Raw genomic sequence first — 141,462 nt, forward strand, 5'->3', positions numbered from 1 at the left:
GGATTTTTATGAATTTGCTTTTGAAATTACTAGACTCTGAGTAACTCTTTCAATTTACTACTGGCTATGATTTCTCTTCAATCATTCCTGCGTATTCTGGAACTCATGACAAAAATCCAACCTACAAATTGTTTTCAAATACAGTGACATTTGTATGGATACCAAACTTAACAAATATTAAAGTTGACATGTTACTTTCTGAAGGCACTTAGTTAAACATTTAGTAATTTTGACACTTTTTCATATTTTTCAGCCCCCAAAGTTTTTCTTTCAAGTCTCCAGCATTTCCTGGGCCTTTAGATGTCCGCCCTGGCCCCTAGATAGGACGAGATTGCTCACGAAGCCAGGACACTTGGCTCCTTTCCATCTCCAGACACGCAGCCTGCCCCTGCAGGTCCAGCTGCAAGAGCACCTGACCCCGGATGGTCCAGGGCATCCTTATTTGGGTAATTTTATTCTCATTTTGAAAACAAAATGATTTGCCAAATGTTGGATTAAATGCGATTTAATGCTTAAATCTTTATTGGAGTTCCATATACATACATTTATGAATGAGGCAATGCTTTGATGGGGAGAATGTTCTCATGTAAGGTTTGGAAATTAGGATCACTGTCATCCTAACCAAGCCTTACCAGCCCCTTCCATCTGGGGGCACAGCCAACTGCCCCCCTGCTCCCCTCAAGTCCCCCAGGATGGGGCACCAGGAGGTAAAGCAGGGCAGGGCAGGGTGTGATGTGGCCTGGCACAGCCCGCCCAGCCACAGTGTTTTGTGACTGACAAGGGACGGTCCCCCAGTATAGACGTCACTCAGGGCCGGGCCCATTCAAAGCAGACTGGCCGAGACAAGTTGATTTGCCTGTTTTATTGCACTCTGTCTGGGGCCCTTCAGAGCAGACCAGTTTTTTGAATTCCCTCTGCCATCCACTCCACTCCCTTCTCCACGCAAGAGGCAGAAGCCCTGGATCCCGACCATAGAGGAAGGAGGTAGAGGAGGGAAGATGCAGCCTCTTCACAAAGACTTCCACACACACCTCCCAAGCAGGCCACGAGGAGGGGCATGACATAATTCCAAGAAAGGGAAGGAGGTAGAAGGACTGCACTGGAGTGGGTAAGACAGAAGGCGGGGAAAGGACTTTAACTTCAGTTGACACACTTTGATTCATTCTATCAAGAAGCAATAAGATAGATATCTTGGACCTGGTCATTTTATTCACGGTCATCTAGATTAGGAATAATCTGTAAAGCCCTATATGCAAGATAATAATATTTAATAGTTATTGAGCACTTAGTGCTTTATATCGAGACTCAGTGAATCCAAAATCAACCCATGAGAAAAGTGCTATTATTATCCCTGTGAAATTGGTGAGGACCTGGAGGCACAGAGAGGGGAAGTAACTTGCCCAAGGTCACACAGCCAGTAAGCAGTGAAGCCAAAATTCAAACCCCAGTGGTCTGGAGCCAAAGCAGACACTGGTAGCCACGACATTAGGCCATAGTTATTCTTAACAAAGAAGAGCCATTATGGTGAGGCTCATCATGGGGCAGTGTACAGTGATTAAAATTTATAAAGAATGTAAAAATATTAATGAAATGTGGAAGGACATTAAAATATTTTTAAAATACAAAATTATACATGTATGATCTCAACTTAAAATGCCTTTTTAAAAAGAACTGAAAGGAATATGTAAATATATAAAATATATTTTAAACATATAAATGTATCTCAGACAGAAGTTGATCAAATATTTGTTGAAACTGGTAGATTATGAATGGGCTTTTTTCCTCTTCCCATTTTTTCTATATTTTCCAAACTTTTAAAATGAAAATTACTCTTTTCAGTTAGGAAAAAGTACTAAGGTCTGTTTTAAAATTATTTGCTCTCAATAAATGTTTAAAAGAGAAATTTCTGAGAGACAAAATAGCTAGAGCAAGTTGTTTAAAAAAAAATATAGTGGGGAGTTGTTAAGAAACTTTTTAAATTGGTAATACTCTTACAGCTAGGCCTCAGAACACTGAGAAGAATGTACAAGGGATGAGAAAATGGAATAAAGGATTCTATTATATGACAAGTTCAATGAGAAAATACAGAGTCTTGGCTGTCCTAAGTGCTAGCAGATGAGACAGGTAATTCTTGCCTTCTAGAAAGATCTTCTAATCCTCCTTCCTTGTCTTACAGATGAAGACACAACATGTTTTTACTATTAAATACATTCACCTCCTTGAAAAGTAAGTTCCCTTCAGCCTGTTAAAGCATCCTCCCTTGGGCAGATGCAGGCCCAGCGTGAGGTGGGGAGCCCTGGACCCCGAGCTCCCCTGGCTCCAGCCCAGATTCCGCCACCAGCCAGTTGCATCTCCTGGGCCTGTTTCCCCAACCAGAAACCAGCCAGACTTGTACAATCTCTTGCTTAGCATCCAGCTCTAACGTTCTGCTCTACGTTGTGTAAAAGGCTAGAACAAATTGGCTAGAGATGCCTTCTGAAGACAGAAGGACCCTGGGTCTTGGCCAGGAATGAGCCTGGCTAGTAGCCCTCACGAGGCAGTGGCATCAGGGGAGCTTCTGCCCAGAGGCGCTAGGCAAGATGCAGATGCAGGAAGAGAGGCGGGGCTGGAGCAGAGCGAGCTGACCAGGAGTGGGGAGGAAGCCAGCCTCCTGCTCCCTCTCCAGGCCCTCAGTTAGGCAGGCTCACACTGTTCTAGGGCTAATTGTGTCTGAAGCGACCAGCCGTCTTTCTCCCCACTCAGCAGCAGCAGCAGCAAACAGCTTCTCCATCGCCAACCCAAGACCCTGCACAGCACAGGGCACATTCCACTTTCCTCCTTACACGGGCAACAGAGTCCAGCAACCTCTGTGCCCAAGCAGGTGCTCCAAAAATCATGCATTAAACATGGGACTGAAGCCAAGCTGGTTAGGTCTGGATTCAGAAGGAACACGCTTGCTCCAACCCTTTGCAAGAGAATCTGCCGGGAGCTTGCAGATTTCTGCGCTACGCCTCCCACCTACTGAATCAGAATCTGAGGGTAGGACCTGGAAACAGCGTTTTAAACAAGCTCCCCAGAAGGGCCTGATGTCCCCAGAGTTTCAGAACCACTGGCCTCAGACTTGCTTGTAATCTCACATTCCCACATCTACTAGGGTGTCCTAAGAGGCTGGAAGTGAGGAGGAAATAGAAGGTGGAAAGGGGATGCTACTCCCCAAACTGATGTGACAGAGATGTGCCCGAGACCTGGGGTCAAGTGTCCGTTTCAGAGGGGGCGGGCTGGACAAGGGCCTAGGGGCAGCAGACAGCTCCCCGGTGGGCCTCTCCTCCCACCCCGCTTCCTTTGTCAGTTTCCACATGCATAAACACACTCAGTCAAGCCCGGTCACTCCCCTCAGAATTTGCTGTATCTCCATCCACAGTGCTCCTGGACCCGACCTCAGCCACCGTCCACCACGGCTCTCCCTCTCCCAACAGAGACCCCACCTGCCTCATTACTTAAATAATCTTTATTTCTCATGCACTAGGAAAGATGGGATTGTATGAAACACTGCACTTCATAGCAAAGGCCTCGGTCCAGAACACAACACAGGGGACCAGGTGGGATCCAGGTCTGGTCAAAACTCTGGGGACCATAGTAGGGATACTACCCTCAGGGCTGGTGGCAGATCCAGGACCCTCCCGCTGCAATGGCCCCAGACACAGCACAGGGCAGCTGCCCCCTCCCACAGAGGCACAGGAAGCTGACACCAGGGGAGCACATGGACCAGAGGAAGGACGGTGAAAGCTGTTGGGCAGTGACTTGGCGGAGGTGGTGGTCCAGCACCTCCAGGGCCTGAGCCCAGGCAGCCAGGGCTGTGACTCAGCCAATTCTACCTGCTGCAGATCCCTGGCAGCCCGTCCCCACAACATACGTGTACAGGCCACACCTGACTGCCCCTCAGCCACATAAGCAAGACGGAGGCCCAAACTCCAGCCCCAGCCAAAGCTCAAATTTGCCCAAGCCAGGACCCCAAGGGCCAGAGGGGCCAGACCGCCACAACCATCCCTGGCTCTGTGGACACTCAGATGCCCGCAGGACAGCCAGCCTTCAGAGGATCCTGGGACAGGTCCACCAGTAGGGCAGACCTCAAACCTGGGCCATCAGGTGCCACCTGAGCCAAGACAAGGGTAAAGCGGCTCCTGGGCACCATTTTCCCTGGGTGGCACAGATACAGGTAGAGACATGCAGGACAGAACAAAGAAGAACAGACACATGCAGAGACCACAACAGGGTGGGAGGGGTCTGAGGACAGAACGTGGTCAAGGTGCCGAGACGCGGGGGCACTGTGTGGGCCGGGCTCACTGAGGCCCCGGGCTCATGGTGATGCCCGCCTCCTCCGGGATGGTCTCCAGCATCTCGCTCTGCACGGCCTGCGTGATGAGCGCCAGCTCCTGGCACAGGGTCTCATGGCGGTAGCCCACACGGATGTCCGGCACATTGGTGCGGCGGATGTCATTGCCCTCGGGGCCCTCCTTGGTATAGTTGGGTCCCAGCCAGTGGCTCTTCACCTGAAGGGGCAGGATAATGGGCAGGGCTGCAGCCAGCTCTGAGGGGCCAGGACCCCCGGGACCTTCCCAAAATGCAGAGCAAGGGAGGAGAGGGGATGCCAAGGGGGCGCAGTACCTTGTGGGAGAAGCCACTCATGAGCACACTGTTGCGTGCCAGCTCACACATGTCGCAGGAGCTGAGCTTCCACACCTGGGTGGCGATGCTGTACTCCTCCATCAGTGGCTCCTGCACAAGCCAGGTTCCCTCAGGCGGGTGGACGGGGCCTGCCACCCGCCCCTCCCACGGACTTGCCACAAGGCATGCTGTACTCCACCAGCAGAGGGCAGCACCAGCCCCGAGACCTGCCCTGTCCGGGTGGCCTTCGTGTCCCAGGACACCCGCCAACCAGGCTGCCCGCCGTGTGCTGACCTTGGTGAAGTGGAACTGCAGGGGATCGTCGGTGGACAGTGAGACCATGAGGCCGCGGGACAGGTACTCAGGTAGTGGGTTCCGGTGGTAGCTGAGGAAGAGGCTGTTGTTGCTGAGCGGGGACATGGCGATGCCAATCTGGGCCAAGTAATACAGGTACTGCAGGACCGGGGCCTAGGCAGGCAACAGGGAGGGCAGGCCTGTCAGGCGGCCTCCAGGCTGGGGAGGACACCTGGTTCTGGGGGTTACAGGTCACAGTGGGGGACAGGGGGCAGTCCAGTCTGGGCCTGAGTTGCAGAGGGTCGGTTACAGCCAGAATCCAAGTTGGGGCCTCAGTGTGGAGGCTGGGGTCCAAGCTGGGGAGGAGGACCAGTTGCTGAAGAGGCTTGAAGGGCTGGGAGGAGGGGAACCACTGGGAGGGGAGGCTGGGGTGCAGAGCCTGACCTTGCGCAGAAGCAGCCCATGCGAGATGTTCTCAGCCAGCATGAAGGCCGACACCAGATGGTGGATGGGCCCGGCCTCCCCACAGTGCGGCCTCAGCACAAACGTGTGGAAGCCCCTCTGCCTGGGGGGCATGAAGACAGCGTCGGGTCCCAAGCCTGGCTCGCCTGGGCTCCTGAGCGCCCCCCGCACCCAGTGACTTTGTGGGCCTAGGACCAGGGGGCAGGGGTAGATTCTTGGCTGCGAGGGCTGAGCCACAGAGTCCCGAGGGCAGAGAACCCATCCGATCTAAGACTGGGGCCAAGAGGTGGGTCAGAGATCTGGTGGCTCCAGCCCACGGCAGGCCCAGAGTAAGGCCTGCTGGCTGAGAGCCGGCAGGGCAGGCAGAGACACGGCACCAGTGGAGCCCAGGAGCAGGCACCTGCGCAGGTGGTTCAGCATGGCCATGTTGACGAAGGTGTAGTACAAGTAGTAGGCATACGGTGGGTTGTCCTCCTCCACCCAAGCCTCGGGGAGGGGGCTCTCCAAGTTGAAGACGTGGTTCTCAGGCTTGGACTCATCATCCACGCTGTCAAAGCCGTCCACCTGGCACAGGACACTGGGGTCAGGTCAAGAGCCGCAGCCGGGCCTGAGGCAGTATCCCCCCCATACCCAGCCCTGGGCCACGCCCTCACATGCTCCAAGAAGAGGTGCAGCTCTGGGTGGCTGGCAGGGTGGATGGTGGCCTCGAACAACGGCAGGAAGATGTTCTCCAGCATCTCCTGGAAGTTGGCCAGCTGGCCCTTGGTACGGTACACGTCACTGCAGGCGAGACGAATGCACACAGGTATGTGTAGGTCAGGGCAGAATCACAGAAGCACTTTTGAGCCATGTTGGGTGGGCCAGGCGGGACAGACCGTGAGTGGACCAGGGAGTCCCTCCTGTTCCGAGGGCTCGGCTGGGATAGGGGAGGGTCAGCCATCCCAGGAGGGCAGGAGGAGGCCCTCGCCTCTTGATCTCTGCCCCCCACGTTCCCTCCCACTCCAAGGGACACTCACAAGAGGCGGGGCACCTGCACGAGCCAGCGCACGTTGGGAGAGTGTACGCGGTGCATGACGGCCCAGCGCGCCAGCTTGTCCCACTCGTCCCTTGAGCGCCCATAAATGGAGAGCCGCAGCTCCGCATTCTGGTATTTGCTCTCCTCCAGGTCCGACATCACCTCCTGGGACGTGCGAGGCAACTGTCACCCTTAGGCTTCTCGCCCGTCCCTGTCTTCCCGCCCACCAGGTGTGCTCAGTCAGACCCCTTCATGCCTCTCACCCACCCTCCCCACCCACCCATGCAAGCCCCCAGCTACCCAGTCAGGGAGGGCTGCCCCAGGCCGATGCTGCCCCTCCCTGTACGTGGGCCCTGGCAGCCCCTCCTCCCTACCTTGATGATGTGAGCAAAGTACTTCCCAGAAACCCTGTTGTCGGTCTTGATGAAGATCTCTCGGAGGACAGACTCCCCAATAGGGTTATATTTGGCATTGAACTTGTCAAAGCGATGGAAGGTGTTCCTGTCCTGGGGGAGGAGGGCAGGCCCAAGTCACCCCTGACCCCTGGCCCGCACACTGGCCCAGCCCCTCAGCCCCTGTACCACTGGGACGGACCGCATGCACATCGAGTGTGTCCACACTCAGGTCATAGGCAGTGAGATTCATGCTCTCGAAGACCTCCCGCAGCGTCTGCTCGCGACCCTGCTCCACGTGCACGATCTCCTCCAGGTGCCGCTTCATCGCCCGTTTGATGAAGCGCAGCAGATGCTTCTGGTTCATGCAGGACGAGGCATGGATGTGTGTGTCCACCTGGGGGGGAACGGGGACTGCTGGGTCCATGGGAGGCCAGGACAGTCCGGAGCCGGGGCGGTGGGATGGCAGAGGACTCTTCAAACTGGATGCTGGGTGGGGACCCAGGCCCTGAAGGGGGAGGCTGGGCAGAGGTGCAGGGTCAGGCTTGGGGGTGAGGGCCCACCTTGCGGATGTTGTAGAAATCTCGGTGTGGCACCTTCTTCTGGGCGGCCAGCTCCTTCATCTCGTTGAGCAGCACATGCATCTGGAACTTGGAGCTCAGGTACTGCAGCCGACGGTAACAGAATGACTTTCTGGGCAGAAGGAGAAGCAGGCAGGGGCTCAGACCCGCAAGGAAGCACCTGGGAGGGCCTGGGTGGCAGAGCAGAGGGAGGAAGCAGGAAGGTGCAGGCCTGAGGCTGCCAAGGGGGCAGCAGATGATGGGAAAATCTAGGACTCAGTGACTGAAGGGGTGGGAGACTGGGTGACAGGTGTCTGGGGCAGGGCTGGGGCTGGAAGAATCTGGGCTGGGAGGGGAGCTGAGTGTCTGGGACGGGCACAGACTCACATGGGGCCATTGATAATCAGAGCCATCAGCACATTGACATCTGCCACAAATTCCTGCAGGTCGGGGTACGGCAGCTCCACCTCTGAGCAGCTGGTGTGTAGGGGGAGCTTGAGTGAGGAGAGCAAGCCAGGCCCTGTGGGCCCTCCCGAGCCGATGCAGCCCGCCACAGCTTCCCCCCAGCATGCCCCACGCCCCTCTTACTGCTCATCGGGTTCCCTGCGGGTATAGACGTGAACCACACCCTGCACCACACGCAGACCCAAGCCCAGGTCCCCAGGCATGGTGCTTGGCTCACAGTGCTCATACGGGTGCTGCTCTAGCGCAGGGGGGTGCACTGGGGCATCTGCAGGGGTGAGAAGGGTGGAGTCAGGGCCAGGCCTCTTCCAGGCCACCCACTGCCTGGCCCAGAAGCCCCAGCAGGACAGCTCCTGCCCCTGCCTCCACCACTGCATGCCAAGAGGCTGGAATGAACTCGGGTGTGGGAAGAAGCAGGCAGGTTGAGGTTCCTAGGCACCAAGCTCAGGGAGCCTGGGATACCAGGGCACTTGGAGTAGGACAGGGATGGGGGGTCCCACCAGCGGACACAGGGGTGTCCGGGCCCTGCTCATAGGTCCGTGTCTCCAGGGGCTTCTCGGCCAGCTGCTGCAGGTACCGGCGGGTGGTGGGGCAGAAGCTCTGCAGCGACAGGGCCATGTACTTCTCCCGGATGAAGAGTGCCCGCACCACGCTCTTGGCTGCGTCCAGCAGGTCTGTGAATGGCACCTGGAGATGGGGACACGGAATCACTCTCCTTGGTCCCAGTCCCAGACCCGGCTCACCCTCACCTCTTCCCTGGGCCTTGACCCCAGAAACTCTCAAACCATTCTGCTCTCAGCACAGCAACTAGCTTCCAGCTAGACCCTCTGCCCCTCCAGCTTCAAGAAAGAGAAACACCCTCTCTGGCCTCTACCCCCAGCTGCCCAGGCTCAGGAAGCCCACCAGGATCCAGGGGACGGGGACACTCACCCCACACTTCTCTTCCCCGGAGATGGTGACCCGCTGAAATTCCCGCTCCAGCACCACATCTCGCTCCCACAGGCCCCGGTCACCCTGCCCCTCACGCTGCTCCTTGTAGAGCCTACAAGTGGAGGGTACGAGGGAGGTGCTGGAGACAGCAGTGGGACAGGCCCCAGGCCTGCATCCCCCGCACCCCTCTGCCCTCCTCACTGGAGGTCCAAGTCACTGTCTGTCTTCAGGAAATCTTGCTTGGCCCGAAGCAGGATGTCCGGCTCCAGCCTAGAGGTGAGAGGAGTGAGAGGTCAGGCAGCTGATGAGGCCCTTGCTCCCAGGTCCCTGCACTGTACTAGGTGCCGTGCATGTGGTGTCACCTGTGGTCCTCACAGGGATGTAGAACCCTATGCCATGGGTGCTGCTCTTGCCCCACATCAGAGATGAGGAAGCACACCCAGAAGTTAAGCAACATGTTCCAGGCCACACTGGTGGGTAGAAGACGGAACCAGAACCCAGCAGCCTGACTCCAAAGCCTACGCTTCACACCACTGCTCTGTGCCGCCTCCCCAGGGGGCCCCAGAGGGAGGACTGGTTGGAAGAGAAGAGAGATGGGGTTCTGCAAGCGTCCGGATGGAGACAGAGGGATGCTGGGCAAACTATCCTGTGTCCCTCTCCCCAATCCCACGCTTCCTGTGCCCCTCACCCCATGGCTGCCTGGCTGTGCCCCCCACCCCATGGCTGCCTGGCTGTGCCCCTCACCCCATGGCCGCCTGGCTGTGCCCCCCACCCCATGGCCGCCTGGCTGTGCCCCCCACCCCATGGCCGCCTGGCTGTGCCCCCCACCCCATGGCCACCTGGCTGTGCCCCCCACCCCATGGCCGCCTGGCTGTGCCCCCCACCCCACGGCTTGCCCCTTGAGGCGGCCTGTCTGGCTCTGAACCTGGGGGCTTACTTGACATCCTGGCTAATCTGCCGCTCCAGGCGCTGCCGCCGCTCCTCCAGCTGCTCAATGGGGCTCTCCTCCGGGAACTCGTACGGGGCGCTACGGAGCTCACTCTCAGCCAGGGAGCGGCTGAACAGCTCCTGGTGGGAGGGAAGGAAGGGTCAGTGTGGCCTAGCCATCAGGGTCTGGGGATGCGGTGAGGGCACAGGAGCTGGGGGTACCTGGGACAGGCTAGGGGATCAGGGCATAGCCAAGCGTGAAGTAAAGGGACAGGTGAGGTGGAGGAGGGGTGAGGGGAGCAAAGACTAGGCGTGGCGGCAGTGATGAGGGGACACAGGGTGCGGTGCCAGGCGATACCTCGGCGATCTCCTTGCATTTGCCATCCATAGACGTGCGCAGGTCGAGCGGGAAGTGCTTGAGGCAGGGGGCAGGGCCTGGCAGGGATCGGGCAGACTGCAGCGGAGGGGCCCCCAGCCCACCCCGAGCCTCTGTGGAGACAGTGATGCAGGGTCAAAGAGTGAAGGGCAGGGCCTGGGTGCACTGGAAGCCCTGGGCCCCTGCCTGCCCCAGGCCAGCCCCGGAGAGAGGCCAGTCCCCCCTCAGAGGCTGAGGAGTGAGCCCGCATGTGGACCTCACCTGCAGTCTGGCACTGGGACCCCTCACCCATTCCAGGCTCATGGGTGGGGCCACGAGTCTGCCCCTAGAATAAGTGGATTCATTCACCCCAGGAAGAAAAATCTGAATCCTGGACTAGGGGCCACCCCATCAGGCCATGAGAGAACCTCCATGTGAGTACCTGCTACAGGCAGGCACCCACGTGTCCATGTACACACACACACACACACACACACACACACACACACACACACACTCCCTCCCTCTCTCTCTCTCTCTCTCTCTCTCCAGGCACTCATTAAGGCCACACCAGCGATGCCAAGTGCACAGCTTCCAGGGCAGACAGTCCAGGATCAGACCTGCCTCTGGACCAGGAGATCCCCCTCTCAAGGGCCAGGGTCTGCGGCTGATACCCTAGACCTACAGAGCCTGGGGAAGCCACAGCTGCCACTCAGCTCTGACCTGGGGACCAGCCTTCAAGGGAAGAGGAAGAGAGGAAGCAGAGGACCCGGTTGGCAGCAGGAACCCTACCTCCTCCCTGGAGGCCTGCCCTCTCCCCCAGGACCCCAGGGCTGCCAAGATGTGGCCTGGCCCCAGCCTGCCCCTCCCACTGCTGGCTGCCCCTCCAAAGGGAGCTGCCACAAACAGTCTGCGCCACTCAGAGGCCCCAGGATCTGGGCCGGAGGCCCTGGGGAAGGGAGTAGCAGAAGCCAGAGTCTCTCTCCACGGAAGGAAGAATTCCTCAGCTTCCAACAGGAGGCTGGCACTAAAGGCCTTGAAGCTGATAGTCTAGAGAGGCTGCCTGAGCTCCCAGCCCACCCCAGAGGACCCTCCCTGGGCTCCCCAGCCCCACCCTCCCAGCAGGAAGCTCTCCCAGTCAGCTGTGGGGGGTACTCCCCTCCAGCATCCTCCTTCTCCCTCTCCACTGTGGCTCAGGATGGACTCGAGGCTCTACCAGGCAGCATGCCTTGAAGTCTCTGGGCCCACTTCCCAATACCCCAGAGTCCTGTCCTAAGGCTGGACAAAAAGAAGAGGGGGTGCCTGCCCCAGATCCAGGACCTAGCCCCCCCTCGCCCTGGTGCCTGCCTGGGCCCTACCTGCAGTCAGGCAGCGCCGGCCAGCAGCCCTGTGCCCCTTGCCCGCCTGTTTGCTGAGTGGAGCTGCAGCCAGTCCCCCAGGACAGCTCAGGGGCCGGCACGGGCTGTACCAAGTGCAGCTGCATGCAGGGGAGACCCTGGGATGACGGCAAGCAGGGGGCTGGGGAAGCTCAGGGGAGTAAAGAAATCAAGGGAAGGAGTATCAGAGTTGGGAGATAAGAGAAACCCCCAAACTGAACAGGCCCTTAACCTCTACAGTGCCAGGGCCCAGCCCAAAGTGGGGCCCCCAAGGGGGAGGAGCAGGGCAGGCCGATATGGGCAGGGCAGGCTGGCAGGGAAGGGACAAGCCTCCTTAAAATGCAGTGCCCTAGGGGATAGTGTGTAGGGCCTGGCTAGCCAAAGAGTAGGAGGGGATGAGCAGCCCTCCTCACCTCCACACCCAACAGCCCCAGGCCAGCTTCCTCTGCCCAATGGCCTTGTTTTGCTCACCACTGCCCTCTGGGCCCCTGACTACGGGGTCTCTTGGGAGAGACAGGGCCCCTGCTGGGGAGAGGAACTGGCTGACAGCTGGGGTAGAGGCTCGGTCCAGGAAGGGACCAGTTACGGAGCTTCCCTGTTGCCCAGGGGACTGGTTCATGGCCCCCTAGACCTCCAGCCCCTGTCCAAGCCTATCATCGGGGACAGACTGCCCAGGAGGAGAGGTTCAGAAGTGGGACTAGAATTTGGAGGACTTGAGTCTGACTCTGTTCCCAATTACTGGCAAGTCTCTACCTTCCGGAGGCTTCAAGTCTGCCTATAATGGGGTGATAAGGGGTCCTGCCCTGCCTAGCCACAGCTGCTATAAGGTACACAGAGATACGGCTCTGCAAGTGTTCTGGAAAGTACCATCATCTGTGATTATGAACTCCTGGGACCCTCCAAACACTCCCCACATGCAGTCCCACCCACTGGGGGCGGGGGGAGCTTCTGGGCCCAGTGCAGGCCAAGGCAATGAGCAGTGAGGGTGTGAAGAGAACAGAATTGGCAGGGTAGGAACACTGTCTCTTACTTGGAAGAGGGCAGAGCAGAAAGAGGAAAGAAGATGGACACCAGCTCTGCCCTCAGAGTGTTAAGACAAAGCCTAAGGCCCTTGCTTCCCCCAGGAACCCTGACCCTACATGGCTCCTCCCCACTTCTAACCCCCTCCAGAGAGGCTGACCACAGACCTCCAGGGCTGGTGTGTATCGGGTCAGCAGAACTGAGTCAAAGGCCCTAATCTCAACCACCTCTCCTAGCAGGGTGACCCAGGGTCTCCACAGAAATGCTGGGGTGACCAGGACAGGCTCTGGCACGCAGAGCCATCCCCCCAGCCTGCCAAGCCACCACACAGGGCTGCCAGGGTTCACTAGAGGTGACAGACAGGCAATAACCTCCACACTTCCTGAGGCCAGGTCTAGAAGACCCAGCTGCCTGCTGGTCCCTTCTCCCAGGGTCTGTGCCACAGCACCACACCCACACCCACAAGGCACACACACACACACACACACACACACACACAAAGGCGTGGGGAGGGGTGGTCAAAAGCCAGAGGGGGCTACTCCCCAGCCATTCCCACCAACTCCAAGATTCTTGCCAACCTGTCTACCCACTTGACCAGAGCCCCTCACTCACTGCCAAGGCTGCCCTGGCAGGCAGAGAGGTACCCAAGGCTTTGACCCCCAAGAATCAGATGCTCCCACCATGTGACCATCCCAAGGTATACAGATCTAGCCTCAGGGGACACACCCTCTGGAGGCACAGACCTGGGCACAGAGAACACAGACCCTCAGGCCAATACAGAACTCAGGCCAGCATCTTCAGTAGCATAAGAAAACCAGGAGGTAGGCATAAGCAAAATCAGTCTACAAGTACAGACAGGTGCTCCGGGGGTGGGGGCACTGGCTTGACCTGGTCACCAAAGTGGGGGTGGTCTTCCCTTAGCCACAGGCCTGGGAGCAACAGACGGCAGGTAGCTATCCCTCAGCAAGCACGGACCCAGGCAGCCGAGCCCTCAGGGCGATGGGCACAGCTGCACCACGCTGCCAGATCCAAACGGTGCAGAGATGCCTACAGGAGTGGGAGCCGAACCAAAGGGTGCAGGAGCACACGCAGGCCGGCAGTGGCCCCAGCCTGAGCCCTCGCACGGGCCCAGCCCAAGGACACCCCATACTTCTGAGGAAGCTCACAAGACAGATCAGGAATGAACAAATTGCAAACAATAGATACAGTTGAGCCCCTAGACCCTGGATGCTGGGCGGCAATAAGTGTGCCCTAACATCAGACCCCCAGTAAGGGGGTTCAAGATCTAGGATCCTAGAAAGAGTAACTAACTGCAAGAGGACAGCCTGAGCCTGCCTGGTAAAGGCACAGCCACCAGCAGTGTGGCCAGTCTGCAAACTAGTCAGTCCCACACATCCCCCACTCCATTCACACACACTCCACATGCAAACAGTCTTAGCACATCCACACGCTGACACGTGTGCAAATACACTCTTGCTGCACCCACGCCCACGCCCACTCCTCGTTACAGAGGACAGCATCCCCGACACAGAACCCTGTCACCCTCCACCCCACCTCCCGCCCCACACCACCTCCCAAGCCAGCTGTCCCTGGGAAGGGGACAAGGGGCACCACTGCAGAGAAGGTGCAGGAGAAGCCCCCCTCCTGAGGGGACCAGTGGCCTGGGTGAGAGGTAGGGGCAGAGCCAGCCTGAGGCCAGGAAGCACACACTCACCTGGTACTGCAGAGGAAGCCTGCAGGCTGGCCCGCTTCTTAAAGGGATATTTGGCCTTGGATTTGCCGGGGCCAGATGAACAGGATGCCATGGCTCCGGCCGCAGAGACGGCGGGGGGAGTGTGAGCCGCACCAGCTGGGCCTGGCTCTGCCACATCCAACCCCTTCCTCCGCCCCGCCCCCAGCGGGAGTGACTGATGCAGGAAGCAGAGGCCCCGCAGGCGGAAGAGGCCCTGGCCATGATTTCTGATGTTGTCTAGGCAACCTCAGGAGGGGGGGCCTCCATCCCTGCCCCTTTACGCCTCCCTTCCTCTCCTCAGTCCCTGGAGTGACACGGATGGTCGTGTCACTTGTTTCCTCACTTCCCCTGGGGGGTGGAAGTGAGGAAACAAGATGGAGAAGGGCCAGCCCCAGCACTCCACGAAGCCCTCAGGAGCCCGGAGCCCCGAGTCCCTTGCCCCTTGCCCCTTGCCCCTTGCCAGGGCTCTGGAGCAAAAGAGTCAAAGTCCAGGCTAACTGGTCCAGCCAGCCAAGGAGAAAAAAAAAAGTAATAGCGAGGGATCCAGCGCAAGCTCCCCCAAGCTCAGAACACTTTCCTCTCAGGGCCAGCGGATTCCATGAAAATCCAGCCCCTCTGGGGCAGAGTCCCCTTTTGTCCTCGTCTGACCCCCAGCCCCAGGGGTAGCCCAGCTCGGGGAGGATGGGGTAGAACTGAGAATCCCAGCCCAGTAGGGAGGAGCCTGTCTTGGGAAAATTCCACTGTCCACAGAAGCTACCCTTTAGGAAGGCAGGGAGGCCAGGAGGCAGGGGCTTCTCTGGGGTCTGGGAAAGAGACCCCAGCGGCTTCTGACTTTTCCTTCTGTCTTTCCACACTCAGGCTCTGCTCTCCAGGCGCTCCCCGGGAGGAGCTGTCCGCCTTCCGTAGGTCTGCAGGCTGTGCCCACCCTCTTGTCACCCTGGACACTGCACTTCTCTGTCCCAGAGACCCTGCCCTCCTTCGCACGCGCACACACTCACCTGAGGCCATGCTGCCCGAGCCCTGAGGGGTACCGGGAAGTCTGCTCTCCAGGGTCTGCAAAGCCGGGAAGCCCGGTCGCGAGGGACGGGAGAAGGGCTGGGATCCAGACCCCGGCAAGTCACTCCAAGGGCCCCTGCCCTGGCACTGAGATGGGAGAAGTAAGGCAGTCTTTCAAAATTGCTGGCTGTAGGGAGGCGGACCCCTGCCGACCTGGGCCGCTGCACTGGCCTTGTAGACCCCGGCGTCCCGACCCCCAGCCCCGCACTCCAGAGGCGGGCAGGCCACGTGCTCCCCAGAGAGCGGTACCCGCAACTCGTCTGGGCTTCTCTCCACAGTTTCTGGGTATTCGGGTCGGACTCGGGTAGCTGGACTGTGGGGGAGTCACGCAACAGGTGCAACCCCACCGAAACCTCGCCAGCGCCGGCGCGCTTCTCCGCAGCCCCAGACCCCGCTAGGTCCGTGGCCCCGCCCCTGCTCGGGACCTCCCCCGCCAAGCTGGCCCGGCCCCGCCCCCGCCATTTTTCCTCTTCCCGACGCCACGTGGGCAGCCGCCACTCAGCATCCGCCCGGCAGCGTCTTGGGGAAGTTCTGTGCGTCAGCTTCCTCACCAGTAAAGTGAGATGGGGTAATCGCGGTACCTCACTCACAGGGGTTATTGTGACGATGAAACGTTAAGCACCTTTGCGTGATACCTGGCACAAAGCCAGTGCCCAATAAAAGATAGCTATTATTATTGTGCCAGGGTACTCTTTTAGCAGAAGTCCTTCCCGGCAGGCGTAGCTAGGCAGGGTGTGTCCTGCAATTCTGACTCTCCTTCCCACATTTATTTCTGTATTTGTTGGTCAACAGCTTAGGCTCTGTAGCCAGTGTGGTTCAATTCCAGACTCCGCCTACTTCCTGACTGCCACTGGGAATGTTAACTTCTCTGTGCTTCTATTTCCTCTATAAAATGAGTGTAAGAGACCCCACTTTATATGGTAGTTGTTAGGATAAATGAACTAATATAAGTTAAGTGCCTGGCTTGTAGTTACTACTCAGTTAATGTTCCATAATATCATTGCTGTGCTTTGGCCTTGGCCCCCTGTTGACACTCTCAGAGGTTGATTCACCTTGCAGTCTATAAAGAAGGGGTGCTGGGCTACTTTGGGGACTGCAGATACCCCACACAACCAGAACCCCTACTCCCAAGTGGCAGAGAATCCTACTTAAAGGAAACCCGTGGGAGAAAGGCCCTATAACGTCACTGCACATAATTAAACGTATTAGCAGCTTAGTCTATTCCTGTGTCTCCACCTTGTGGGAGCCCTTTGCCCCCACACCCAGTTGTACTAATGCTGTTTGTCCAGCTCCTCCCAGTTCTCACCACCCCAACCAAATTCCTTCCCGAACTCTGCCTCCTCCCCTCCTCCCCAGACTGGATTGTGGACCCTGAACCCTATTCTCTACCTGCACCTGGTGTTGCCTCCACTGATCCCTGCCTACTTACTGCTCTTCACCCTGGACAAACTCAAAAAACCATGGCCTCTGTAAACATGGGGGGGAAAAGTTCACCTCACAAAGAATCAATAAAACTAAAAAGAGAACAACCAGATACCATGTTTACCCATCAAATTCGCAAAGATTAAAGGAAAAAAAAATCCTAAAGCAGGCAAGGGGGTAGTTAGTGAGATGGGACACAACACATATCCTACTGGTGGTTGTAAAAAACACTGATATAATCTTTCTGAAAGCCATTTGGCAACGTCTACTCAAGAGTCTTAAAAAGGTTCATATTATCTGATCCAGTAATTCCACTTCCAGGAAATTGTTCTTCTAAAAAGCGCTGCAAGAAAAATATGCACAAAATTGTTCATAACTGCAATGTTTATCACATAGAAAGGTTGGAAACTTAAAGGTCCAACAATAGGAAAATGTTTAAATTAGGTCATATGCATACAATGAAATACAACCATTAAAAATTGTTCTTGAAGAATCTCTTAATAAGGTGAAAATGTTTACAATGTAAAGTTAGGTGAAAAAAATGGATGCACAAATCTGTACATACAGTATGACCCTAATTATGTGACATATACGCATAGAAAACAAACACATCAAAAAGTGTAACAAATGATTATCGGTGAGTGGTGGAATTATGGCTTATATTTATTTTCCTCTTTATACTTACTTGCATTTTAAAAACTGTCTACAATGCATATCCATGATTTTTATAATCAAGGAAATGGAAAGCAACAAAAGTCTATAAAAATCTGTAATAGCCTCCACATCCCACCTGGTTAAGACTCTCCTATGTCTTAACCCGGGACTAAATTAGTCTTGGGGCCTTTAGGAATTTTGAGGCTGTTGGGCTCTCAACATTGAATAATAAAATAAATCTCAAAATTAAAAATCAAGTCCCAGGTAACCATGTAGAAGGTCATCTATATTCTGATACAATGCAAATTTTGACATAACTTTAAAGGGTGGTATCTTGCATTGGGCCAGGTCTTTTTAGGATTTCCCCCTTAATCCAGACCTACCTACCTAACCAGCCCATAGGTGGCAATTCCTGCCCTCCACCCTACCTAGGAAAACCAGTTCACTAGTCCCTTCATGCTCCTCCCTAGTCCCATCTACAACACACCCTTCACCCTATAACCCTCCCCTATTTCTAGACTTTCAGTATGCTGTCCCTGCTAGGAAGTCTGCCCTGATTACAGCTAAGCCTCAATCTCCCCACCTACACAACATCAGCAAGAATCTTAGTGGGGTTTCATTGTCTATGTAGAACAGTTTGGGAAATGAAGGAGTGAGTCATCCTCTCTGACCTCCAGCTGTTTTCATATTGGGGACTTAAGGTTGTCTTTGAGCCTCTGGGATCTTCCCTAGCTTGAAACCAGCTTCCTCACTACCTAGCCTGTACCCCAGATGGTTCCTGGAATGGCCCTCCCTGAATCTTAGGCCCCCACTGACAATGCACTCCTTAATTCTCTGAAGAACTGCTTCTCTTAGCTTCTCGTCTGATGCTCACCTGTGACGTCAGCCTCCTACCAAGGTCAAACCACTTTCAGCAGATATTAGACTTGGAAGAGAATACCTGCAGCCTCAAAAAGATCATTGGCCATGAGTTTCCTAAACCAAACATTATGCCTAGATCCTTCTAGAATCAAGCTGTTCAGCTTTTTCTCAGCTTCTCCCAGGAGCCAGTCCCCCACCCCAGTCACCCCGCATTGTTTATAGCACCATGCAGCTGTATCCAACCATACTTGTTTGTAAGTCTTAAATGGGTTTTAGCCAAACCCTTTGTCATTCAAGGCCCTTCACTGGCTAGCCCCAATTTTCCTTTCCTGTTCTCATCTCCCAGCCCTCCCCTCCATGCACTTTCCACTCTTTTACTCCAGTCCAGTCATATCAAACTTCCCAGTCTTCTCTGAGCACACTTTGTACCTCATGCCTCCATGCTTTTTCTCATGCTCTTTCCTCTCCTCCAAATGTCTATCCCCCATTTCTATTGTTGTTCTGCTTCTCTGTTGAAAGTCTGTTCATCTTACAATTTTTCCCTCCCTTCTTCTACTAGAGAATTTATCAATTTGACAGTGAGATGTGCAATTGTCTTTTCTACCAGGGGTAGAGGCTAGGTTTTAAACAGCTCTGAATTCTCCAGCACTAGCACAGTGCTCCTGTAACTAAATTGTTTCTCTGTGCATTTACACCAAATCTTCCTTTGGACTGGAAGGCCCTGAAGGGAGTTCCTCTTTCTTCATGCCCGCCCCCCAACTCCAGCTGGGACAAGGCTTTACACACAATACCTACCACTGGGTATAAGACAGATCCTGAGACTTCCCCTTAACTCAGGAAGCAGGATTAAATTAGTTGGAAAACAGTGATTTTTTTCTTTCATTCAAAATATTGTAACTATTCAAACAATAAAGTCTGTTGCTAAAGAAGCTAAAAAATGTTGGGGGGTTATAAGGGCTGTGGACTAGAACACATGAGCTCTAGCTGATTCTGATACTAACTTGTTTAGTAACATGTGGATCGCCTTTCTGTGCTTCAATTCACTCACCTCTAAAATGGGAATAGCACCTACTCTACCAGGACACTGAACCCAAATGGGATAATAAAGGAGAACAGCCACAGGAAAGGCACAGGAGCTTAAGACAGGAGGCAGGAGGCATCAGGATGGTCCATGCATAGTAGCGGGCAGGTGTGTGCAATTAGAGGGCAGGTGAGGGCCAGGAGTTCCCATAGCTTAGTAGTGGGAATTGGGAGCCCAGCAAGCTAGGAAACAAGGAGAAGCAGCACAGAAGTTTGCTGAGGTGGTAGCTAAAACAGGAACAAGCTCAAACATTTTCCCCACTTGTGAAACAAGTCAGTGGTTCCTTTAACAATGCAAGTGCTGCTGTTACTGAGCTCATGCATTTGCCTGTCTTTTTTTGCCCAACGTTCTTTCTCTGGCTGCTTTTGTGGGGTAGTGGAAAGAAAGATTGCCTGGTTTGTTTACTAAGCTATATGACCTTGAATAAAAGTTACTTAACCCTCAAGTCTCAGTTATCTGGTCTGTAATTTGGGGACAAGAGCACTTACCTTGAAGTCAGTGTGAGAATTAACTGAGATAAGCCCCGTAAACTGTCTAGCACAGTTCCTGGCAGTTCCTTGCTCTGAACAGTGCAGGCTGCAGCGCAGCTCTGGCCTAGGTATAAGTTACCAATATTGTGGGTAGGTTAGGCAGGGCTGGTGAGGTATCATTACTGAAACTTTATAGCCAAGATTCCAAGACAGTCACAATTTCAAAGACTCTCCTGTTTTCCCTTAAGTCAATAAGCACCTGCCAATTTTTGATTGGGAAAAGATGATCACCATGGAAGGCACCTTGGCGGCTGCCTACTTCTCCATCAGCCCTGAGAGTCTAGGCTCCAGGCCCAGGGCTTCTCAGCCAGATACCCAGATATGCAGGCGAGAGGCGGTGGGAAGGAGGAAGGTGATCAGGGATAGCTCAGGGTACCCAGTAGATGGGAGACCTAGGTTCTACCTCCCACTTTCTCAGTCTACCTGGCCACTGCTGCGCAATTCCACTCGAAAAGGAAAGAGCAAGTTAAATACTTGGAGCTCAGTGTTTCTCTGCATTGGCTGCGCATTAGAATCACCTGGGAAATTTTAAACTCTTCATGCCCGGACTGCACTCCAGACCAGTTAAATCAGTATTTTTTTCTTTTTTTAAGTTCTCTGGGTAAATTCCAATATATACCAAAAGCTGAGAACCACTGTTCTAGATCAGGGTTTTTCAAACTGTATTAGTTTAGAATACAGTTTCTCAGGCTCTAGAATTGGCACTACTACTGGAACTTATTGATTCGAAAAACACACTCTTTTAAAAACACACATATATTAACCTCTTTGAAATCGGAACGATCTTCCATTCAGTGCCATCTAAGATTTGATGAAATATAGAAACAAGCATCCCAGGTAATTCTTATGATTTGGCCAGTTTGAGGAAAAAACAGTTCTCTAGTACTCCCTAGGGCAGAGCTTTCCAATCTTTAGTATCCTTAGAGTCACCTGTGATCCTGTTAAAATGCAAGTTCTGAATCAGAAGGTCTGTGTTAAGGCCTAAGATTCTGCACTTATAAGAAGATCCCAGGTGATCTGTGCTGGGCCTTTCACCACATTTTCTGTAGCAACATTCTAAAGTATGTCCCTCTGAGGAGCTTCCACAGCAACTCATTTAAGTAAACTGAAATAATTGGCATAGAGAAGTATGACCAATGGAGAGAGTTTGATATGTCTGTGAAGCAGTTTGTAGGCTGCACGCTCATCTCTCCCTGGGAAGGGGCAGCTGCGACGAGAGCCAGAGGAAGGGCTGCCCTGACCTTTGAGGAGCCAGAGGCTAGAGTCTAATTTCCCAAGGAAGCACTGTTATGTGAGGCAGCACAAACCCTCCACACTAAATATCAGCAAAGTTCACTTGCCAAGTGAAGTTAGGCCCCAGCTGGCTTTAGTGGGTAAACAGCCCCGTTCTCTCTACCACATACCCTTTTTCCTTCTTTCCCTCATTCATCAAAACTTCATTGAGGATCCACCAATAAACCACAAGGTCTGAAGGATTCAAAGATGAATCAGATTTGGTACCTGACTTTCGGGGGGAGGAATTCAGTCTGGAGGAAACCCATCTGTAAAACAGACAATAATGAAGTGATTAAGTGCTAATAACAGGAGTATGTATAAAGAGATGAGCCAACGTAAAGGAACAATGCCAATAGCTTCCTGGTGCAGCAGCCACTGAAGGAGCTGGAGGAAACATTTCTAATCTTTCCAAAAAGGGGTAAACCCCAAACAAAAATTCCTTGCCAGGACCGGCCTGCTATGATGGAAGAGTGTGCGTTGGTGCCTTGAAGCTGTGTAATCTGGAGTCTCAATATGGGGAGAGCTTCCTCTGTTTGTGTCTCTAATCTCTAGCTCTAAGATGCAAGTGAATCTAAGAAGGAAGAGACTTTTAGGGGATCAGTCCCTCAAAAGGATGGGGCAACCATTATCTTCTTCCAGAGAGTTCCAGCATCTGCATCCTATCCTCCCATGTCAGAATCCAACACATCATTTCCCTAGTTACAGAAACACTTGAGTCTTTGCCCTTTGTCATATTGAGCTCTTAATTGGCTCAACCCATCACATTGCTAGATATAAAGGCTACAATCCCTAGACTAAGTAGGTCTCTGGCTGGGGTGCGTAGTCTCAGGCAAGACAGGCAGCGTACGAGAATATAGAGCCCGCTCCCTCACCCAGCTCCCTATAGACTGGCTTTTTAGGAGGACTAAGAAACTGATACACGATCCCAATTTACTTTTTCCTTATCTTCCATCTCTCAGATAGGAAACCCTAGAGGAGAAGCTTAAGGGCCAGAGGAAGCCACCAAGGAGGAGACGGCAGAAAGATGGGGAGTGGAGCCAGTGCTGAGGACAAAGAACTGGCCAAGAGGTCCAAAGAGCTAGAAAAGAAGCTGCAGGAGGATGCTGACAAGGAAGCCAAGACCGTCAAGCTGCTATTGCTGGGTGAGCGAGATGGGAAGATGAGCCAGAGAAGGAGAAGGTACTGCTCCTTCCTGCTTATCCTGGATGGTAGGTGGGTTCTAGCCCACTGTGTGGGGAGGTAGGATGGCAGGTCATTTTTCCTCTCCCCATCCAGTCTCAGGCTAGGGGATCAGGAGCTCTAGGGCTGAGCACAGCCACCCCAATGAGATGCAGAATGCCAAAGTTACTCTGGAACTGTTCTGCTCTTCCTTGAACCAGGAATAGTGTGAGGGCCAGAATGCACCTACCCATCTCCAAATTTAACCAAACCTAACACCTAGCAACTTAAGCAAATATCATGAACTCTGGGCTTGCAGACACTTACTGAATCTGCAAACACAGAACTCTGAGTCAAGGACTCAGAAGAGGACAGTGGACTCAGAAGTCCTACCATATAATCAGTGTCATGTAGTCCCAAGGATAGGCCTAATGGTTCTTACCAAGTATACTGGTTCCTTCTCCTTGCTTTCAGTAAAAAAATTTGTAAAACTATTAGAAGTGGGGAGCCCTGAGTGGGGAGGAAAGGAGTCTTTAGAAAAGTCCTTTCCAGGCTGTCTATTCAGCAGCTGCCTCTAAAGCCCCTGCCAGATGGGAGGCTCATCAGCTTGATGAGCTCCTAAGCAGATCACAGGTTTGTGCTGAAAAAAGAAAAGCACCTCAGTCGGTCAGAAATTGATCATGGCTGTAAACAGAGCCAAAACAATAGAGTTTGGGACACCTGGCTTAGGAAAAAACCCCAATGGTAGTACAGAGGTAGGCAAGCTGGAGCAGGTAGGATCTTTATAGCAGAAGACTGGCTGGCTGGGCTGGGTTTCCAAACCCATGAGGAGCCTGGGAACTAGAGCCCCAAACTAAGGCACCTCCTTTCCCTCAGCTGATCTGTGGCATGGCCCTAAGGACACACTAAAGAGCACATCTCTGTAAGCAGACTCCAAGGAGCCCAGGAGGCTACAGAGGGGAAAGAGATGGCAAGGCCACTGAGAGATCTTTTAAGCCTAAGCAGCTTTCTTCTACATTCAGGATAAGAAGCTTAGAGGGACCAAGCACAGGATAAGTGGGGAGGGTTAAGGCATCAGGGATAGTATAGAGTGGGGGAGAGAGCTGAAGGGTATGCCGGTCCTTGATAGAGGGAGAGTGGAGTGTGAATGAGGATATAAGAACATTTTAGTCAATAATGGAAACAGTAAGATAACGAAAACATAGTATTTCAGTGAGGTGATCCAGCTTTCTCCAATCCCGCCCCAAGATCACTCTCCTGAGTAAAAATATAGGCAGAGCAGAAATGTGTTAAAGGAGTTCCCCTGAATCTATCAGTGGTTCTCAACGAGATTTTGTACATCCCCACCTCCACCCCAAGACACTTGGAAATGTCGGGAACATTTTTGGTCGTCACAGCTGGAAGAGTGGAGTGCTATTGGCCTCTGCCAGGAGTGCTGCTAAACACCCTACAATGCACAGGACAGCCCTCCACAGAAAAAACCATCCAGCCCGAAGTGTCAATAATGCAGAGGCTGAGAAACTCTCCTCTAATTCCAGATCAAATGGCCTGAGCTCAAAGCTGGCAGAAATTGGGGCAGCAATCATCCCTATGTGTTCTCCCCTAACAAGGCTCCCAAGCGAGCAGTGGCTTAGACTTCTCACGGGCCATCTACTGGAGGGTTGGGGAGAGCCAGTGGAAATATGAAGCATAAGCATTTCTCCCTGCAGGTGCTGGGGAGTCAGGAAAGAGCACTGTCGTCAAACAGATGAAGTGAGTAGGAACAAAGCCCCAAAGGACCGAGGTAGGGTGAAGAAGTCAGTAGAGCCAGCGGAAGCATGGAGGATAAAGGGCTCTTTATCTGGGTTCTTAAGGAACCCAGATGTAAAGGATATAAAGGATCTTATTCCCAATGTCCCTCATCTGCATGCCCCATGTCCCTCACTCTCCACTTTGGGACAGCAGTAAGAATACAGAGATTGGATTCTTATGACCCTTTAAATCCTCCCAGAGTCCCAATCCCTTAGGTCTGGTTACTCAGGTCCAACGAAGGGCTGGGTGTCTCCTCCTTGCAGGATCATTCATCAGGATGGCTATTCACCAGAAGAATGCCTGGAGTACAAGGCCATCATCTATGGGAATGTGCTACAGTCCATCCTGGCTATCATCCGGGCCATGCCCACACTGGGCATTGACTTTGCTGAAGCAAGCTGTGCGGTACGTGGTTAACGCTATGTGGTTAAGGGTGGGAGGAAAGGCTAATGAGAACAGGCCAGTGGCCAACGAGCTATGAAGAAACATGGGTCAGAAAAAAGTTTATGTAACTAAAATCCCACGTGCTGAGCTTTAAATCTTTTTACTTCAGTCCTAGCAAAGCATGCAATTCCTACCTTTGTAATAAATGTTTATTAAAAAAAAAAAATCTGCTCTCAGCTTCCTCTGCCTTTTTGTCTTATTTTACCATTTAAATTGTTCCCCTCGGGTTCTTTGCCCTGGCTGTGTAACTTTTATAAGCCAAATCCTAGTTCCAGTATTGTGCTTTTCCTAGATTTGAATCATTGAAAAAACAAAGGTGATAGGTTCCTGTCTATCATCTTGTCCATTTCATGGTCAATCTGGTCTTTAAATTTCCAATCTCCCTGCAGCAGAGGACCCACATTTTGTGGCAGGACACTCACTTTTGGACTAAGGATGGAAGATGGACACACCACAGAGGAAGCCCCTGGGACCTCTGTTATCCACTAGGCATCCCAGGACTGGATATATTGCCACCTTCTACATCTCAGAAGCACCCTCAAAAATTAATCAGTGTTTATTCAGAATCTTTGCTGGACACTATCTCCACCTTAGGCTTTGGTTGCAATGCAAAATGCTTTCCTTTCAGCAGAATTCCCAAAAGCCTCCTGGAAAGCCATTACTCTTGTGTAATTCTCATCCTGGTTTCTGCCTTACAGGATGATGGGCGACAGCTCAACAACCTGGCTGACTCCATTGAGGAGGGCACTATGCCTCCCGAGCTGGTGGAGGTCATCAAGAAGTTGTGGAAGGATAGTGGGGTGCAAGCCTGCTTTGACAGAGCTGCAGAGTACCAGCTCAATGACTCGGCATTTTAGTAAGACTCTGATTGGGGAGGGGGTGGGATGAGACGTCAGCAACCTTCTAGGAGAAATCAGAGCCAGCCGAAAATTTTAGGCACTGACAGCCGGAGACCCAAGGACTGAATTCAGGCTGCATGCCTGTCTTATTAGGCTTGAGCAGTGTTTTACTATGCTTTGAATTTAATGCCTTTACATTGGGACATTTGCCACAGTTCCCACCACTCTGTATTGCTTTACACTGGTTCACTGCAGCCTACAAAGCTGAAGACTCAAAATTCAAAACAGAGGTGCTCTGTTTAACAGCCCTCAGCCCCTGTCTTCTTAAATCAAACACGTAGCCTCTCCTTTCAGAATCATGAACACTAATACAGCCCTGCAGTTCTGCCATGCATTCTCCTAGGAGGCATGATTCATCACGGCCCTCTCAGGGCTGGAATTTCTAGCTGGCAACACAGGCTCTACTTAAGCCACTAGCCTAAAATGAAAATCTCCTTCACCTATAGCATCTTATGTCAAGGTGCCAGGGCACAGGACACAAACTGCCAGGGCAAACCAAAGAAAGTTTGTCAGGGATTAGAGAGCACCAACTTTGCAAAGTTGGTCCCCAAAAGATAAGGTACACAGAGTTTATCAATCCTACCTCAAACAGCATGATATCATAGATGGGCATGAGCTTCAGAGTCAAACAGACCTGGGTTTAGCCCCTGTTTTATCACCTAATCTTATAATAAAGTTATCATTTACTATCCCTGGAGCACTCACTCACTTACTCACTCAGGCCTAGGCACTGCTCAGTGCATTAGGTACACATTTTCATTTAATCTGCACAATATGCGTTTATGGTAGATAGTATTTTTTATTAGTCCTATTTATAGATGGAAAAACTGAGGTTCAGAGAAGTAAATTAACTTGCCCAAAGTCATATAGATAAATGGCAGAGGCTGGATTTAAATCCAGGTCTATTTGTCCACAAAGTTGAATGTTTTTTACAATATACCACAATGCCTCTTGTCCTGGACAAGTTATTTAACTCTTCTGGATTTTTCCTTCATCTGTAAAATGGGATATGAAACTTGAAGGTTTATGAGGTTAAATGAGAATTTAAATGTGAAAATGTCTGGCATATAGTTAATTTGCCCTCCCTCTTTCTCTCAGTCCTCTCACTTCACATCTGCCTTCCTTTTTTTTTTTTTTTTTAATTTATTTACTCTTTAATGGTAACTATCAAACAAATACAAAAGCAGAATAATACAATCAATCACCTGGCTTCAACTGTTACCAACTGATGGCCACTCTTGTTTCATTTTATCTCCATTCCCCACTGGAATATTTTGAAGTAAACTCCAGATATATCATTTCATCCTAAAAATTTCACTATGTTATCTCTAAAAAATAAAGGTTCTTTAAAAAAAAAATGAATCACAACATAATCATCTCATCTAAATATTTAATAATTCCTTAATGTCATCAAATATCCAAGTCAGTGTTCATTCAAGTTTCCCCAATTATCTCAAATGTTTTCCCTTCAACTTGATTCAGGATATAAACAAGGTCCACGCATTGGACTGATTCACATCTCATATATTTCTAAAATCTCTTTTAATCTACTCCTGCTTCTTGATGGAATTTTGGCACCCATTTAAACCACCAAGTCTCATTCAAGGGTCTAGAAAACCTTGTAGTCAGGTGAAACACAAGGAAAAGTTATCTGACTTGACTTAAATGGAACAGAACCTCTGCCTCAAATGGGCTTGTCCCTCAGCCCATCCCACACTTCCTTTTGTAAGGACACAAGAGGGTTTGAAGGAAAGACTCCTAGATTTAACAATATGAATTCTAGGCTGGTTCTATCACTAAGTTAGCTATATGCCTTTGGGTAAAACCCTTCACCTTTCTTGACTTTGGCTGTGGAAAATTTAATATTATCAATGCCAATCACTTTTTTCCAGCTACCTGAATCAATTAGACCGAATTACAGCCCCTGACTACCTCCCTAATCAGCAAGATGTGCTACGATCCAGAGTCAAAACCACAGGCATTATTGAGACCAAGTTTTCTGTCAAAGACTTGAACTTCAGGTGAGTACATGGTTCCCTGGGAGCACGTCAGATACCCAAAAAGGGACGTAGGTATGCTTCTTGGCTTTCACAAAAGCCCAGTCTGACTTACTCCTACTTCTCCCCCTTTCCTTTCCACTTCCCATCTTACTAACTGGCCCCAAAGTTGCCACCTCTGTGGGGTAAACACCAAGTGCATGTGGGTCACACATTGGGTATACGTGTGAAAACAGGTGTTTCTTCTCTCAGGATGTTTGATGTGGGAGGGCAGAGATCAGAGAGAAAGAAGTGGATCCACTGCTTTGAGGGAGTCACCTGCATCATTTTCTGTGCAGCCCTCAGTGCCTATGATATGGTGCTGGTGGAAGATGACGAAGTGGTGAGTGACCTTTGCACCAAGCAGCTTTGATAGGTAATTCCCCCATGACCCTTCCTCTAAACTTTGTGTCACTCCATTACCCCAACTTGGGTGATTTCAGCTAACACTAATAGTCTAGCAGTCTTCTAGCAGACCAATGTCTCAGGCAAATAATTCTAGAAAAACCTCTTCTTCTGCAGGTTCTAGGTTAGCACTTTAGAGCTCCAGATTTACTGAGAGCTTGGTCTCCGATTAGACATCCAAGTATTACTTGGGACATCAAAAATCTCATAAGAGAAACTGAGTATTAAAGGGATAAGTGATCATTAACTTGGCAATGCAAAGGAGTTACACTTAGTAGTCTCCCAGGCTGCCTATGGAAGTAAAGGATAGATGAAAATGATAGAGCAGAAAGAACAACGTACGATGTGTATCTTTATGCAACATGATAGAGGGGTTGCATACTAACCTCACTTGGAAGCCTAAATATATACTCAGTGGCAACAGGACTACAGAGAGACTGGCAAACCAGTTTTCTCACATGCCACTTAAATTGGCAGCTGGAGAACTACCTGAGGGTGGTTCTCTTGAGCCTGTGGAGTTTTACAAGACAGGAGTTCTGCAGGAACAGTGTCAGCCCATCCAGGTACCTTCCAAGTTTAAGACAGGGCATGTCAAAGGCATGGAAAATGACAATTTTACATATGCATCCGCTCTGTAAACGGAAGCCCCCAGTTTACTGATAGAAGACAAAGCTTCTATCCTTCTATCCCCCGCTCCAGTTCTTCTCCCTTCTCCTTAGTTCAGGTTGACATTAGAGCACTCTGAATATCTTCTAGCCAAAATGTCTTAGAGAGCCATTCATTTTCCAAGATCTCTTCCATCTTTAACCTTGAAGTCTAGAAGGTCTTGAAGGGTTTTTATAGGAGTATTAGCAATGAAAAAAGGCTACTAATTAGTTTTCTTTATTAGGTGAAAAGATTGAGCCCAAGTCAGCTAACAGCACACTTCAAGACCCTAAAGGTCTGCTCCCTAACAATAGGCTGGTTTGGAGCACTGGGTAACCTCTGGACTCTGCAGATTATAGCACTACTTCTCACTCATTGAAAGTGGCAATCAGAGAAAGAAATAAGGTAGAAGTGCTTGTGCTGTGGCATTGGGAAATTCTTTAGCCCTTACCATTTGGCACAAGGGCCAAATATCCCTATTATGTTCCTGCCTGAACTGAGATCTGGGACTTTTTAACGGAAGCCTATCAAAATCATCCTGGAGATGTACGTGGACATATGTTAACTTGGGCCCAGTTACAACCCTGAATCAGCAGCCCTTAAGGATATCAAAGTCCTAAGCTGTGCCCTGGTTGCCAAAGATCTGCATAACATTTACTGTACACCTATACACCACCTACTATCATGGACACTATACATACATGATCTCATCTAAGTTTCATAATAATCCTGAGATAGGGAAACTGAGATTCAGAAAAGCTCAGTACTTTCCCCCAAATCATACAGTTGTGATATAAAGAGGATTAGAAGGAAGTCAGATCTCTCTGGCTCTACTCTACCACACTAAAAAAGAGATAAGGTGTTCCCTACCTTTCCTTTTACATTTGGAACACTGGTTTCTTCAAGGGGAGCAAGAACAGGAAGTAGACAGATATCCCATAAGCCTAACCTGATATCTCTGATGGTGTTTCCTCTAACTAGAATCGTATGCATGAGTCACTGCACCTGTTCAACAGTATATGCAACCACAAGTTCTTTGCGGCTACTTCCATTGTCCTCTTTCTCAACAAGAAGGACCTCTTTGAGGAAAAACTCAAGAAAGTCCATCTCAGCATTTGTTTTCCGGAGTATGATGGTAAGTGCCAGGGGCTGGAGACAATTCTTTCATAGTAATGACGGGGGGCTGCCTCATTTCCTATAGCAAGGAGACATAAAGGAACTTGTCTTTAAGGAGTAGTAAGTGTAACTCCTCTGCTTTGCCAAGTTGATGATCCCTTATCCCTTTAATATTCAGTTCCTCTTATGAGCTTTATAATGTCCAAGTGATATTTGGATGTCTAACCCGAGAAACTTGAGCATTCAGTTACAGGTTTAAATTCAGATGTCTCTGGAATAGAGCAGACATTAGATTCAGGAGACCCATCAACTGTTCAGATGATAACTGCCAGAAACCAAGGGTGGAGACATAGAGACACCTCTCTCCTCAATTTCTTTGCTCAACTCAAGTGGGAAACACTGGAGTGCAATAAAGGAGAGGGCCCTCCCTCTAAAAATAGGCCCCCAACTGCAGCTGTCTAATACAACATTTCGAGGATCAAGTGAGTCACTTAAAAAGTGGGCAACTAAGAAGGGTTAATTTATCCCACTTCTTCACTATTTTTCTGGAAAACCAGGGAACAACTCTTACGAGGATGCAGGGGATTATATCAAGAGTCAATTCCTTGACCTCAACATGAGAAAAGATGTCAAAGAAATCTACAGTCACATGACCTGTGCCACAGACACCCAGAATGTCAAATTTGTATTTGATGCAGTTACAGATATTATCATCAAAGAAAACCTCAAGGACTGTGGACTCTTCTAATTCTCACCATTCCTCAAGTATACGTTCTATAAACAGGTTCAGAATCTGGGTAATTTCAAGCAGAAAATTTTAGGTCAATATACCATGACAAGAATACATCCATTCTCCCTTGGAGATGGAGTATGTATGATTGCAATTGTGTCTCATACGTGGTTTTAAAAGTGGGATAGCTAGTACAATTTAAAGAATGCAAGGCCAGGAGTCAGAAGACCCAGGTTCCAGTACTGGTTCTGCAACTTACTACAAAAATGTAAATATTTCATTTCTCTGAGCCTTGAGTTCCTCATCTATAAAATGAAGGTAACTTCTCTATACTACTTCACAGGGTTATTCTAATGATCACAAACATAACTGAAGGAAGGGAAGGCACATAAAAGCTGTGTGGTTAGTGACAGAAAGAAATCCTATATAAAAGCTCCCATATATGAAATTCAACACCAGGTTTTTAGATGAATTATCCCAAACAAAAGAGCAAACCTTCCCTGCAGTCTGCAAAAAAAACTAATTAAAAACAGAACCTCACTAAACCTACCACCCCTTTTTACTAACAGACCTTTATGTATGTGCCTTAGCTCAGAGACCTGAATCACCAGATAGAAGATGTGAGTTTCTTAGTTTCTAAGGTACACATCCAGAAAGGATTTTTTTTTTTTTTTGGCCGCTCGCACTGTTTGCAGGATCTTAGTTCCCCGACCAGGGATTGAACCCGGGCCCTCGGCAGTGAAAGCGCAGAGTCCTAACCACTGGACCTCCAGGGAATTCCCAAAAATGATTTTTATTAAGCACAGATTATCCCTCTGCTCCCAAACTGCCAAAAAGACTGTGTTCCCTATATCTCTGCAAGTACAGGGAGGGATACTTACCCTGTAAGTAACTTTATCAGCTACACAAGACACTTTCTGAATAAACCTGGAGGACAGAACACACTCCCACTTGGAGTATTAATGATTTTATTGCTGCCACTTCTCTATCACAGAATTTAGAATAAGTGAGCAATCCTAAAATCCTTGTTTCAACCACTACATGTTTCAGGAGAACAAAAAAGGCAGCTGATTTTGCTTTAGGCACTGAAAATCTTTGCAGTTGGGTCCATGAGATGCCTGGCTGAAAACAACATCTCCCCAAACAGGCCAACAATTAAATTATTCCCTGAACTCCTTTGGGGGGAAACAAAGCTTGTATTTATCTTGACAGGAGGTGGTGAAGTCAAGTACAGATTTAGCATTTACAACTACTAGTGAGGAAAGCTCTGGGCATCCAAGATTTAGTATATAAAAGAAAGTGTCAATTAAAATGAATATCTGCTCCTTGCCAAAAACACACATTCACACTTAGGCTACTACTAGCAATATTGATACTAGAGAGCCATATGAGCTTGAAATACACTGAAGAATACATTTGCAGCTGTTAAAATTGGATTCATTTAATAGTCTTTCTGATTCCTTGAAGAGAAACCAACTTGGGAAAATTACCAGAAAAATAAGGAAAACTACTCTGCCTACTGCCGATTAAAAAACTTAAACCAAAGAAAAAAATCTGGGTAAGACTTCTTGCATCCAAGCACTGTTCAGGGACTATACTAAAGGGCACGCTCCAGCAATCACTAACCTCTTTGCTTTAACTCAACATATAGGGGCTCTGAGTCTTTTTTTTTTTTTGGTATCATAGATCCCTGTGGCAGTCTGATGAAACCTATGGACCTCTTCTCAGAGTATTTTAAAATGCATAAAATAAAATTCAGAGAATTACGAAGGAAACCAACATACTGAACCCAGTTTTATCTTTGGAGTTCTGAAGCCCCAGGTTAAGAAACTTTGCTATAGCTATGATCTTACCTATTCAGGGCCTAGATGTAACTTTTCCCATTTATTCTACCTTCAGGTAGGGTAGCCCCACCTACCCCCAAATCATGCCAGATTATTTGCTTCTTTTATTAACTTTTCCTTGATCTTTGACTCTAGGCAGGAATTGGTTATGGGCCAAACTGTAAACGCCCAACCCAGGCTCCTCAGTTATTAATGTTCATATAGAACCTGCCCTACAGTACTAGCATGAAAACAAAGCCAGTGGGACAGGTCTTCTGGTAGAACAATCTCTAGCAGAATAAAACACGGTTGTATTTTAGTTTTCTTTTGCTCTGGTAGACATTCCAACTTTTAACTGGTTTACAAACAAATTCACACAAGCCACCCTATATGCACTTTGCAAAAAGGTTACCTTGGAGGCTGGATGGGGAAGTAGCAGTACTTAAAAGCAACACTTCTACAGCTGCTTTACTGAAGTTAGGATCTGGTTATTCATCTTATAATATTTTCAAGCTAAAACTCTTCTGGTGAGTCTACACAGAATAAACACAGGGGGCCTCGGTCATCCATTCTCTTGTTCCTTAGAACAAAGTCAAAACAACTCCCCGAAGCTCTTAGCCAACACCGGGATGTTCTCTGAGTAAAGGTAAGAGGACCTCAAATTCTGGATAAGCTTCCCAAAAAGGCATTAATCCTTACCGCAGCTTCACTGTTTGTCAGGCCCAGAGATGGTTCCCAAACCTCATACTATTAGAGACAACTCCACTGGTACTTCTCCTACCCAACTGGCTTATTTTTATCTCAAGGACATTTTGATTGTGTGCATGAAAAGTTCTCTTTGCATAAAACAGCTGTTAGAAAGCTTAAAACCAAAATTATGCCATATACTCACTCTGCTGTCTATATCTGTCTTCTTTTGCTTCATTTTAAATTTACACTATACTGTTGAATTTTATATCATCAGAAATTGTTTTTTGTAACAAGATAGGTCAGAAACTAATACTCAACCCTATTTTCACGTACTGCAATCTTAATTCTTAAAACGATAAAGCTAGAAGAAACTTAAAATATTCTAGGTCCACTAGCAATTTATTGATAAGAAACTGAGGCCAAGGGAGGTGGAGAGTCTTCATCAAGATCACACTGCTAGGAAGTAGCAGAACTAGAACTCCAAAACAGGTCTTCTGAATCCAAAGCCAGTGGTCTTTCTATATGCACCATGATACCAACAGCCCACCATACACTAAAGCGTCAAAGTCAATTTTCTCATTCTCCTAAGCTCCTTCTATTCCCAAAAAAATCCTTGGTTATTTTTAAATTATGCCATCTCTAAATCATAGATATTTAACAAAATCATCTCCACACTAAATACAAATTGGTCTCAAAATGGAATGTGAAATTAGCATAAAACAGTAAAAGTATAAATAGCTTTGTTTGTTGAAGGTATAATTTTCTGTTCTTATACTTAAGAGGGCAGAGACTGTAACACACTTCCCTTGCATTGCATGATTAGACATTGATGAAAGTAAGCCAAATGTAAATTAAGTTCCATTTCATATAAATCTGATGACAGTTGCTTTTTCTTATAAAAATATGATTGACTCAAAAGGACAAATACAGTATGATTCCACTTATATGAAGTACCTAAAGTAGTCAAATTTATAAAGACAGAAAGTAGAATGCAAATGGGGAATTATTATTTAATAGGTATGATTTCAGTTTGGGAAGATGAGAAAAGTTCTGGAGATGAATGGTGGTGATGTTGTATAATGATGTGAATGTACTTAGTACTACTGAACTATACACTTAAAAATAATTAAAATGGCAAATTTTATGTTATGTATATTTTAATACAATAAAAAAATGGAAAAAATATAATTGGAAATGTGCTTTTATGTTTCTGTCAAAGGAGGAATAAAAGCAGCACAAAAATTCAGTCTAAAAATTCAGTATAACTATAAAAGACACATTTACTTGTAACAGTTCTTACTCTGATAAAAAAAATCACGTACCCCAAATAGTCCAAATCTGGGTGGCCCCATCCCCAAGGTGAAAAATAACAGCATTCAAAAACCACTCTATACTTGGAGATGTGCCGTAGACCAAAGTGTGCCGGCCATGCTGGGTGGAGAAGGTGGTGAAGGGTGAAGAGCTCTTACCTCCCACTTCCCTCTCTACCCGGCACAGCCCCCGGAGCACAGATTCCAGCAGAACTTCAGTGTTGGGCCAGGGACTGCAAGTGTGCCAGAGCCTCTGGTGATCCTGCTAGGTAAACGCGTGAAGACATCTCTGTGAGGTCAAACAGATATACTGCAGACTGCAGGAACTTTTCTTTCCTTTGGTCATGGAAAAGTAAGCACCAGTTTGAATAGAAAATAAAGAACTGGATTTAAATGCAAAACAAAGACCTTTTCACCCTGCTTCGCAAAATATAGGGTAATTTGTAGCTGAACTTCATTTCAGGTTTTCAAAATGAATATGGGAAAAGTGATGCTGAGAAAAGACAACCAGCTGCAATGAATACATTTGTTGGTACTGTCTTAGGTTACCTTTTTTGCAGTGGAGTACAATCTTGAGTATCATAAAGAATATTTACAAAACACTTTTAAATGTGTTATTTCTATTTGATCAGAACCATAGAATATCACAGCTAGAAGAAATAATTTAGTCTGTCTTTAGATGAGGGATATAAGACTGAAAGATTTCATAGCTAGCTGGAAGCAGGGAAAAGACCAGAACCCAGCACATCAAGCAACTCTCCAACTTCATAAGAGTCTGAGGACCTTCATCTTACATAAGCAAGAAAAAACAGGTAATTTCTTATGATTTGTTATGTCTACTGAGATTTTCTCTTACATATAAACAAGCCTCTCGGTAAAAATGTTTGGATAACCCAAAGGAATATGGCTGGCGGGTGGGGGTGGAGGGTAAGAAGACAGGATAAACCAGGTTGTACAGAACTTAATATGCCAGCTGTCAAAGATCTCACAGCTTAGTGAACGCTAACACACTGAGATGGTGTATCCCAGAAGTATGTTTACTAATATATGATTATTTCTACTATCATGTTGATTCCCACTAGATTTCAGGAAGGGAGAACATATACCACTGGGCATACAAAGATTTTATACTTGACTCCTCAATCATTCCCCTTACCTACCCCCTTCCCAAACCCTCTCAAGAAGACTTTCATTCTATAGCTAGCTTTGCTCTTTTATCTACCAACTGTAAATGACTATTCATGTTATTACACATAGTTATCTTTGTCATAGGATTTTATCTTTACTTTGGTATATCTTTCAATTTTCACTGAATAAATAAATGGAGTGAAATAAACAAAAGAAAAGTTTGGAAACCCCAAGTTTCTTGTTTTGCCTTAATTTTATGTAAAAACTAAATACTCTATCTAAAATGTAGGAATGTTCTTTGACCAAACAGTCCTCATACTAATTTTTTGGGTGAAAGGCACTTTAAGTCATGTAGGTGCTTTATACTTAATGGCAAATAAAAAATAACGTAGTCATTCACTAGTGATTTTGAGGTTGTCTACTATTTGGGTTGATCTTTAATATAAGGTCTATTCAGTTGTCCCCAAATACTGGCCCAGGTTAGCTGCATCAGAACCACCTGAGGAATTTATTTTAAAAATACATATTCCCAGGACCTGGCTCAGACATTTTAATTGAGTAGAGCTTAGCCAGAGAATCTGTATGTTAATCTTGCACCTCAGGTATCTACTGCTGCATAATATTCCATATTATCTCTTATTCCTGAGAGACTTGAGTAAAGCCAGGTATAGGCCTGACATAGTATCAGAAAATAACCATCCTGCCCTGATTTGTTCTGAAATATGCTTTCCTCAGCAGAAGTAACTCATAAAAGGTTATGAGAAAACTGGGGGGTGGGAATGGGGATTTAAAACCTAAACAAAGGTAAAGGAACAAGGATCTTGACCATTCTGGAAGTTAGTTCTCCAGTACGCCTCACTTAAATCTTTTACTTTCTGATAGTTCATAGTAAGAGCAACTTTCAGTTCCAGGCCTCTAAGCAGCCTGGTTTTCTCTTGTGTTCAGTGGCCATAAAGTTATACGGAGAGCTGTGGCTGGTCCAGGTCAGATCTCTGATTTGTACTTTGAAGCCTAAACTGGAACACAAAAAGTACCTGGCAGTACTTGGAAACTGAGATAATTTTGTTCTTAAAGTCAGTATCACATATGAAAGATTTCACAGGTAATATCAGTGAGTAGAGGGCTGTTGTTTTTTGAACATCTAGAAGGGAAAAAAATCAAAAACAGGTTTTTAATTGGATGAGAGACTTACTTTCCCTTATATTTAACTGCCAATACAGCAAGGAGCTCTGCAACAGGAAACTCCAGAACTATGCTAAGCAAATGGATAAATATAAAAAGTAACTAGTCAGGTCAGGCAAGCAATGTCCAAAGAAAGTCACAGCTACAAATCAGAGAACAGTGGCCAGGATATAAGAATAACAGGTGGGCAAATAAATTAGAAGAACCAGCAGTTATTCCTAAATACTCCATAATGTGCATATAATAAAACACAAATATAATACATAAGAGAATAAAACATAAACAAGGGAAGAAAACAGCTTTTAAAAATTTGGTCCATCTATTCTTAGAATGCAGCACCTTGTGAAAAATAACCACCCATCAGTATGATACACTGAACTAGAGGTTTAGAATTCAAACTGTCCAAGGTGAAAATGACATTTCAAGATCCACTTATGAATAACTGTAAAAATTCTTGGAATTTTCATGCCAGGAGGTGAAATCTGTTGCAAGGCTGAAATTATAAGGTTAGGGAAGACTGGCCATTAAGGAGCAGAATACTTCCTCTTTACATAGAGCCTAATGGATGGCAATTCTACAGCCCAGGGTTTTAATCAGGTGGAGAAGATGTGACTGTCAACAAAATAAAGGTACTGTTACAGTCCTTCCTGCTAGTGTCTGTTTACTGTTCTTTATTTGTTAAAATTTAATTTTCTTAGATGTGATTTCTTACATGGTCCAAAGACTGGGCACCTAAATTCTGAAACATTATCCATCACAAATCTCCATTATTCTCCACCAAAAAGACACAGGCAATTTTTCACTTCTTTGATTACAAACATCAATCCTTTTTCTCCAGGCTCATAGATATGAGGTTTCATTCCCACATTCTGGCTCTGCTGTAAGAAAAGACCTTTTAATTCAGAATATTGATACAATAGTGATTTGTAAGGCTGATGATCAGAATCACCTTTTTAAAATTACAGAATGCCAGCCCACCAGCCAAGAGTCAATCTCTGAGATGGATCCAGGTGATTTTGACTTAAGGCGTATTTGAAAACCACTGACTGAAACTGTGTCCCTGTGTCCTTAAGGAATGTGCATTTTGATAAATTATTTGGCATGGGGGGGTTGGAGGTGATCCTCATGTAAACACAGGACAAATGTAAATGGTGTAGAGGCAAAAATGTGGAGAACTACTGTTTTTCATTAACAGAAGGGCTAAAAAATTAACATATCAGACAGACGTATTCAAATGAAAATACAAAATGCATTTCAAAGTATTAATTTTTTTGGATTATCCCTTATTTTGTGTTATCAACACCATCCCGTTAGCCCAGACTATAGAAAGACTACAGTTAAACCAACATTCTACCTGTTCTCATTTCCAGATGATCCTATATCACAGAATACAATAAGGAAAAGATATATTCAAAATGAACAGGAACTATCCCTATTTACATTGTGGGCATAAGTCAATCACCAATTGAAGCTGATAATTTTCTTTCTTTTAGATCCAGTTTTGCCAATCCTAAAAAAAAAAAACTGTTAGATAATATGGTTATACCATCTGTATAGTTATATTTTTCCCAAGAAAGAAAAAAAAAAACTACCAATAAAGGCACTGAAGTGCTGTGGCTTGCTTTCTGAACCAGCTTTGATGACCACCAACCTTTTTTTTTTTAAACTAGTGAAAGGTCACATCAAAAGATGAAATAGAATCCAATCCAAAAAGATCGGACCCCAAAAGGCACTGCTCAAACTACTGATTTGGAATGCTCAAAATGCATTCTCTTCATTTGCCTTCCCCTAATGGACCATTCAATATTTAATGACATTTGCTGTACATTGTACAAAAGGACCTGCAGGCTGAGGTGAATAGAGCTCTCCACACAACCAAAATGTAAATCTGGAAAATGAGTTTTGACTGCATATCACTAACACAGATATGACATAACACGCTCAGTCAGGCCAAGATTCAACAATACTATTACACCAAAAGACTAACACCTTCAGGGAACCCTTCTACCTAAACCCATTCTCAGACAAAGGCCTAAGCACACAGCAGGGGCAAAAAACAACAGAAGAAAATACTTCCAGAAAGGACTAGTTACAAACAGGAACAAACCTGGACTCTTTACTCACCATTTTAATACTGCTGCCAACTATAACAGATTAAAATCTGTACACACAACCAAGTGGAAAAAAAGTCCCCAAATCAATAGTTTCAGCAAAAGAAGGTACTAAGGATTACTACAATGAACATTGCTACAATAAAAACAATGGCAAACAGGGATTTGGCACCACGTTTACAAAGTAAAGGCATGCACTGTTAATACACTTTAGATGTTTCCCAACAGAAAAAGCCAATGGAAGATGGAAAACAAGGGGCATCTTTTACAGAACTCCCTATGACTGAGACGGACAAGCAAGAATTAAAGTGGTCAATTTAGCAGATGTGTAGCAGCAAAGTCACTGGTTCTGTTTCGAATTTAGCAATTTGCATTTCTAACTGGCAGCTGCCCTGGGTGCATCTGTATCCAAGAAGCTGACTTCATCATACTACATCAGCATTTATCTAGTAATTTGGTGATCAGCATAAACCAGGTTAACCTTCAACCACGAGCTTAAAAGAAGAGCTGGAATCTTACTACAGAATTCTTCAATGTAATTACCATTTAGAAACCATAATGGTATTTTGAACAGGATAGTAACATAAATTTCATCCAAAAAAGCTATAATTAGAGCCCCAATAATTGTAAAGAATTAAGTAATTATGGAAATATTATATTCTGACCATACCAAGAGTTAAAAACAAAGAGTTCCTACTAAGAGGAAAATTTTCAAGATGATCTGGTCACATCATGTGCATAGTTAAGACTGTGTTTTAATAAAGATTCTTTCACAAAGAAATAAAATTTAGTGAAGTTATTCTTCCCTTGATTAAAAAAAACAACAACAACAAAAAACAACTTAAAAAATGAACTACTGGTGGTTTGTCAAGAAGGAAAAAAAAAAGAGTAAGCTACATATTGAAGTTCTGGAATGCAGCACCTCAACTTCACATCTGCCCTAAACATTTGAGATTGTGAAATCCAAGTGATGTCTTGATGATCAAATCATACTTTACAGTTGTTCCAATTCCAATGTCTGACTTTAGCATCTCATGTCAATTAAGAGTTCCCTAATACAGAAGATTGTGCTAAAGAGTACTAAGATTCTGCATGCCGCTGCCATTCCCTGGTCCCGTTCATGCTTGCAGCTGCCCAATGAGACAGCAAAAGAAGTCTGGTCTCAACACTCCACACTGTAATAACTACGAAAGAAGAACATTTGTAATTAGAAAAAGTTTACAAAGTCAAGAGACATCACTACAGCACTATAATTAAACTGTTCAAAGTTTTACCTTTTATTTAACATCCACACTCTTCAATAAAGTCCACATTCCTTTAAGTTGTTTTTAATGATGACATCTGTAACAGCATCAAAAACAAACTGCACATTCTTGGTGTCCGTGGCACAGGTGAAGTGGGTGTAGATCTCCTTGGTATCTTTTCTTCTGTTCAGATCTTCAAACTGGCACTGAATGTAAGCAGCTGCTTCTTCATATGTATTGGAACCTGAGGCAGACACCCAATATTCTCAGTTCAAATTAAAACAGCTGCTTGGACTCAACTAAGTCAGGCCATCACAATTTACTTATGGAGAGAGGAAATATAACACAATTGAAATAAACAGATCTCTATTTTTCTATAATCATTACATGTTTCTTGAGTGCAGAATCTCATTATAAGAAAAATAAAATTATCACAAAGATCCAAGAAAACAAAACCTTAAGTTTCTTTCCCTTTTATTTAGACTTTTTAGCTAAAAAATCTAGAAAGCATAAAAGGAAACTAGGGAAGTAGGAAGATGCATTTCCAGAAGAACATAACTGTTTAAAAGGTCAGAGAGCTTGTGCTCCTTGGAGTGAAGCTGAAATAAACAATTCAAAAGGGGAAGTCATGCTTCTTTTCAAAATCATTTCAGTTTTAACGGAGCTTAGCCTCAGAGCCTTAGGGCAATAGTTTAAATAACCAAAGGTAAACCAGTAGATGCAAAAGGGAAAGGGGCCTGAACTATAAACGTTTAAATGGTGAATTTTATGGTATATGAATTATACCTCAATAAATCTGTTATTTCTTCAAAGAGGGGGACCCGAAAGTTAAACCCTATTTCAACAACATTGGTAATTAACACTCTTAATCGCCTGCTTCCTACACAATCTTGTCTACTTGTGAATCTTTAGAATAGCCTTAGAAACTGTCTGCAGAGCCAGCGAAACTCAACAAAGACAGCATACACAGTTATTCCTGTGAACTAGGGGCTATTTTCAGTGACATTAAGCATGACAAAAATATATCAACAAATAAGTATATAAAGACGACTAAAAAAGAAAAGCTTAAGAAAGAAATGACTATTATTTAAACAGACTATTTAAAGAACAGAAGGAAGACAGCTTGGTAGGTGCTTGAAATAGATTTACTGAGATGTGCAGAACCTCTGTAAATTAAAGGAGACAGATGTTTGAAACACGTAACACCAGATTTTTGTCTGGTAGGAACAGATATTGATACTTGGGAAATCACGACTGTGAGAATCCTTAAGAAGAATGAAGTCAATGGAAGATAGGCTTGGAAGTTCACCCTACCCGCCACCACCCAAAAATGGACATGATATTGAGGACTCTTTGCTATGTGTGAAGATTCCCAGCTGAAACATTAATGTCAATCCTTTACTTGCCTTAAGTAATATTGTTCTCCCATTCTAAAACTTGGATACTTTCCATCAACTTACCCAACTCTCACCTCCCTCCTCCCTCTGAACAGATGACGACATTTCCAAATTCCCTAAGAAAACAGAGGCCACGGGGCTTTAAACTACATCTCAACTGCTTAGCCCACCACCTCACTTAAAAAGTTATCTATATCTGCACTTATTTGTACCTTTGGTCTTAGAGATGTCTTCCTTTTGATTCAAAATTCAACCGCTCTATCTATACTCTTTTTTTTTTTAAGTTGAAGTGAAATTCACATAACATGCAATAAGTTTACAATACAGTGGCATTTAGTGCAGTCACATGCTATACAATCACCGCCTCTCTCTAGTTTCAAACTTTTCCACCACCCCAGAAAAACACCCCATTCCCATTAAGTAATCATTCCTCATTCCCCTTGTGCCAATTTCCTAATAACCAACAACCAATCTGCTTTCTGTCTCTATGGATTTGCCTATTTGGGATATATCATATAAAAGGAAACACACAAATGTGACCCATTCTGTTTGACTTCTTCCATTTAGTATAAAGTTTATAGGGTTCATCAAAGTTGTGGCATTATCAGTACTTTGTTCCTTTTTATAGCTAAATAATACTCCATTGTACAGATATACCAATTTGTTTATCCATTCATCCTACCTAGACTTTTGATTCCTTCTTTTCTCACCTGCTTACAAATCTTGCTCCATCAATTACATCCACTTTTTGTAACTTCTCTTTTGCTGTAGGATCTTACCTCTAAGCCCATAAACATTTAAAGATCTCTCCTTCCCCTGTAATCTAAGCTGCTCAAGAGGAGGCTACGCTTGTCTTCATTTCTTCACTTCCCACTCAGTAACTCACTGGTCCTGCCTCTACTCTCATCATTCCACTGATAATGCTCTCCATAACAGTCAATGATCTCCTGACTGCTAACTCCAGAGGCCATTTTTTCAAAATGTATTTACTTACCTGCATATGACATTGTTGACCACTCCTCACTATTTAAACTCTCCTCTTAGTTTTTAATACTTTGCCTTTCCAGATTCTTCTCTTTGTATCCTATGCAAACCTTTCTTTTTCTCCTGCCAATAGAGGCTGGTATTCGCTCTCATTCTATTCTTTTCTCTCCTCATTCTATATCATCACTCTAGGTCATCTCATCCATTTCCATGTTGTATTTACACATGATCCCAAATCAATATCTGTTACTAACCTGTAACCTCTCCCCAAGCTTCAAGGCCACATATATAACTATCTGTTAGATATCTCCATCAGGATGTTCCGTAGATACTTCAAAACCAACATTCCTAAATATGAATTCAGATCACAGTACCGGCACCCAATTAAGACAGAACTCTGAGAGTACCTTTGACTCGTCCCACTTTCTTACCCTAGCTACACCCTTTCACCTTACTATATAAAGCATTTACAGTGTCTGCTCAGCTAACAAGAGGTCCCCTTTCCTAGAAATACTCAATTCTGATCTAAAGGTCATAGTGATACAGCCCTGGCACTCATGTTTGTGTCCCTAACCTCATCTGATTGAACTAAGGGTTTCTGCCTGACTTAACCCTGGCCAGAATCTCTCCCTTTTAGGAATTTGAATCTTGGGCCAAACAATCCCAGTCTAGCCTGGTCTTTTAAATGGAGGAGATATAGAAACTGTGGCAGGGCCATCTTTTATCACATAAACTGAGCAGCAGAGAAAGTTGGTAAGGAAAGAGAGAAGAATAGAGAGACACAGAGAGGAGAGAAAAGAGATGGGGAAAGAAGTGCTCCCAGGGTTCTTGACAGTGTTTGCAGGGTTCCTAGTTCTAACTGCATTCTTGAGAACTGTCTGCATTCTTGCCCTTGACTTCTATGATATATCCCTGTATCTTCATCAAAAGTTTCTATTTGCATCCTAAGAGAGTCCTCACTAATTCAACTCCCCTTCTATCTCTCTTTATTGCCATCTATCACATAATCTTTCTAAATCAGTTTCTACTACATCATGTACCCCAATGAATATCCTTCAATAGCTCCCCACTGTCTCAGCATGGGATACAATGCCCTCCATGAGCATCCTTGCCCACTTCTCCAACCACTCTTCCCCACCACTTTAAGCTCCAGCAATACCAAATTCCTCCTAGGTTTCAGAACAAATCATGTCATTTTTAACTCCATATTTTCATACATGCTGTTTCCTCTTCCTAAAATGTTTTTATTCCCCCGTCTGCCTGATGATTTATAGTTCATCCTCTTACTATCTCACTCCAAGTGTCATTTCCTCTAGAAAAAGACTACACTGATCCCATCGAGGTAACCCCTTCTTCTGCTCTTCTATTAATGAACATTTTACACTAAAATGAAATTCTTCAAGTGTGTCTCTCTCTTTCTACAACTAATGTCAGTTTCTTGAGTGTAATAACTGCACCTTATTCTTGTATATTTATACCAAATTTTGATTTTTATCATTCTTTATTTGCGTCAGAAAATGAGGATGACAGAAATACAAAATAAACACAGTAAGCTCGATTATGTCTGGAATAGCACTTTAGACTTAAGGGGTCTTAATCACATGCTTAATGTTGATACCACTACCAGTGAACACTCTCCATAAGGAGATACACACAATGTTCAAAACAAAAGACAGCTGTAGGAAGGTCACTGAAGTTTTGATTCAGGATGTATACCTCCAACAAAATCTTTCATGATCCCTTACCTGTGTATTCTGGATAACAGATAGTTAATGGACTCCTCTTTATTTTTTCCTCAAAAAGATCTTTCTTGTTGAGGAACAGAATGATCGAAGTGTCTGTAAACCATTTGTTGTTACAAATGCTGTCAAACAGTTTCATGCTTTCATGCATTCGGTTCTAAAAAAGAAACAAAGGATGATAGGTCAGTAGCAAAAAAGTAAAAGTAGATTAACTGTTAATGAACAACAGACCAAAAAGGTTTTTTTTTTTTTGGGGGGCGTGCTACAAGGCATGCAGGATCTTGGTTCCCCGACCAGGGATCGAACCTATGCCCCCTGCAGTGGAAGCACAGAGTCCTAACCACTGGACCGCCAGGGAAGTCCCAGACCAAGAAGTTTTAAAAGCGCTGACGGGCAATCATGAAAAGAAGTCAGACACTGATAACACAAAAGCTGAGTCAGTCCTCATTTTTATAATTCTTAGAGGTTGAGAGGTGGGAATAAGGACTGGCTAACAAGAGGACTTAATCCTGCCCACATACTCAATGTGCTGTCATATCTCCTAAGTTTAAGAGGGCATGGATCAATATTCTGAAAAATCTAATCACACTGACAAGGAGAAAAATTAAGGATTTTAAGTTTTGGTTCAATGAGTAAATGGATGCACAAAGTCTTCCTAAGAGTTATTTTCCGTTTCCTGCCTGCATTAGACAGGCCTTTTATTTACCAGAACCTCCAACATACCATCTCCTCATCCTCAGCCAGAACGAGGTCATAATCACTGAGGGCCACGCAGAAGATAATTGCTGTCACTCCCTCAAAACAGTGAATCCACTTTTTTCGTTCTGATCTTTGGCCACCTACATCAAACATCCTGAGTAAGGGGAAAGAAAGCACAATTTCAGCAAGGTCACGCACACACACATCTCCCTAAACTGAACTGGTTAGGGAACTTCCCACTATTGCATATTCAAAACCCCATTTATAATAGAAAAGACAAACAAGGAGCAGATAAAATGTAGTCAAAATAATTATCTGTGGTTAAATGTAAAAGAGAACAATATGAGAAAATAAAATTTAGGAACAACTAAAATTCTCATTTTAGATAAACAGTTGAGCCTCTTCACTATCAAAGCTTGTGTCAGACGTGCCAAAAGTCAGCAGAGTAAGCACTGAAATGGATTAAAGGAAGGAGGGAAAAAAGACAGGAAAAACGAAGAGCTGAACAATACAACTTAAGATAGGAACAATACTAACTAACATTTACCAGACACTAAACATCTTAAAGTACATTAACTAATTTAACCCTCATAACACTCCTGTCAGTACTATTATTATCCCCATTTTACAGATGAGGAAGTTGAGGCACAGATATGTTAAATAATTTGCCCAAGGTAACACTACTAACAAACGGGGACTGGAACTCTAACTCCAGCACCCAACCTGGTACCCACAACACTACTCTACCTCTCAAAATGGTTTATCTCTCTAGCTAAAAAAAAGAACAATAAATCCCCAACTTGCATTCTGCTTCCATAACTCTACTGATTCAAAACTTTGTTTTCCTTACTTTTTGTTTGTTTGTTTCTTTTTTTTTTAAATTGAGGTATAATTGAGATACATTTCTCTTTAAGGAAAACATTTAAGAGATTAATTACAGAAAAAAGTAAATTATATTTTATGGTAGGACTCTAAGAACCTAATATCTAAACACAAAATTTAACCAATATTTCCCAACTCCAAGTCTTATTTAACCTAATTAAAAATAACAAAGCCTCAACGGTTCACACATTTTATGTTCCACTTCAGATTAGTTTTAGACCACTATTCCCTTCTAGGGTGCTTACTTGATATCCTGAGTCAACTGCTGAACTACTGTCAGCAGTGTCCTCATCTACCACCTATAGTAAAAGGAGGACCTGCACGGCTTTGTTTTTTAACTGGTACTAGGGTCTGAGGAGGTATGCATACAAATGGTTAGCTACTCTTAAGATATATGTTTGATGACAATGATAAAATGTTTTAGGGTTAAACTCTGCCAAGCTGGTTCAGTGTGTCAGATCTACAGTGACTAGGGATCTATTTCCAGAGAATTTTCCCCCTAGAGACTGAGACGGATAAGACACAGTTGAGTAATTTCTCAATGTATGTTTGAAAGAGAACAGTCATCTCATCTCTTCATGACCCAACTTTTTCTTTTGGTCTTTTGATCTTCCCCAGTTCTTTTCAACCTTTAGTCCTGACACCTCGAATGAGGCAATCACAAGTTGGCTCTAATACAAGGTCATACTATAGGTTTTAAGAAAGCTAACATCACATATTTTACCATGGACCTTTCAAGAGCAGACACACACTGGTACACCAATAATTTGAATTTGCTCCACCATTTCTTTCTATAAAGTCCATAAAACTGGCAGAACACTGTGAAGTTCCCAAAGTGGGCTTTTCGCACATATTAACATTTACAGTATCATTCACTAACAGATCAACATTTTATAGACATTACCTCATAACTGAGAGGCAAGTAAGCAATTACACAATGCCTTGCATATAGTAGATGCTCAATAAATGTTTGAATAAATGGATAGTGGTTTTGCCTAGAGAGAAGAGGAAAAGGAAGAAGTGATAGTACTTCATAACAAGATATCTACATGCCAACAATAAAGTGGGTGCAGCACCTTAATTATATCTGGCTATTGATCCTGACATAAAATGACCAATAGGAATCACCTAACTAAAGATCTATGACATCAACAAAAAAGTTTCCCACACTAAATAAATAAAGGTCATGACATATAATTATGAATGGATTACTAATCTTATAGCACACCAAGAGATAGCTCACTCCTACGGTTTCATGGGTGATAATGCATGGAGACTCTGCTATTCTTGTTAAATAAATTCATCAGTACTACGATAAGCAGCTCTGCTATTCTAAAAATATTCAGCTGAACTGCTATTTTCCTGCACCAGGTTTCAAATCTGTTTCAGTGTATTAAGATTTCAAGACCTCAACTAGTATGTAGTAATACCTAAACTCTGTGTGGGTTTTGCGAAACCTATGAAGCAATTTTTTTCAGAGAAAAGAAAATTGAGAGAATCTGAACTAGAAGTTACATTTGCATGCAACAATGCTGAATATCACATTCTATATACAAGCATAATGAAGTAGCTAAAAAGGACATCATATACTGAAGGGGGAAAGTTTACTCCTAATCTCAAAGGTCATAAAAGCAGAAAACAAGAACCAAAAAGACAGTTCTATTATTTACAAAAGACCATTAACACAGAGACAAGCTGAAGCATATTCTAGAATTACTAGTGCTGATGAGAAAATCCTCTGTATTAGAATACTAGAATCTTCTCTCTCTAAAACAATAATTGTTTATATTATATCATACTTCCACAAAATACCTCTATCCCTAGATCGATATTCCATTCTGTACTGTATTAAGAACTAAGTTGTGCATGATACTGTGCACAAATCGGTCAAAGGCCATGACAATATTAGCTTCATTCCAGTAAACTGAGCGAGAAGTGCAATCCAGTAAGAAAGGATTGACACTGGTGAGAAAAGCATTTCTATTTTAATATCAAAATGCCAGAACAAAGCCACATAAACTAAACCAAAACACTAGCTTTCTATCCTTTTAGTATTGTTGTTACCCTTCTAAACAACAAACATTCAATACATGTTTTGGCGATTCCAATAAAAAAGCAGCTGAAAAGAATAAAATTAAAAATAAAATAAATTGGTAACCATATTACTACTTTTATTGATATGTAAGTTACAATTTAATTTTGAATTTAAGTTCCTCCAAATGGAAAATATACTTGATGCTATTTGGAGAAAGAAGTAATGTTTGGGCCCCCATTCAGTTTAAACAGTCAAATACTGGCTGATGAATATAATTATAAGTTTCTAAATCAAAGAATATTGCCTACAGAAATTTTACCCTGATTAAGAGATACTAACTAAAGGAAAGATATTTGTGTTTGGCATATCTAGAAAAAGGCTAATGACTTACTTGAAGTACAGGTCTTTGAAAGTGAAATGTGTTTCCACAATGCCTGTGGTCTTCACTCTTGTCCGCAAAACATCTTGCTGAGTTGGAATGTAGTTGGTTTGGGATATTCTATCCAAATCATTTAGGTAACTAAGTAAGTAAAATACACATTTATTTTTACTTAGTGAAGCCAACCATGTGCACAGCAACTCAACAGACTAAACTAGTTCCTTGCCAAAAGCAGGTTCTGAACCTGTCACTAAAGTAGCAGAACAAATCAGATCTTCAGTATCACAGAAAATAATGAGAAAAAAATGAACCTAGCATAGGACAATTAAAGTAGGTTTTATATACACTACACAAAAGTGGTTTTAATTCTACCAAAATTAAACTGTGAAAGCCAATTAAAAACAAACATGGAAATGCTATTCTTAATAAAGATTCCTGAAATTTAATACTAAATCAACTGTGCACTGCACAGTACAAAAACCTAACCAAAACAAAAGCTCTCAGACATTTAATGGGTCATGTGTATGTTTAAACATTTGCTAGGACATTAGGAAATGCTGTTTGAATTACTAAAATTAAAAAGAACTACTTAGTTCAATAAGAATGAGTATTTCCTGTTTTCATTCATGAAACAGAAAAGTTACAGGTTGTTTTTTTTTTTAATCTAAGCCAAAAACAAATACCTCCAAAGAAACTTCATTTGTTCAGTGGAATAATTTAAAAACTGCTTTAAAGCTAAACTAAATTCTTCACAATTTCAGGGTTCCCAAAGATTTTTTTTTTTAAGAATCGGTGATACCATAATAAGTGAATTTTTAATGATCTTCTATAAAACTAAGTACCATCATTAATGTTAAGGAATCAGTCAACCTCAGATCAACAATTATGAAAAAAAAAACTCTATATATCATGTGTCTTCAGGTGTAGTTAGAGGATTCAGAGCTTATTGAATGTATGTTAAAAAAATTACAATCTAGCTTGATGACTACTGGGAGAATTATTTAAACTACCAATATCTGTAACTGAAAAATATTATTGAGATGGGCAAGAATCCTGAAGTGTTTCTAAAGTCAAGTTTTCATTTAAAAAGTAAGCTAAGTTTTTCAAATATCATTTAATTTCTTTTTATAATAATTTGAGCTAGAATAATAGGAAAAGCAGGAAAATATAATATTGGAGAAAATACCTTAACGCTTAGAACTGCCTTCATTTAGTACGGAGATGGATACAAGTAACAAGAACTTACCAAGCCCCCCAAAAGCACGTTAAGAAAAAAACCCACACATTCTGAATATAGGTCTTATAAATAAACACATTGTAAGAGAAGCAATATAGGACAACATGTAATAGCTTAACAGAAGTATTAATTATCAATACAAATTCTCCAAAACCATGTAACACTAGAGAATTTCCTTAACAAACAGATGCTTCAACTTCGTCCCAAGACTCAACATTCTCTTTCTATACAAAGTCTACTATTGTGATCTGGCAAAAGATTTATAAGTGGTGACTAGTACCAGAGAAATCCATAGTGCAGCCCAGCCACAGAGAGTTGTATGCATAAAAGGGATATCACAATTTTAATTTCCCTTGCTAGCTGGCAATCAATGCAAAGCCCTTATGCAGAGGGAACCTACTGAGTTGGAAGAGATCCAGGACTCAGCTGCAATAGATTTCTCTCCTCTTTCACTTGTTTACTATAAATGACCATGGAGCTACTTTCATGATGCGAAGTCTCCCATTTACACTCCAAGAGGAAATATTTTTCTCCAAATCATATAAAATGACCAAGGGCTCTATAACCCTAAACTGAAACAATCTTTATAAAGGGATCCTACAGAATTCTAAGAGTGTCTGTTTCTTAAATATTTCCTTAAGAATGGGCACTGAACTTTCACTAGGGTCACCAAGTTACTTTCTGTTTTCATTTCACAGAGAAAAATTACTTACTATGAAGCAGAATCATTGAGCTGATATTCCCTGGATCTGCTGAAGCAAGCCTGCACCCCACCGTCTCGCCATAACCGTTTAATCACTCCTGCTAATTCTGGAGTCATGACTCCTTCTTCCGCACTGCCAGCTAAAACAAATAATTGCCGGGCATCGTCCTGAAGAAAGCAGTTAAAGGAGAGAGACAGATGATTCTCCATTTCTTAAAGAATTGACAAGAGTCTCTTTAACACACACACACAGATATACATTATATGCTATATTACTTAAAAGAGGTATGAAAGAGGCCTTTCCTGGCAGTGCAGTCTGAGAGAATTTACAATGAAGTCTGTCCCCCTTCTCTCTCCACTACAGTTAGAAGTGCAGAGCAGAGTTGAGGAATGATTTCACTCCCACTCCCACTTCTCCACACACCACCATCCCCTGAAAAGATCTCTTCTAACTGTCCTACAAATCCCCATCCTGGTTACTCAAGATTTTTTTAAAAAATAAATTTATTTATTTATTGTTGGCTGCATTGGGTCTTCGTTGCTGCGCACGGGCTCCTCTCTAGTTGTGGCGAGCAGGGGCTACTCTTCGCTGCGATGCACAGACTTCTCATTGTGGTGGCTTCTCTTATTGTGGAGCACGGGCTCTAGGCGCACGGGCTTCAGTAGTTGTGGCTTGCGGGCTCTAGAGCGCAGGCTCAGTAGTTGTGGCGCACGGGCCCAGCTGCTCCGCGGCATGTGGGATATTCCCGGACCAGGGCTCGAACCCGTGTCCCCTGTATTGGCAGGTGGATTCTCAACCACTGCGCCACCAGGGAAGCCCATGATTTTTTTTTTGACAGAAAAATAACTGATCTGTCTGTGAGACGGGCACATGTAACACATCCCCATTCTGTTAAAGGAAGCCTACAATAAAAATAGAAATGAAAAGACTAGCACATAAGAGGTAAAGTCTAAACACATCAAAGGGAGTAAAACATTAATCAAATTTAAGGAAACTGTTCTCTTTTTCCTTCTTAATCTCAGACAGAGGAACAGGAAGAAGAAGAGACTGAAGCATTTAAGAAGTCTGGAAATCTAGTAGGGAAAATAAACCCCTAAGGGAATAATTCAGTCTCTACGTTCCCCAAAGGTATAATAATCCTCTAAAGGAGAGAGAAAGAAAGGCAGAAGGAGAAAAAGAAAGTAACACAGAGATCTGATCAAAATGTCATGAGTCACAGACATAGCTTTATAAGTGGTTACAGTTTTTAAAACTAAGATACGTGAGAGGTAAAGAGGACAGAAAGGGCTGAGAATTGTGATTGCTTTGCTTTATTCTACCCAGCACTGCTTGTCAGATACTTTATAAAAATAAACATAGTTCTCATGGGATGATTTTCCCACCTCAAATCTAATATTTATCTGCCTCAGGATATTTCCAAATAACCATAAAAATGCAACTACTAAAGAAAAACATACACTGGGTAAAGAAGAAGTAAAGGGGGAAGGGGAGCAATCAATTGTATTATAAATAGTCATTAGGACAATAAACTAGCAAGCAAAAAGCATTTCAGACCACAGGTGAAATTGCAAACAAAAATTCCTAAGACTTGCGTATTCCCAAAACTCATGCATCCACCTAAGCAAAACAAACCAAAACTAACCATAGTGCACTCCAATTAATTTTGCCGAACCCAGGATCTTCAGCCTTAATGGATTTTGCTGAGTAATATTCTCTTCCTTTGAGATCCTTTCCAGTGTTCTTCCTAGTAATACTTTAGACCCAATCGTCTCTAAGAAACTTAATCTAATATCTATAGTACCCTCGTCTCTTTTTAGAGATAAAAATTTTCGATAAAGGAACGAATGAGAAAAGCTGAAAAATTACACAAACTGGCAATGTACTCAACAGTGGGCATGTCCTTCTATGCCTATGGAATAGTACGTTATTTAACATTTAATGACTTTATAGTCCCTTGGTTCTGAAATTTGACCTATACTCATGCAGGTATTCAAAACCTCAATAAGTATTGCTTTTTTTTTTAAATACCATGATTCTAATTTTAGAAACTTTAAAATAGAGAGAGAGCTACTGCTTCGTATTTTTGCTGTCCTGACTTTGTAAAGTTTTAGGACAAAACATTTTTCCCTTACCACTTAACCCCTTCTACAGACCTACTCCTGCTTGCCCATAATAAACCCTCTTTTATAGGTCAATAAAGAGGCCCCTCTTTACAGTGAACTTCATACCTCCACCCTTAAGCAGATATGAAAAAGCAACCTATCCCACACCCAGCTTTATGCTTTTCTATTCACTCTCCAGACAACTGTAAAAAACTAGAGAAGGATAAGAGAGGAGCTATAAATATAAATCCTTACATATGAAAGAGAAAAAGAGAAACTTCAAAAAAAGGGTTGTAGATTAGGATGAGTGAATGCTGGAGGGCTAGGTGATTCAGGAGGCCTGAGAGGAATTAATAATGTCAACTGCATCTGGTGACATGGGAGTGTTAGGACCCAGAGATTAATGATACTGATTTGATAAAAGAGAAATGAAAGGAGGAGGGATACTATGGTGTGAATGTTTGTGTCCCTCCCAAATTCTTATGTTGAAATCCTAATGTCCAAGTGACGGTTTTAGGAAATAGGGCCTCTGGGAGATACTTAGGTCATTAGGGTGGTGCTCTCATGAGTGGGATTAGTGCCCTTATAAAAGAGATCCCAGAGAGCTCCCTTCCCCTCCTGCCAAGTGAGGACCCAGCGATAAGTCTGCAACCTGGAAGAGGGCCCTAACCAAACCATGCTGGCACCCAGACCTCAGCTTCCAGCCTTCAGAAGTGTGAGGAATAAATTTCTGTTGTTTATAAGCTACCAAATCTGTGGTACTTTATTACAGCAGCCTGAACAGACTAAGACAGAATATGACAACTACGTCTGGTGACAAATGAATGATAGGACCCAACGATTAATAACAACTAATTTGACAGTGGAAAGAAAGGAAAGGAGGAGGGATGGCCAAGAGACAGAAAGGAGGTCAGACAGAGGGTGAGAAGTAAAAAAGGAGGAAACTAAGAAAATAAGTAAATAACTGAGATGGAGAAAAAGCCAACAAAGAGAGGGAAGAGAATAAATACAGTATTACTAACCAATTATTGGATACAGCAAATACAACAGAGAAACAGAGTTGGGTGATAGGAAGGAATGAGAAAAGGGAGGAAAAAAGTAAGAACACAAGAAAGAGCTGGTAGAAAGAGGGAGGAAAAAGGAAGAAGAAAGGCAGCGGCGAGAGGGGATAGAAGGAATAAGACAAAAATAAGAGTTTGTTTATTCTTGCCTTAGCTATCACATTTTTCCTGCTCAGAGGCTTAGAAAAATAGTCCCTGATTTTTTGTGATATGGAACCCTTTTACAAAAACGTAGAAGTCATGCCCCACACATTCCTCTTCATTTCTTCTTTTGCTCCTCTTCTCGCCAATCATTTTACAACCCTTACTCTAGCTGCCCTTCCTTTATGGCACCTCTAGTCTTCCTAATCTAATACTACCCAATTAGAACCATCCTTCTATTATTTTTCCCTCCAAGAATTTCCTCACTTATTTACTGAATATTAATTTACATCTGAGAAATTGAGAGTTGCTTAGAAGAGTTCCTAAGCTACTTCACAGACATATAGGCTTTGCCTTTCCAGGCAGTCTCCCCAAGTCACTTCCTTTTATTGCCCATAGCACCTAAGTATGACGCTGAACACAGCTGATGACTCCCTTAGTTCTAGGAGAGCGTTCTATACATTCCCAGCCTTCTCCTGGAATTTAGCTGATGATGATATAAAAAATCCCCCACTTTCATTTTGGCTCTCTCCCCACTGCATCAAACATCCTAATTTATAAACTAGACCTTCAGGGCCCACTAAGTATTATAATCAATCAACACAACTTTTGAATATCTGACATGTGCAAGAATTACACTAGGACATGGTATAATCCAATTCTATAGCCTATAGTACAACGTAGTATAGGGATATAGTTATTCTTGAATACTGGAAATTTGCCTCTAAAATTGAGACTTAGTGTTCACGTCCTTACCAAGTTTATTCTGTGACACTGATATTTGCCTTTAATCTCTACACCTCAGAAAGCAGAACTCTATATCATGACAACCTCCCTTAGATTATTTCAATTTACTATCATTTACTACTATAAAAGTCAAGAGTGCTGTAAAAGAAGCAAGTGAATAAAACAGTTACCACAAAAACCTACAGTATATCCACAGAATCCCATTTCCTAGACTTACCTTTGTGGTAGTAATCTAATATCTCTTAAAGTAGATTGCTAACATGTCTCAAATGAGCAGACAGTACTTTGCTACATCTTAGCTTGTTGCTTAAATTTATTTCCCTAAAACATGAAGCAAATTGTGCTTAACTGCATCTACTGAAAAAGAGCAAGTAAAGAGGAACTGAGAAACACTTACTGCTCTGGCAGCTTCCCCAAAGTCAATCTTTAGCCGTCCCATGGCTCTTATGATTGCAATGATGGACTGTATAGTATTGCTGTAGACAACTACTTTATATTGTTTACATTCTTCCTCTGAATAGCCATCCTCATGAATGATTCTTTAAAAAGAAGAAAACCACAAATCATTACCATGGACCTAAAATGAAAAGACACTATGGACTTTTATGCATTATGAGTAAATGTAGTTTTACAAAATACCATGTTCCAACTTACTTCATCTGTTTCACAATGGTGCTTTTACCAGATTCTCCAGCACCTGAAACAAAAGAAAACCAGACTTTGAATTCATCTGTAATCCAGCTCAAAAGTATGAAATCAACATAAGTGATAATTCTAGATTAACAGAAACCACAGGTCCTAGGGAAAACTTTGGTGAGGTTTTCTATCTATCAGGAAAAACTACAAAGCTTCTCCAGTAGAGATTTTACTTTCTTTATGTAACACAGCAACCAAATATAATTCACTGAAAGTGTTCCAGGGCCATCTTGATTATCACCTGTGTAACATAGGCACTCTAAAGGAGATATGGCAACATAAACACCTCTAGGAACTCATCCTCTACATCCAGGGTCCCCAAGCCCTGGGCGGCGGACTGACAGCAGTCCTCAGCCTGTTAGAAACCAGGCCGCACGGCAGGAGGTGAGCGGCGAGCAAGCGAAGCTTCATCTGCCGCTCCCCATTGCTCGCATTACCACCTGAACCATCCCCCTGCCTCCCCTCTGCCTCCCGTGGAAAAACTGTCTTCCATGAAACGGGTCTCTGGTGCCAAAAAGGTTGGGGACCGCTGCTCTACATGAAACGTCATGAATGACATAGACACTTAACACAGGCAAAAATGAAATGATTTTTTTTGGCTTATTCACTTTTATTAATTCCTCTGTCGATATCCATGGACCTAAGAAGCAGCAATCCTCTCAGCCATGAGACTAAAGAGTTCAAAACAGAGGAGGCATTGTCCCTACCACTTTTCCACTGTATACCCCCTCAAGACCACATTTCCCTCCTCAGCCAGCTGGAATCACTTTAACAACCACAAATGTCAGATGGGTCCCCTGAACTCCTTGACATTCTACCTGCACTTCCTTAGTCAACTCATTCTCCCACCTTCCAAGATGCCTATCTGACACCACCTCCTCTCTCTCAAACCTTACAAACCCCTACCCACTCTGACTCTCAGCTAATGATCCTGCCACCCTCTTACTGGAAAAAGTAAAGCACTCTGAAAAAATTATCTCATTTTCCCATAACCAAACCCACCAATCTATCTGCACCTCCATTAATCTCTACCTTTATCAGTGGATGAACTATCTCTGCCAGTGTCTAAGACTAACCCTGGAGAGAGTTCACAATTGGAGGCTGTGCACTTACCCACCTCATTTTACCTATTCAAGGTCTTGGCTGCTACAATTGTCCCATGTCACTCAAATATCATCAAGTTTTCTCTACCCACTGGGTCACTCTCTTCGTTATACAAACTTGTTATACTATCCATCTTAAAATCAACACAAACACACCCCACTTCCTACCTTTCCTTGACTCCACAAATCTTCCTCTAGCTACCACTCCATTTTCTCTCTTCCTCTTCATAGCAAAACCCCTCTGAGTTGTCTATATACATGTTCTTCAATTCTTTCCCCCAATTCTCTCCTTAACCCACTCCAATTAGGTGTTCATACGCACTACTCTACCCATTTCTCAAAGTCTCCAACAACTTCCATCTTAACAAATCCAATGGTCAATTCTCAGTCCTCATCTTACTCAAACTCTCAAGCAGAATTGGTCCAAGTTGATGACTTCTCTTGAAATATTTTCTTCACTAGGCAAGCTTCTAGACCCAACATCCTACTGGTTTGACTCCTACCCCACTCCTTCTCAGTGTCCTCCCTCCTGTCTCTGAATTCTAAAGGTTGTATTGCTTCAGAGCTCCTTCATTGGACCTTTTCTCTATCTAAATTCATTCTCTAGGTCATCTCATCTAACCTTATGGTTTTAAACACCACTCATAAACTGATAAGAGTTAACAGCTAGTGGGTACTTCATGCCAGACACTATTCTAAACACTTTACTTGTGTTAACTCATTTAATCCTCACAATAACCCAGTGAGGTAGATATTATTACTATCCCCATTTTATAGACAGATGACAAATTCACTTGTCCACCACTACATAGTCAGTAAGTGGCAAAGCTGAAATTTGAATTCACACAGGTTGGCTCCAAAGTTCTTGTACACTGCCTCTGTGCTAATGATTCCCAAATTTAGATCTCTAATCTATACCCTGGCTTCTAACCTTGGCTCCAGACATGTATATCTAAATTACTTACCTGATAAATCTTATATTTCTAGTAGACATCTCAAACTTAAGATGCCCAAACTGAGTTACTGCTTCCCCACCCTTACCCTCAAACAAACCCTGCTCCACCATGTATCTCATCTCAGTAAATGACTTCAACATTCACCCAGTTGCTCAGGCCAAAACTGGTAAGTGACATGTAGCTAACATACAGATGGAATGTGGGTGCCAGGACCTATATGTATACTGAATTAGTAGAGCTTAATTTTTAAAAATAAAAATAAATATAGCTCTAACAGTTTCTTCTTGTACCACAATGATCATGAGCATACTGGAAACCATAGGCCTAGATCATTGCAAAAGCTTCCTAAATGATCCAATGCTTTAGACCTCACCTTTCCTATGGTCAGTTTTCCACTCAGTAGCTGGAATGAATTTTGTAAAATGTAAATCAGATCGTGTCACAACTCTGTCCCAAAACTCTCCTATGGTGTCCAATTACACTCAAAATAAAATTCATGGGCAATAAGGCCCAATATGCTCTGGCCCCTGTTTACCCCTTTACCCTCAACTCCTATTATTCTCCACTTTGTTGTCTTGCACTTGTCAGACCAGCTTTCTTGTTTTTCCTCCAACATATCAAACTGGTTCTCAATGAGCTAGATCCTGTCTCATGATCTTCACATTTACCATTCTCTCTGCCTGGAATAAGTTTTTACAAGATCTTCTTCACCCAGGTTTCTGCTTCCCTCAGAACAGACTTCCCTGACTAATCTATCTAAACAGCCCCCACCCAATCACATTCTCTCCCCTTACTCTGTTATATTTTTAAAAGCACATATCACTTCTTCACATTACAGATTTCATCTCCTGTCTTCTCCACAAAATATAAGCTCCATGAACTTTATTTATCCTCGTATTCCCAGGGCCTAGAACAGTGCCTGACATAAATTGGTTACGTAGATAAATATTGATGAACAGATGAATGACTATTGTTCAATAAGCATGATCCTTTATTAATATTTCTCAACTCTATCAACCAAAAATGTTAGTTAAAATAAAGTTCAAATAATTTTATAATTTCAAACATCTACATTTTTAGAGAATCAAAAGGGACATTTATATATGATCTTATCTCTGTTCTTATCACTTAATTGATAATCGGGGTAGCACTAAAACAGTTAATATTCAAGTAGCACACAAAGAACTTCCTAATGATAGTGTGAGAAAGAAGTGATTTCTCCCATGCATATCTAAAAAAAAAACCCTAATGATTCAATTTTGAGGAAGAGAATACAAAAGCATACCACTTACATTTAAAATAGTCTACAACACACAATTCCCAGATTATCCCATGTGAGCAGCAACTACAAAATTAACTACAAAAAGTAGATTAATGAAGTAATGTGCACCATTCTTTAATATATTGAAAACAGCATTTCTACCACTGATGTTGGATTATTTTGAGTGAAATAATAAGTTTAATAATCTCAGAATCAATTTCTACCCATCTCATTAAGTTCTACCCTATGAAGGTGCTGATTTAAAAAAAAAAAAAAAATGTTGCTCTATCTCTCTCATGTTTTTCCAAGGCTCCCTGATAAAATGTCAGTTTGTCCTTCTCTTTATTATCACACAACATATATTCACCCAAGTTTTTATTAGGCATCCAATTCTATCTCTTAAAAGAAAGCACCTCTTACTGACCACAGAACTAAACACAGGATTTGTTTCAGTGGGTGTTCCACAGCATTTCATACAAATAAAGAATGAATTGCTTTATACCAAGCCTTTGACCCATTCAGCTTCTAGATCACCATGAAAAGTGCCACCATCTTACTTTCCTTCCAGGTACGAAATCTAAGAGTCATCTGGAACCCACTCACTCTTCTCTCCTTACATCAAGCTGTAACAAAATCTTCTTCTTGTGCGTTTCTCAAATTAATCCTTTCTACTCCTCACACATCTGAGCCTGACGTACACCTACTGGATGTTACTGCTGCAATCTTCTCAAACTTCTAGCTCAAAGCCCCTCTTCCCTCTCATCATCTCCAAATGGCACTATTAAAAAACATCAGGGCTTCCCTGGTGGCGCAGTGGTTGGGAGCCTGCCTGTCAATGCAGGGGACACAGGTTCAAGCCCTGGTCCGGGAAGATCCCACATGCCACGGAGCAACTGAGCCCATGTGCCACAACTACTGAGCTGTGCTCTAGAGCCCACGAGCCACAACTACTGAGCCCATGTGCCACAACTACTGAAGCCCGCATGCCTAGAGCCCGTGCTCCGCAACAAGAGAAGCCACCACCATGAGAAGCCCACGCATCCCAATGAAGAGTAACCCCCACTCGCCACAACTAGAGAAAGCCCCCGCGCAACGAAGACCCAATGCAGCCAAAAATAAATAAATTTTTTTTAAAAAAATCAGTTTATCTAATAATTCTCCAAATTCTTCCAACATTTTCTATAACCCTTTCTTATTAGGTCTGAACTCTTTATTTTTACCTCAGTCCTCTGTGCTCCACTGCTTCAGTAGTATGTTCTCTAATAACTTCTCACTCTTAGGCTTTCCCCAAACTGCTTCCCTTGTCTCACCTTCCTTCCCCAATACACATGTGGTGTTTGAAACTTCCTAATTTTATGTACATCTTTTTACGTATCTTCCTTCAAAATTCAACACAAGTTTAAGGAGAGATTCATTTGCCCATCTTCAATCTTCAATAATAAGGATATAAAGAATGGGACAGATGTAAAGGAATTGCAAAGACAGACTCTATGGCTTGAAGAAGAAGGAACTGAAGATGATTTTGTAGGCAGAAGGGGTGGAACTGGGCAGGCGATAGGACATATAGGGAAGAAAAGTCTGAAAGGCTCCAGAGACAGGAGGGAATGGGATCAGTTCGACTTAAAAGATTTATCTTTAAAACGATATGTATCTAAAGGACATCCAATATAAATAGGAAAAAAGGATGAGAGCTAAAGTTACAGACATCTTTGAGAGAAAAGGAAGACAAGTAGCTAAGTTAGATGGTCTTGTTCTCAACAAAAGAAACAAGGCAATCTGCAGAGACTAAAGGAATGGAATTAATTTAGAAAATCATGTTATAAACAGTCAAACAGAACAAGAAAGAAATGTGTGTACAGGTTAGCACACAGAATCACCAACACTGTTAGACAAGAAACAATTTACCAGTATATATTCTACTGTAGAATCACTGCATTTACCTAAATATACTCTAAATTTTATTTTTAAGGAGCTCCTTGAGAGCAGGTACCATATCACAGGCCCACCTATTTCTTCCCATAACATATACTACATTATGAATGTGAAAAATAAGAAATGGTGATGATTTCTTTGCAAGATTTTTTTAAGGCCAGTGAATTGCTAGTATAAATTATTATATATGAGTAAACACATTCAGCTCACATACACACTGACTTTAAAAATTTACCCTGCAAGATGGCTGATGCTCAAAAACATAGTGTCACCTGATGCCGCCTCTTTTTTCTCTCATTTTGACTAAAAGAAAACTTAAAGCCAGCCCAAAGAAGGTACATGAGTATATTACGCTCTTTCATATTTCTGTGCCATCAGGCATAATGAATTTCCTCATCTGTAAAACAGGGGTCAATAGAAGATTCTTAGAACAGTGCCTAGCACATACTAGGTATTCAGTAAATGTTAACCAGCCATTATTTGTGAATGCTGTTTTCTCTGTTCCAAGTACCACCAAGTAATGTTAAGGCCCAAAGTGTTTAATTTAATAAAAACTCCTTGGATACTGATGTTGGTTCAAAACCTCAGTAGAAATGGTATAACTACTTAGCTGCTGTCTCACAATAACAATACCGTGGATAGAACCTGGATTCACACACTTAGTCAGCAACTTATAACCTAAAAGCTACAGCAAACTACATCAAAGCATTAGTCATTTTCTCTGCCCCACCCTGAAGAACAAAAACACTTTCTTCCTTAAATCTATTTTCAGCCCTAGATACTCCTGTCTGCTACCTCTTCTCCCATACTTCTCACCCATCTGTACCTCTGCAGCTTTTCCTTTAAGTTTGCTCACAGGTCTCTGCACCACTACCTCATGTACTAGTAGTTATTCCAGTGGCACCTGAAACACCTCCTTTTCCTTTTAAATACTTGTTTCTGTAGAGAAGTCATGAAACTTCTAAAAGACCAGGATTATAACTACAGCACACCCCCTTTTCTAGAAGTCTCACAGCCCCCAATATGCCACTATTTTTGGATAACCCTCTAGCCAGTGCTAGACAAACACATGCTCATGGTCTCTCTACAGGCCTGCATAATCAGATATATGGGAACATATGACTGCAATAAGCATAGACCAGCCTCTCTCCCACAGCAGATTGAAAGCTTAGTCAGTAACTTTGATTTTTCTTTCTAACTTATTTTCACCTTTCATTTACAACTCCGGCACTTAAAAAGATTTTTTTAGTTAGGGATACCACGTAGGAACAAACTCTATGGAAGAGGAGACTTTGGTCCTAGCTCTGCCATGACTAGCTTGTGACCCTGGGCAAGTCACCTAATTTAATGCCAGTCTCCTTACGCATAAAATGTGAAGGACTTTGGCTTAGATGTGCTTTATGGCCGCATTCTAATATTCGATGATTATAATTATTATAATGCTAAAGGCAGACTCAATCTCTAATTCTGACACACAGAGGCTTCAAATCAAACCATGGATCCACATCTTCCTATTAACCCAACAATCCACAATACTACCATAGTACAGTGATCAGCATGTTCTTCAATTATGCACTACTGATCAAGAAGGGACAAAGAGGAGAAAGAATTAAAGAGTGTAGCAACAGTAAGGAAGTAAGAGTTGTCTGGCAGCCAAGCTCCTATATTCATGCTCAAGGATATTCTATATACAGTCTTAAACTAGCAGAACATTCAAGTTAGATTGCTATTCTTAAAAAAAAAATGTGAATATCTATAACTAAAGATCACAGGAGCACAGTTCCCGCTATTTCCAAAAATAAGATTACCTTTTGTTCCCACTGATTCCTTTCTATTGAGGTATAAGTAGCTAAGATAATAAAAACTCAGATTAAGGTAAAAAATGACATTTCATCCAAAATGCTTTTCAAGGTACCATACTTAACACAAAAACCAGTTTCCAGCTTCCTAATTCAGTAAAAGAAATGGTTAGCAAAATTACAGATGGGAAAAATGTCACAGAGCAAACAAAAATTGTTATTCAGCCTTTAAAACACACACACACACACACACACACACACACACACACACATCTTGCATTGCCTGGCGTTGCTAGACAATGAGACTTCAAATACAAATAAGTTTAGGAATTTATGGTCTCGTGGGAGAAGTTAGATATATTTTTCTTGTGAAATTAGCAAGTTTCCTTAACCTAAAATAACAGAATAATTTTTTCACCCAGCCCACTGTCCCTCTAAGCATGCCAAGCCTCTGCATTTAAACATTTTTGAAAACCCTATTCAACTCAAACTTCAATCTTTGCTGAAGCCTCCCCCATTCCCTCTGAACACAATTAATACTCCCGCTCTGTTGGCTGGCACAGATTCCCTTTCAGCATCAGTCCCAGAGGTTAATTTCCAAAATCAAGTCCCAAACTGTCCTTTCCGGTCACCTTACCTCATTTTATCTCTAGCCAGCTCTGGCTACTCAAAAATAAAAAAAATTTTTTGACTCTCTTTCCAGCTCCTAATCTCATAAACTGCTAATGGATTTTCTTGATTTTGATTAAAATGGTAACAAAACTCTTTTTGGTACAACCTGAAGACCCTTCCACATCTATGTAATTCTCTCTCAAGGTGACTGACCAGATTCAACCTGATCCTACAGGCTAATGTCAAACACCACAACACTAATACTCGGTCAAATTATTTTAATTATTTGGGTTGGTGCCTGCTTAGTATTCCACTAGTCCTAAGCCCAAAAGCACACTCCTCGAAAGCACAAAACAGTGTCTTCTTTTTGTGCCTCTACCCCCAATCTAGAGCACAGTCTAGGACAGAGTAGACACATTAATAACTGTGGGATGAATGGCTTGAGTTTCTATGAGATCCAGTGGTTGCCTAATTACATTTCGCAAATGCCAGTTGCAATAGATGGAATTTTCGATATAGGCAGTTAACAGAAACAGAAGATTTCCATTCCTCTGCTATCTTTAGTCAGCCCCACACCCATTCCTGGTTATGCCTTCAACTCTCATCTCACAACAATACTTGACAATAAATTTGGACTCACTCACAAGCCTCCTGTTCTCCCTATTCCCCTCTAAACCTTACTTTCAAAACCCAGTCCCAGCTCCCTTGTGCCCACCATCCGCTTCAGTGAAATTAACTGCTATGAATCTGTCCTGCCCACTCTGTATCCTAATACCTGAAGGAGTGCAAGAAACATTGTGAGTGCTCATTAAATACTTGTTCAGTGAATGAATGAATATCTTAATAAAAGATAGCAGTGAGTTGTGACTGGGACAAAGATAATGGGTCTCTTCTCTGAAAAAGATTTTTCTAGGAAGCAATCACATACCAATCACCAAAGAGGCTTAAAATGCATTAAGAAATTTTTGATAAAACTTAATTGATATATTAGAGTATCTGCCTGCCCATAACCCCTTCTGGAGAAATCCCTATTTCATTTGCAGGGCGGGTGGCCTACAGGATCTGGGCCATGCCCCTCTCTGTGGCTGGATAATGAGTAAATACCTGACACAGGAGTCACCCAGTACAGGCGGACAGAGGGCTTACACCCTTTGTGATCTAGCTCCAAAAGATGAGTAGGACCAGCCAGATTTTCTGAGGAATCTGCACTGGAAGATACAGAAAAAGTCATCCTAAACTACAAAGTCACAATGTGTGAAAACCTAGGTTACCATTATAGAGCTTCATGCACATCAATACTATAAAGGAAAGAATTCAGAGGAAGTTGATCTGGAGAGAAAACAGAACAGACAAATGCAGAGACTTAGAGATGTCATGAGAGAAGAGAGTCCATACAAAAGAAGAGACAGAAAATGAGTGAGGAAAGAGACCAAGGAGAACAAGTAAAGACAAGAAAGTAAAAAGAGGCAGAAATAGTGAATAATGAAGACAATGAGAAAGAAACAGAAGAAAGGCAGAGAAAATAGCCTGGCCAATGCCAGAGCTGCCTCAGTTTCTGCGGCCTGATTCTTCAGGTCTTCCTTCATTCTCATAAAACCTATCTCTATTCTAACAATAATTCCCCTCTCCAAGTCTTTGAGCTAGTTTGAGTGCGTTTTCTATTCCTAGTGACTAAACAAAACAAAACAAAACCAAAAACCACCTTGAATGGAACTGGCTTTAAGTTAATTAGAATCAATTACCCCTTTTTCAGCCTTTAAAACTTTTTAAGTTGTTTCAATTAAATACTGAATACAAAAAGGGATATTTATGACATGTGTGTGACAAAACAAACATCTGTGTAACTATAACCCCATATAAAAAATTAAACATTACCAGTTATCTCTGAAGTCACCTATGTGTTCCTCCCCAATATCAATTACTTTTTCATTAAATATTTCCAGAGGGTGAATATGCAATAAGGGAGGGGGAGAAATTTTTTTAACTCCCTAACAACCAAAATATGTCCGGCTTACACAGTAGTGTGTCATTTATTCAGTTTCACATCTTTCATGGACATGATCCTATCATTTTACAAGCCTTATAAACCATAAAGTAGAAAGCTAATAGCCATTTTAACATTCATAAATCACCTAAGGAAAATGTTGGTTTGATTAAACGGGAAAAAAAAAAAGAGGCAGCTCACTCAGCCAAGTAGCTCTCCTCAAAATCTTTTCACTTGAGAATATGAACAAGGTAACTCGAGTGTTGCTAAGGATCATGTGTTCTCTTTGGGCAACTGGCCAATTTAGAGGGAGAAGAGGGGTTTCTTCCTCACTTTTGTGGAATATAGAAAGAATGCTTAAGGGATCAATCACTTGTGAGCAAGAAGGGGGATCATCCTCTGGTTCCCACAATGTTCTAATTTTGGCTTCTGGTTCGTAACTTTCCCTTTACTTCTTTGAAAGCAGAGCAACAAAATGTCACTATGGTGCTAATGCTAAATTACATGGTATGTACATATGACCTGACTGAAAACTATTTTTGAATAGGTACATTTCTTACTAGCTCTGCCTCAAAATTTTGTGAGATAAAAATATAAAATATACATTTAACCCACACAAATAATTCATATGTAGTGGAAATGTCCTACAAAGTTAACTGCAATGTTAAATCCATTCATCAAATTTTTACATTTAAAAATATTAAAATCATATCCCTATCTAAGTCTCAAACATTGACGGCAGCATACAGCACTTTTCTACATGCCTATTTAATTGAATGTAAATTAATACCAACTTTAAAAATTCACCAATAACAAAATATTATAAATTCAGTTGCCTATAATTTCAACTCAGTTTCAATTCAAATTCAGTTCCACATCCCTAAGGTTGCCTACAATTTCAATTTCCTTTACCACATAAATGCTCACGAATGTTGTAAGTCAAAACCCAAATGGAATTTGGAATGGCAAATGGTAGTGGAATGGCAAAAAAGGCAGGTAATAAGAGGGAGGAGAACGCAAAGTCTCTAGATGGCTTCCCCAAATTATATCTATATTTATCTTTATCTATCTATAATAAAATGTGGCTTTTTAAAAATACAGCTACTAAAAATTCAAATCAATACTCTCCAAATCCATCGCATACCTTTCCAGCCTTACCTCCTACACTCCTCCCGCGTCAACCCTTTATTCCAGGGCAAATCTATTTGCTCACTCATATTTCTGAGTCTTTGTACATACTATTCCCTCTGTCTGGATGTGCTTCTCTCCAGTCTCTGCCTTAAGAGTTCCTATTTATCCCTCGAGGTCCATCTCAAATGTCACCTCCTCTGGGAGGACTTCCCTGATTATGTCTCCTCCTCCTCTTCCTCCTTCCAAAACTAGCTACTCTTTCTGTAACCACATTCCATTACCATTGTTTACTTGTATATCTCCACAAATTGAACTGCTTAAAAGTTTTGTCTATTTCTCATTTATACCTCCAAGCTAGGAAAGTACCTGTGTACATATAAGACAACCAGAGATACCTAATCATAAATAAGTCAATAAATGAGCCTCCTTCTGAACACTGAAAACCAAAAAGCTTAATAAAAAGTGGCTTTGACTAAATGCAATGCAGTGTCCTGGATTAGATCCCGGAGCAGAAAAAGAACATTAATGGAAAAACTGCTGAAATTCAAATAAAGTGTGAAATTTAGTTAACATTAATGCACCAATATTAATCTCTTAGTACTGACAAATACACCACAGCTATGTAACACATCAACACTAAGGGAAATCAGGTGAACAGTATACAGGAACTCCATGCATTATTTTTGCGGCTTTCCTACAAATCTAAAATTATTCCAAAACAAAAAGCTTACTAAAAAACTTTTAAGTAGTCTAGAAAAAGTTGAAAGAGCTACAAATACCAATGAGAACATGAATGTGGATTTTAATTGCAACCATAATAACAAAAATAAAAGAATAAGAAATATACTTCTCTTCTTAGAAGTAGAGAAAGGAAGGAAATTATTTTTAATAATCTGAAATGAACCAAAATATGTCAGGATTTATTAATGTTGCAAAATGGTGAAAAGATTTACATCATTAAACTGAAGTAGTTCAATTTTTATTTTCAGAAATACATAACTCAATATTGAAATAACCTGCGTAGAAAAGTTAAGACTGTGCTATCATATCCCATACATCAGAACTACATTATCTACATAAATCATTATAGTATTTATATCATTACTTCAAACAGAGCCCTGTTTTGAAGTTAATGATTCCCATGTTCTAACTGCAGGAGATAGAGGGGGAAATGTTCTATTAAAGGTATCTCATTCTAAAACAATCCTCCTATAATTTATAGTAATTTGTAAAATATAACTTCCAAGGTCCTGGGCAAAATTCATTTCCACATTAGCTCAAGAGCAGTGACTAAAGAGGAGTTTTGCTGTTTCTCAACTGATTTTAAAATATTTTAAACTTAATGATTCTAAAATCATACTGGTAAGTTCCAAGATCATATCATAATATACAACACTATCCATTAAATAAAAACATAAAAACCAGGGATATCAATACATGGCTAAAACAGAAATCCAAATACAATGTAACATTTTCGTTAGTTCTTAGAATTCAGTGGAATACTATTTTAGGTTTCAAATCCAACTTGAAAGGATAAAGGAAATTTTGAGTATTTGACCCAGTGTAAATAGGTTGCACAATCAACCACTACAGGAAGATTAATTACAATATGACAAGAATCCAGCTACCTTGTTAATTTTAAAGAGGTCTGATTTAAATGGTCCCTAAATCACCAGTGTAATAAGTGTTAACAGCAGGCCACATGAATAAAAGCAGGAGATACAAGAACAATTTAAATATACAAATAGTGTATATTTTAATCCTGGTGAGAGATGCCTGACATGCCAGCTGTAGATTTACATGAGCAGCTAGAAAAAATTTAGAATACTATCTACTTTTTTTTTTTTTTTAATTTAGATCCATGGCCCATTTTTAAATTTTATTTATTTATTTTTATATTTATTTTTGGCTGTGTTGGGTCTTCGTTTCTGTGCGAGGGCTTTCTCTAGTTGTGGCAAGCGGGGGCCACTCTTCATCGCGGTGCGCAGGCCTCTTCACTATCGCGGCCTCTCTTGTTGCGGAGCACAGGCTCCAGACGCGCAGGCTCAGTAGTTGTGGCTCACGGGCCTAGTTGCTCCGTGGCATGTGGGATCTTCCCAGACCAGGGCTTGAACCCGTGTCCCCTGCATTAGCAGGCAGATTCTCAACCACTGCGCCACCAGGGAAGCCCCCCTATCTACTTTTAAGTTAAGCAACGAAAACTTTTTGAGATGTAAAATACTAACATCATCCAAAAAACTAAGACTTTTGTACGAATGTTAAAACATTTACCCATTCGAGAATTAGACTGGTGACTATAGCAGCAAAATAGTAATGGAACAATGTATACAATAACATCTCAGTTAATCCTTAACAGTCTTAAATTTTAAGTATCTTCCAAGTCTAACTTAGAAATCAAAGGAAATTCATGTCTAAAGACTATATCCGGGAATTCCCTGGCGGTCCAGTGGTTAGGACTCCGTGCTTTCACTGCCGAGGGCCTGGGTTCAATCCCTGGTTGGGGAACTAAGATCCTGCAAGCCATGCGGCGCAGCCAAAAAGGAAAAGGAAGAAAAAAAAAAAAAAAAAGACTATACCCTCCTGAAAATTGTTTCTAAGATCACCTAGGCCATTATTCAGGTACAAGTCAAACAAATTTGGTTTTTTTGGTATCTTTTGTTTGCTTGGTTCTTAACAGATACGTTCATTTCTGTTACCACTTAATAGCAAAACATCGAAAATAGTATATTTCATTTACATACAGCATTGCACCAAAACTAGAACAATTAAACAGTGATCCTAACACAATGTTATTCAGTTCAAGCAGCCTGAATTACAGAAACGATATACATGATTGCCAAGGAGGTAAAAGGATAGCCTGGATAGATAAAGGCCTAAAGATAACTCTAACTTGCTCAGCACTGATAAAAAATTGTACCAAAATGAAGATAATTAAAATTGGTGGAGAAATCAAATACTAGAAGAACTTCTTTATATTCTCTTGAACATTTACATATGGGTACTTTGTGAATTTATGTCTTTCAGGTTTTTAACTTCAGTTTTTAACTATCTTCCTAAACAGGTTTATTAAGTTAAACTACTTTCAGTCAAACTCAAGAACAAGAGAAATAACAACACAAAAATAGCCCTCTTTATAACTTGCTAAAATATTCCATCTAGTTGATAATATTAACTTCACAGACAAGGGACCCCTGAGGTCAGACCTCATTGTACAGAAAAAGGAAAATGAAGCTCAGAAATTAGGACTGCTCTCCCAGTTTTCAGTCTCTGCTCTTTGCCCTACATTACATGGTATCTCCTATTTCTGAATTGAGTTACTAGTTCAAATAGATGGATTTTATTAGTGCTCGTCTACTGTATTCTGTTGACTACAAAACAAATTTTAAAACAAATTTCAGTAATCTGAACAAATTTAGTGTCCACTGCTCTAGACAATTCTTATGAGACCCACGTTTAAATTTTTTGGTCTTTACTGCTAATATTCTAGCTCTTGACTACTTAAAGCATCTCTTCCTCCCCATTCCCCCCGACAAGCCCCACCCCGCAATAAAACAAAACTAAACAGGAGAAGACACAGCATGGATAACTAAAAGCTATGAGCAATCTCTTTGCCAAATGTTTTTACCTACTCCCTAACAAAAACCTCTAAGCAAGGTTATTAACAAGGAGCAAAATGGTCCATTTTACCTCTTCCCTTAGCTCTGGACAATTTTCTGGTGCTCACAAAAATAATAGGGGGGAAAATTAACCGGAAAAAAGCAGGGACAATGAAGCATAGACCCTGAACTGATTATATGCAATTAAGAAAATTAATTCCTGAATTAAAATCGAAGGTAATTAAAATCAGATGACATTAACTATTCTGAGTTGGATGCATTGATAATGGGAGTTTAAAATCCTGCACCTACCTCAAGCTGAATTTAATTACATCTCCCAACCATACAAAATGACGACTTAATATGGAGAATTAGCAGGCATGCTCTTGTGAATTAAAGAAAAACTAAAGCAATGATATGTTTAGTTCTTCAATATTTCCATCTCATTCCATTATTTTCAACTTATATTCAGTGAGTGTCTACTAGGTGGTAGGCACTGTCATCTATTAAACATTAACTTTCTAGCCATGCCTTTTTAATTGAGAACTTGACCCACCTAGTCCCTGAAAGGGTCAGCTTTATGAAACTCATGATACCCCACAGCCCTGCCATATTCCCACCACAGATGACTAGACTGCAGTAGGCACCTGACAAGGATGGGCCAATCTGATATTCTTTCCCAGGAACCTGGAATGCGAATCCTGGGAACCTGAGTCAGATGACATGAAGTGCCTGAACTACCAGGTTAGGCAGTGTGAGAGCCAGAGGTATGAGAGTAAGTCAAAGTTGAAGACTGGGGGAAGGGGAGTAGGGGCAAAGAAGTCCTGTGAGCAGAGAAAGCTGTTCTGAAGAGGTGACTTACCAACAAAGCAGAGCAAGTGACCAGTCTACTCTAGGAGAAATGGGGGGAGGGGACATGTATTACATTCCATGTGCATGCAACCTGGTTGTATTGCATTTCTTATCTATCCTTGTCTGATTCCTATGAAGGTGCCTACTGTGTCCTTTCAACAAAGCCTTCCTTGACTGGAAGAAGTATGAATTTCTATTCCTTTCAGGCAAAACACCTTAGCGTTATCTTAGGTGCTGCAGCAGATATAAAGATAAGAAATACCTAGTTCTCTTGGCCCTCAAGGACCATATATAGTTAGGAGCTGCTAAGTATACAAATAACCATAATATATGGTAAACAGTAAGCATAAAAAGTACTATGAGATTTCAAAAAGAGGGACAGATCATATCCAATTCAGAACATCAAAAAGGTTTCATGGAGGAAAGGGAACTAAAATAGAAATAATAATAGATGGACCTTGGGATATTTTTTAAATGTATTTACTAAGAAAAATAAAATGTCAGAATCCTCAGTCAACAACAAAAAAATTAATTTTACTGGCCCATGAAATACAAAAATCTGGTAACAACTGAGTCATAGAACTTGGCAACTGACTGGTTATATGGATGAGAGCAAGCCAGGAGTTAAAAAAACAAGTTCAGTTTTCAGTGTAGATGATTTTGAGAATGACAATGCCGGAACAGAAAAGTTCACAACAGGTGGATTTGGGGGAGAGAAGTGAGGAGGGGAGGCAAGTTCTGTACTGGATATATTGACTTGAGGCAAGTGTCACTGAGGGAACTGGAGAAAGAGGAGCCATCTCAAGTACAGAAAACAGTTTTCTCAAAAATTCCAAGGAAAAAACTTTTAGAGAAAAGACGTAAAAGACTTTTCACAACATCTAGGTGTTTTCTTTTTCATTCTGAATGTTCCATTTTTGCCCAGCTACTGATTTTCCTGGTCCAAAGATGAGGGACTTTAAGGAGGTTAGGCAGTACCATGGAAGAAGAACTTGATGAAAAATATGGCTCTTCTCTCCAGAAAAACACATGTAACCACAAATTTTGCTAAAAATTTTAGAAAGTTCATGGATCTTCTGAAGCCCTAAGGGGTACACACACCCCAGGTTGTTTTTTTTTTTTTTAAAAAAAGGCATGATGTGGAAGAAACTGTGAAAGAAGAGACAGGGTTCAGAAAAAAGAGGACATATCTGTAGAGACTCATCCACTCCCTTTTCCTTTCCAAGCAACTAGAGGATGAAGCAGCTCAGCACCACGGGGGAGGGATAAAGAGCACAGTGCTTGAGGTTCTACCTAACTTCTCTAAAAGAACGAACTACTTTTATCAGAGACCACTGCTCCAAAACTAAAAGACTTTTTGTAATAGTGCAAATACATTCAATAGGCTAAAATTTTTAAAGAAACACAGTTGCAGCCCTGATTAAAAAGTTACATGTCCTGTCAAATCTACTAAGTACTAAGCACCCAACTCTATGGTCATCCCTGTACTTACTACATAATTAGCATACTCAGGCAAGATTACAATACTATAATTCCTGAAAGGGATACCACACTTTCAGACTGCAGAAGTGATGAATGCAAATAAAACACACAAAGACTAGTAAGTGCTTATAAGAAACAAACCTATTTTTGCACTGTGAATTTCTATTTTTTATGCCAGTTTCTTTTGCCCAGGCACGAGATGCATCCCCACAAGAAATCTAATAACTGTCCAGGAATCTCAAGCCAAATAAATAGCAAACATTATAAAGAATATCATCTTATGACAATATAATAGCATATTTATCAAAGGACAGTCTGATTTTCAATAACAAGCATATTCAGCCAGTAACATGCAGATATTTAAATGTAAATAATCAAATATAAAATATAGGGTTTAAGTGAATTAGATGATTCCAATTCTCTGCATGCAACTTAATTTTTGCCATACCACTACCAGCAAAATCCTAAAGAACAAAGCATTAACCTCATTTTGTATAACAATGTTTTCTCAAGATCTGCTAAGGGGAACTATCAAGAAATGGATAGACAGAGATAGCACAGGAGTAGATCATTCAATAACTTACAAAACTAAACGATAATATTTAATTCCTTTTACCACAGTTATATTAAAATTCCTTGAAGATCTTTGAAAAGGGTACATTAATATTTGAAAAATAATCAAATATCTGTCTGAAACACCCTTGAAAATAGTAGCTAAAATGATAAGTTTTCCAAACATCACTGTAATGATAGAAGTCACCACTTAGTGAATATTTATCTGCTAAGTATTTACATACATTATCTCATTTGATCTTCTGAAATAAGCATCACATCCCCACTTTATATATCTGAAAATTAAGACTCATATGTTTAAGTTACATGCTCTGGGTCTCACAGCTAGTAAATGGAGGTGGGAATTGAATTCAGTTTTATGAGACTCCAAAAGCAGTACTCTTATGCAGTATCCCAGTGATTCCCAACTTTGGTCACATCATGTCGCATGCTGAAAATGGTAATACTTGTAAAGCTTACTGAGGTAAGCTGGAGGGACTTGGTGAAAATAATACATATTTTCTTTATATTATAAAATTATGACATGAAAAATAAAATACAAAATATTATAGATGATATTAAATACTAATTGGTATAAACCTTCCAAATCAAATATTTTCAATTGCCAAATTCAGAGTTTACTGATGGAATCATAGCAAAAATGTTCAAATATCATTCCAACTGCTGTAAAATTTTGAAAAGTTAATCATAAAATGATTTAAAAATCATAAAATCATAAAAATGATTTAAAATTTCAAAACCATAAAACATTTGCAAACAGCACACCGTATGCCTTCCTATGCACTACACTCTGGTTAGGAAGCCCTGCATAACATAATTTTGTTTTTCTGTAGAATATTACGATTAAACACTAATTTGGTATATCAAGAGCTTCTCAATAACACATCTAAAAGAAATTTAAACCAAAGGTAACCAAAGAATTATAATACTGCATTCTTCCTTAACTAATCTGAATTTCTATAGTACCTTTAATCTGTAACATTCATTTTGATATAATAATAACAATGATGGCTAATATTCATTACACTAATATTTTGTGCCAGACTGTGTTCTGCTTCACATTATTATCATATTTAATCCTCAGAGCAATCCTATTAAGTACCTCTGTTTTCTCCATTTTAAAGATGAGGAAACTGAGGCAGAGAGAAATTGAGTAAACAACTTTCCAAGGTTATAGTTCGTAATTGGAAATTAGAATTTGAAACAGTCTGACTTCAGAGCCCATGTTGTTCATCACTATGCTAAATTACATCCCCCCAAGGAAGAAAATACAGTAATATTTAAAGAACACCTATTATGTGCCAGGAAACCCAAAAGTAAGTAAATAGATCTCAACTTAGACCAAGTTTGATAGTTTTACAGTGATGAAGTAAAAATTACTTGCATGTACATCAAAGGAGGTATTCTACAGCAAAAAGAAAATTATTTGTATACAGTGATGGGTGCATTTTGCTTACAGAAATAGCAAGGAAGATAACTTTAATTTCATAAGTGTGTTATGTTATGGTTCAAGCAAGAACATCTCTCTCTGCCACCTATTTGAATTTGTTGATTTAACTTGCTCCAGAATATTAAAAAATCTTACTTAAAACAATGAAATTGATGAAAAGTAAAAGCAAATGTTTTTACTTACTGCTTTTGAAGTTCCCTAAGTGATCATGTGTTTAACTTTGTTTTTAATTAAATGCACTATTTATAAAGTCCTGTATCACAATAGGCTAATGTCCAGAGGGGATCTCTAATGATGAATGTAAATCAAAATAACCACAGAAGATGAAAATACACCTTTACTTTCATAACTAATCGATCAATAGAGACAATGCTAATGCCTTGAGTATTATGGTTTATTTCAAACATCCGAAAGGCCCCAAGGAGCAATGTCTAACATTAGCTGGCACATGCTGGTTAACAGTATATATTTAAGAAGCACCTACTATGTACCAGGGACCACGCTCATTCACAAATGATACTGTTATATGGAGAGTGGCAGTCTGGAATTTCAATTTTATTTCAAAGGTTCTGTAAGATCGGGTATTCAAACTGAAAGCTCAAGCTCCAATGCATAACTTTCCCTCTTCATCCAAAAAGCTGTTACCAGGGCTTCTGCAATCTACAAACCATCAAACATGTTAACATGAAAAGACTAGCATGGCCACCCAGAACACCCTGGAGTACAAAATAAACCCTGGGTTATGGTGGTGCATTGTGTCCTCTGGAGCTTTACACCATAAAAATTTGGCACTTCTCCTAAAGCAACTTCTTTTTCCCAAAAATCACTTGTTTTAAAAAGTAAAGTTCTATTGCTTACAGAAACCATTACTCCTATTTAGTCTTCCCTAACAGATCCCTAGAAAATACTAAAGGTGAAGAAATGTGGCTTGATCTTTTGGTAAGCTGATGCCAGGGTACTTTATGTGATTTACTGAGCCTCTAGAAACCAGTCTCTCAAAAATTCTAAAACTAACCATGCTGAGTAAAATGCATCTGACTGTACATAAAAGCTACTTAAAACAAATGTCAGGTAAAATAAAAGTAATTCCTGAAGCCAATATTTAAAAAAAAAAAAAAGAACAGCTCACCAGAAATCTGTCCCTGTCACACCTTTTACAGTAAATATGTCCAATATTTATCTTATCCTAAAATAACTGCAGTCCCACTGCACATCATCCCTAGCAACTATTCAGCAACTCCCACTGTGTAATCTATTATCATCACATCTTATGCCACAAACCTCAAACCAGCAAGTCCTTAAATCTCCTCAGCTCACACAACCTCCCACTTTATAAAAACAAGGAAAGGAGTTATAAAACCTTAAGAGAATAAAAATAATAGAAAAAGGTGGATAAGTACACAGAGCTTCTGCACCCAAACTCTTTTCCTTTATACCTGAGAACTTGTCATTTATCTCAACCACACACCTTCCTGTTCCTGGATAACCCAGAGTTCCTCCACCTTACCGATAGTTCAAAATGCCCACTCTCTAATAAATGACAAGGTCCTATGTGACCACTCTGTCCCTGCCCCCTCTCTATTTATATTAATTATTCAAGCCTCCTAACTCTAACCTGTCATAAAGTACCACCACGCTCCAAACTCACAAGCCATTATACAAGCCCAACACACTCTCCCGTCCTCGCTACCAACTCACTCCAACCCCTCCCTTGCAAAACCTTCCCTAACATCAGCTCTTCCTTTATGAGCTTTTCCCATATTCCTAATACAGTCTCAATGTCCTACTGGACCACACTTCCAAGCTCTCTTCGCTGAACCCAATTCCAGCATGGAGGCACACCCTCTCTCCAGCCTAATTCCTACCACCCCAAAACCCCACCCCCCTCATCACGCCCTCCGGCCTCAGCCACCAACCCCCCACACCCCGCCCCACGTCCGTCACGCCCTCCAGATTCTTCGGGGTCCTCTCCTCCGGCCCGGCCTGAGGCCCCCGCCCAGGACTCCCAAGTGCCTGGGCCCTCGGGAACACCCCGCCAGCCCCGCCCCCAGCCCCTCACCGAGTAGCAGCAGCTTCACTTCTTTGGCCGCTTTCTCCCCGTCCTCCCGCAAGTTGCGGTCGATCATCTTGCTTCGCTCCACCGCCGCCTTGTCTTCGGCGCTCAAAGTGCAGCCCATGGCGGCGGAGGGAGAGGGGACCAGGCCCGGGCTCACTCACACACCGGGGAGACGGCGGCTGGGCCGGCAGAGACAGCGTCTACTGTTGGGCGGCGGCCCTCTCCGTCAGCTCCCTGAGCGCTCAGAGGAACCGGATATCCGGCGTTTTACGACACTTCCGGCAACGCCCGCGGCCGTTACTTCTCGGCCCGGTCTAGCTAGGGTAAAGGAGGAACAACCGGGAGCGGGAGAACGAAGAGAGGAACGAGGAGGTCAAGCAGCCGTTCCGTGGTGTAGGGCTGCCCTGTCGAGCTCGCCGGGCGCCGCTCGACCTTAGTCCCCTTTCACCTTTTCGGCTGCCTTATTTGGATAAGTGTGGAAAAACCAGGGACTGGCTTCTCCGGCTCAAGACACACTCCCGAGGTCACACAGGCGGCTTCAGATTGGCGTGGGGGGTGGGAATTCCCAAATAAAAGGCCGCAGCCCACACGGGAATCTCTGCTGGGAATTTCTCACTGGCCAGAAAACCCAGTTGGACTCTGGCTGTGGAGATCCGGGGCCTCTGCCCAAGTGTAGGACACTTTCTCGGCCGGAGTTGTCTCAGCCAGATCTATAGGATGAGAATTACTGAGTCTGGGCTCTGGCCACGCTCCACATCTGAAATAAGTAAGACCGACCATGCCTGGGACTTTATCGATCCCTTTCTGCCCTCTCCTCTGGCCCACCGCCTCCTGCTCTCAAAATGTACCCAGTGAACTTGAGAGTTGCCCAGCTACTACGTTGGTAAAGGGTCACTTGAAATCGCTAACAGATCCTACTTTACTTGGAAGGTAAGAGTGTAGTTTCTCCATAAAATTTCCATGCTGTCTTTCCCCAACATAAGCCAGTTTTAGCGCTCACATACCGTCCTGCGTTAAGGGCTTAGGACTTCTACCAGGATTAGTCAACCAAAGTTCCACACCCTAAAACAAACCAGTGCATCCTGTGAATCTCCTATTAAAATTACCTGTTGTGGTACCACATGAAAAGGGAAGTTCTGGTAAAATTTGCCTCTCAGCCGTAGCATCACTTGAAAGTTGATAAATCCCCTATAAAAGCCCCAGACTGATAGCCTTTTTACTCATAATCCTGGATACTACAGTGAAAGTAGCTCTAAATTACCTTTACTTCCAAATGGCCCCACAAATACTCTCACCATATATTCTAGGGAGGGGAACTCTTGTAGCCCCCAAAACCTTTCCCTACGATTAAATATTATCTCCCCAATAGAACCTAAACCTTAGAATATATGGTCCAAACAGAAAGGTCTATGTGGTGATTGATGATCATTAGAGGAATTTCTTGAGAGCCACCTTAAACAGCCTCATCCACCATAATTTATTATTGCCAGTTCTTCAAAGTTCGAAGTCTCCTACTCTTTTCCAAGTGACCATTAGAATAAAAGGGATTGCTTTCCCATAATCAATACTTATGGGGAAAAAGGGCAAGAGGAAAGGGAAGAAAAACCAATATTTATTGAGTACCTATTTGCCAGGTATGGCTAGGTGCTTCCATGTGTCATCTCTTTTATTCCTCACAACAACCCTGTGAGGTAGGTTAATATTATCCCCATTTTTACAGATGAGGAAATAGGCTCAGAGAAATTAAGCATCTTTCCCAAGTTCACACAGTGAGTAAGTAGATCTGACTCCAAATTCACTCCTTTTCTACCATGCTACTATAAGATGTTACCTGGGAGACCTGACAACAGAAGGTTTTCATCTAGGATTGAGAGTTACCCCAACACCACCAGGGTGTGGGGAAAAAAATAACTTGAGAGCACAGTTTTCTCAACCTGTTGATTTCTTCAGTGGATTTAGAGGTCGAATTTTGTCCAGGAATGGCTTTCACAGCTAAGAATTACATATGGAACTTTACCAAGTGATCCTGGTGATTAGAAAACCCCTGGAAGGTGGTCATGACAAATTGTTGGGAAAGCTCTCAGCATAATAGAAGAGAAAATTTTTATTTCCTTCATGATCCACTCCGGGAAAAATAAATGGCAAATGTACCAGCATATGTCAAATTCTGTAATAAACACCAGTGAGATCACAGTGTCAGGACTAACTTCAGCCTGAATTAGCCATATTCTTGTACTTAAGATTTTCTCCTTTGATGTATGTGAAGGAAAAGTTGAAGGGCAAAGTCAAACAAAAAGGCAAAATAAGTTAACAAAATGGCTGCCAGGCAGTGTTTAATGTCCCCCCTTCCCCCTCCCACCTGCACTCATCTTTCCTAGCGCCACTGGGCTCACACTGCCACCTGCTGGCAATGTTTAGGGTCTGCTAGCTCATCAGTGGTGTTCGGAAGAAGTTTTCCCCCTATCTAGGAATGAGATTCCTCCCTTACGAATTTATCTTTAAAAGGAGGAGAGAGAGGAGGAGAACATGCATTTCAATCGCAAAAGACTCTCCTCGGTGTATGTATTACCTAAGGGATTTCCTCAATGTAATAAGCACTGGACTAGAGTAAGTCTAGTGGTAGGAAGACAGAAACTTGGAAAATTTCCTAGATCTGAGGAGGAGAAGCTGCCCAGTTTCGTGTAATAAATTATTTTCTTCAACTAGAGTTTCATCTACAGCCCCCATACTTTCCAATCTGCAGGAAGCCTCCATATAGGCATCTTGCTGCAATAGGCTGAACTCTCAGAAGTTAGAACCAGGAACATATTCCTCAATATATTTCTCTTAACACATTCCATAGTGCTTTACCATATGTAAATGCTCTGTCAAAATACAAGGTACCTGATCAAATTAGACTGTGAACTCCTTGAAGGCAGTGACTCCAGATCCTCTGTGTGAGTCCCAGAGAATAGGGTATTCAGCTATCATGCACTGAGTTGAACTGAAGGAGTCAATGTTGATATCAGCATAACTTTTTATAATAAAAATTATTTATTAACTGTTCAGAGGGGAAACTATCCCACTCCCCCCAAGCCATCTTCCTCTTTGATGCTCATTTAAGCCAGGAATTTGTTCAAATACAGATCACACCACCATGTGGTCCTGCCTCAACTCTCTAATGTGACCTGATTGAATTGAGGGAAGTGGACGGACGGGTAGTCCCTGATGGGTGTCCTGTCCAGTTTGTGATTATTCCCCCTCCCTTGAATATACCACCACCAAGACCACCGAACACAGTTCCTACAGTCTCAATCAGTGAACAGCTGAGCCCAACTCCCGTGCCCCCTCTCCAACCCAGGGCTGCAGATAGGAGAGAGATTTAAGTCTTTGTCACTGAAGCTAATTTTGAGAGCGACGAATGGGAGTAGGGAGGCATTTAATGAACCATGGAAACCCCACCTTTCCCATTCCCAACCTTAGTCTCTTGTACCCGATTGTCCAGAGGGCTGGCGATGGGTCACTGCCATGAGGAGAGAGATCAGGGAGGCCAGCTCTGGAAAAAAAAGATTTACAGTATTATTGGTCTGGGTTATTACAGGCCTCTCTGTATCCAACCACCTTAGCGATTCAAATGCTAACCCCCACCTTCAGCCATCCAACCCCCAATCTTTCCACTTCTTCATCCTAAAAGACAAAGAGAAAAACCATCCTGCTTTATTCTTGCCTCTGCTAAGATCAAGCCCCAAACTTGATCTCCCATGTCCAAAAGAGAAACTGAAAGATACAACAGAACGGCTGTTCCTGGAGGGTGGGAGAGAGAGAGCTGCAGTCAGCTTTCCTCTCTTCTACTCTGTGTGCCCTGATTGCTACTTGCCCTTGCTTGGCCAAACTCAAGAAAGGAATATACCCAGCTGGTCCTCTCGCTTTAAGGAAACCTCAGGTTTAAAACTAGAAAAAAAAATCTATTAACTCAAAGGAAACACTTGGCTGTAATTTAGTCGTTTTTAAACCTAGCAAGGAAATGAGAAGACATGGGTCATTTTCTTACCTTGCTTGAGTGCAATTTCTGCCCTGGACAATTACACTGAAAAATAAAAGATCCTAAAGGGTCCCCAGAATAACTCCAAGCCTGGTCTGCTGCCCTATATCTTCCAACTCCTACCCTTAGGGTTTCCCTGCTTCCTGAGTCATGGAAAGTTCATTGGTTGAGAGGCATCATCTCACCTTCTTGACCCTTTAATCTCGTCACCATCTCACCAGGTTCCCTCCCCCAGTAGTCAAGGCTCACAGCCATGTCCAAGGCTTTTGCCACATATCCATCCAGTTGGCTCTGTTCCTGACCCAGAAAACACTAAGCGAAAGCTGTGTGCAGAGACCCCAGCCCCAGCTAGCTGGGAAAAGGTGATCCCACAAGGAGTTCCTTGCGGTCATAACCGGCCCCCAGCCCCATCTCCCTCCAAGTGTCCAGCAGCCCATCAGGACTCCAGTCGTGGTGAGGGGGCAGGACGGAGGTAGCTGTCCGACATGATGATGTCGCTGGTAAGTTGTTGCTCCAGGAACTCAGAGGTCTCCTCAGCTATCTGGCCCGGGATTCGAAAGTCAACAGCAGGTGGCTCCTGCTTGGGGCTGGGTACAGGTCGGGAAACCCAGGACTCCGTGGGACAGCCAGTGCCCTGAAGAAACTGCAGGAAGTTCTCCTCAATGGAGCCCTCCCGGCTAGGCAGCCTCAGCTCCTCCTCCGGCGCCTGCTTGAAGAAGCAGACAAACTGCTTGCTGAGCTCCCCCCGGATCTGCCGATTGAGACATCCATAGAAGAAAGGGTTGGAAGTGAAGCAGAAGTAGCCAATCCAGGTCACCACATTCTCCACCTGCCCAGTCAAAATGGGCTGAGCACTCAGGGCGACGTAGAGGTGAAAAGAAAAGTAGGGCAACCAACAGAGCAGGAACTGTCCCCCTACAGCCAGGAGGACCACTGCTGCCTTCCCTCCTCCAAACGTCCGGTGCGGGGTGGTCTGGGGGGCCCCCGAGCTGGTGACCATGGTGGAGCGGCTGCTGAGAGACTCGGAGCGTTGCCGGGGGGTCTCCATCCACGTGGGCAGCGGTCCGTGCTGCATGGCAGCCACTCGGGCTACTCGGAACATGCTGCAGTAGACCACTAGGATGAGGAGCAGGGGCAACAAGAAGTAAAGGACAGCAAAGACCACCACAAAAAGCTGGCAGTAGGCACCGTGGCTCCATTGGAGTGAGCAGCCTGGGGGAACACTGGGAGCTCCCTCCTCCAGGGAGACCCTTCCCAACACTGGCACAGAAGCCATGACCAAGGCCTTTACCCACACACCCACCAGAACAGAGGCCACCAGCCGCAGCGTCATGCGCACCTCGTAGCGCATGGGGTGGACCACATAATAGTAGCGCTCCACGTTGATGGCCGACACCGAGAGAATGGCCAGGCTAACAAAGCATACGCTCAGGAACAAGTAGAGGCGGCAGGCAACCTCCCCAAAGAGGTCATGGTCAAAGAGGGCGGAGCTGGAGAGCATGGCCAGGGGCATGAGGGTCAGGGCAGCCAGCAGGTCCACCAGGCAGAGGTGGAAGACAAAGACAAATTTTCGAAGGGCGGGTGTCTTGGCGATAACAGCCATCACAGCAGCATTGCCAGCCACAGCAGTCAAGTCCAGCAGGAGCATGAAGAAGAGGGCCACAGATTCTGAAGCCACGTCCCGCAGCCCTACCTCCGGGACCCCACTGGCAGTAGAGGGACCTGGGGTTTGAGGGACCCTCCCCAGAATGGAAGAGTTCCCTGATGACGGGGGGATGGGGGAGGACTCCATGGGGCCGAAAGAGGACACCCAGGGCACCTCCTGTCACAGGCCCATCCCCCATCCTAGTCCAGTGACCCTGGGATGGCAAGCCCAGGCCCAGGCTTCCCAATTTTGTGTGTGCGGGTTGGGGTGGGGAGAGAGCACCTCCTGCTGGAGCCTCTCGGGCAGGCTCTTGTTGCCAGCCCTCAAGGCCGGGGACTGAGGGCTCAGGAGGCAGCTCCGGGTCCACCTTGGTGACTGCAAGGAAGCAGGAGCGTGAGAGATGCGGGAGCCTCACCCACTCAACACTCCATCTTCTGAGTGGTCTCCAGCTCCTTTCCTCTCTTCTCCACACCCTTCTCCCCTTTCAAGGACTGTTATCCAGGGACTCTAAATCCTCTGTCTCCCTTTCCCAGGGTCCTGCTGAGCTCTGGGATAGTGCCCCAGTTTTAAGGTTGCTTATGTAAATTTCCTGATTTCTTGTCTCCTCAGAATGGCAGGAGCTGTTGGGAAGAAGAAGGAGCACGAGATCTGGTTTCCAGTCCTAGGTCTGGGAACTACTAACTCTTCTGAACTTCAGTTTCCTCATAAAGGCATCTGTAAAATGAAGGGAATAGTACCTACTTCACAACTGTTTGGAAGATGCTGCAGGATTTATTAATAAAAATGCTAATAATAAGCAGTAACATGTCTATGATGCTTTCCACATACCAGGCCCTGTTCTGAGCACTCTACGTATATTAACTCATTTTAATCCTTATGCAACCCTATGAGGTAGATGTTATTCTTATCCCCATTTTGCAATCGATAAAACTGGGGCTTGCAGAGATGAAGTAACTTACCAAAGGTCACACAGCCAGTAAGTAGCAAGGTCCAGGTACGCTCCCGGGAGGCCTGGCTCCAGGGCCAGTACTCCAGCCCACCGTGCCATACTGTGTTTGATGGTGCCCTCCACAGTGGCTGCAACATAATAGACATTCAGTAAATAGTTGTTGAATTTGAACCGTCTCTAAAAATGTCTCTCACCACTAGACAGAGATTACCTGAAAAGGGGAAGGATGGTGCATTAGTGTGCTCGGACATCACCATCCCCAAGACAAAGAGCTGCCACTTTGGGAGCGTTGAGAAGGACCAGTGAAAACAAAACCTCCCAGGTGGAGGGAAACTGGGAGCTCAGCTCATCCGGCCTCCACTGCTCCCAAAGCCAGAAGGGCGTAAATCATATGAAAGCTGCCCTTCTCCACCCACTCATTAACTTCCCAAGGTCACTGTTCCCCCACAGGTGGGAGAGGAGCTCCTCCTAACCTCCCACTTCCCAGGGCCCTGGATCTTGGGTCATTGGAGCGGATCATCACCGGACCCCTGGCCAAAACCCTCCTATTCCTGGACTGTTGCCACAGTCCTAGAACAAGGAGGGAGGAGTAGGCATCTGTGTAAGAGGTATGGAGGGGCGGAGGTGGGTGAGCATAAAGCAGAGGGGAAAACTGGAAGAAACTGGCAAGGGGCGGAGTCTGAGTGTTCAGTGTCTCTCATTTCTCCTGCTCAAAGCTGTTTTACGTGTCTCATTATCCATGCTGAGTTTCAACAGAATTGAAATAAGTTGCCCAATGTACAGTTGACCCTTGAACAACATGAGTTTGAATTGTAGGAGTCCACTTACATGCAGATTTTTTTCAATAGTAAATACTACAGTACTACAGGATCCCATCAGTGGTAGGTTGAATCTGCAGATGTGGAACTGCAGATTCAGAAGAATTGCAAGACGGAAGACCAACTATAGATTATAACTGGATTTTCCAGTGCTCAACGGGAGAGCACCACTAACCCTCACATTGTTCAAGGGTCAGCTATAATTTTAATTTTTTTTTTTATTTCCATATGCCATTCTTGAAGTCCAGATTCCCTCAGCATAGTGTACTAAGGTTTCAAAATGAGAGGCAAACTGTGGACATGCCAAGTCTGATGGGCTTTCTGCAGACAAGCCAGAAGTTTCCTGGGTCAGTTTCCTCATCTGTAAAATGGGAGGTTTGAACTGGACAACCTCTAAGGTTCCCCTATATGACAACATTTGATGACTTAGTGAGTTCCTGGGCTATGGAGGGCCTGGTGGCTGCTCAGTTAAAAACCCATCATTTCTCTGACTGCAGTAAAGGGGCCCACTTGGGGTAGATGGGTCCTCTTGCCCCTCAATTGCTACAGCCTTACAATCACCCTTGGTTTTTGGCGTTACCACCAACCTTGCACTAATTTAACTTCTAGCATGCCATGCATGCGATAGGTGCTCAGTACAATTTTGTGACCTGAATCAAACTCAGATTGATCAGTTGAATCTCTGCCCCCTAGGACATACTCCAAGAACACTCAGTCCGTCACTTGTGTGTCAGCCAGGGGCCTGTCTTCTGGAACGAGTAACTCGGGCTCCTGGACTTGAGGCAACCCTAACTTTGAACAACTACCTAGAGACGTGCCTCTCCCCGGGGATGAGAGACAGCACATGTCACATAGCCACTGGGTCTGCAGAGAAGGTGAAGAGAGGGCCCAGAAGTGCAGACCCTTCTCATAAGACAATCTGCCAGAAAAAAATGTGGAACGGAACACCAGGGGAGGCAACATTGCCCCCTACTCTCTATGCCATGACTCCCGCATTCCTTCTACCTGGGAGTGGGGCCCAGAAGACGTGACTCTGAGGCCCTGGAAGCTAAAGGAGTCAAGGCCCACCATGTCTGCATGGACATCAAGTGTCTGCCAGCAGGGCTCACCCAGGGTCCCAGACTGCAGGAAGCAGACATGGTTTCCACGTGGAGATGGAGGGGTGCTGTGCAGCCATGATGGAGCCCTAGGCAAGAAGGCATTGGACATTTCTCTTTTTCACCCCCTCAGCCTTGCCAGTATCTCTGCACTGACCCCTAAATTCCAGTATTCCCATTTACCTCCTAACAGAAGAGCCAATATACCTGCTCCCCAGCACTTCCTCACTGATGGACCAGGGTAAAGCCTGGGAGGGCTGTGGGTAACGGTTTCACAGGGGAAGCCCAGGGAGCCTCACTCCATTCCTAGCTCATATCATCATGCCTTCTCGGACACTCTTGTCCTCCCTCTGCTCCCTTCCAGCAACCCTTCCCTCACCTCTAGGACTTCTCAGTACCTGGAAGGCTTTGCCACCCTAGGAGCTGAGGTCTGGGCCTCTAGCAGGGGTATGGTCAAGTTACAAACAGCCATGTCTCAGGATGCAAGATGTACATAAGTGCCCAGCCCAAGGCCACAGAGGTGTTGGGATTCACATACACCTCTTTCTTAGATACAGAGCCTCCATCCCAAGGACCCGAGACTGGCCTTCCTTCAGACAAGAGCGTGCCCCTCCTAAGCCAGGAAAGATTTTCAGGGGGCTACAGCACCTCTCCCCAGGAGAGTTGCCCACGCCCAGGACACAGAGTTGCCCGTCGGCCTGGATGCCAAAGGATTCATTCCTAGGATGAAGGGGACCCATTTCTATGACATAGAGCAAGATAGATGGGGAACCCTGTCTGCCTGCAGGATGTGGGTACTCCTGCTGGCAGCAGATCAACCCCCATCTCTAGGCTTCAGAGATGCCCACACCCCAATATTGCCTTCGGGATACCTGGGGGCCCATCCCCTGACAAAACTGCCCACTGTAAGGTAGGATGGGCTGTACCCTTCTGTACAGTACCTCAGCATTCACCACCAGGCCTGGGTCTTACCCCCGTTCCTGGCCTAGTCGGCAACTCCTACCTTTGCCGAGCAGCTCCCGGCTCCCATGTGATAGCTCCTCTCAGCTGATGCTTCTCCAAGGCTGCTGAAGCCTGAACCACTGCAGTGATCAGTGAGAGGCAGCCGGCAGAGCAGGATGCGCTGAGAGCTTCTGGGTCCTAATGGCCTCCTGCTTCCCACCCAGCCCCTTGGAGCCACTTCTGGAGCCAGGAGCCAGGCACCAGTGCCCCCAGGCAAGGCGCCCAGGAGTGGGCCCAGACCCTCCCCCTCCTCTCAGGCTTCTGGAGTGGTAACTCAAAAGCCTGTTGGGGTCAGGTGATGGCAGGCGGGAGAGACCCTCCTGGCCAGCCTGATGACATAAAAAGAGCACTCAGAGTCAGAAAATCCAGGTTTAAGGCCTGGCTCTGGCTGTTACTAACTGTATGACCTTGGGCAAGTCATTTGCCATTTCTGGCCTTAGTTTCTTATCTGTTCAAAAAGAATATAGGACAGATGATCCCTGAAGGTTCCTGACAGCCCTGCCATTGCATGGTTCTGTGACATCAAAACCAAGGTGCTTTTGTAGCAGGCCAGTCAGTGCAGACACAGGGCACTAGGGTCAGGTCTGGCAGGGGCTGTGGCTCAAGGGCGTGGCCCAAGGTTTGGCTCCTTTGGAAGCTGCCGCATGTATAGAGAGGACAGGTTCAGGAGTGGCTGTCGGGTTTGAAGAGGAGCTAAGGGCCTTGTCCTAATGCTGCACTTGCCCCTCAAAAAGTGCCTTCCTATTATCTTCTTAGATTGTATGTTTATGTGGTGTGGGGCTGAGAGAGCTGGTGGAGATGGGGGAATCCAACATACTCATAAGCCACCTTGTGGTACCAGCACAGCACTGCTCCCTGAAGACAGAATGGGAGGCAGGTACTCAGGAAGGCTCTGATTGGTCTGTATCTGTGGGATCTGCGGGACTGAGAAGAGCTGGGGAACATTATCGGCAGAAGGTCCAAGGCCAGGTGATGAGCCTTTGGAGGTGAGATGAAGGGGCATGGCTTCCCACCAACTATGAAGAAAACAGCTCCCCCAGGATTAGGACTGACACTCAAGGATAGGATCTTAACATTGTAGAGCTGTAAGACATCCTACAGGCCAAGGCATCCATATTTGTGAGGCCCAGAGAGGTGAAGAGATTGCCCAAAGCCACGCATGGCGGAGCCATGAGCCTAGACAAGGAATTCAGGCATGATATCTACTCCAGAGCCCTCTTTCCTGAGACTCACCTATACGGGAACTCCCTCTGTCTCTAAAAGGGAAGAAAGGGAATTCTGGAACTGTTTACCAGACCCAACCCAAAGAGCCATAAGAACAATGAATCACCCAGGAAACTCAGAGGGGGCAAGGTGGCTGCCCCAGGTCAACAACAAAGAGGCCACTGACCAGCCCAGACCCGACCCTGTGATCTCCAATATCCCAGCCACCCTGTCTTGAGCTCTTACAAGTGCCAGCCCCTTTACATACGAGACCTTCAATCCTCACACCAGTTCTATGAGGCAGCCATTACTCACCTTATTTTACAGATGAGGAAATGGGTACCCCGGGTGAAGTGACTTTGCCCAGGTCACATAGCTAGTAAATACCAGAGCCAATATTTGAACCCACGTTTGTTTGAAGCCAAAGCATTTACTCCTTTCCCCCTGCCCCCATGGCTTCCCTGGAGGCCTGACATGAGACTCTGGGCTGAGGCCCTAAAGCCAATTCCATAGAAATGGCCACTACCTTCTAGGAAACAGCCTAAAACAAAATTAGATATACCCGAATACAGGGAAATCTAATTAAAATGTCAAATTAGAACCTGAAGACAGCAAAGTGATTTTTATCAAACCTTGTGTTATCATGTCAGCAAGATCATCTTGGCATCAGTCAAACCCTCTGGGATCAGGTAAAGCCTGTCCCTGATCAGCACCCACATCATTCCTGCAGAAGCCCAGCTCAGACTGACATGGCCCCCTTCCAAAGATCCACAAAGAACCAGAGAGAACTCGGGCTCATCAGAACAGGATTACAGAAAGAGCACTGGAGGGAATTCCCAGGCAGTCCAGTGGTTAGGACTCGGCACTCTCATGGCTGGGGCCTGGGTTTGATCCCTGGTCGGGGAAATAAGATCCCGCAAGCTGCGCAGCGTGGCCAAAGGAAAAAAAGAAAAAAAAGCACTGGATTGGTCAGGAATCCTTGGTTCTAATTGGGCTCTACTCTATTGGTTGATAGTAAGACCTTAGCCTGTGAGTTGGCCATCTGTGCCTTAATCTTTCTATCTATAAAATGGACAAACATTCTTCACTTCCTAGCTTATCTAATAGGGATAGGAAGCCTATAATACATAGCCTGCTTCTCAGGCTTGGGGGAGCTAGTACCCTGGCTGGTCAAACAACTGGTGTGTGTGGTGGCCAGCGGGCAGTCTCCAGGTCCTGAGGCCCCTCCCAGAGAGCCTTTGGGAAAGGTGGTTGCAAGGAGGCAGCGGATCCTAGAGCATCTTCTCAGTTGCTGGAGGTCATCTTGGCTCAGGAGAGGCAGAAGGAGAGGAAAAACTGCCTATCCTGGCTTGGAGGCAGCTGATAACAATAATAACAAGAACAACAAAGATGATGATGATACTAGTTCTTGAGGGCCCAATCTGGGGAGGCCTTTTTATGCAATATCTCATTAAATGAACTCAGGGTTTGGAGTAGCTATTGACATTACATCGTCCCACCCCACCCTGCCAATCCCTCCTTTTAGAGCTTAGCACAGTGGAGGAGGTGGGAAGGCCAAGGTGGAGAAACTGGGGGTGGTCCCACAAGCCACATCAGAAATCTATGGCCCACCATACTGCATGCATACCCAGGAGTGGGCTCCTGTTACAGGTTGGGGGCAGGGTTACCCCTCTCCTCAGGATCATGGTGGAGCCCTTGGTGCTGAGGTCTGATTTCTCCATCCCAAACTTTCTCCTTGGTGCAGCCCTGCCCCACCCTTGCCCACCTCTTGACGGGACTATGTCCACCCCCTCCCACTCTTTCCTGCCCCCTCAAGATGAGACCTTGAAGGGGACCAAGTTTATCTTTCATTCGTCCATCCATGTATTCAATAGTCTCTCGAATGCTCTTTATGTGCCCACAGCTTTCTCCCGGTAGCCCCTCGCCTGCTCAGTGGCACCCACTGCCCTCCTCCTCTGCTCTCTCTGCATCTGTCAAAGCCTGCTCTCAGGAAAGAGGCTGACAAATCCATTCACACTGATAGCAGCTTAATGTGTTCTCTCTCCCAGGAATATTAACAATTTAACAGGGAACAAAGGAAAGAAGCCGGATGTTGGGATTCCAGCATCGACCAGGGGTGTCCCTGAGATCCCACAACAAAGACTGGCCTCGCCCCCCAGGACGCCAACATGGCGCCCTCCCTGCACCCACCGCCATCCACATGGACACCCAACCCTCCCCACGCGGAGAGCAGGCTCACAGCTGGGACCTCCCCACCGCAGCTCAGCACCCGGCCGTCCAGAGCCCCCTGTGCCAGCTCCAGCCACGCCTGCTTCCCAGGCAGCCACCCCCCTGCCCACCATCTGTGGCCAAGCTGAGGGGCTGAGGAGGGAGTCGGAGGAAAGCAGAGGTGAAAGCCTTTCCATTCCCTTTATTCCCCCACAGTCTGGCCTACACCCCCTGCCAGGAGCCAAGATCCAACAGTATATTCAGCCTGCAGCTGCCACTGGTCATGTGAGCCCATTGCTAGGTTACAGGGACCCAAAAATAAATCTTTCCCAACCAGATTAGAAACTGGGGGCCTTGGATGAACCAGGCTCAAAAGAGTGACAGGAACACCCACAGTGCATGTGCAGGCCAGGCCTGCTATGAGACCGGGGAGCCTTCCCCATGCTGCCCACCCCCCCCCCATTCATCAGCTGGGGCTCAATGCTGGATCCCCAAAGAAAAATTCCCAGAGAGCTGCTGGGCCTTTGATAATTGCACAATAAATAGGTCTCCAGGGAGAGTGGCCCTTCCTCACTAGCATCACGGGCTGCTTGGGCAATACCCCTCTGCCTGTTCTTACCATCCACCCTCCTCAGCATCAGCCTGCTCCTCCACATGCCCCACCCCACCCCCGGTGTACCTAAAAAGCACCATTAATGGTTTGCCCTGTGGCTTGAGGGCCGATCTGTACCAGTTGCCCTTTTCCAGACTTGGGGAGGGAGGGAGATCTAGCAGTAGCCCTAGAACTAGGCACTTTCACAGGAGAAATTTCACAACAATTTTCTGAGTTAGTTTTAATAACTCCTTTTATACATGTGGGAACTGAGGCTCAGAGAGGTTAAGTGACTTTCTCAGAGCCACACAGCTAAGCAGCTGGGATTTAAATTCCAGATCTCTATTTACTGAGCCTGGGGTTGGGACAAGGAAGAGGACAGGGAAGCACAGCAATGGAAAATGGGGGTCCCTGAAAACCCTCCCCTGGAGCCTGATAACCGGACACTTTACTTACCCTGAGTTGGGAGTGTTGTCTCTCCCTGCTGCCCTCCTCCACATCCTCTGAGTCAGGCCGCAGCTGACTCAGCCCACATGCCTCCTTCTTCATGGCTTTGCACTCTGTCACCTTCTCTGGTCCAGGACCTAGGCCTGAGGAGGGTCATGTACAAATTCCCACTAATCATTACCTCTCTACTTCAGAACCCCCAGCTGGAGTCAGAAGAGCAGAGCTGCAAGGGTCATAGGAGGTCAGGTAACTATTTTACAGATGATTAGGCCCAGAGACAGGAAGTAACTTGCCCAAGGCTGCACAGCTAGAAAGTGAAGGAGAAATGACCAGAATCTAAGCCTCCAGATTTTTATCCCCCCTTTTCTTTGCTTGTCACTCAGGATAGCTGGGGGTCCGTCATACCTGGCGCTGGGGCAAACCTGAACTTTCCCCAATACCAGGCTCCCTTCCTCAACCTACCACATCTCCAAGGCCCTCCCACCTGCCTGTTCTCTTCAGTAAAGTGCTCCTCCTCCCCAGGCAAGGGTCTAAGGACTCCCCACTCACCTCCCTGTACAGTCCTTGCCTCCCTGTTCTGAGCACACTCCCATCATCGCCTGAAGCCTCAGAGCATCCCATTCCCACCTCCTGCAGCTCCCAGCAGCCCAAACTGCAGGCTTCATGTCACTCTATTCAAGAATGTTTATTGAGCACCTACTATATGCAAAGCTCTGTTTAGGGGGTAAGAGAAACGGTATGAAGGTGAAACAAATATAAACATTGCCCTCTTGGTGCTTACTGTCTAGAATGGAGATGAAGCAGGTTATAACCTTCAAAGGAGAGTCAAAGTGCCATGGAGATTCAAAGGAAAAAGTGAACCCACTCCCTCAGGAAATCTGGGAAGGCTTCCTGAAGGAAGTGGCATGGGTCTTAAAGGAGGGGTAGGATTTAAACTGTGAGTAGTTGAAAGAGGAGAGGAGGAGAGTAGTTCAGGTGGAAGGAGCAGGTCTAGCAAAAACATGGAGACAGGCAGGTTTATGAAGACAGGGCACGAAAAGTCCAGTTTGACTGAAAAATAATCAGGGGAAACATAGGGCCACAGATGTGCCCATCTCTGGTCTTTTAGTGAGTCAGTTGATAAGTATTTACTGAATCCACAAGTTCCAGAGTGAGGGGATGAACTCAAGGCTGGGAATTTTCCTTATCATTCAGGCCTAGAGAGAGGAGAAAAAACACATAGGTCATCAAGGAGATAGTGCCTGTGAACATACGACAGAGTGAACTCAGGGCCGTCAGAGATGAAGTGATGTAGAGACCAAATGATACCCATGAGTCCCAGGTGGGGCTCTCACTCATGACCTGCATGTCCATTCCGTGGGAGAGGTGAAGGGTGGAGTGGTAACTTGAGTGCCTGGAAATTCTCCCTTCTAGATTCATGGTGTCATAAGAAGCTGCCCAGCCTGATCTGCAGGGACAGGGCACCCTGGACCACCCAGCTGCTCATTCCAGAGCGGGCTGCCCAGCTGCCCAGCTCACTGTCAGGTCCTGGGCTCTGACCTAAGAACAAAGAGTTGAGCTGGGTTTCCCAACCTGGGGTCCACAGAGCACTCCCAGCAGTGCCTGGTCTCTGACTCTAGGGGGCGCCCCTGCTCTACATCTCTGGGACAGTACCCCTAAGCAACGTGTACTCAGCCCCGCCAGCCCAACTGAGCCCTAGGGTAACCTGACCCTTCCTTCTCCAGGCTGGGCACAGCTGGGCACAGGGATACGGGCCCTATGGCCTCTTTCCCAGACAGTGTTCTTTCCTCCAAAGTCCTCTCCCTGCATTCGTGACCCACAGAATCCACCCCCCGCCTCCATTCAACTCTCATGCCCCCACAGCCAAGGAAGGGCCAGACTCCCAGACCCAGGGCTCCTTAGGGATGGAGAGATGGACTGTGAGTGGCCCCTTGGGGTGGGGGTGGGGCTGACGGTCAGCCCTCGACCACCTACCTGAGGACTCTGCTGCAGAATGGTGTGTGAAAGCTTGGTCTCTCAGATGACCTAGCCTGGAAGGGTAGGCCTGGAGGGTCTAAATCAGCCCTGGGGGCAGGGGACCCTGGATGGTGAGGACCTGGGCTGGAGAGAAGACACCAACTGCTACATTTCAGGGCCTCTAGGCCGCCCTGACAGTCAGAAACCACAAGGGGGCAGTGTTGGCCACAGAGCTGCAAAGAGTCGATTGCAGTTTCCAGGTAGAGGCTTCTCACCTCCAAACCTCACCGGCTTTATCCCTCCTGGGGCACTTGCTGTCCTGTGGGCCCCGAATTTTCATCTTTTTGACCTCCCACAATCTCGGCTTGGAGGACCAGGCAAGAGGGCCAAGGAGTTGGGTAGGAAGAGATGAGCAGGCTGGCATCCTGGAAGGAGCACTGAACTCAGAGTCCAGAGGCTGCACCTGCATAAGTGAGCAGTGCACTTGGGGCTACTCTCCTCGCTTCTCTGAGCCCAAGCTCCAAATGAGGATTGGACTAGACGTGTAGATGCTCTCTAAGGTCCTTTGCAGCTCTCGATTTTGAGTCTGAGTCACAGCTGCTGTCCTCAAGTGGCTTCTCTCTCCAGTGCCCTGGCAGCTTGAGAGATTCAGGGCCTGGGGGTAAGGGGCTGGGTGCAGGAAATAGCAGTGGGCACTTCTGCTCTCCACAAACCAGGTCAGTCCTATGGGAATTACAGTCAGAAAGAGATTCAGTCCTAGGACTGGGAAGGGACCCAAGAAGGGATAACCAGCATCAGCTGGGCCCCAGAAAGACCCCTCTAAAGGGCTCCATCTGAATGGTTTGTGTGTGACTGTGTGAATGGTAGGAGGACTGGAGGCTGGCTGAACAGTGTCCCCTCCCAGACCCAGGCTACCCAAAAACCACGGGGCCAGATTGGACAGCCCCAAAGTGGAGGCTGCAGAAAGCCTAGACCCCTGCCCTTGGCCTTTTCACTTCAAACCCCACAACAGTCACCTTCTGCCCTTCTCCCCACATTGCTCTGACTCCTGCTTCCAGCCCATACCCTCATCCCCAAAAAGCAGAGCTCAAGGCTTGAATCTAGGAGAGGGTCCCTGCCTGACCTTCCCGTCTCTGGACTCCCGGCCCACCCCCTATCCCTCCAGACCAGCTCTGTTCCCTGTGCCTCTTTGTCCCCAGGCAGTGTCTCCTGACTCCTGTCATTTCACACCAGGCCCCTGGACACACTCTGCCCAAGCACCTCAGCTTCCTGATGGGGCATCTGATCGGGCACCTGGGGCCTGACCCTACTCAGCACAGGGTGTGTCCTGCTTCTTGTATCCCAGCTTCTCTTTCTTCCCTGATGGCCCCATTTCTAACTTTTCTGTCTCTTATTTGGCTTCCCTCGTTTTATCTCCCTCATCTGCTCTCCCTAGCCTGTTCTCAGAACTCTCCAAGTCTCAGAGCCTCTTTGCCCTGGGCCTCTGCTCTCCCGCCTCTCTGTTTCTTTGCCTCAGTGTACACCTTTCCTTTCCCATCTCTCTCTCCACCCTCACTTCCTCCTCTGCAGTGAGTACATTGAGAATCTGATCCATCCCTCTCTGGACGGAGGGTATAAATAGCAGAGGGAGGCTGGGCTAGGAGCCAAACTTGCTACCAGCCTCTTCTTTGCAGCCACAGGCTTAGGCAACCAGGACCAGTAGTGGGGAGGGTCCTGGGCAGGGTCCCCGGGGCAGGGAGTTAGAGAGTTGGGATTGAAGGCCACTGTACAGAGTGGCAGACCCAGACAGAGAGGATGTGACAGGAAGCTGGGGGTCTGGAGCTTCACGTGTAGGCCAGGTCCTCCCCACTAGCCTATCCACCCCTACTGGTTATGGAGTCCCTACTTCTGCTGCTAGAGAAGGAGCTCTGGGTCAGAAGACTCCCCAGGGCCACTCGATGGCCCTGCCCCCTCCTCCAGGGCACAGATGCGTGGGCACAGGTGGCTGCCAGCAGACAACAGCTGGGGACTGGAGTGGAAGTGGTGCCCTCAGGAAACAGGCCACACTCTCACCCCAGCCAGCTCCCTGGCCTAATTAGAGACTGGAATGGGCATTGATCGTCCCTGAGCTCATTATGTCACAGCTGGGGAACAGCTGGCCAGTTTTTTCCAGGCCATTAGCTGCACCATGAAGTGGAGAGAGGGAGGGGGCGTGCGAGCAGGATCAATACCCCGTCTGTCTGTGGGGGGAAGCGCCTAGTGGCTGCCTCCTTCCATGCTGCAGGCTGTGCTTCTCTCCAGGGCTGCCTGCCTGTGAGCCGAGCTCCTTGGAATTCATACACAAAGCTCAGCTCCTTCCAGCCTGGAGGCTGGAGAGACAGACTCTGACCTGACCCTGATCTGGCCTGCAGGGACCCTCTGAGTCTTCTCTCTCAGGGGATTAGAAGGGCAAGAGAGAGGTTCAGGTTACCCACGCTGGTCTCCGAGGAGACCTTAAAAGTCCAGCTCCTTCCACCCCCGCAGCAAGATGACACCTAAAGCAGCTGTTTCTGCTGGCCCCCGGGCCCACCTGTCTGTGCCCCTGGGCTTAGCCGGGTTTGGTTTCCTTCGGGGTGGGGAGATGGGAGGGGATGCTCCAAAACTTGGGGAATGGCAGATGGTAAAAGGAGGGAGGGAAGCAGGTCAGCTGGGCAGGACCTAAGACAGGAGGAAAACTGCCCACACGGCCTGACCCCAGGAGGCCCACTGTCAGAAGGGAGTTCAGCTTTATTTAATGAACTGGCTTCTTACTTATGGAGTTAGGAAGTGTCAAGACCTCCAGAATACCCGAAGCCACACTTCTCAGTTTACAGAGAGAGAAAGCAAACTCTAACACGCCTTAAGCGCTCTCTGCCTGGCTGACTACTATCAGGGCTTCACTTTGGTTCTCTCTGCTCCTTTCCTGTTTGTTCTGTATGAGTTCTAATGCAGCCCCAGGGACTCTCAGTCATACGTCCTCAGGCCACCAGTAGAGTTATGGGAACCGCCAGGCTCCCCTCCATCCTGCCTGTACGCCACCCCGCCCCCAGCGCCACGATGGGTCCAGCTGCTGGTTTCCTGGGCAGTTCCCCTACCCCACTGAACAGAGGCCAGGATGTGCCATGCCCTCTGCTCCCCAAACATCCTGCCATAGCCTCTGCTTCCAGAATCAGCAGTGAATTGAGCCTGGGAGTCAGAAGGCCTGAACTCCAGACTTGAGTCCCTGCTAGGCTTGCCTCCAGCCCTGAAGAGCCGGCAGACTGGTTTAACTAGAAGGGCACAAAGGACAGAGGGCCCCTAAAATGTACTCCTCGTGTCATGGATGAGGAAACTGTGTCTCAATGAGCAGAAGCGATTTGCTCAAGGACGCCCAGCTGGTGAGAGCAGATCTGAGACTGGGTTTGCCAACTCCCAGGTGATCAGTGTTGGTTCTATTCCACCACGGGGTCTTGGCTGTAAGTTCCAAAAGCCACTGGTCAGTGTCTAGTGGATCACCCTTGACCCATCCAGCCCATCCCAACAAATCCAACAAATCGATCCCTAGCAAACCCAGCGTGCACCCTCTTTCTCAGGCCTCTCAGAACCGATCAGAATGCAGGTTGGTCACCACTGCTGCCAGAAGCAGCCCCTTCTCCCGTGAGCCTCCATCAGGTCGGGAGCAGCTGCTACCAAGGGATCTGATCAAGCGCAGACCGGCTGGGCTCTGCTGTGTCTGATGTTGATCCATCTGTCTGTCTGGGTCCAAGAGGTGCTGAGGGCAGAGGGCGTCTGGTGATAACCTGGCCTTGCTGAACTTCCTCCAGCCTGACTCACAGGGATAGAGCGAACTGGAAGAAATTAAGTATTGCTCCTTCTGCTGGCATTGTGAGGAAAGAAATGTCTACACGGACTTGAAGATGACACAGCACCTGGCCCCAGAATCGAAAGGGCACACAGATGAGCTCCTGGGGCCAGCTTCCCCGGGGCCATTGTCAGGATGGCCTCAGGCTCATTGTCTTCTCCTTTGACTCCAGAACAGGGAGTGACAGCCTTAAGCAGCAGGGGCTAAGACGCTGAACCCCTGTGGTTCTAGCCAGAATGTGGTGGCAAGACAGCCTGGAGAGAGAACCCTAGCATAGGGTGCTTCAGGTGGGGATCTTGTGGCAGAAGAGCTCTGAGAAGCCAAGGGCACAGGAATCAGCCCCTCGAGGCTGGAAAGGGAGGTAGAGAGGCACCAACACTGAACCATCTCCTGTCAGAGTGTCCATGATGAGGAGAGTCCTGGCTGGGTGTCACATGGGTGCCCTTTACTAGCCTTGTAGACTGGGGCAAGGCCTGGTCTCTCTGATCATTAGACTTTCCTGATCTGTGACAAGATGCAGAGACCAATATTTGCTTCACAGGTTGCTGCAGCTTTAAGGCTCACGGGGGGAATGTCTGTGAGAGGCTTCGGAAAATGTACAAAACAGGAATGATGATTTTCGCTACCCCGCACTGCTGTCTGTCGGCACCTCTACAGTGGGTGGCATTAGGACCCTGATTCCTAAGTTGCCAGAGAGTGGATTGTATCACAACGTTGTGTACATAAGTTTTGTCGGGAATGACAGAAGCAAAGGGCCTTGCCTTCTAGAAGGGATTACCCAGGCCCCACCAGCAGATGTTTATGAATCTATAACAGCATCCATTAGTCCCCACAGGGTCTCTCTGCTCACAGAGAAGGCGCCTAACATCGAAGCACCCAGGATACGAGTGCATGCACAAGCATGAGCACACAAGGACACAGGCAGACGCACCACGGCGATCCGTGGCTTTGCCATCAACTGTCCCCCTTCCTAGGTGCTGGGCCTCCTCAGTTCTCAGTCCATTAAGAGAGTAATCTCTCTGAGAATAACAACGTTGCGATGGTAACTGGTTGGAGAACTAAGAGAAATGTCTGGACTGAAGGGACAATTTTGCATTCATTAGTTGTAGTTTTCTGGGAGAAAGATACTACTAATGATTTATATTTGGTATCATATTTTATGACTTACAAAAGACTGTCACATACATTACTATTTAAGCCACATGGCACTCTTAGGAGACACATACTATTTATTATCTGAGGCTCAGAGAGGTGAAGGGCCTTTCCTTGTCTTCATATTTCGTGATCTTGATGTTTTTGAAGAATATAGTCCAGTTGTTTTGTAGAATGTCCCTCAATTTGGGTTTGGCTGATGTTGCCTTATGAGTGGATTCAAGTTATGCATTTTTGTCAGGAATGCTACAGAAATGATGCTGTGTTCTTGGTTCATCTCCAAAGAGACAAACAATGTTGATTCATCCTGTTTCAAGGATGTTAACTTTTATCAGTTGGTTAGGATCATGTCAGACAAGTTTCTCCACTGTAAATTCAATTATAAGTATTGTGTACTTATCAATTAATAAGCATTTGTGAGGAGATACATTGAAACGTGTAAACACTGGGTTCCTCATCAAATTTTCACCCACAGGATTTAGCACTCATTGATGATTCTTGCCTAAGTCATTTATTACTATGATGGTTGCCAAATGGTAATTTTCTAATTTTATCTCTTTTCTGTATTTATCAATTGGCATTCTAATGTAAGGTAGTGCCTTCCCTTCTCACCACGTATTTATTCATATCTGTATTAACTCATCCATTCCTATTTTATTCAATGGGTTACTACACTGAATACTAATACCAAAATTATTTACTTTGATGCCTAAATTGTTCCAGACTTGGCCTGTGGGTATCCCTTCAATCTGGATTATGTATCCTTTTGTTCCCATCATTCTTTGAGCAATTCCTTACTTTCTAGCACAACAAGATGCTCTAGGTTCATCTAGTAATTTCTAGGCTGGTCAGTCCTGGCTCTTTTTAGTGGAAAATTTAGAAACAAAGATCAGAGTGATTGGTGTGTTCACTGCTATTCGGGTATCATTGCTTATAGGACCTCTAAATAGACGAAACTAGAAATATATATGTACACACACACACACACACACACACACACACACCCTTACATCTATTTATCTATGTTTAAAACATGGGTTCAAACTAATTGCCCCAATTCTGATGGTTTATTTCCTTTCCATAAATGTAACTCCTTTCACTAACCGTGAGAAATATAGCTCCCGTTATCCTCAATATGTTACCTGTTTTCTCAAGTCTTCTACTTGCAATCAATCTCCTAATCATATGAGCCATCTTCTCTGCCCCAGGCTCACCAAATATACTGGTTGCACTGGCCAAATTTTGACCCCAGTCTCACTGACCACACTAGCTATGCTGACTGAATCCTCCATCTATACCAAAGGGAAAGAGGAGAGGAAGGGCACAGTTTATAATTTTTTGAAGTATTGGATTTATTTAAGTTTGTCTTCATCACATATTGAAATCAATTACACAGTAATTCAGACACATCATATAACCTAAAGATATCTGTTCCAATAATAGAGCGCCTTTAATGTTTCTAATAGAGTAATAGAGCCAGTATTTATGAAGTTATTTCTAGATTAATCTGAAAAATAGATTATAACATGTGCGTTCTTCATTCTGCATTTATTTAAAAGTTACTCTCTATTTATTTATTTATTTATTTATTTATTTATTGCCTGCATTGGGTCTTCGTTGCTGCGTGCAGGCTTTCTCTAGTTGCACTGAGTGGGGACTGCTCTTCATTGTGGTGCGTGGGCTTCTCTTGCTGTGGAGCACGGGCTCTAGGCGCGCGGGCTCAGTAGTTGTGGCTCACGGGCTCTAGAGCGCAGGCTCAGTAGTTGTGGCACACGGGCTTAGTTGCTCCATGGCATGTGGGATCTTCCCAGACCAGGGATCAAACCCGTGTCCCCTGCATTGGCAGGCGGATTCTGAACCACAGAGCCACCAGGGAAGTCCCCATTCTGCATTTTTAAAGCTCTCTCATAATCTGTTTTCTTATTTTATATTCATTCTAACTTTGTAAAAATGACAAAGTAGAGATCCTTTGCCTTACTGATAAATTCAGGAAAAAAATTTCAAAGAAGGTATGTCAGAGACTAGTTGTTTACCAAACCATTTCCTTTTACCTCCTGGGTGCAAGCTTGACTACATTTCCCAGCCTCCCCTGCAATCAGGTGTGGTCATATGACTGAGTTCTGGCCAGTGGAATGTGGGTAGAAGTGATGAATGCCACTTCTAGACCCATAACACCTTCCACACAATTCTGCAGGCTCCAAGTCTCTTCCCCATCTGCTGACTGAATGCAGAGGATCCAGTAGAGGATTCCAAAGCCTGTAGCAGTTGGCTGAGCCACAAGATGGACAGTTCTAGGTCCCTGTATCACCCTGTGGAAGGCCATCAGCTGAACATCTGCATTAAACTCTTGTGTGAATGTGATGTTGACTTGTATTTTGATAAGAAACTGAGACTTGGAGGTTATTAGTCACGTCGGTTAGCTCACCCTAACTAATACAGAAAGTAAATTAATTGCCAAAGTTTACCCTTTAGAAGTGATGAAGCATCATGTTGAATATGACCTTCTGATCCCTACCTGAGGGTTCTTCCCATCAGATCAGACCAAGTTAAATAACATTTTCCTCTTTAGCACAAGCATGACACTAGACCAACATTTTATCCCTTCCCCTTTCCCAAGGGGACCGTGGCCCACATTTGCTGTTTCATGGATTCATCTTCATCAGATGAAAACACCTGGTTTGCCTAACACCTGACCTCTGGCAGGGGACTTGCCCACCCTGTAGAGGTGAGTCTCCCCGGTGAAAGGGGACAGCCCTTCAATTTCCCACAAGTGGACTCTGGTTGGTGTGGCAGTGGTGACAGGGCCCAAAGTCTGGGGATGGTCCAAAAGGCTTGGGGACAAGTTGATTTCTTCCTCTGACACAGGAGGCCAGCAGCAGTTCCTGGTCACCTCTACATCCTGGCTATTCATAGGCTGACAGCTATGAATAGCTGTTCAGCATGTCAGCGCAGTCCAGGCTTTTAGAAACTTACATCTCCCTGAAGAGGATGTTCCTCACCTTCCTCCCTCCAGGCAAGACAATTTTTCAAGACCAAGAGAGTTAGAGAAATCAGATCAAGAAGGTGGGGAAAGTGGGGAACAATGCAATAATATGGGCGAAAGGAAAACTCAGGCTGGAGGTGTGGACATGAGAAGCCTTGGGAGCTTTCTCAATATCTCAGTCTAAATTTCCGAGTAAAGTCACAAAGTCATATTTCTAGAGTTGGGCAAAGCCCCAAGGTTTGCCTAGCCTTCATTTCATAGAGAAATGCCTAACTGTCATTTCATAGAGAGGAAATTGAGGACCTGAGTAATTAAGGAGCATATCCAAGGTCACAGAGGTAGTCAGGGCTAGGACTAGACCCCAGAACGGTGCTCTTAGCACTTTTCTACTATGTTTGCAGGTCTGATGGGAACCACTCAGTTCAAGCAGTAGGAGAAGCAGATGTAATTAGGATACTAAGTGCTGGACAGTGTGGTCTCTGAGGACACATCTCTCCATGACCTTGGCCAACCCCCAAGCCTCCCTGAAAGCCTTTCCCTGCTTCTATGAGAAGCCAGCTCCCATCACCCACCAGGGTCTGTCACAATCGGTCTGGGGTGAGTCGCTCAATTCCAAGGTGAAGCAGGAGTGGAAACATCTCCACTTAGAACTCCAGAGCATCTGGGAAGGGAAAGTGTCTCCAGACTGGAAAGGCATGGAAATTTCCCTTAACCCAGAAGCACGCTTGGAATAGTATCAACCTCTGCATCACCGCTCCAGCCTGGCCTTGTTAGTGAGGCAAACTGCAATCAGGAGATAATTAGCTTGCTGTTATTTATTCCCTGCGCTAATCAGCAGCCCACTGCTTGCACAGTGGAGAGGGCTCCCGCCCCCAGAGCAGTGGGGGGGGGGGGGTCCTCAGGGACCTTTAGTTACCAGCCAGGAAACAAGCAGCAGAAGACAAAGGGCTGTGGAGATGAAAAGAGGGAGGAAAAGCCCCGACTACAGGACCCAGGCGCTGCTGGGTGCACAGTGCACAGATCCCTGGGGAGAGGCGGCTGAGGATCACCAGGAGCCCCGGCAGCACCACGCTCCACTTCGTTTTGTTCTTGGGGTTGGGCTCTGGTCAATAAAGGGCGGCTGGTGTTCACCTCCCTGTTCTGCCTCACTGCAGTCAAATTGCCTTTTTCCAAGGCGACTTTCAAGAAAAGATGACATTTATCAAAGCCTGCTGAGTGGTGACCTTGGTGGGAGGGAGAGAGGGCGGGTGTACTGTCTATGGAAGCAGGCAAAGAAAATGAGGAAAACCTTGGAGGGAAGGAAATGCTTTCAAACCTCAAAGTTGTTGGAAATGCTTTTAAGCCATGGGGAGATGGCTCTGGGTTTGAGGCCATGCTCAACTGCACTCCCTCTTGCCCCCTGCCTCATCCTCACCAGCCCATTCTCACTGGCAATCCCTGCCTTTCCAGATGCTCTATCCAAATAACAACCTCTGGTAAGGGCTCAGACCTATGACTTGATAACTCTGCAAAATATAGAACCTTAGAATCAGTAGCAGTTTCAGAATTTCTGTATAGGGCAGGCTAAGAGGTTGCTATTTGGTTGGAAGGCAGGGAGTGAGGGAGCTGGAAGATTTGTACTAAAGCTGTATTTGCATACCAAGTACGTTGGGTTTTTTTTTTTTACATATATCATACATCTGTATGGAGGGCATGGATAAAGCTCTCCCAAGCCTCTTCTTGGCTCCACTGCTGCATAGGATCCCAGAGTTGGAAGAGAACTTAGGGATCATCTGGTCAACCTTAGGTCCTACACAGGACTCCTCCACAAGTTTGCTCCCTTCTCTTCTCTGGCCCTTTACACACAGGCTCTTATAGCACCTGTCACCATGCATTGTGACCATCTGTGTCTCAGTTTCCTTCACCAAACAATGACACTTAAGAACAGACACAGCTTCTTATGTGTCCACCTTTGTATTTCACTTTTCTACTCCTAAACACTCACAGGAGTTCTTGCTGTATGTGACTGGGGTATGTGATAGAATGAATGAACAAACAAATGAAGGGACATCTGAGCAGAACAGTCATCCAGCGCCTGCTTGAATGCTTCCTGTGATGAGGTGTTCATTACCTCAAGATGGAAAAGATCCATTACGGGACAGTTGAAATGTCAGAAGATGTTTCTGGTCATGGAATGGAAATCTGCTTTTCTGACCCTTCTACCTGGTAGAACAGCTCTTCCCTTTAGAGGCCCAGAAGAACAGAGGTCTTCAATCCAGGATTCCATGGATAAGCCTTATGAGATCCCTGCCCCCAAGAAATATGTACTTAGGGTCAGGGAATCCACTGTTTCACAAAGGAGTCTGTATTACCAAATTTTAGAGCCATACTTCATTTGTTTACTCCCTCTTCCTCATGAAATGTATACTAGACAAATCAAGAGTCCTCAAAAATGCTTACTTTCTTAGACTTTTCCCTCCTTGCTTTTCCAAAGAAAGCAGATCCCCAAGTTGTTATGTATCTTGAGCAAAACTAGCTCTGCTACTTTAACCACAGATGATTGGATGGGGATAAATTCACATACTGAAGTTAACCATGTATGGGTTGGGCACACAGGAGGCCAAAGGAAAGAGCTTGATAGGAATTCTTATCACAAGGGTGTTCCATGTTGGATGGTAGCAATTTGACTCATTCAAAGGCTCTTCTTGGGGAAATAAACATCCTGCTGGTACCCACAGAAGGTGGGTAACTTCTGGGTTGCAAGCCTCTTTCTGCCATTTCAAACCACTTTTTCAGTTCTCCAAGCCTTGAAGGCACTGGGCTTATAGTGACTACAGCTAATAACGCAACTCCCTAGTTACAATACACTTCTGCAGGGTCCTGCAATAACCTTCTCTTCCTGAAACCTATTGGGTATGACTCTTCTTTGCAGTTCCAAAGAGTCTGACTAATACACAACGCTTCAACTTTCAGAAGTGGTTATTATGGCTTCCTCCCAAAGTAAAAGGTCCTCATTGCTAAGTTATCCCTTGTATATGACTACCAAAGTAAGTATTCACATGCATTCTCATTAAATCCTCACAAAAATCCTAGAATAGTGGTTCTCAAATTTGGGGGTGGGATACAAAGAATCACCTAGCTTCACCCTAAATACAGATTCCCAAGCCCCCATCTCTAGAGGTTCTAAGCAAGTCTGGGTTGGGCCTTGAAATCCATTTTTTAAACAAGTTCCTTGGAGATTCTGATGTAGGTAGTCTGAAGTGCACACAAAGAAAACATTGCCCTACAGGGTAGTGTTTCCCAACTGCCTTGATGATCAAAATGCCTCTCAAACTCCTCCCGTAAAAATTCTGATTCAATGGATCAGGGGCTCCGGAATTTGTACTTTAAATAGGGCAGTTATCATAACGTCCATTTTATCTGTGATAAAACTGAGACCCAGAGTAACTTATCCACAGTCATTCAGATAGTTGATGTCAGGGGTGAGACTAGAATCCAGCTCTCTCAACACTCAGTCCAATGCTCTTTCTGCTGGGTCACAAAGGCCACACCACTACATAGAGGCCTGAACATAATAGGCAATAGGTAGAGATTTGTTAAATAGAATCCACACAGGTTCTAGAGGGAAGAAACTATTTCTATAAAGCATGTTTGCATCTCACTCCACCCAGCCTTACCCCAAGGCATAAAACACAGGGGTCTGCCCTAGGGGCTCAACAGATATTTGTGAGAGAATGCATTATTGTATGATTACTGGACTGTTACCACTCCATCAACTATCTCTGGCTGTGCTCCTGACTGTAAATGAGCTGCCCAGAAATGAACTTGATACACCAGTGATGGTCTGACCCAAACTGAGTACAGCAGGAGCTCCTTTGCCCATGTTTCTACAGGAACTGCTGCCTGTTCTGGGGAGCCAGACCTTGCCCTTCCTGCTGGTCTGGGATGTACCCTCATGAAACTCATATAAGCTGACTGATCTATTACTGGCCGCCTCACTCCTTCAGCCTCTACTGTGGCTTCCTAATCCTAGCCTCCCATTCATCAACACTTAGAACTCTGCTATGCCCATAACCTCAGCAGCTTTCCCCCAGTTCGATATGCTTTGCACTACTCCTGGAAAATAACCCTGCATTGAAAAGAACCCTAAACAAGGATGAAGGGCACAGCCCACTCCTACCTCCCCACATTTACAGAGTGCCTACCACATGCTAGAGACTCTGTACATGAACTTATTAAATACTTACAACAATTCCATTAGGTAGATATTTTATGCCCATTTTACAGTTTAAGTAATTAATTGGCTCAGGTCACCTGGTGAGTGGCAGAGCCAGGATTTGATCCCAAGGAGCCTGGCTCCAGAGACTATGGTCTTAACCACAAAGTTACACTCCTTCTCCAGGCTGACTCAGTTCTGCCATGACCCAGCTTGTGAACTTGACTGCTAAGGTATCTTCCAACACTAGTAGTCTAAATTTCTCTCATCATAGGTAAGGTCCAGACTAGATGACATTATGATTAGCCTGAGAATAGGCTAAGAACAGTATAAGTGGTCAAAGAGTAGAAACTTCAAACATAAATGAATAGGGACTTCCCTGGCAGTCCAATGGTTAAGACTCTGCGCTTCCACTGCAGGGGGCATGGGTTCTATCCCTGGTCAGGGAACTAAGATCCGGCATGCTGCGCAGCCAAAAAAAGAAACATAAATGAATAGGTAAGGACTCAAAAAGTATGATTAGAGGGAAAAGATCTATTAATTCAAAGAGTTAGTCATGTTAGTCAAATGGCCTTAGATAAGTGAGAAAAATCCTTAACTACAAGTTTAACCTTTATTTTAACTATAGTCCTTTACAAAATCATAAAAGCGCTGAATCCCTAAACTGGAATATTAACTCTCCAAATACAATACAAACTAGTCAAGGATTCATACGATATGAACTAGCTTAGAAGTCTCACGTTAGCTAAATTTTAATTTTAGATATAAAGTCTTTCAAAATCAAAAGAGAGGGTTGTGTGTACAGGAAAAGAAAATATCAAAACCTTGACAAAACTTCTTAATTAAAAAAACACCAAACTCATTTTGGAGGACCTCCTGGTTATTCAGACTCACAGGCAGGAGCTCCAGGGTAGTCTCATTCGTCACAATGCCTTGGAACAAAAGTCTTCCATCTCTGGGATGTCCAGCCAGCTGCAGGCTGACTGAGGTGGGGGAACCCCACCGCTAAAGGCTAAAATAACATTTTGAGCCATGAATTTATTTGTCAGCAATATTTCAAAGCCACATCTATCTGATGACTCAGTGCAGGACTATTTTGAGATGTCCATATGTGGGTGTCAAAAGCCAAGAAAGTGTTCATGATTGAGCCATCAGGGATGATCACCTCTATGGAAGCAGAATAACCCTGACCAAGAGCATGTGCTGCAGATTGAACAAGACACTGAAGGGTGTCAATGGCACCCCTCCACCCACAGCAGTGATTCCTCTTCTGCCCCTGGTTAGTATCCACATCCTTGTGGTTCCTGCAGGTCAAGTGGAGCTTCCAGAAAGTGTGCAGGGTTGAAGTGGAAAAGAGTAAGGAGCAGCAAAAAGGGAGTTGGATGTCAGTTGTCCAAAAAAGAGGACATATTGGTCTCCTGGACAGTAAATAATGGGTGAGCATACTAAAAGGCAAGTTAAAAGGTTAAAAGGATCTGTGAAATGAGTGATGGTTTATGGAGTGGAGGTGGGAGGATGGCAACAGGAATCCTCCAGATTGAGCACCTTCAGGAACAAACTAAAAATGGAAACATAGGTGAAAAGCTAGGTATAGAAACAGCTCAACCCAATGGTAAGGGCTTCAATTTCAACCCTTTAAGCAATCCTTAACAAAGCAGTCATATTTATTGCTACCCCTCCCAGAAATAGCTTCATTTTGGAGCCCACTCTTTTGGAGATACTCTAAGAACTACAAAGACTGTGCTGATAGTAGTAATACCACTGAAGTTCTCCACAAAATGCAGAATATTTTTAAAATTAAAATTTTTTAATTTAAATTTTTATTTTAAATTTGTAAATATTTTTAAATTATAAAAGATAGCACAGAGAGTGAGAGCTTGAAAATATGAGTGAATGTTCTAAACAGGCAATACCCAAGGCAAGGTGATCTGTACATATGTTGACATCAAGACCAGGGGATCAGGGCTTCCCTGGTGGCACAGTGGTTGAGAATCCGCCTGCCAATGCAGGGGACACGGGTTCAAGCCCTGGTCCGAGAAGATCCCACATGCTGCAGAGCAACTAAGCCCGTGCGCCACAACTACTGAGCCTGTGCTCTAGAGCCCGCGAGCCACAACTACTGAGCCCACATGCCACAACCACTGAAACCCACGCACCGCTACGAAGAGTAGCCCCTGCTCTCCGCAACTAGAGAAGCCCGCGCGCAGCAACAAGGACCCAACACAGCCAAAAAAAAAAAAAAAAGACCAGGGGATTTCCTAACTCTCATGGAGAAAACCAGGTTTTTAAAAAGATAATACTTATAAATAATAAAGTACTTTCACAACTGTTAGCTCATTTGATCCCCAAAATGTGTGCCTAGAGCCCGTGCTCCACAACAAGAGAAGCAACCGCAATGAGAAGCCTGAGCACCGCAACGAAGAGTAGCCCCCACTCGCTGCAACTAGAGAAAGCCCAAGAGCAGCAACGAAGACCCAACACAGCCAAAAATAAATAAATTAATTAATTATTTTTTTTAAAAAAAAAGGTAGCTTCCTAACAGGGTGCTTTTCTCCAGCTCTGACTGAAGTGGCGAGTACTAGTTATTGAAAAAGAAAAAAAAGTACTTCTGGTATGGAGAAAAGCAATTTATCCCGTCTCATAACCTGGTATACATATCCAGCCTTTTTTGCTCAGATGCTGAGCCGACCAAACAATCTTTCAAATTGTATTTAGGAACACTGGGTTGATCCATTCCAGCAAGAGGAAATAAACACCCACTATAAATAACCTGTTGCTATTTATCCTGCCAAGGTCCTCTTTTTGTTGTAAATTAATAGATGGTTGTTCTGGTCTAGAAAGCATCTGCAGGAGAGTTATCATGAGTCAATTCTTTATACCAGGGCCATCCAGTGGAACTTTCCATGATTATGTTCAAAAGGGTAGCTAGCCAAATATGGCTACTGAGCACTTGAAACATGGCTAGGGCAACTAAGGAAGTGATTTATAATGCTATTTAATTTTTTTTAACATCTTTATTGGAGTATAATTGGTTTACAATGGAATGCTACTTAATTTTAATTAAGTTAAATAGCCACGTGTAGCTAGTGGCTACTGACTTGGACAGCACAGCTCTAGACCGTTGGTACTCAAAGTGTGGCCTGTGGATCAGCAGTGTCTGCATCACTTTATTAGCTTGTTAGAAATGCAGAATTTCAGGCCCCACCCTAGACCTACGGATTCAGAATCTGCATGTTAACAATATCCCCAGGTGATCTGTATGCACATTAAAATTTGAAAATGGCAAGGTTATTTCTGAATGACCTGAAAATTAAAAAAAAAAAAAAAAAAAGGATTGACTGAGAAACATATCTGTGGTGACCTCTTCAAATTGCAGATACCCACATTTGAGACCGGTGTCCAGCATAAGGGGTCTTCTTTCTTTGTATCTGTCTCTTATCCATCCCTTAAGCATAGCAGAAAGGGGAAAGTGAGGGAAAGGAGAGAGCCTGGAACACTGAGTCTAAGGAAAGTTAGTACAGGATATGGGGATGGGGGTGTGGCGGGAAGAGCATGAGTTTCTCGGGGATACCTGTACAAAATAAAATGATGGAATTCCCTTGATAATTATTGACTATGGATGATGAGTATTTGGGCGTTCATAGTATTATTTTCTCTTGTGTATGTATGACATTTTTTAAAATTGAAAAATAGATGTGATTTCAGAGATGATGTGTGTGATAACCAGCCTCCAAAATGGTCCCCAAAGATCTTCTCCTCCTGGTATTCATAACTCTGTGTAGTCTACTCCCATACTGAATCAGGGCTGGTCCATGTGACCAAAGTGGAGGTGACAGGTGTGACCTCATAAAGCTAGGTCATGGTGACTTCTGCCTTGTCTCTTGAATCTCTTGCTCTGAGGGAAGTCAACTACCATGCTGTGAGGACACTCAATCAGTCTTGTGGAGAGGCCTTTACAGAGAGGAGCCAAGCTCTCCGGCCAACAGCCGGCCAGTCATGAGTGAGCCATGTAACTGAGCCTCTGTGGAAGTTGATTCTCCAGCCCCAATCAAGCCTTCCATTGACTGTAGCTCCATTTGTTTGCAACTGCCAAGCCAGAACTGCCTTTCAAGCCGCTCCTGAATCTCTGACCAAAAGAAACTGTGAAAGACTATAAATGTATATTCTTGTATTAAACCACTGAGTTTTGGGGTAATTTGTTATACTGCAATAAAGAACTGATGCAATGTGATTTCAGAATTTCCCACACCCTGAATACCTTCCCTACATTATCACTGATGCCTGAAATAAACAGGAAAGGAAAGATCTTTTCACACTGTGCATAGGGTTAACATGCTAATACCCCTTGAAAAGATAATACATTCCCTTAAATCCATGGTAAAACGTGACAGATATAAGTTCTTTCTTTTGAAAACTCTTAGCAGGCTAATATATTGAGACATTAATTTCAGTCTTGTTCTTGCTGTTGTAAGAAACTAGAAAATATAAAAAGGTAATTTCTCCCTCAGGGTCTACCATCTCAAGAACAGCTAGTCTTGAATTATAAAGTCTAGGCTCTTCTTACATCCCCTTATTCCCATGCCCAACCCCCAAAACACACACTGGTTAACAGCTTCTTGGTGTTTCAGGGACCACCCTAAAGAAGACAAGCCCCCACCCCCTTCATTTAGAGGATTAGGTAGCAGAGGCACTATGCTGGAATTGCTCCATAAGGGGAGGGGAAAGAGCTGATACTGGTTTAGGAAAAGGGCAAGTGCCAGACTTAAGGGATGAATGATTTCCCCCAGGCTGGGAAGGAGTTTGGAGTTTCCAGGAATGGAAACTTGTCCCTGGCTTGGATGCAGTCGGGGTGTGTGTGTGTGTGTGAGAGAGAGAGCGAGAGAGAGAGCGAGAGAGAGAGTTGCCTCACAGGGTGTCTGTGCTTGCACCAAAGATCCTCCCTTACCCCTACTCCTGCCCATCCAGCTTGTAGGCTGTGGAGCTGTACCCTTTCAGTGGTACCCCAAGAGTCGTGGAACAGTAGCATCAAGACTGAAAAAAAAGGTCCTTCTCCAAATCTTTCCCCCAAATGTTGGAACTTCACAGACCTAGAGAGAGGGGAGGGAGGAACCTCAGAACGTGACTAATAAATTTCCCGCCAACATTGACAGCCGGGAGCTGAACCAGATTTCTCTAATTTGTAAAATTAGAAGACATGTGACGCGTCTTGTCCCGGAGCCAGTTGCAGCGAATTCACTTCGGTTAGACCTACTTTTCCTGAGAGCGGTTTTGGTAGGTAGAAGGGTGGGGGGGTGAAGGGGCTGGAAGAAGGTGGAAGAAGTAATTGGGGAACTAAGGGGCCAGAGCCCTCTTCCCGACAGTTTTCCTCGCCAGGTCCCGACACTTTCCGAGAAGGAAGGAGCGGCGCGCGGCCGCTCGTCCGCCAGTCGGGCTCCGACACAAACACACGCACGTGCGCCCCGCCCCCGCCGCGCGCACGCGCCCCGAGGCTCGGCGGCGGCGACGGGCGCGCGCGCGGTGTTCGCTGCCCCCACGCCGCTCCCAGCGCTCGGATCGCGGCGCCTCCCGCTCCCAGCACCGCTGCACGCCGGCTCAGCGGACCCGGAGACGGTGGCCGTGGTCTGGGGGCTCCGACGGCGCAGCGGTCGAGGCGGCGGCGCGGGGGGAGCGGAGCGGAGCCCGGCAAGTCCCCGGGAGGCGATGTTGCCGGGCGCGGGCCCCCGCGAAAGGCGGGCGCCGCGGCAGGCCGGCCGGTGAGGCGCCGCCAGGGGAGGCCGCGACGGAGCTCCCGGACCCGCCATGGGCTGAGACAGGTCCTCGCCGAGCAGGTGCAGTGAGCAGAGGTCCCGCGGGGGGAGCCCTCCCCGACAGGCCCCGGGGGCCCTCAGCCCGGTTAGGGCTCGCCCTACCCAGCCTGTGCCCGGTCGACCTTCCTTCAGCTCCTCCCCAAAGGCCCTGCTGACCCTGCCTCCAGACCCGGGCCCTGCAACCCCTGTAACCCCAACAGTCCCTGACGCCCCGGCGATCCCCATCCTCCGCTCCTGTGACCCCAGCCCAGCAGGCCCTTGTGCCCACCTCCTCCTCGGTCCCAGTATTCTGAGCCCACCGCCTGCACAGTGCTTGGGAACTACCCAGCATCTCTTCATTTCTCTTCTAGCCCAACGGGGATGGGGCCGCGGGCGGGGGGGAGGAGGAGAGGGGAAGGCAGGAGAGTCGGTCCTTCCCGCCAGAGGCCCCGGTGACCACAAACCCATCCTCTTTCTCTTAAGCCTGTAGTGAAAGTGACCCTTCCTTACCCCACCAGAACATGCCCGGGTGACTTCCTCCCAGATCTTCCTTGTGGCCTTCCTCGCCCTCCCCAGTGACACTATGCAACCCCAGCGTGACCTGCGAGGCCTCTGGCTCCTGCTGCTGTCCTTGTTCCTGCTCCTCTTTGAGGAGGCCAGAGCCGGCCGTCCCTTGGTTAGCTGTCCTGCCGCCTGCCTGTGCGCCAGCAACATCCTCAGCTGCTCCAAGCAGCAGCTGCCCAACGTGCCCCACTCCTTGCCCAGCTACACGGCGCTCCTGGACCTCAGCCACAACAACCTGAGCCGCCTGCGGGCCGAGTGGACCCCCACGCGCCTGACCCACCTGCACTCCCTGCTGCTGAGCCACAACCAGCTGAACTTCATCTCCTCCGAGGCCTTTTCCCCAGTACCCAACCTGCGCTACCTGGACCTCTCCTCCAACCAGCTGCGTACGCTGGACGAGTTCCTGTTCAGTGAACTGCAGGCGCTGGAGGTGCTGCTGCTCTACAATAACCACATTATGGCAGTTGACCGCTGCGCCTTCGACGACGTGGTCCAGCTGCAGAAACTCTACTTGAGCCAGAACCAGATCTCCCGCTTCCCTCTGGAACTGGTCAAGGAAGGAGCCAAGCTACCCAAACTAACGCTCCTGGACCTCTCCTCCAACAAGCTAAAGAACTTACCATTGCCCGACCTGCAGAAGCTGCCCGCCTGGGTCAAGAATGGGCTGTACCTGCACAACAACCCGCTGCACTGCGACTGTGAGCTCTACCAGCTCTTTTCCCACTGGCAGTACCGGCAGCTGAGCTCCGTGGTGGACTTTCAGGAGGACCTGTACTGCATGAGCTCCAAGAAGCTGCACAATGTCTTCAGTCTGAGTTTCCTCAATTGCAGCGAGTACAAGGAACGTGCCTGGGAGGCCCACCTGGGTGACACCTTGACCATCAAGTGCGACACCAAGCAGCAGGGGATGACCAAGGTGTGGGTGACACCAAGCAATGAACGGGTGCTAGATGAGGTGGCCAACAGCACAGTGACGGTGTCCAAGGATGGCAGTCTTCATTTCCGGCGGGTGCAGGTCGAGGATGGGGGTGTGTATACCTGCTATGCCATGGGGGAGGCTTTCAATGAGACACTGTCTGTGGAGTTGAAAGTACACAATTTCACCTTGCACGGACACCATGACACCCTCAACACAGCCTATACCACCCTCGTGGGCTGTATCCTCAGTGTGGTCCTGGTCCTCATATACCTGTACCTCACCCCTTGCCGCTGCTGGTGCCGGGGTGTCGAGAAGCCTTCCAGCCATCAAGGAGACAGCCTCAGCTCTTCCATGCTTAGTACCACACCCAACCACGATCCTATGGCTGGTGGGGACAAGGATGATGGTTTTGACCGGCGGGTGGCCTTCCTGGAACCTGCTGGACCCGGGCAGGGTCAGAACGGCAAGCTCAAGCCAGGCAACACCCTGCCGGTGCCTGAGGCGACAGGCAAGGGCCAGCGGAGGATGTCAGATCCAGAATCGGTCAGCTCGGTCTTCTCTGATACGCCCATTGTGGTGTGAGCAGGATGGGTTGGTGGGGAGATTCTGCCCCAGGAGAGGTAATGCACCCCTGAAGGATATGAGGGGATGGAAGAGAGGGCTAGCTGCCCAAGGGAGTGGGTTCCCCCCGAACTCAAGGGAATTGGTCACGGGTACAACAACAGGCAAGACCCCAAGCAGGGTGTGGCTGCCATGATTTTCAAATATGGATATGCTAATTCTCAGGCAAATGCTACACCCCTACCCAGAGCCCTGACAGTTCTCAATGTGGTGGAAGAAGAGGAGTGTATCTGAGCTGGTGGGAATGAGGAAGGGGTGGGAGGAAGAGCGGATTCCTTAAACTTTTTTGAGGTCACCCCTAGCTCCTTCTCCTCCTAAGAGAAAATTATTTGGAAAAAAAAAATCATTTTTTCCTATCTCTGCCCACCCACACCTGTGATGTTGTGTGTGATGGCGGGAGCTTCCACAGCAGCCATGTTGGGGAAAAGCTATATTATCTTTGACCAGGAAGTCACACTTCACAGCTGGGGAAATTGGAAACCTTTGGAAAAATGAGTCAGGAAAAGGCTGAGACCTTAATCAGTAACACTCCCCAAAGCCATTGTAAGACTTCCCACTAATACCTTCCTCTTTCTGGATGAGCCCTGGGTGGACGGGTCTTTGCAGGAGCCTGGCCTGTTGCCTGTCAGATATGGCAACAACGTGAGACGTGATATCTGTGCCTTGTCCTGGGACCAGTGGTACAGAGGGGTACAGCATGAACCGAGGGGTCCATGTCACAGCATAGATGCCAGCACAGAACTTGGAGATGGGGGATAAACTCCAGATTGGCTAATTCCCTGGTTGGTGAAACCTTTGGTTAGCATTTGATTCCCAGCACCTGTGTGTGGCACCAGGGTGGAGGGTGCTGAAAGCAGAGCTTCTATGGATGCCTGCCACAGACGTGGGATGGGGGCCTCTTTGCACTAGGCGGAGGAGGGTAAATCAGCCTCTATTATGTAGCATCCAGCTGGACCTACCTGATTTTCTGTGTATGCCATCTCTTCATTCAGTCTCCTGGTCAAGTTCAGGTGGGATTCTGAGTGTTCCCTAATATGCTGCTCTGCAAAGGAAGGAGTCTGGAAAGTCTGGCCCCAGCTGGGTTAGATTGGGCTCGGGGATGGAGGGGGCCGGGTATGTATCTCTTCTGTGTTGAAAAAGCTGCTTTGGTCCTCTCTTAGAGATCTCAGCCCTGCTGCAAGGCCAAAGCATGGGATCTCATCATCCGAGGAGATGGAATTGAGCGGTCTCTGCCACAGAAGAATGGCAATTTGGAGTGTGGCTAAGTTTTGCCCTCTCCACAAGGTTCCAGGCAGTCTTGTAACAGACAGTGGCACTAAACTTTCAAAAGGAGACCCTCTCAGCCAGAGGTCTGTGCAGTTGTGGTTGTCAGGCCCGAGGAACTTAAGAACAGGCCCAACGTTCCATTCCATCCCAGTTGCAGGATACTTTGGGTATAGAGACGACCACTCCCTTTGACTCTACTGCAGGCCCTGGGAGCTGGTTGCTCTGAGCTTTGGCAAGGGGACGAGCAGGGCCAAGGTGAAAATGTTCTCTGACGTTGGTCTTTTCAGTCTCTCCCCTCTCTGCCACCAAGTCTCCTTCCATCGGAAGTTCTCCAGATCTTCTAGTTTTCTGATCTCTCTTTAGGTTCCAAGAAGTGTCATTTACCTGCGGGTGAAAGCTGCTTGCTAGGAGGGCCTAACTCCCGCTGCCTATTAAGATTCGGGGAGGGGATTGGAACTCAGCGTCTGCTTCTTGTCTGTTCCTGGGATGTCAAGACTGCTGTCCATCCTTTATTAGTAACCTAGTTTTGTCAAGAGAGGTGCAGCATTTCCCTCAAGTACTTGCATGCTCATAGGGATGCATGCTTATAGGTCTGCATGCACCCCAGCACCTTGACTTCCATCAGGACAGTGAGTCTTCAGTCCCCACTAACGTCCACTTCCAGAGTGGTTTCCACCTATGTGCACAACTTCATGCACACAATTTTCTTGCCCTGTAGGAGAGACAGTGACCGTGCCAGGCTCCACAAATACAAACTTTTGTACTTTAGATTTCTGAACTGCCTGAAGCTTCACCCACATCTCCACGACACTGAATAACTTCTCAGCAAAGGCTGGAGTTAGGAGAACTACAGGTTGAAGATCTTGAGAGAAGGGGTGATGAGGAGCTAGCTGGCTCTTCAGACCCCTCAGAAACTTTCCTTGGATTAAAGATGATATATGTGAGAAATAAATGTAGAACTAGGTCAGTGACGGACCCAGAACACTGGCAGGGGACCAAGGAGCTGTAAGTTGCTCTTCCTGTGTTAACTGCCCTGGTAAGACAGGGGCAGGAGGAAAAAGTTGTCTGGTTATATTCCAGAGACTTCTGAAGATTCTGATACTGAAGCTATAGGAACCAGGACTCCCTCCTCAGACTTATCAGGGAATCGGGGAAAAATCTCACCTCCATACTGCAGCTTCCCCTCTAGGCACCATCTAGGGCTCTGAAAATCTTTAAAGTGAATGTCAAATGAAGTGGGTCTTCTGGGGCATTCTAGCTGAGTTCCTGAGGACTAGGAGGGCCATTTGCTTCATAAATCCTACCCAGTTTAGGGCATAATATCAATAAAAGGCCCTGAGGATCTAAGTCTCCCCACTGTATCCACTAGGTTGGCCAGTACCAGTTTGAGAGACTGGTAGACGTGCCTGGCTGCCCCACCAAGGGACTGAACTGATGAGCCTCTTCCCATGGTTTCAGTTGATAGAACCCAAAGGTAGCTTTCTACCTGGGGGATTGGGTACTCAGCATATGTAAGCTCACTAGAACCCTGTGTGGGAAACTGCCAGCTCTGGTTATAAGAAAAGGTCGAGCCATCACCCCACCCCCATAAACCAGACGTGTCTCCCAGGAAGCAGGTGTCCCTGGAGACAGAGTATGACAGGGCTCTAGAATCTGTCTGTGTGGTTATTTGTGATTTTTTTTCTTTGCCTGTATTTATGAGGCTCCTAGGAAGGAGCCAGGAGCAGGTATACCCCAGCTGGGGAGAGTAAAGCCGACTGATTCCAGTTTTCCGTGTGTCCTTACCTTTGTACTTCCTTGTAGCCCTGCTGGCGGAGCAAGCAGGCCTCCCCATGTCCAGGATCCTAGTCCTCCCACTTATGTACTCTCAGGCTGGCAAACGTTGGAGCCTCTGGGCTCTGAAAACTAGACAATGATCATTAAACCTGGCTTGAGTCTCTGTTCTGGCATAGTCTGTGACTGGTTTATTTATCTTTTCAGCCTGTGGCTGGGGTTCACTGTACCTCAGAAGGGTGTGGCCTGTCTAGGGGGAGAAGAGTTAAATGCTGTTATAAGGGCATGGGTTGAATCCACATCTAGGCATTAAGATGGACCAGGGGTCAGCCAACCTTTTCTGTAAACAGCCAGACAGGAAACGTGTTCGGCTTTGCAGCCCATATAGTCTCTGTTACAACTACTCAGCTGTACCGTTGTGGCAGGAAGGCAGCCACAGACAGCACACAAATGAATGACTGTGGCTCTGTTCCAGTAAAACTTTATTTATGGACATTAAAATGTGATTTCCATATCATTGTAACATGTATCTGAGGTTTTTTAACCATTTAAAAATGCACAAACTCTTACTAGCTCACAGACCATACAAAACCAGGCAGCAGGTTGGTTTTGGCCAGCAGACCATAGTTTGCCAACCCGGCAGATACTCTCAAAAGAAATGTCACTGAAGCTTTAGCAAGAGAGAGTTTAGAAATTCCATGACTTGGGGCTAGAAGGCTTTCTGGATCCCTGGGGAGGAGGTTTGCCTCCCTGAAGAGTTCTCTTAAAAGTCTGGATCAAGCCTACAAACTGTACCATGGAAAAATGCTTGGACTGGGTTAAAAGAAATGATGGAGAGCAGCTCGGTTTCACAGTATTTTGATTATTACCGGTATATGTTCATGTCGTGAATGGTAACCATCTTAGTTTGGCTTAAAGTATATTAATCTAATAGGAAGGTTATTATTCATTGACAGTGTAGTATGTCCTAGGCATTGCACAGAACACAGAAATGCGGTCCCCACTTTCTTGGTACAGAAGACAGCCTACCAGAAATTGGACTGGATTCTACTAAACTCTGAACATGCAGTTTCTTTGGCTACTCTCTTGGTACTTCTGGAAGGGGATTGTCATGGTAGATTGCACAAGGGAAGAGGAAATGGTATAAGGAAAAAAGAAATTAAAAGAATCAGAATTTGGGGAATTCCCTGGCGGTCCAGTGGTTAGGACTCCACGCTTCCACTACAGGGGGCACGGGTTCAATCCCTGCTTGAGGAACTAAGATCCCGCAAGTCACGCAGTGCAGCCAAAAAACAAAATAAAAAAATAAAAGAATCAGAATTTGAATAATTACCTAATTTCTTAACATTGATAAAATCTTGCCCAAAGGACAGTCCTCCTCTGTCTGGAAAGCTGTCTTTTTCTCTTCATGAGGAACAAGTAAAGTGGTGAGGGATGGAGACACCTCACAGCCAGCCACATCAGACCAATCAACCTTGGCAGTCAATGAAATGACAGATGTTGATGCCAGAGCAACCCCAGAGTCTACATTTATATAGTATTTTTTAATCTTTCCAAAGCAGTTTTTGCTATGGCTGAGTTTAGCCAAGAGGGTGAGCTGATAAAGAGAACAGATCTGGGGAAGACTACTGAGAGTTCTCCCCTGTATTTTGGCCTGTGCCAAGCCCTGTCTCTGTGCCTGAAAAGTTTTGATACTCCTTTCTCCATCATCCCAAGGAATCCGTGGCTGCACCTCTTCAACCCTCCCCTTCTCCCCCCTTCCCCAACCCCCCAGGGAGTTCCATAGTTTCTGGCCAAGATGTGCAGTTTTGTCTGCCACGTCTTGCCGCTCTTCCCCTAGCTCCTCTTAGGTGGCACTGCAGGAGAATGGATGAGGTTAATATGATGGTTACCTTTTAGAACAGAAAATGGGAGTTCAGTGGATTGCCCAGCCTAGTCTCTCTTCCATCTGATCTCTCAAACTCCTTCCCTTTCTGCAGTTGTAGCTCTTGTACCCCTTATCTTGTCTCCCGGGCAACCACTGGTGAAGCTTCACTTTCCCCACCCACACTGCAGAAAAGGCTCAGGCCCGTGCAGTAGTATGGTTAGCTCTTCTGGTCTGGCTACAGTGAGCCTATGCTGGATGCTTCCTCTCCCCAGGCTTGAGAGAGGAAAGCTAAAGCAGCTGCCACGTCAAGCCCTTTCATCAGGCTTATATACTGTTGTGTGGAAAACATGAAGTGTTTTCCTGCCCTGAGGCCTTCCAGTCGACATAGGCTTTGTTACAGTCCCACAATCACAGAGGGCATGGAGAGAACCAACCTTTAGGACATGAGGCCCTGCAGGAACTTCTAGGTGCCCTATAGCACTGACATACATAAGGTGAGAGTCACTGACCCCAAAGTTGGGGGGTGTGTATGCATGGGCACGCCCATACAAACATGCACACAGGTTGGGGAGCACTGTAGCTGGATAGAACTTTGTGCTGCTTTTCCTTCACCTCGCACTGCTCCTTCACTTGGCCGTAGTTTGCTTTAGGTGTGGACCTAAGCAGAAAGGCCGAGCCAAGTCTTGGGCATCCTTAGAAAGCACTGTGAGATAAGTGGGAATCTGCTTTAAAGAGAGGGGTGCTGGGGCCCCCTCATGTATACTCAATGAGACAAAGTTGAATCCTCTGGTACCAGAGACTAGCCTGAAGTAGCTACTTAATCTGCTTTTAACAGAGGTTTAAAAAATCTGGGAAATTCTAATAGCATGTAGATTAAAAACTGGAACTTATTCCCTGCACATTGGTAACTTAGTCAAGCCTTCTGGGTGGGTGGGTAGGGAGAAGGTGGTCTTACTGCAGGGAATGGAGGGAATCTGTCTGCTTTAAGCTTAGCCCAGTGCTGGAGACTGTCTACATCAAACCACCCTCCAGGGCAGTTCTGGGGCACTATCCTCCTGCCTTTCAGCTGTGTCTTCTCTGTGCCTATGCTTTGCTGAGGCCATGACCGCAATGCCTGACTAGTGTTTCATTCCTGGATCCCAGGATAGGGAAAAATAAAATAAAATAAAAACCACCAAGATTACAAACCAAATACTGAAGCCTCTGCGCTCCTGGGGTGCCTGCCTCTCTGTGTCCACTCCAGGCAGACCGCTGGCTGTTCTCAGACCAATGGAATGGAAAGTATCCTTCTCCTGATTTAAACATAACTGCTTTCATGGCACGTGTGTGTGTGTGTGTGCATGTGCCTGTGTGTTTTAATTCCAATAAAGTCCTTTGAGGAGGAAGGGGCTGTGATCCTACTCCAAGAGCCTGAAACAAGGAAGGAGAAACAAACCCGTGAACAAGCCAGGGGTTGTGTCTCACAGCTTCCCACCTCCACCCCGTGCCTGGGTGAGGGCCTGAGGCAGCCTGTGGCTATGGGGGAAACCAGAGGGTTGGGGTGGCAGTGTTGTGTCCACTGCTGTTGCTCCTCCCTTCCTGGATCGTCTGCTCCGCCTTTCCCTCAGAAGAGCAGAATTAGGTAGGAGAAATTTAGATAGACTTGTGACCAGGAGCTCCAGACTAAGACCAGCTCCAGGAACTTCAGGCTGGACCTGGGGCATAACTGACTCCCAGATTTGCAATCAGCCCCGTGACTTGAAAGCACTAGCTGGCAGCACTCAGGGCAAGCTTCACTAGAGTCATAGCCTTGGTGGCATTCCTGACCTTGCATTTAGGAGGAAATGTCTGTGTTCTCCAATGATGGCCAGCAACACAACCTCTTTGAGACTTGGGCCCTCTAAGCATCATTATCCATAACTGTTTATTGCCTCCCTAAAAGAAGCATAAAACCCAGAGCCAGGCTGAGTGAAAGAGAGATAAGGACAAGCACATAATACCACCTGTTTACATCTGTTTAATGCTTTGAACTTCCCAATGCCTGTTAACATGCATTCTGTCATCTAGCGCTCACAACATCCCTGTGAGATAGGTCAAGCAGTAAGTGATTTGCCTGTGGCCACACCAGTGTTTGTTAGGAGCTGGGTAAACCCAGACTGCAGGTTTCCTAGCTCCCAGGTCGATTCACTTTTCACTTCATGATATGTAGGCTCTTTATGCCAACCAGACGCAGGGGCAGTGGGAGCACTGAACCAGACGCCTCCCTGCTCCCTAAGCCTGCAGAGGCCCACCAGAAATGCTGAGGGAGTCAGGGGTGTCCCCTGGAGGCCAAGACAGGTCAACAGAAGGAAGGGCAGGAGTACTAGAGGTTCAAGGTCAACAGCCACCACTACCAGTGTCAGTGGAGCATGCACTACGTTCCCTACATCTTGACCTTTGTCAGGTGAAAAGGCCTTATTAGTTTACTCAGAGGATGCTCAGGGCCCGCTCCCAGAGGAAGGATAAGGCTTGGCTGGGAGGTGAGACTTCTGACCCCTCCTCTCTCTGCAGCCCAAGAAGAGGGGGAAGGTGAGGGCTGGCTGACTCAGCCTGCAAGTGCTTAGAGATCTGGAGCTGAAAGGCCCCAGCACTGTTCAGCTAATGATTATTATTAACTCTGAACGGGCCTTGGCATAGCAGCCAGCTGGCTCAGGGAGAATGCCTGGATCTCCCACAGTGAGGTTTTAAATACAAGACCCATAGCAGCCATGCCCAGGGGTGGAAGGGTGGGGATGATGAGAAGGAAGGGACAGGCCAGTGTCAGGGAGTGGGGAGAGGTAGTCTGCCCTGTGAGAGGGTGCGGCCAGAGGAGGCACAGGCTGGCAAGAGATAGCAGCCTACCTTCGATGCAGCTGAAAAGCCAAGAAGGTGAGGCTGGGAGACTTCGCCAGACAGAGCTCCTGCCACTCAACACCACTCCCCAGCCAGGGGCAGGGCGGGGGGAAGTGTTGGGGTGGGAAAGTGGTGGCTACGGGAAAGATGGGGGCTTCGGGGTGGTATGTGAACCCAGAATGGTGATCCTATTACCATTTGGATTTAGATACAAAAAGCATCTATATTTCTAATGTCCTCAAGGCTGAGTTTGAATGTAATCATATTTGGAATCAGGACTTAGTGAGCTTGATATGCAAATTTGTGCAAATGACACAGAATTTTAAAAAAACTTGAACACCCTGGCTTTTTTTAAAAAAGGCAAACCAAGGCTGGCTACTAGCAGCTTTCCCTAGTTAGGGGACAAGGGCAAAAGGGCAGCCATTTGCTTCTCCCCCAAGGCCTCTGCCTCACTCCTGAGGAGCCCAGATAATACCCCAGATGGGGAGATACAGGGAGGTGGGGGGATAGAGGGTGTAGGGAGGAGGAAACACACAAGCAGGAGGCATATGCAGCCATCAGCCCACGAGATCCCAGCTGGAGGAAGAGTGCCCTGGCACTGAGGTCTAATGGTTGTCCAGCTGCTGCCCCAGGATGTGAGGGCAGGTGGTGATGGAAGGAGAAAGGAGGGGAGCGGAGGGAAGTCCCCCTACAATCTGGCCAGCTGGGAAGAAGGGCTCCTCCTGGCGACCTCCTCCCTATACTGCAATCAGACTGGCTAAGCAGGAGGAGACCACCTGTGCCCCCCTCTCTGCCCTGTGCCTCTGCCCCCCGAGGCCGACCGGTCAGAGAAGTGACAGCTGGGACCCCTTCCTCCTGCAGAATATAAATGACTTCCCCCTTCCTCCCAGGGCTGGGAATAGACATCAGCTGGCACTGCCCACGCAAACTGCCGGCTGTCAGCCAGCCTGCCCGCTCACCAGCCCCCGCACCACCTGGGAGGAGGCAACACCTCAGGCAGGCTCGGGCTTTATGGTGTTGCCTGCTTGGCTCCCAGAGCAAGCTGGTGAACCCCACCCAGCCTTCCTACCCTGCTATAGACAGAGTAAGACTCCCAGCACTGACTGTGCTGGGCAAGGGGAGATGGACTCCCTGATCAAAGCGACCCTCGGTGAGAATCTCCTCCATGCAGCCCCAGTAACCATCTCTCCCAAGTTCAGGATACACTGAGGAGTTGGAGAGGGGAGAGAGGGCAATGAAAAAGACAGGAACAATCACCCTCTGCATAGCAGGGGTCCCCCTTGAGATGCTCAGGGTCTGGAGAGCTCCTAGTAGATGACAACTGACCCGGGAGCATCCTAGCGAGGTCCGCTCAGAGGACCCCTCTGCCCCTGCAGTTCTCACTCCTGTACTGTTGAATCATACCAACCTCCCTGCTTCTGAGCCACCCAGAGAGGAGGTCTTGAATCTTCTAAAGACCTCAGATATCCAAAATATTGCTATCTAGGAACACCTACCCCTGCTCCCGGGACCTAGAGCTCCAGGCCCTACGCCACAGGCCTCCCAGAGTTCCCACTGAGCTCTCTCTACCAGCCTTAACACCAATTTCCTGGCTCAGCCATTTTTAGTATTTGCCATGGTCTACGGAGGTCCCAGCTCCCCGACTGAGCCAGACGACAGTTAACCAATCTAGCATCCAGCCCTTATCACCGAGGGCAGTCTGGGGAACTACTGATACTTTCAGTTTGGAACAAGGAGGGGTCTCTGCAGGGAAGAGAGCCCAGCCCTCATTTGCCAGCTGGCACCAAATTCAGCCCCCTCCTGGGCCAAAGAGCTGGCAAGAGACGACACTTGAGGAAAGCTTAGCTGACGAGGAGAGAAGGGGAACCAGAGACACTTTGTTTTCTCTTAGATCAGAAGAGCCCTGCCCCACTTCCTTGACTCTTATTTTGTTCTAACAGCTTCGGAAGAGCTCCATGAAGCTATGTGCTAAGGCAAGGACCTGAGCCCTAAGAAGGACAAAACATGAGATGCTCAGGACTACTTTGCCACTGAGAATGGATGTCTTGCAGCCCTCAAGCCCAGATCCTGAAGTGAGCTGAAGGAAGTTCTTAGCTGGGCTAAGAAGCCCAGCCAAGAGCCAAGGCTTAGTTAAGCCAATGCCCTTTTGCTCCTCCAAAAGTTTTAAAGTGACTTTAGTGCCTTCACTGTCTTGATGTTCTGGAGACCCTCACCTGGGCCCCTTCTCTCCACAGTGCCTGACCCCTTGTCCCCTGGTGCAGGGGCCAAATCGGCACAGATTCCTGAAAGGCCACGAGAGCAGACCTGTCCCTCCAGAGGGGTAAGGAGACAGTGAATGTAAGAATTACATCCTGAGTCTGCTGAGTGGGCCAGCCCATGGTTCAGACCTGGGAGGGTGTTCTGTGACATCAACTTGACAGACACTGAATGTTAAGAAGAGAGATTGTTTAGAAACAATCACTCATTACACAGATGAGGAAACTGAGGTCCTGAGACATGTGACTCGCATAAGGTCCCACAATAGAGTGTACAAGGACCATACCCCATAAACAAGACCCACTGGCTCTCTCCACTACACTGCTTTCTCAAAGTGACCCAAAGAGCCATCGCTGTCATTCATAAGTTGCAGGAATCCAACTTTTCACCAGGCATGCAAGCAAGAAATGACTGCCAGCACCACCACCACCACCACCACCCAACACTTCTGTCTCCCATCAAGAGTGGAGGCTTCAGGATCAAGCTCCCCATCACCTTTCACTTGTGCCCCGTACATTTCCCCATTTTGGCCCACTGAGTCATCTGTCAGCAACGGCAGTTTGGGTTTCCGCAGCCCCTAGCCCAGCTAAGAAATACAAAAACCCTACCACTTCTGAAGTGGATCCCTGAAGGTCACCAAAGGAACCACTGAAGTCCAAGTCAAGTGTCCCATTTTGATTCACAGTTTGGAGGAATTCACATTTCCATTTTCTTCCTTGGCAAGTAGAAGCTGGAGATCTGGTGCATGATTACCAGGGCTGGATGGAGGGGCAGCGCCAGGCACAGGTACCAGGCTGCACCTTTGATCTGGGCCTGGAACCACACAGAGTGCATACCCAGGAGCACTGTGACCGTAGCCATTAGGTAGATCACCAGTCCACATGTCAGATGGTAGAGCTTGAGGCGAGCCACCCTTGAGACCCTGGCTGCCCGGGGACAGAGGAGGCAGAGCCCACACAGTGCCTGGATGCTAGTGGCCAGCAATGTCAGAGCCCCTACCCAGCTGTGCCAGGACACCAGGTGGGGCAGCTCACTGCGGGTCCTGCTGGAGATGATAAAGCCCAGGCCCAGGGCTGCGCAGAGGATGGCTAGGGTCTGCCCTGCCCAATGGAGTCGAATCCGGGCCTTTCGGGAGCAGCAGAAGAACACGGAGTGCTCAGGTGAGAAGAGCAGGATGGCCTCAGCCGTGCAGAGGCAGAACTGTGAACACAGGAGAGGGCCAGTGAGCCTCAGACCCAGCTTGGAGGCCTAAGAAAAAAGCGGTGCCCTCACACATCCAAACAAGGAGGACAGAGGGTGGGGGCTAAAGAACTCCTACCAGGACCACCTGCCACACAGGTCAGCATTTGTGGGCAGAACTGGGAATCCATGCTAGAGCGGAAGTCTCATCATTCAGGCTGACATCATGCCCCCACCTCCACCACAGACAATGACCCTCATTTCTGGACCAATGGGAACAGCAAATGTTAAACTTCCTCCTGAACTTTGGGGTGGGGAGCAACTGGATCACACCCCTTCCACTTCCTCCTTTCAGGCCCTACTGGAGAAAAAAATGGTATCTTCCATGTCCTCCCACCCCCTTAAACCACCTGACTACCTACAGCCCAGCCCTCCTGTTTCGTGATCTCACAGGTTGCAGGGAAAGATGGGGCCCTGGGCGTTTCCCCCCACCTCTCTGAGCCTCAGAAAGGCTAAGCCTTCTGAAGGCTGGATACTTCCTTAGGGGCATATCCAAACAAATCACCTGCAGAAAGAAGCCCAAACTCACCGCCAAGGCCATGAATACAGGGTGCCAGGAGAAAAGACCTAAGAATCAAAGAGAACAGACTGACGGCTGGGCTCCGTTGTTTCTACCCCTGTGGCTGGCTGGAGCCCAAGGAATCTGGCTGGAGGGGAAAGGTCAGAGTAGTGTCTCCAACCCTAATCGGTAATCAGGAACTCCGGGCAAAGTGGAGCAGCCAAAGGGCCTTAGGGTGAGCAACCAAGAGGGCAAACATACCACTTTGGCCTGGGTTCCCCATTCAGCACCTCGCAGCTACCAGCCCAGTCCTAGAACAGACCTTGGCATCCCTCCTTTACTTGTATCATCCACGAGGGTCTTTGCTTATGATGAACTAGTGAGTTCCGTTCACTTCAGTCGTCTCCTCTCCTCCCAGCACCCAAAGCCCCACCCTTCCAGGACCCACCCCCAGGGCCACGCCCCACCACGCCCTTACTACCCTTCCACAGTCCGCCCATCCACTGCTAGGGGTCCCCCTCCACGCCTCTTAGCGCTCCCAAGCGCTGCCCCTCCAGCATCTCGGCTCCGCCCCCTTCCCCGCCCCGCCTTGCACACTTACTGGTTCCTGGCCGGGACAGCACTGTCAGAAAGATGGTGAAGCCCAAAGCGACCAGGTGCGCCAAGATCCCACTGCCTCTCCGCAGCCACCGGGTCAGTCTCGGCTCCCTCTGTGGAGCGGGAACCAGACCTACCTCCAGGGACTGCATGGCGGTGCCCAGCCGCCCCACACTTCCAGCTGCCAGGGCACGTCTTCCGGGTTTGCGATCGCGGAGGCGGCCTCGGCTGCGGGAGAGGCTCCTCCCCGGGACGCCGCCGGCAATGCGGCGGTTCGTCCACAGCGCCCTCTGGGGGCTGGGGGAAAGCGCATCCGTCCTGGAGAGCCCCGAAGGCGAGGGCGGAAGGCGACTGGACAGCTCCGGGCCCACCGTGTGTCTTCCGCCCAACTCATGTGTATCTTTATGTCTACCCGGCCTGACGGGGCTTATGTCTCAAATAGCCTGTGGAAACTACGACAACTGATTTCACCCGAATCACAGATTTGGTATACTGAACCAAGAGTGTGAAACCAGTGTTTTGAACAGTTTTCCAGAAATACTGGATTTCCCTGGTTGCCCACTCTCTCCTGCCACCTCTTCTTCTGTCTTGTTAAGGGAATAAGATTCCTCCCTGCCTAAAAGCAAGGAGACTGAAAGGAGAGGAGAAGGCTAAAAACTAGTGCCCTGTGCCTGGTGAATTCAGGTTTGAGGAGCAAAGGAGGGACATGCAACAGTCGTATCCCCTGTCTGCACAGTAGCTGTTGTCCCCAGTGAGACAAATGGAAAAACTAGGGCACTCCCAGCCCTTGCCGCCTCCACACCATCTGCTCAGCCCTGGGGAGCCAGGCGAACCTGAGGGGCTAGGGCCTCCCACACAGCTGCTGCCTCCCACACCAAGGGAAGTTCTGTGAGGATACCTTTTCCCTTCCTGCCTCCAAAAAAAGGTGTGGTTCAGCTTAAGGAGGCCTACCTGGGAGAGGCTGTACCCCTTCCTGAAGGGTAAACCCACAGGCCATGGAGAAAGAGACCAAAACCAGCCATCCCACAGAAATCAGGGACATCCTGAGTGCAATTACCAACTCAAGCTCCAGTGGTTGAGAAAATAAGGCTACTAGTAAGAGGCAGGAAGGGCAGAAGGGCTGAAGAAACTGAGGCAGTAATTCAGAGACAGGACGGAGGAGCAGGATTGCTGGAAGACCAGAAAAGGGCCACAGGCAGACATCCACAGACCTTCAAGGCCAAGATCCAAGAGCAGAGCCAGAGGTGTGGCTCCCCTCCCCCATCCAGTTTCCTTTCCCAATGGGACTGTAGTCCCCTTGCTCGCTCCGAGCCACATGCCTCCTCATCCTAAGACTCCCCCCCAAGTGATACAACCCCCAGCCATTTCCACAGACTAAAAGGACAAAAATATACGAGTGTAAGAGATTTTTTTTGCAGGCAAGTGACGGGAGCTGGAGTCTGACTGCCTATCATCTCAGCCTCCTGGGGAGCAGTTGGGGACAGTAAGGACACTCATTTTGTTACATTTCTTTCCTTCCTTTTCTACGTTTCTGTTTTTATATTTTCTTAGCAGCAACAGAACAGGGAGACAGTCTTGAGGTATTTTAAAGAGTATTTTTTTCTTAAAAAAAATAATATAAAGTTATAAAAAGCGGCAGCAGCCTGGGGCCCGGATCTGGAGGGGAGGAGGTGCTGGCGGCTCCATCGCAGTGGGCAGGCACTTTCTTGTTAATGGGCTTTTGACTGTAGGAAGACAAGAGGCAAGAGACAGGGTCGGGCTGGGGGTCTAACTGTCCTCCTATCCAGCAAACTATGTGGGCCAGAAAAGCTAAGCCTTGATTTCCTCCTGCTGGTCTTGTGAGTAAAGCTGGGCAAGGGGGAGGATGAATGCCAGCCCAGCAGAGGCAGCCTGGAGATCACCCATGCACACGTGTGACAAAAACACACTCAGGCCCCGTGCAGCTGTCAAACTTACTACTCTCATATGGGCACCAAAGGTGTTGGTATGCATCTGGCCAGTGCCTAAACCAGGAGGGCATCTCCCCTTCCCACCTCCAATACGTTCCTCCTGGCTGAGGTCATATGGATAGCTCATAGCATGCTACTCCAGGGCTCCCATCAGAAAAGGCAAATAAACCTGGCTGCTGGCTTTACCAGAAACCCTGGAGAGCTTGCCTGGTACCTGAAAACCTGGCAGTGGGTATATGTATAAGGTGGGCAGACATGCATATGGGGACCTTGGGTTATGTCCCTGCCCTTTCATGCCCTGATGCCCAGAGGCAAAACCAATGAACAAGACCAGCCCACCCACCCTGTGCCCAGCGTGTTAGGCCACAGCTCAGGGACCCAAGCTCAACCCTACTGCCCAAACCTTTCTTATCAGAGCTCATGGAGTCCAGCTTCCTCTCCTTCAGGGAACAGAGGTAGCTCCAAGTCCTGGAGTGAGGGCCACAGCCAATTCAGAAAGTGGCCCTTTGATTAAAGCAAGCAGGGGAAGGGGGAGAGGCAGAGGCAACATCTCCTTAGCCCAAAGGAGAGGGCTGGGGATAGGGGAAGGCCCACCAAGCAAAAGCTGGGGTCACCTCTCCCTAGAGAAGATGGCCCAGGAACTCTTTCTCAATTTCCCCAGTCTTCCCTTCCCTGCACAGACATTTACTTAAGCACCTCTTTTTGTCAGGTGCCTGTGCACTCCAACCTCATCCATCCTGACCCTTCCCTGCCCCTGCTCTTCAGGGAGCTGGGCTGGTACCTTCAGTGTAGAACACTTCTCCTCAAAGGCCAGGGCTGGACCCGGCTTCTTGCGGCGCACAGAGCAGGCCGCGTCGGCAGGGGCACCAGCCTGGCAGTGCTTGGCCTTCACTGGCCGGCAGTAAGTGGCCAGGTTTTTCCGCTTCTTGGCTACCTCCTCCTCAGAGAGGCAGTTGGTCGGCAGGGCCTTGGCCGGGTGTCCAGCCGCTCCCTGGTTGTCCAGCTGAGACGCCTTGACTGGCGTGGGGGGCTGATGAGGGGAACCCCGACAGTCCAGGGGCCCTGCCCGCTTCACTCTTGGCTCCACCGTCCCATTAAGCCCCATGCCCAGGGCTGTTTTAGTCTTGGCCGAGAGGCCCCGGCAGCCAGAGGGTTTGCCTTTTCCAGTGGCCTCCAGGACGCAGGTCCGTTTGAAAGTGGTGGGCCCAGGGGATAACTTTCGCTTTCGAGAAGGAGCCTCCACCTCAAGCCCGTCCTTGCCTTTGGATGACTTGCTGGCCTTGGAAGGTGGGAGCTTGCTGAAGGATGGGGAAGGTGTGTTGGCAGGCAGTGGTGAGGTGATAGCCTGGCTCCCTCCCATGCACTCCGCCTGGCTGCAGGCGGCTGCCACGTTGGGGGAGCCTGCAGGGTAGCCGGGGCCAAGGCTGTCCTTGGTGGGGGGTGTGGAGGCTGGGCAGGCGGGTCTGGGGGGTGGGCCTGGAAGGCGGGGGCAGCTGCCCGTAGAGGATGGGCTCAGGGGAGCAGATGGCGGGGAGCTGACAATGTGGGATGGAGGCTCAGCCGCCGGGGGGATCTTCCTGCAGCAAGAAGAGAGCCCCACTGTGATGCCAAGCAAGCAAGAGGGCCTCCCCACCAACATACAAGTCTTTCCACCCACGTAGAAATGGCCCACAGAGCCCTGGCAGTGCTGCCCTCTGCTGGGAAACGCTGGAACTGAGGGATAGGAAGAAGGCACAGGGAAAGGCAGGAATGAACTAATATACAGACCCTTTAAAAACCTCACTTTAAATCTCAGGTTGGACATCCTCTATCCCTACTTACCCAAAAGGTACTGGAAGTGATTGGTGAGAGTTAAGATTCGCTCCCAGGCGACCCATTCAGGCCCTGCCTTAGCCCAGCTCCAGGCTGCCAAGTTTCCCCACCTCCTTTTCATCCTACCTGGGGTCTTCCCGGCAAACAGCCAAGCCACATCTATAGGTATGTGTGACGAATTAGGGGTTCTGAAGCCCGTGTATGCCTGGGGCCTGGGAAGGGAGGTTCTGGGGCCAGGAGACTCACTTCCACATGTGTGAGCTGAGGTGCCGTTCCAGCATAGAGCTGAGTGCCGAGCAGAACCGGTCCAGCCGGCGGCTAAACACGTAGCATCCTGGACTCACCAGCCGGCTCCCAAAGGTGCAGAACTGAAGGCAGAGGGAAGGCACATGGTTAATGGGGCCTGAAATACAGGGAGGGCACCTGCACATAGGATCTGACCTCCTCCCCACATTGTGAGCCAGGAGGACTGGCCCCCCACCCCCAGGTCCCTGCCCCAGGTCCTTACCGCCTGCGGCCGAGGGGGCCGGGTTGCATAATGGCAGTCAGTGGGGAGGTGGAGGTCATCAGATGTCCCCTCCTCCTCACTCTCCTCGCTGGAGGCCTGGGCACCACCCCGGGGCAGGGGGAAGGGGAACAGGCCTGGGTCCCCATCACCACCACAGGGGCCTTCATCATCCAACTCACTCTCAGAGGAGGCCCGGGACCTGGAAGGGCCAAAGGGGATGTGAGGGCGATGTGATGAGAGTGGGTCACAGTAGGGGTGTCCCTGAACCTGCCAAGCTCAAAAAGTCGGGGCAGACACCCTGCTGGGCGATCAGACAAAGAGGAAGGAGGACAGGAAAGGAGGGAACAACAGAGCTCACAGAGTAAGAGCCAGAAAGATCAGGGGCCACAGCTCCCAAGGGGTTTTCTCCCCAGCCCCTTCACTTCCCAGGCCCTGCCTCCTCAGGGGGAAAATCTGCTCCACATTCGCCTCCTCCAGAAAATCTGAGTATAACCACACCCAGCTCTGGTCAGCCCAGTCAATTTTCTCAACCCCCTTCTTGTATCACATATTCCTGTGAACCTATCTGTGAGCTGAGCCTATGTTTCGTGTCTGCCCCTCATGTTACAGGCAGAGATGCGTGTGTGTCTCCTTCCGCAAGGCAGGCTCTCCCCGGGTTCCAGCGCAGCCTCCGCACACAAAGGGGCCAGTGAATAAATACACAGTAGGGCTGCCTCATCCAGGACCCTGACCCTTTCGGCTCCCCAATTACGACTTTTGGCCTGTTGGAAGCAGCTGGGAAAATGTTTTTTTCCTGGGTGTTGGAACACTACAGAGAGCCTGGGGTACTGCGGTATTCCTGGTTAGGAACAGGGAGTCACCCACCTCCACACCACCGCCAGGGGCCCCTCCCCACACACTCAGGGTGGAGTGAGCAGCATCTTCCAGGGCACTCCCTGGGCCTGTCTCCAGGGGTTCCTGATGGCCTGGGGCCAAGTGTCCCCAGGTAAGATGGGTGCTGGATCCTGGACGTACCTGGGCAGTGCACAGTATGGGTAGGTCTGCTTGGCACGAGCAGAGAAGGTGCTGCTGGGAGCAGCCACTGCTGCCACAACCTGGACTGAGGAGGGGGGCTCCTGGGAGGGGCGCTCAAGAGCTGCCTCCTTGCGCCCTGGGCTCTTCTCCTTGGGAGACTCCCCTTTGCGGGAGTTGGCCTTCAGCTCTGCCACCAGCACGTCAAAGTCCTTGGCTCGGCCCTGGACTTCCCTGCGCTGGTGCACGGAGTGGATCTAGAACACAGCAGGGGGAAGGGTGGGGAGGGGCTGAGCAGAGGTAAGGGGTGGTGGTGTGCTCTGGCCTGGGCAAGTGAAGAGACTGGGCATGTGAGTGTGGGTGTGTTTGTGTGTCCTTGTTTCACTTCCTGACAGGGCCAGAACCCTCCTCTGGAGTCGGGGATCTGGAAGCCACCCCCTGCCCGCTGTCCCCACCTTGGGCCCAGTGGGGGCAGCCTCCCCTCCCCTTACCTGGTCTAGGCTTAACCCCCATCCCTTCAGCTGGATCTTGGATGAGATCTCACTTGCTCTCCCTGCCCAGGGCCCGTGTCTGTGCTGTCCTCCCTCACTATGCAGAGGGACTGGGGGTTACCTTGCAGGTCAGCAGGCGGGTACAGATCTTTTTGGTCTCTGGATTTATTACCCCACACTGCCTGTTGAGGTCGCACTCCTTCCCTGTGGGGAAAGCGGTTCCCATGAACCCCAAGGCCATTTCTGGGAGGGTCTGGCGTCTTCAGGCCAAAGGCCTGGGAAGAGCTGGGCCTAAGGCAGGAGAGCCTCTGGCCCTCGAGTCTGGGGCTGCAGCCTTCCAGAGATACTCCTCTGGGCATCAGCAGCTCTCTGCTGGGTGTAAGAACCATCCCGTCCCCATGCCAGCCCAGGCACTCCTTTGGGGGGCCCCAAGTCTCAAACAACGCAACATGTACCAGGAAACAAAAGCAGCTACAGGCATCTGGGATGCCAGGGAAACCAGCTATGGGAGGCTTCTGGTGCCCTGGATCTAGACGAGAAAAGAGATAAAGTTCAACAGCCCAAGGTGAGGAAAAATACCTTCACCTGCTTGGGCACAGGCTCCCATGGCCTTAATCAGGAGACCTGGGCTGAAGAGAATCTTCCAAGAGAGCAAGCAGGTCAAGTGAGTGTCCACATCAAGGGATGACCAGGGGCTCCTGTACCCTGGCACCCTGTGATGGCCAAGCCCACCCTTTCCTGACCCCCTCTCCATCAGGCCCAAGGACAAAGCAGTCCAAAGGAGTCCCCACTCTACCTTCCTGACCCCAAGACCACGACTACTCACGAGCCATCTTCCGGTGGGTTTTAGGGGGCAGCCTGGCCCCAACAGGCTCCTTTTCAGACGGGCTGCTTTCAACCCGGTGACTAGGGCCCTCGCTGGGGGTTATCTCGATGCTCCCTCTGCCAGGAAGTTCTTTAGAAGGGGATGCCATGGGGTTTTTTCCAGGGGAGTCCTTGCTGAGGCCAGCCGGCTGGCTGAGGAAAGCAGAGGGTGGAGCCACCCTGATTCCGTGTCCATCGGGCTTCGGGAGACTGGACATCTTTTCCAGATTCACCACAGGCACGAAAAGGCTATACATGGAGAGAGGGTGCAGGCTGGGAGGTAGGGAGGCTGGGCCTGGGCCTCAGACTCTAGCCCAGAGCCATCTCCTTTCCCAGCCCTGGAACTTGGGTGGGCTCCTGCAGGAGTGCAAAACATGGGAAAAGGGGGCCCCATATTCCCCAGAGCAAGTAGAAGGGAGCTGCAGAGAGAGATGGCCGCCTCCCGCAGTGAGCAGTGCCCATCACCCCACAGCTGCCTCCATGTGTGCCAACCCCTCCCTGGGCTAGGGTCAGGGCTTGTCTCAGGGAGTCTCCAGCCTTTCCTTACCAGAGGTTGTCCTTCTGGGTCTTCTCAGGAGGCTGGTGGCCACGGCTCCGGGACCCCTGGCCCTTCTCCCTGGAGGAGGTTTTGGTGGAACCTGGGGCCCTACAAGCTGGGCCCTGACCGTTCACTACATGGCATTTCTGAGAGCTGGCAGGGGCTGGAGGTGGAGGTGGGGCCCGGGCGTAAAGCTTGCTGAGCGGCCCATGTCTTCTTTCTGTCACCAGGAGGTGGAGAGAGCAATCGAGGTGAGTGGCATCAACTGTCTCCTTCCCCAACCTCCTAACCCTGCTCACAGACTCACGATAGAGAATCTGGAGTTTCCAAAGCTTAGATTTTAAATTTGCCATTTGAATTTGAGCCTTCAAGACTCAAAATTCTAGGAATCAGCTTCCTGAACCTCTTAGCTCTTCCCAGATGCTAGAACTTTACTCCACCAGATGCTAAAAGGGTGCTTAAACAATAACCCCAACCAACCACAATCTGTGAAGCTCCCTGCCCCCACCTTCTATTCCCAGAGCCTCCCTCCATTACCCACATGACCTCCCAATCGGCCCTGTCCTCAGAGTTCCATGTTCCACCTTCCCCTGTCCCCTCTATCTCCTCCCTAGGGCTCCCCTCACCGCAGTGCTTCTGGAAAGCTTGAGGCTTCACCACTTGGCTGCAATGGTTACATACAACCAAATAGAAGTCGTCATGGGCAGGGCAGTGCCCGAAGATGGACATGTCTGCAATGACAGAAGCCCTTATCACTGGGGCTGAGGATACCAGCTTTTCCCTGTAAGATCAGAGAACACTCCCACCCACCACTCAGATGACACTTCCCCTCCCAGCTGATATGACAAGCTTTATATTGGATGCTTCCAGCTTCCAGAGTTCAATCTAACCAGTCCCTAAGAATGCAGGCTTTCAGGTGAGTGGGCACCAAACACCAATGATTAGGATCTCCCTCAATAAGTCACAGGAGCCAGGGGAATAGGCTGACTCAGACCTATCAAAGTGAGAATCCCCAGACCTGCTGCTTCAGGCAGCCACCTCCTGGGTTGTGGTGGAAGAAGGGAAGGTGGTCCTGTCTGCCCTGGGCCCCAGCCCCAGTATGTGTCAACCCCCACCTTCTTTAATGAGGGTCATGGCATCCAACTTCTTCAGGTTTTTGTTACTCTCCTCCAACTCAGCCCCTGGAGGAGAAACACAGCTCAGAAGGACCACCCCCATCCCAGAAGCCCCATCTCCCATCCGACCAGGTCCTGGGACCAAGAAGGAGGAAGCCCTCACTCCTTGACAAGCACCTGGTGCTCAGGACTACTTGGAGAACCTTTCAGTGGATCTTTCTCAAGTGCCCATTCTTCCTTCACCTGCTACCTCTGGAATGAGCTGACCCCATTAGGAGGGATCCAGCCACCTTTCTTATGGATCCTTCATTCCAAGGTACAGTTCAGGATTCCACTGCTGACTAGTTGGGTGACTATGGGTAATTATCTCTTTTCTGGGCCTGCTTCCCCATTTAAACAGGAAACAGTCCTTAACATATTTTACTACAGATCCCCGAGTCCCTTCTTGAGATTTCTCAGACAGGTCCTTTCTGCTTTTCTGTGGCATCCCAAACATACTCTCCTAGGTCCCCATCCCCAATTTTGTTCCACCTGGGTTGCCATGGCGTTGTCAAAGTTACACCCAGCTTCTCAGGTCCTGCACTGATAGGATGGCCACAGAGCAGAGAAACTGCTGTCTTAGGGCCCTTCAGCATCTTCAAAGTCCCCTTGATCAGCTATGCAAGCCCTTTTCCTCTTAAGAGGGGGTTTGGGCAAGGGTTGCCCTTGTACCTCAGTTTCTGGGTTGATGACAAAAACGTTTTAGCTGTGCAAAGCAGCTCTTTCCCCATCCCCCTACCTTACTCCTCTCCCCTCCCTCCTCTACGCCCCCTTCCTGTCCCTTGGAAAAAAAATCAATTCTGAGTCACCAAACCCGTCTGATTCCATTTCCGGTTCTCAATGCACCCAGACCCTGACAATGGCCCCATCCTTGCCCACCCAGCATGGGGCAGTTCTGGGGTGGCCTAAGGCTCCCACTTAGGTCTGCTTCTGACACCTACTAACAGACGTGCCCCTTTCTAGAATGAGAAGAATACTGACAGTCTTATATAATCTCCAGATATGAGGGGTGGTGGGTTAGGCATGCAAGAAACAAGGGGCAGCTCCCACTCTTAAGTCCATCAAAATGCTGTGATGGACAGAACTGAGCTGGGAGTTGGACGTCTCAGAGGAGAACAAGTGTCATCAGAGACCGCTCCATGTGGTCTCCTCCTCCACCTCTTCTCACTTGCAAACTTCTTCAGGGGCGTGATGCCTGCTGTCACCCCAAAGGCCACGAGGCCAGATGCCCCCTGGGGCCCAGGAGACAAAGATCAGGAGAAGGGGCTGTCAGCCCGCTCACCAAAAGCACTCAGGGGCCTAGAGAAGGTGGGGGTCATGGGAGAGAGCCCGGGAGGCAGGGCAAGAGGCCCGGGAAAGGACGGAGGGTTGGAGGCATGTATGGATGGACGGAGGAGGGAGGAAGGGAGGATGGATGGATGGATGGACCGACGAACTAATGCGGAGGAGGCGGGGATCTAGTGGCACTGCAGCCGACAGGCAAACGCCGAAAAGGAGCAAAAGGTGTGGGGCAGAAGGCGAAGGAACAAGGGGGGTTGGGAGGGGGGCACAGAAGTGGGGTGCGTGGGAAACACGTGGAGAGGACTGTTGCGGATGGGGAAAGCTCGAGGCAGGTGCAGGAGGGGCGGAAGCTGTAGGACAGCAGGCAAGAAGAAACATAAAAGCAAGCAGATGTGGGGGCAGGTATTGGGCAACGGCAGAGGCAGAGGTGGGCAGGGTGGGCTGCTGGAGAAGAGCCGGCGCTAGGACCCGGAGGCGCGAAGGTGGCGGAGCGGGCGGGCACTAGGACCCGGCGGGTCCTTTGTTTGGGGGGCCGGGGAGCCGGACGGCGGCTCCCGTCGGCAGCTCCCCTCTGTTGGCGGGGGCCCGGAGGGGGGGAGGGGAGACAGTGATGGGGTCTTCAGACTCTAGGGGTGCTTCACTCACCGTCGGCCGCGGGCAGCTCGGCCCGCTCCACCCACGAGCTCCAGCTCTGTCCCGCGAAGTCATCGAGACTCGGCACCCGCCGCTCCAGAGCGGCCATTGCTGCCGCCGCGCGTTCACGCACCGCCATCACCGCCGCGGACGCGCGCCCGCCCCGGCGCCGCCGCCGCGCGGCCCCCTCCCCCCATCCCTGCCGCGGGCACGCCTCCCCTCTCCCTCCCACCTTTCCAGCTCACTCTTTGCGCAAGCGCAGCACTGGTTGCCTTCCCCTCACTCTCCGTGCCGCATAGCCTTCTGGGAAACGTAGGCTTAGAGGTGGGGAGGTTGCCTACTGAGCTTGACGCGAGAGCCCCTCCAAAATGCACAATTGCGGGGGAAAAAGAGACCAAAGCCCCAGGACCTCTGCTCCTAACCGTTGTGAACACATTCTTTGTGCTACCAGCCCACTCTCTTAAGTTCGCTGCACACAAACCCCAGTCCCAAACCTCTCTCTGCCCAAGATGCCCCTTTAAGCCGTGCTTCCGCCAGCTGGCTGGCGCCCCTTCCCGGGCTGGCGGCCACGGAGCGACTTCGCTTCCCCGTAGATCGAATGCGGTAGGTGCAGGGAGGTGGGCGCTGTGAATCAGAAGGGCAAAGGGAGGGGGTCTGTAGGATGTGCTGAAGGACACAGGGGTTGGAGTGGGGGAGGGTCCTCAACTCTCGGGTTGTGCCTCCTGTGTGGGAAACCCACGCTTCCCTGACGCAGAGCAGAGGGTTGAAGTGGCGTTGTCTGGGTTTGGGAGGACCTAGCTGAGCTGACCGGGATCACCTGTCAGGATGACAGAAGGCTATCTCCGAGCCAGAGCCAGCCCCGGAACTGGGGTGGCCCCGAGGCTGCTGGTGTTTGCAGCATCTCTGCTGATCCGTCTCTCTCCTCATGAGCACTGCGATCGATACCCTGTACCGCCTCTTCCCAAACCCTGGCTGGACCCTGACTCCATCCATCCCTTTGGCTTCTTTTTCTAACGAATATTTTCTCTGCTGGCAGGGCTGCTACCAGAGCCTGGGCACAGGGAGATTTCTCATCAGATCTGTCATTTTCCCTGCTAAGGCCTGGAAAATACCTTAATCATCCACCTCTTTCTCTTTTCTCAGCTGATAACATTCTTTCCCACCCTCACATAATCAAGAGACAAAAGCCTGCCCCCCACCCCATCACATCAGAAAAGAGATACTAATTCTCTTTTCCCTCCTCAACCCCTTACACCTCACCACATATTCATTCTTTCATCTAAGGGGAAACCAAACTGGAGGCAAATAAGTCAAGGTCTGTGATTTCAAGACCTCAGACTGTCTTCTCATTTTCACCCAGGGAAGGTTTAGGTACTTCAAGGATAATCTCTGAGGGTAGAGATTCTTAACCTGAGAACCATGGATGATTCCTAGGGGGAGTGGGAAACTGGTGACATTGAACGTAATATTGTGCCCAAATGTAATTTTTCTAGGGAATGTAAATGTAGCCTGACTGTTTCTCAGAAGGGGCATAGAGGTGCAAGTTTGTTCAACAAGAACCTTTATAGTTAAAAGGGCAAAGCACGTGGCCCTCAACTCCTGACAGGAAGCTTGTCTAGGTCACAGATGGTAGGAGAGCAAGTGGAAACAGCATTGTGGAAGCCAGTATCTCTCGCCTTTTGAGTTTGCTCTAAATTTACTGATGAGTCTCAGTTACTTTGGACTAATTGGTGCCACCAAAAGAGCAGATGTTGCCAGACTGGGGTCCGCCAGGAACAACTCAGCCTGCAGACTCTATCGCTGGGAGTGCAGAGTGGAGAGGAGTGGAATGATGTTTTGGTGGAAATGCTGATATTTGTCCAAGAACTTAAAGCAAGGGGAGGAGGAGGAAAAAAGTCCTCAGAAGGGCTACATTCTTGGCGCCTTCATGGCAAATGCTTGAAGCACTGTTTATTCAAATGTATAATAACAAGCACCAGAAAACAACATGCAACATTCTCCCCCCACCCCTGATCTTCAATCCCAGAAGAAGGACACCTATGACCATGATAGTGGAGGGAACTCATGTTCAGGAAAGGTCCTAGGTGGGCACCCTGGCAGGGTCAGAGTTTACTAGGGCAAAGGGCAAGTGCCCTGCCTGTTGGCCTCCTGTGGCAACTGGAGAAACCAGCACCTCAGGCCCCACTAGGCAAAGTGGTGATGCCAGCCCTAGTTGGAGGGGACACGAGTCCTATGAGGACAGCCGCGCACTCAGCATTTGACCCAGCCCAGCCCTCTGAAGGTAATGAGGTGAAGTAGCCTTTCCTCTTAGGGTGGCTACGGAGAGAGAGGCCATAGCCTAAATCAAGGCTCTTCAGGCTGAGAACAAGCCAGCCTCTTGAAGAAGAGAAAGAGCCTTCTCTGCTCTAGGGAGAGTTCTGGGCTAGGAGTCCTTGGCAGGAGTGCATACCCACCCACCCCCTTTCCTTAGCTGAAGGGCCAATTAGTAACTGAGGCCCCCAAATAAGAACACTTTATCCATCACATTTCAGATAAATTATAAATACGTACACAGAATCCAAACAAAGTTCCAGTAGAAGCTGCTCACAGACACTCACAGGGGCCAGCTTGAAGAAAACTGAAGGTCATCCCTTTGTTCTCTGTATCTCTGGAGCTGTGGGCAAAACTGTCTCCCCTTGTCCTTGAGTAATCATGGGGACAACTCAGGACAGAGAGGTTCAGACTTAGAAACACCCTTATCCCCATCTCCTATCTTCCCTCCTCAAATGCCTTCCCCCAAATCTAAAAAACAAAACACCTAATTTTTCACTGAAGGACTCTGGAGCATTTGAAGATGTAAACCTCACAGTCCCCTGTCAAGTGGGGAAACTGACCCAAAGAAGAAATGATTGGCCCAAAGTCAAAGGTCCTGCCGCCTGGGTACCCCAGTAATGCACACGTTACAATGGAGGGTGCTGAAGAAGGTGAGGAGGTTGGAGGGGTTGACTCAGTCCTGAGGAGAGACTGGCACAGGGCACATTTACCTTTGGGATGACAACTGGGCTAATTGGCACTGGATTGGAAAACGGCTGGATTCTGCCTTCTTCCTTCTTCCCTGGGCAGCCCTATGGCCAGGGCAGACTGAAATGTTTTGAGCTGGATGGGAGAGAGATGGCCCTTATCCAGTCAGCACTGACTCTTGGGCCCTGGGGTCCGCAGAGGGACTGAGGAGGTGTCAGGAAGGGGAGACACACCAAAGACAAATATGGAACTGGGTCCCGAAGTGAAGAAGCACCAAGAGCATCAGCCTGCCCTGGACTGGGGTGGGTGTGTAGGGGGGATAGAGCTTGGAGCAAATGGGAAGCAGGGGAGGAATGGCGGGCAAAGGGGGTGGGCATGTTCTTTCGTAAAGGTGAGAAGGGGAAGTACAAAACAGGCCAGAGAAGGAGCAGGGCGGGAAAAAAACGAGTAGAGAGTGAGGAAGAAATGGGCCCATCCATCCATGTCCTGGGGCTCTGGGGCCACTTAGACTCATGATGGTCCTTTCTTACCCTTTCAAAGCCCCTATCTGGCCCCACAGGAATGAAAGGAAGGCCTGGACAGACTTTGAAAAGGATCTTGAATGCCTCAGACCCAAGAGGCTGGGGAAGGGAGAGGGACAGAGAGGTGGGAGGCGGGGAGGGCTGAAATGGAGATGCTCCTAGACCCCTCATCTTGTGTCCCAAGTGTGAGACCAAGCCCAAGAAGGAGGACAGGGAGGAAGGTAAGGAGTTTCTAGGGCAAGTATGAGTTTAGAGTGTTGGTGGAAGTGCCCCAGCCTGGAGGGGTGGGAGGACTAAGGGAATAAAAAAAAACTGATTCCCCAGCAAGTTTCCTGGCTTCTGTTTCTTGAAGTTGCAACTCAGTTGCAATTTATCTGCTCCTCACCAAGTCTCAGCCTACTTGGGACCCTCTGAAAGGCTGTTTTCTAGGCTAGTCAGCCTCCTGGGTTCCCACATGATGGGCTCTGTGGGCAAACAGAGGCCAGAGGAGAGGGTGGGGAGCATACTGAGCTCAGGCTGATTGGAGGTCAGCGCAGACACGGGGCCTTGATGACAGCCATTGAAGAGGGGTCACTAAACCACTGGTGGGCCCTCCATGCAAGCGGGCAGGGAGAAGGCTGCCAGCCAATTTCCCCTCCCCCCACTTTTATTGAAGCTGGACAGACTGATAGAAGTGGCAGCTAGGAACCAGTCTCAGGTCTCCTGACCCCAACCTTTGCCTGTAGCAGAGGCTGGTTCTCAAAGGCTGTGAGGGTACATGTAAGACCCCAAGTAAGATGCCTGGGTCCAGGCAGTAGATAAGAAGCACTGAGCTCCTGCCATCCGGGGCTCCAGCAACAGGAGGGATAGGAAGCCACTGGGAGGGCTGCCCAGGTTTCCGACAGCTGATGCCTGCCCATCCAGTGAAGACGTCTCAAAGCTCAGAGCCCAGAATAATGGGGGAGGGGAGTTGGGGGAGGAAGAAGAGGGAGGTCCTGGAAGCCAGAGGCGGTTGAAGAGGCGCTGTCCTGTTCGGGAGTAGCCGGGTGGGGGCCGCTTACTGCTTCTCCACCGCTCCCTGCTCAGCTGCGCTCTCCTGGCCGGCGCCCTGGCCCTGGTCCTGGCCCTGCCCATGCCACGGGGTCTCCTTGAACACAAACCAACAGTTCCCGGCCCACAGGAAGAAGTTGATAAAGCCAAAGAGCTGCAAAGACATCAGGGGGAGGGCGGCTTATGAGAATAGAAGGAGGGCATCCTGGGAACAGGGAGGGGGAGTACCTGTGTGTTGGGGGGAGGGGGAGGTGCAGAGGGCTAGAAAGACTAAAAGAGAACTGGATGTAGAGTCAGGGTTTAAGGCCATCACCCACTAAGGGATTCTCTGGTGAAAGTGTCTAACTCTGTCCACAGCATGCACCCGAGCTGTGGCTTGGTCGCTAGGAGAACCTGGCTCCTGGAGTGGAGCACCGTGCAAAGCACAGCAAGGAGCAAGGGCTCTAGTGGCGCTTCCCACAGCGTCCGCAGGCCGTTTTCCGTAGGCCTTGTCGGGGTGGGTGGGGCCAGAGCTGTCCAAGGTGCTCCTTCCCTAGGGCAGCGACCCAGCCAGCTCTATCCAAATATTTATTCAAAATATTTAAAAACCTATCAGCAGGGAGTATTTAGGGGGAAGTGTACTGATGTCTGCAATCAACTCTGAAATGCATTAAAAATAAGATGGATTGATAGATGAAGAGAGGCAGATAGATACGGGACAGAGCAAGTCTAGTAAAATGTTAATGGTACAGTCTAGCTGATGAGTGCGTGGCTGTTCACCGTAAGTCTTTCAACTTCGCCGAATGTGTGAACATTTTTACAGTAAAAGGCTGTGGGGCTAACACCTATCAGCAGGGTTCCAGCAAGGTCTAGAAGGCTCCCTGGTGTGCCAGCCATTAAACCTTTCAGTTGCTGGGCCCGGGGAAGGTTCAGGCCATTTTCAGGGCAGGGCTGAGGTGGCTGGGCTGACAGGAGGGCATTTGCAAAGCTCAGCTACTTACCAACTGATATGGAGATGTTTCAATGTTCTAACAGCTGGGGTGGCCAAATACATGCATACCAGCTAGACCCACCACTGCCCAAAGACCTTTTCCAGCCTGGAGGCCTGAGTGACAATAAGCCCCTTCTCACCCACTCTGGGTCTGCTCCCCACTTTGAGCCCAGTCACAGCCCTGGGCTCCCCCTCCACCTGCTCATGAGTGTACATACACACAGACTGTAAAGAGGCAGGAGGAGGGAGAGGCAGTCACAAAGAGCACGCCTGGAGGTTGGGAGAAGAGAGGGAAATGGGAGGCAGAGGGCAGAAGGAGGAAGGCACAGGAGGCTGAGTGGCTCTTGGGTTCCCCCTGCCCAAATGTCCCTCAGGGTCAGCCAGGGGTCAGCAGCCAGCATTAGGTGCAGGGGAAGCACTGGCTGCCAGGGCCGGGGAGGGCAGCTGTGGAGACACCCTCTCTGTTCCTCTCAGACCCTGCTGTGGACAGGCCTGGGCAGCTGGGAGTGTGCTGCCTTCCCCAGACCCCTTCAGTGGCCACAGGTCTCACCACGGAGATGTTGGCCAGTCCCATGGAGGGCGTGGCCCCGGCACTGCACACCGCCTCCTCTCCGTGGCACACAGACATGGCTGCTGTCAGGCTGGATGGTCGTGTGGCCCCCTTGATGTCAGTCAGGCCCTTGCCCCAGGCAGCTGCAGCTACCAGCCAGAAAAAGGTGAAGGAGACAGTCACACAGAAGTCCTGGGAGGAGCAGAGGGACAGGAAATACAATCAGAAAGGCCTCCATGATTCTGTACTTCTTCTCCTCTCGCCATAAGGCACTGGAATCCTGGGGTCCCAGGACAGCTGCCTCTTCCCATCCTACCCAACACCTAGAGCTTCAGGGAACTCAGATCATCCTAGGGAATCTGCCACCGAGAGAATCCTGCCAGCCAGGGCTACCCTTGCCCATGCCCTCAGAACTGAGGTCAGGTAACAATGTGCCCAGGCATCTGTTGGTCAGTGTCATCCCCAAACCCACGTGGCCTAAACTTGACACTCTCCCCACGCCCAGCCTTTCCTTTGATCACCACTGCTCAGTTACAACTGGTGGCAGAGTTAGGGCAGACTGCAGGAGATAAATGGGGTCCCCTAAGGCACCCTTTCCACCTTGCATGCCTGGGATAAGGAGAAAGTAAAGGGGAAATAACATTAATAATAGCTAGCACTTATGGAGGCTAACTATACACCAGCTATTTTACATGCATGTTCACTTTATCCTTCCAAAACACTATTAGATAGTTATTATTTTACTCCCATTTTATAGTTGAGGAAACTGAGAGTTAGAGAAGTTAAGGAAATTGTCAAGAGCACACAGCTAGTAAGGGACAGTGCTGGGATTTGAACCCAAGCAATCAGACTTTAGCGCCTGCTTCTTGAAGCTATTGTGCCTACTTTGAGTAGAGCAAGCGATGGGAGGTTGGTAGACGCAGAGTCCTGGGACATGGGCCTTCCACTGGCCTGAGGACCTGTGGCAGCCCCAGCACCCGAAGGGACCAACAGCAAAGAGCTGGCAGGGAGATTGAGGAGGTTCACATCCGAGTGTCAGGGACCCAGGAAAGCCACCATGTTTGTCCTCAGCCGGGGAACGTATGTCTCCTCAGTGTCTCCACCCCATCCTTCCTGGCTGTGCCCACTCACCACCAGGGGGAAGCGCCTGTTCTCCGTGTAGATGTTGTGGAAACGCAGGTAGAGGACGAGTGCAGCTATGGTGTAGAAGAAGGAAAAGATGCCCAGGGTCACGAAGAACTCGGCGGGGGCAGAGAAGTCCCCCATGAGATGCATGGTCGTGGAGGTGGATTCATCGTCGCAGAGGGGCATCTCATACTGGACCCGGTTCAACCTGCAGGTGGCACGGAGCCCACCCTGAGCTCAGGGCGATCCTCTCCCTGTGGAGGCAGTGGGCTTCCCCTGCCCCAGGAGCAGTCCTGCACTAGTTCTCACCCAAGGACTCTTACAGAACCA

At 47.1% G+C, this 141,462-nt stretch overlaps 7 protein-coding genes across 11 annotated transcripts in view; 2 read left to right on the top strand and 5 right to left on the bottom strand.

Annotated features, from left to right (window-relative positions):
- Positions 1-3,472: 3,472 nt before the first annotated feature.
- AMPD2 (adenosine monophosphate deaminase 2) lies at positions 3,473-15,260 on the bottom strand. 2 transcript variants are annotated; one of them, XM_061183745.1, is made up of 18 exons: positions 15,168-15,260; positions 10,045-10,175; positions 9,697-9,827; positions 8,961-9,029; positions 8,760-8,871; positions 8,330-8,516; positions 7,956-8,097; positions 7,755-7,844; positions 7,371-7,500; positions 7,010-7,204; positions 6,790-6,921; positions 6,417-6,580; positions 6,054-6,180; positions 5,801-5,964; positions 5,383-5,503; positions 4,939-5,112; positions 4,645-4,755; positions 3,473-4,529 (listed from the first exon to the last, which is right to left on the bottom strand). In XM_061183745.1, exons 1-18 carry the CDS (start codon positions 15,175-15,177, stop codon positions 4,320-4,322), a joined length of 2,400 nt encoding a protein of 799 aa, XP_061039728.1. In that variant the 5' UTR covers positions 15,178-15,260; the 3' UTR covers positions 3,473-4,319. The 2 variants fall into 2 exon arrangements, with proteins under 2 accessions (XP_061039728.1, XP_061039730.1); XM_061183747.1 differs by lacking the exon at positions 15,168-15,260 and adding an exon at positions 14,152-14,412.
- A 6,812-nt stretch (positions 15,261-22,072) lies between these two features.
- On the top strand, positions 22,073-30,290 carry GNAT2 (G protein subunit alpha transducin 2). Its single transcript, XM_061186215.1, has 8 exons — positions 22,073-22,190; positions 23,916-23,958; positions 24,261-24,402; positions 25,140-25,297; positions 27,233-27,361; positions 27,590-27,719; positions 29,408-29,561; positions 30,100-30,290. The coding sequence occupies exons 1-8, from the start codon at positions 22,073-22,075 to the stop codon at positions 30,288-30,290; spliced, it is 1,065 nt and encodes a 354-aa protein (XP_061042198.1).
- Positions 30,291-39,155: 8,865 nt separating this feature from the next.
- On the bottom strand, positions 39,156-75,599 carry GNAI3 (G protein subunit alpha i3). The gene is made up of 9 exons (XM_061183748.1): positions 75,357-75,599; positions 54,525-54,567; positions 54,268-54,409; positions 49,829-49,986; positions 47,891-48,019; positions 44,607-44,736; positions 43,887-44,040; positions 39,791-40,004; positions 39,156-39,700 (listed from the first exon to the last, which is right to left on the bottom strand). Exons 1-8 carry the CDS (start codon positions 75,472-75,474, stop codon positions 39,814-39,816), a joined length of 1,065 nt encoding a protein of 354 aa, XP_061039731.1. The 5' UTR covers positions 75,475-75,599; the 3' UTR covers positions 39,156-39,700; positions 39,791-39,813.
- Positions 75,600-79,810: 4,211 nt separating this feature from the next.
- Positions 79,811-81,469, bottom strand: GPR61 (G protein-coupled receptor 61). Its single transcript, XM_061186217.1, has one exon. The coding sequence runs from the start codon at positions 81,164-81,166 to the stop codon at positions 79,811-79,813; it is 1,356 nt and encodes a 451-aa protein (XP_061042200.1). The 5' UTR covers positions 81,167-81,469.
- Positions 81,470-109,095: 27,626 nt separating this feature from the next.
- AMIGO1 (adhesion molecule with Ig like domain 1) lies at positions 109,096-114,638 on the top strand. The gene is made up of 2 exons (XM_061186218.1): positions 109,096-109,287; positions 109,764-114,638. Exon 2 carries the CDS (start codon positions 109,829-109,831, stop codon positions 111,308-111,310), a length of 1,482 nt encoding a protein of 493 aa, XP_061042201.1. The 5' UTR covers positions 109,096-109,287; positions 109,764-109,828; the 3' UTR covers positions 111,311-114,638.
- A 6,832-nt stretch (positions 114,639-121,470) lies between these two features.
- On the bottom strand, positions 121,471-134,076 carry LOC133086981 (ataxin-7-like protein 2). 4 transcript variants are annotated; one of them, XM_061183751.1, is made up of 13 exons: positions 133,950-134,076; positions 131,985-132,050; positions 131,496-131,600; positions 130,879-131,089; positions 130,294-130,580; positions 129,589-129,671; positions 128,980-129,233; positions 127,966-128,164; positions 127,704-127,825; positions 126,427-127,222; positions 123,701-123,809; positions 123,130-123,167; positions 121,471-122,561 (listed from the first exon to the last, which is right to left on the bottom strand). In XM_061183751.1, exons 1-13 carry the CDS (start codon positions 134,074-134,076, stop codon positions 122,058-122,060), a joined length of 2,901 nt encoding a protein of 966 aa, XP_061039734.1. In that variant the 3' UTR covers positions 121,471-122,057. The 4 variants fall into 4 exon arrangements, with proteins under 4 accessions (XP_061039734.1, XP_061039735.1, XP_061039738.1 ...); XM_061183752.1 differs by lacking the exon at positions 131,496-131,600 and having other exon boundaries at positions 133,950-134,074; XM_061183753.1 differs by lacking the exons at positions 121,471-122,561; positions 123,130-123,167; positions 123,701-123,809 and adding an exon at positions 125,265-125,420.
- A 4,326-nt stretch (positions 134,077-138,402) lies between these two features.
- Positions 138,403-141,462, bottom strand: part of SYPL2 (synaptophysin like 2) — a 10,985-nt gene continuing 7,925 nt past the window's right edge. Inside the window, exons 4-6 of the mRNA XM_061183878.1 lie at positions 141,139-141,340; positions 140,008-140,199; positions 138,403-138,641 (exon numbers count right to left, since the gene is read on the bottom strand). Coding sequence (XP_061039861.1) covers positions 138,495-138,641; positions 140,008-140,199; positions 141,139-141,340 — 541 coding nt within the window. The 3' untranslated portion in view covers positions 138,403-138,494. The remainder of the gene's footprint in view (positions 138,642-140,007; positions 140,200-141,138; positions 141,341-141,462) is intronic.

This window comes from Eubalaena glacialis, chromosome 3, assembly GCF_028564815.1.
Source record: "Eubalaena glacialis isolate mEubGla1 chromosome 3, mEubGla1.1.hap2.+ XY, whole genome shotgun sequence".
In the NCBI taxonomy this organism is placed as follows: Eukaryota; Metazoa; Chordata; class Mammalia; order Artiodactyla; family Balaenidae; genus Eubalaena; species Eubalaena glacialis.

Excerpts from the sequence above, each read along its gene's own strand:
- GPR61 (XM_061186217.1), bottom strand. The coding sequence starts at position 81,166 with ATGGAGTCCTCCCCCATCCCCCCGTCATCAGGGAACTCTTCCATTCTG.
- AMPD2 (XM_061183747.1), bottom strand. The coding sequence starts at position 14,242 with ATGGCATCCTGTTCATCTGGCCCCGGCAAATCCAAGGCCAAATATCCC. Across the intron at positions 7,205-7,370 it reads ATTTCTACAACATCCGCAAG|GTGGACACACACATCCATGC; the intron begins GTGGGCCCTCAC and ends GTTCCCCCCCAG. Across the intron at positions 5,965-6,053 it reads TGCACCTCTTCTTGGAGCAT|GTGGACGGCTTTGACAGCGT; the intron begins GTGAGGGCGTGG and ends GTCCTGTGCCAG.
- GNAI3 (XM_061183748.1), bottom strand. The coding sequence starts at position 75,474 with ATGGGCTGCACTTTGAGCGCCGAAGACAAGGCGGCGGTGGAGCGAAGC. Across the intron at positions 49,987-54,267 it reads TTGGGGAAGCTGCCAGAGCA|GACGATGCCCGGCAATTATT; the intron begins GTAAGTGTTTCT and ends TGCTTTCTTCAG. Across the intron at positions 48,020-49,828 it reads CTCAATGATTCTGCTTCATA|TTACCTAAATGATTTGGATA; the intron begins GTAAGTAATTTT and ends TTACTTACTTAG.
- GNAT2 (XM_061186215.1), top strand. The coding sequence starts at position 22,073 with ATGGGGAGTGGAGCCAGTGCTGAGGACAAAGAACTGGCCAAGAGGTCC. Across the intron at positions 22,191-23,915 it reads CGTCAAGCTGCTATTGCTGG|GTGCTGGGGAGTCAGGAAAG; the intron begins GTGAGCGAGATG and ends TTCTCCCTGCAG. Across the intron at positions 29,562-30,099 it reads TTGTTTTCCGGAGTATGATG|GGAACAACTCTTACGAGGAT; the intron begins GTAAGTGCCAGG and ends CTGGAAAACCAG.
- LOC133086981 (XM_061183751.1), bottom strand. The coding sequence starts at position 134,076 with ATGGCGGTGCGTGAACGCGCGGCGGCAGCAATGGCCGCTCTGGAGCGG. Across the intron at positions 131,601-131,984 it reads CATGACCCTCATTAAAGAAG|ACATGTCCATCTTCGGGCAC; the intron begins GTGGGGGTTGAC and ends CTGTCATTGCAG. Across the intron at positions 131,090-131,495 it reads AGCTTTCCAGAAGCACTGCG|AAAGAAGACATGGGCCGCTC; the intron begins GTGAGGGGAGCC and ends TCCTGGTGACAG.
- AMIGO1 (XM_061186218.1), top strand. The coding sequence starts at position 109,829 with ATGCAACCCCAGCGTGACCTGCGAGGCCTCTGGCTCCTGCTGCTGTCC.